Genomic DNA, 126,962 nt, shown 5'->3' on the forward strand with positions numbered 1-126,962 from the left:
GGTTGGAAGAGAATTAGGGGCGGCCAAACCAAAATGTGGCATCAGTACTTGAAGTCACTAATTTCGATTCTTAGCCATATTAGTAGATGCAGATTACTTGGTTGGGGTCCGCGTGACTATCGTAACCCATGATTGGAGACTCTGTGTGACATGGCTTAGAAACGATCACAATGGCATAGGTTTATACACTTTCTTTCTTACCTTAAACTATGAGATTAAAATTATTTCATATCTTTCTTCCTACGAACTAATTCTTTCTTTCTGTACTATATCCTTACATAAAATCTTTCCCTTATATATTGCATCATTGAATTAACTGCTTCTATGGACCCGGTATTCGTCTCGCTGTGCTAATGAGGTGTGGCAACTTGGACCGATGAATGTGTGTGCCTGGTCCAACGTTGTAACTGACTGACTGGCTGTAAGCAGCTGAGAAACCACGAAATATAGTGGATTCATACTATTGTGCATCAATGTTTGTTCTGGCTTTATTTAAATTCATAAAGGGAACTAATCGCATGAAAGCAACACCCTCGAATACAACACGGAGAACACTAGACCAATCACACTTGTTGGAGAAACTCTGGAAAAGACAGAAACTTTCAGGTATCTGGACAGCATCATCGATGAACAAGGAGGATCTGATGTAGATGTAAAGTCAGGGATTGGCAAAGTAAGGACAGCATTCATACAGTTGAAAAATATACTGAACTCAAAACAACTGTCTGCCAACCAACATCAAAGTCACAATCTTCAATACAAAATTCAGGACAGTTCTACTGTACGGAGCTGAAACTTGGACAACTACTACAACCATCATCAAAAAGGTACAAGTATTTATAAATAATTGTCTACTTAAGATACTCAATATCCGTTGGCCGGATATCATCAGCAACAGCCTACTGTGTGAGAGAACAAAACAACTTCCAGTTGAGAAGGAAATTAAGAAGAGACAATGGAAGTGGATAGGACATATATTGAGGAAATAATCAAACTGCATCACGAAGCAAGCAATAACTTGGAATCCTGAAGGAAAACGGAAAAGAAGAAGACCAAAGAACACATTGCGTCAGGAATTGGAAGCAAACATGAAAAGAATGAATAACAACTGGAAAGGATTGCTCAGGACAGAGTTGGATGGAGAATGCTGGTGGGCGGTCTATGCTTCTCCACGAGGTGCAACAGGCGTAAGTAAACTGCATTTTAATAAGGGTTGAAAAGTACATAAGTTTCCTACATAAGTGTAAAGACTGCTTATGACACCCTAGTTTATATTTATTAAATATAAAAGTCTTTACTGAAAAAACTATCAAGCTGGTGTCACGAGTTGGAATAACTGGTGACAAGGGTTTAAATCCCAGTTAAACTCGCAAACGCATCAATACACATAACTGACGTGTCCTGATTTTAATGAACACTAAAAAATATCAGGCATTAATATATGTGGGAAAACATGAAAGTAATTCAGATAATTTCGTATTGACGTTGCAAATTATGAAGTGGGAATCATTAACTAATAAATAAGATACCCCGGCGTTGCGACTAGCATTAACTATACACATTACGGATTACTACATTTTTAATTGTGCAAACTAAAAACGGGAGTGGTTGTAATCGTTCAAAAGTATATTGGCTCTTAATATTGTTTGTAGTATATTTATCCATAAATATTACCACGAATAGTCTCGGTGAAAGTTTATTGTTTAATAAAATTTGTCACTTGAATTTTTGTCATTTCAGGTACTCTGCTAATTTTTTTAAATAATATTCTTAATTTTCTTGCATCATAAAGGTTGCAAATGCTTTTCCCCTTTTTGATTTTTAGTTGGTGGCGTTTGTGAAGCCCTTCAACTTGCAGTCGCAACTTCCAGCCACATCCCACTTACTTTGCTTTGGGTAACCGGTAGTACCACTACTCAGAATACTTAGTGAGGGTCAAACCAAGCACACAAACATGTACCTGGTAATGAGTTAAATTACTAAGTAATGATTAGTTTTTCAAGGTGAAGTGTACGACGTGCTTCTTCCTAGTTGGAGGTGGCAAGTGGTTGTGGTAGATGATATCAGAAATGGATACACCGGCCTCATATTTACCAAATAATGTGTCGCAAGCCAAATCTTCATCTAGATTATGTCTGTTGCAACAATAATGCTGGTTCGAAGGCAAACCAACTAGTTCAAGATTTTCTCACCATCAACATGAGGTAACAACTAAAGATTTCTGGACACCCAGAAATGAAGAGATGAAACTAACTACCAGTACAACCCTTTTGTGAAACGTGAAGACCACCTTTAGCAAACAAACGGAAGTGATTATGACCCAAAGCGAATCAGAGGACTTATCTGAACCACCTTATTTTCGATTACGTCCAGTGTTTACATAAGATAACTGAAAACTAATAAGAGAAAGGATTTTAATGGCACAGGTTATCAGTGATGCAAGAGTCGGAAGAACAATGTAACGCTTTGACCCTGCGATTAATTGATATGAAAAACCATTTAAATGTAGTGTATACACCTTTGAAACGTCATTTCCCTAGTGCATCTATCAAGACCAATACCTAGACCACCTCAATCCCTTATTGTCATACGGTAATTTGAAATCTGTAATTGATAAATTACATTCTGACTATTTGGGTGAATTTTCCCTTTACAAATTGCCAGCAGTATTTATCAGCAAGAAATATACGTAAATAGCTAAAACTTATTATTTCTGGTTTTAGTGAAATAAAATAGAATTTTGCAACCATAATCAACTCATTCACCAAGTACTTGAACTAATACCCTGTAGCCCCACCTAAGGTAAGATGTGCGGTGTTCAAAACTTGGACAAATGCACCGAGAGCCTGTTTTCTAGTAAGGTTCATTAACCAAAAGTGTCACTGCTGCTGTTTGCTTGCGATTCTGTCATTACAATAATCTTAAAGTATGCGATTATACGAAACGCGCTACAGATTGTACAGCTGTCGTGATACACGTTTGATCGAAAGCACTTGAAAAGTCTTCAGTCTTCCGATTTTTGTGTAGTATCTTAATTACAAACAACAATACAGACACAGTGAAAAACGTATTTAGTCAAATTACGTAGGTGATCAAAAGTTTCTTACTTGTAAACACTTTTCCTTATTTCCTTTATGGCGTTCCATATCAGCGAACTTTTTCCAATAACCATAGCAATATGGGAAACGTTTGAAAAAAGCATCAAAGGCTTGTCTAGCATACTCAATATTTTGCTAAAGATATTCGGTGACATATATGTATTACCTGTTTTTCAACGAGATCCAAAAGGCTTATCCAAACTGAAAATTCAGTCGGATTGTCTTGTGCTTTCCTCCACAACTTATGAAAAGACATGGGTAATGAACAGTAGATTTGAAATGGACAGAACAGCCAGCGGTGGGCAAATGACCTAGTCTTTACAATTAGAGCGCTGAAGAGATAACATCCCTTTTCAATAGACAATAAAAGTGATGTATTCTGCATTTTCGAGTGATTTTCCGTACATTTGATGTGTTCCTAGCGCATATAGAACCGTGCTTTGAACTTAGGATTTCATTACAGTTATCTAAAGTTATCTACAAATATCTATGAACATGCAACTGTTAAGCAACTTATCTTGTGGGATGAAAAAATAGATATACTGGTATTTTAAACTTTAAATAAAGTCCTTGGTGTAAGTTATGCTCTTGTATATATGATCCATGCACTAAATGATCGGCGAAATGGTCGATATTACACATACATTGTTGATTGAAGGGCAGGTGTGTTAAAAACAAATATATGGGTATCATATTTCATAATTATCCTCTTTAAATGAGACTCTTTACTAGGCTTAAAACATAACGTATACTGTTACTCAGATTATCAGTTCTAGCTTCCGGGTAGATCTTAGTAAATCAAACAGCATGTAGCGGCAAATAAACCCCCAAAATATAGTTATATAAGTCTTCGACATTTGATAATAACCGCATTAGTTTTGATGAACTCAGTCAGCTGAAGGCTCTCTACCACTTATTCTCACTAGATCACGTGTGGATACGCTGTGCTACATATTTCCTACAACTGTTAACCGGTTTTAATTAATCGCTTCGTGATATATCGACAGCTTAGCAAATATACCTTCGAACATCTGACTTCTGATTTGACTAAGTTGGCACACTTCGATTGTAAAAGGTGTTCCTGATGCATGTGTTGTCAAACTCCGAATACTTGTGGCATCTTTAAGCATACAAACATTGAGTCGTTTTAACCTTCCTAAAAACTTTATTCTTTTCACAGGAAGCTGTGACCTCAAGCTAGCTGGTTCGTCACACCATGACTGTCTAACCAAAAATACTTTGATTGTATAACAAATAAGTTAAGTCCAGAATATTAATCCCAGCCTCCGGCATATGAATCATGTATTTCAAACATACCGGGTTTATATACAAACCAAATAGACCACATCGTACCATAAAATAGAAAATAACATTTGTACAAGACCTAGACAAAAGTGGCTGTGAGTGTGGGAAACTGTAATTGATAGACTGTGCATAACTCAAGAACGGCAAATCGTATAACAATAGTTTACATGCCAAAATAAAGCTTGTAAGAAGAGGTGTATAGATATACACAATCTAGTGAAATAATCCAAGTCTTTCATTCACCTAACAAGCAACATATCAAGTCTTTAAAGCCCTCAAGCTTATTGTGTTTGTCAATTGTAGTTTCCATATAGCGGAATTCAAAATGATTCTTTAAAGAGTGTGTTTGACCGCTACCAGAATACTGCCCAAATATATTCAGTTGCATGCGTTTCTTTGAACAGAGTAAAGCTAAGAAAATACAATATCATTTTACAAGACGTTTCATGCCAAATCTATTATGGATAAATCGCGCGCAGGCCTTGAAAATCGTAGCATTCTTTCACGTAGTTTTTTTCATACCATTATTTTTTCGCTCAAAGTTAACAAATTAATTAGCAAAATGCTATATTTTGGTAGCGCTTTATTAATTTGACACTTCATATTGGCGCTCAACAATGTATACTTAGTTTGTTAGGTTTCACGCCGTACATTTTTTGTCGATTATTAACGGTCATATATTACATCCTAAAAATATCGGATTCAATCCTACCATCGAATATTTATCATCTATTAAGTTAATTCTGACAGTATCCATTCAATTAATATAAACCTTACTTATACTTAAATTCCCTCAAATTACGTGCATTCCATTCAAAGAACATTGTAATCTCCTCTGAGGCCTATAGTACCTGCAAATGACCTAAATCCATCGCTTAAACGAATGATGTAAATACAATGACCATTCCACGTCGTGCCCTGACATTTCTACAGATATACTAGATATAGAGCATGTACTTGGGTATGACATCTCACTGCCTTGAAATTCCCTCATAGGCATAAATAGAACAGACCACAAACCGTCTCAGTCAACATCGTCTGGTACTCCTTGCCGCTTACCCAAAAGTGTCACTTGTTGTGGGTAGTTTTCAGAAAGTGTAGCTGACCTCCAGTACCTCTCTTGGCAATTATCTCAGCCAACTCCTCATTTTTAAAGTGACACCTACAACCTCCTTACCTGCCTATAACAGGGCTGAAGTGGTCCGAAACATACAACAAAACTACAACATCGGCCTACTTTGGCACCCACTAGGTGATTTTAGACACTAACCCAGCCAAGCTACTCTACAAAACTCTTTGACCCCCAAAATTCGACATACACGTCACATCATGCTTTTTTATCTCTCCCTCTCGACAGTGCCACTATGGGGTTTCCAACTGCTGAGGGCGATAACCCCACTCTTTCGAAACTATCCCCTATATACTTCGACCTAATGGGGAGCGAAACACCTTTTTCTTGATCAATAACTGCCCCTAGTCTCAAACGCTTCTTGACTAAACCTCCTGACCATTCCTCAAATACACTACTTGTTCATTTAACCCACTCTCCTCCAGTTATCAATCTTAAACATACTTCTTTCGCCAAACTACACTCTGATTACCTTTCATCATCCGTATTGATAATAAACCCAACGAATATGACTATGGGACAGACACCCCTGTAGAATTATGGTCTAGTTCGGTATTAGCACTACTATAATCATAGGCCTAGTCCCAAAATTGTAGATTTGTAATGATATGGAAACCTAATCTTTAAGATCATACGTGGAAGTCACATCATTGTCTACACTGATTCATCGTATCATAACAATTAAAATTTGAACTAGGGATAGAATATGTTTAATGTGAATAGCAACATTACACATAATGACGGAATCACTGAGAAGAGTGGTGGTTGTCTTATATGTGCGTCTAAAAATATGGGAGAGGAAATTCTTAGCGTTGCTGCCCCCAACACATTGCTTGAATAGATACGGCTTGCTGCGCACGCTTCTAAATGTGTATATCGAGCTCCAAACACTCCTAGTTCGACTGACGCTACTATAATTGAGTCATTTGCTGATGCTGCCCCCATCGACTTCGCCAGTGTGATTACTTGTGGTGACTTCAAGTTTCCCAGAATCAAATGGAAGACACGTTCTGGTCCATTATGGCTGGAAACCATAAATGATTCCTTGGGGACACGGTTGACAGCAGCATATACACCCAACTAGACGTAACCACAACATTCTCGACTTGATATTCTATAAAATTGTAACATCAACATCTGTGGTAGTCAGCGGAAAGTTTCTTAACAGCCACTGCTAACAAGGCACTCTGACCAGAGCACTTTCTTTACCAGTAATCAGCTCTCATAAACACTAGAAATATTCAATATTACCACTAAATCTGTACTAGATATTACTATCCTATATCAACCAAAAACTAGGTTTAAGCTGTTAAAACTAAAATGGATGTATTGTATACCAAAAGATTTCAGTGTCCTACACCGAAAGTACTCTGTACTTATGGGAGTGCAGTGTCAGCATAAAACGTACATGAACAAGAAGAGTAATGTAATGCGCTCACAACCTCATCTTAATATCAAACTTTGTCATCTCCTTGAAAAGATTGACTATGTTTGATACCCCCTAGCACGAATGTTCATTTGTTTAAATGATAAATGTGTATCCCTCCTTAGTGTTTGCTTGAAGTATATAGAGAAATCACTGGACCCACAGATACCGCCCAACTAAAATCGGTTGCAAAGGACTCTTATTACAATCCTAAAGAGCTATCAGGAAACCGTAGAACATCTTGCTCGCTACCACTGGTCTAGCAAATATAGAGCTTGTGGCCGATCAACCGGTCGGAGCAACACAAAGTATCATCATCACCAAGTAAATGTTAGTTCCTTCTTGTCTATCTTCTCATCAGCTTTCTACTTTCACGTACATTATATTAATTGGCCACTAATTCTTTTCCATCAACTAACTCTCTATTTATAACGATTAGAATCCTAAACTTCTCCTCCTACTTCGGTAAACATTTAACAACCACTACAATGTCCCTAATGCTTGTAATTTATACTGCCTAACCTACAGTCTATAAATCGTAACCCATGAATGACTATATAAAACGGAACTGATGTAAGTAGTCATTAAAAAGGAAAAATGTACTTGTAAAATATCAGCGAATGAATTTGAAGTCAATCCAGCTTTTTGCTGGGCAATCTGGTTCAAGCATCTTCAAGGAAATATAATCAAACATCAAAATCATCGAATATAAATAGGTACATAGTGCTCCGGTTCACTGTATCCTAAATTGGTCATCCAATCAACGTTAAAAATTCTAAGCAAAGATTCAGGTACATCCAGCTGACGAGTCCCAAATAGGATGAAACGCGCGTCTTGGGTTCCACTGCTAATCACTATTCCATATTTGCCTATAACGGTTGTAAATTAAGGCAATATCGAGGCAATACGCACAGAATGCATATATGCCAATAAGAGACTGATCTATTGCAGTCCTAAACATCAATGGGAAGATACAAGTAAAACAATACCAAGTGAACTAAACGTTAACAATGCCTAAAGTAAGAATTCGCATTAATGTGTAGGAGACATGTGGTGTAAAACGAAATGTTAAGATAACACATAGTGTGTATATTCGTAAGTAAGAAGAAACTTCATTCAACATACATTGTCTTTGGTTGGTGAAACATACAATTTTCATATATAACATGAACCAAAAAATGTCACAGCATGCATAAAATGAAGATAAATAAACAAGGTAAGAGGAAAAACCTAAAGAGGATGAATGTATTCGTAACTGAAAGTTTGTGTTATTTTGATGTTCCAGTCAATTTTTTAACATAGTAAGATAAGACAACTGATTGTCAGGCAAAATGTTGGATTTACTTCAAATTCATTCGCTGAGATTTAAAAAATACATACTTCCTCTTTAATGTCTCACATCAACTCGGTGCCCAAATACTGTGAAACTAATCGACCAAATTTAGACGAAAGTTTTTATTTATTATTGTCAGTAGTATTCTCCAACAAGGAACACCAGAGAATTTTAAGAAGCCTGACACTCGAATCAAGCTGTGAGTCATATGTGGTGGAATTCGAACACTTCAGTATTGCCACAAGTTCGTGCTGATAATGTTTTTCAGAAGAGCAAGGAAAGTTTCACGACCAAACGATCCAAACCGGAGAACGAAATCACCTGACTTTCTTTACTTTCTATTTGACATTCAGTACTTGATTTGCATAACAATTTCGTCTCCGTCGTCTCACTCCATTATAATAAGATGGTGATTTTAATGAAGTACACAACCTACCTAGCTAAGTATGCATTCCAAATGGTTTTGGACGGAATAGAAGAAGCTTTCACTTAACGGGTTTCGTGTCTAGTAGCAGTGGATCACCACTACCTCCAGGCAGGAACCTGGGCATATTATCGATGAAAGAGAAAAAAGTTGGTAAATCATAGCAAGATACTACCCTTAGTCCTTAAGAACATGACAAGAGTTCTCTTAAAGGTTTCCTGGGAAGTCGCTTGGACTAGCTCAATCGGCAGCGAATTCTAGTATCCAAATGCTATTAAGGAGTAGAAGTTGAGTCCGTTCTCCTGAGTTGGGTCTCCAGTTTCTGGATTTTATCCCTTAGCTTTGTGTTGGAACTGAACTTATTTAGGTGTTTAAGAAGATGTACCGGAGTATTTGAGATGTCATGAGCCACGAGGTCACCTCTTCGAAGCTTATACTATAATGGGTAAAAGTTTAATGATCGGAGGCTCTCTTCACAATCCTTGATTTTGAGTCCCTTAACTGAGTTTTGACCCGCCGTTTGATACATTCCAAAGTGTCCGTATTCTTTTAGAATCAGGGAGCAAATACTACGTTTCCGTACTTTAAATAAGGACAAACAAAACTGTTGAAAAATATGTGGAAAGTTCTTCCGTCAAACTGGCCAAAAATGCGCTACAATGTTACAAGTGTGAGGTTTCCTCGAAAGACATTTTTGTCACAACTAGCGTAAAACTTCAAACCACAGGGAACCAGGATCCCTTAAATTTTCTGAACTTCAGATAATAATAATAATAATAACAATTCTGTTGATGAGTTGTGTAAGTTGTAGCTATAGTTTGAAAATGTCTCACATGGAATATTTTACACTTTGAAGTGTCAAAGGAAAGTCCCTTGTCATCCGCCCAAATATGAAGCAAAGTCAGATCCCCCAGATAAGGACATTTGTCCTCCTGGTTGCGTATCTCTTTCCATAGTTACGTCAGCAAAAAGTAATAAGTCTGACGATACCTGTTGTGGAAGATCGTTTGTACAAATCAAAAAATGAAGAGGTCCTAGTGCTGAACCCTAAGGGACAACAATAAGACGTTCCATACCCTGGGAGAAAGTGAAGTTCTGGTTTTAATTCACGTCAGTGAATAACAGAATGGAACAAGTCAAATAAGATGATGTTTTTGAATATATACATATACTTCACACATACGTCGTCCCATGACATCTTCATACTCGGTGTTGTCCACACCGACTTTGGCGTTCAGATCTCTCATCAGGATGATCAGGTCCCTTCTTGGGTATTTCTCCACGACCAACTGAAGCCTCTCGTAAAACTGATCTTTATCTTCTTCACTACTATCATTGGTGGACGCATGACACTGGATAACATTCATTGTGATTATCTCCTTCTTTGCTTTGAAGGATGCTTTGATGAATCAGAAACCATGAAATTCCCATTCTATAAGATCTTCACGTGCTTCTTTGGACAGCATTATTGCAACCTTCTGCGTGTGCGGAGCATTTTCTTCTTCGTGCGCAGAGTAGAGCAGTATCTCTCTCGAAGCTAATGTTTTCTGTCCAGCGTGTATCCGATGGGTTTCACTGATTTAGAGCGCCGCTAGGTTATATCTTCTCATTTTCGCAGCAATTTGATAACTCGTATACCATTTCCTAAGTATGGATATGAATTTTTTTCATCTACATATAACACGAGTTGATTTATACACATACTTCTACCTGTACTATACATTAGTTACCGAAATATCTCTATGCACGGTACACCTACTTGATTTAATAGTAGACAATTGCAAGACGATTATCAAATAAATAATTCAAATTTCTCAAGTTTCAATCTTACACAAGCTTATTTATTTTCCTAATATTCCAAAATAGTAAATCAAAGCCCAAAGCTATTGATCCACGTTTTTCAAATATTGATTCTTCTCTATCCAAAACAGTATACGATTTTACGCTGATTTTATAACGAAATAAATACAAATCTTCACTCAGATTAATCATACCACCAGTTCACCAGGAATAGGAATGAGAAATGATGTTAGGAAATTTTTTTAATAAGAAATAATAAATGTCAACCAGAATAGTTAATCTCTTTCATAGTTTTCTTTTTGGTTAGAAGAAAGCTTACAAGTAGATATCCCATTTTGAAATAAATTTTTGAGATGAATCTGTATCTGATTTACCAGGTGGTAAAAGGTGACTTGTTTGACTCGAAGCCGTAGAATTCTGAAATTGGAATGGCAAACAAAATAGAGTTGTATGTGATAATTTTAAGCAAATGTGGCTTGAAGATAAATAACAGCAGTTGAGATGATTTAGCTGGTATAACAAAAATAAACAGTACTGAGGTTAGTAGGAGCTATTTGTAATTGACTGTCTAGACTGTAAGGATGATGTAATGACTTAAAATTGCTAGATGTCTACATTGCATTTGTTTAATAAATATTATTACGTACAATGTCCCAGCAAGAATTAGTGCTCAAAAGAAATTTTACTCCATTTGAGGTATTTAATTATGGTGTAAACTAGTAGTATAGTGGTCGAAATTGATTTTCTCTAGGTGGATGATTCTTTACCTGCTGGTAGTCATTTTGGTGAACTTGAATGGATTAATGAGTGGAATTATGAACCAAGTGTGCAAAACAACGTATCACGTGAAATACAGAACAGCCTTTTTAGAAGTAATTCACTATCCAGGACATTGGATATGAGACTGATATGTGGTAGTGAAATTAAAGCATGATTGGTCTTTGAGCATAGACAGACAGATACAGAATATGTGATTTCTTTTCCTCTCATTGATTTTTACTCCGGACTCACTGAATGTGACTGGCTTTTTATTTTGGATCGTGAATCGTGGATCTGATATAATGTGATCAGTCGTATTATTGTATTAATGTATTGTTGTTGTATGCTTGAGAGGGAGAAATATATTTTAAACCATTCGGCTAACGGTACAACTCGTTTGTCTATGCCGATGTAGTTAGAAGTGGGTCGGACCTGGGGTTTAGAGGCTAAAAGTTAAACACCTTAACCATTAAGCCGCCGCAAAACAGTCTACTTATATTCTATATCAATCCACTTTGTGACGATAAATCTAGGTCAATCATACAATTATCCAAGTGTGAGTTGTAACTATATGATACACAAAATTCATAGCGCAAACCTTTTAATCTTAAGACCAGACGTAGGATGTTAAAAAAAGTGTATTTTGGATGTCGAAATCATGCGACATTGTAACAAGTATATAAAAACATTTTTTTACTTTCTAAACAAATAATTGGCTGATCTGAATAATGGGTACTTGTAGATCTGATTGAAGTTATGCTTTCCAATGTTTAGTAAGTGCACATAGATGACAACTGCGTATACGACAATTCAGGAGTGAAAACTAGATTACTGAAACTGATTACAGATATACGAAAGAGGACTTTCAGGTCATCAACCATGAGAATCTTACATTTAACGTTGAGTTAGAATACGTGCATAGAGCTAGAGAATATAATAACTAACTAAAAACAAACTCATGAACACTTTATTGTTTTCACTAATCGACTGACTAATATCGAGTTACAGTGTAAACCACTTATATATCGATACGACTGGTTAACTGAATGTTTTAACGCTCTTTATTTTTTTAACAACAAACTGAATATTATTGAGATTCAAGCTGGGAAGTAGTAAAATCAAACCTAGATGTCAGAATTTTTGTTCAAACAATAAACAGTGATATGTTGATTATTTCGACTTTTACTTCTTAGATAGATTAGTTGAATCATTTCGAACAATTAGAGTAGCATAGACCATTCTCCGCACATTGAATACAAAATATTTTCGGATGTTAGTTTTAAAATCATTTGATAGACTTTTTGCAAGGGTCCCCTTTAGAAATTCATTTTACCGAACAATCGAACCTCTTTGTTGACTGTAGATCTCATTCAGATTAGTTGGATTCTATAAAGTACACTATTAAATGTCTTTTATAAAAAACTGGGATAAGAATGAAAATCTAGGCACCGTTCGATACCTTAAGGGACTACTTATGAGGAAAATAAATTTTTTCACAACATTAAACTTGTAATAAAAATAATAACCATCAGTATTATGTCAAGGCAAAATGCAGCATGAAATTCGATCACAATTGCATACATTACGACTAACACTGAAAAGAGATGTGTTGTATCCAAAGATATTCATCTATACAGAGTCACACCATCAACTAAATTTTATCTGTTTTTCATATGTCAACGATGAGTGGCTGATCAAATTTCATTGTTTCCTAGATAAATTACTAAACGTTCAAGGCACTGAATTTCGGGCAGTTTGCCGATCGCTGTCAAGGTCAAGCACAAACAACGCGCATTTATCGACTGCACGTCATGGACTAGCCCATGCGCCAGTGGTCGTGTTCTGTTTCCTGCGCTCAACATAAGCCGGTTGTTCACTACATGCTTGTCCAATTCAAGTTGCCCCATCAATCATCGACTCACGTAACTAACGTTGGCGATCTAATACAGTAAATTTGGGAGTTAAGTTAGCAAAATTGACCGATATAAAAATGTGATGGACAATAGAACCTGACGTTCAAATAATGAAGTACATTGGATTAAGGTTAATCAAACACCTATCGTTTCGAAATTATATTATCATACCATCAATTCTAGTCACTTCCTCAAATGTGTTTGGTACGTCTAATGGCGTAATACTATAGGATAACCGAAGTTTACTGGGTTAGACGATGAGTAGGTTAAGATACGACGATTCTTCCTGCAAGGATTTGGTGATGTAGACGAATAACTGCGAAGATTTTCATGACTATACGACAAGTGAAATGACATTACTCAAGGCAATGGTTCATTAAGATCTGGGACTCCTAATGAGCAACGACTTTAGGATTACGAGTAACTATGAGGCTTCTTCTGTCAAAGACTTTGTGCGGTCCTATGGGCTGTTTTGTCATTCGATATTTCTGAAGCTGCATTTAGAACATGGGATTCAAAAAGGTGGACTTTTGTTCGAATATGAATTGGATTTGCTTGAGCGAGTTCAACGGTAAGGGACCGAAGTGGTGTAAGGTCTTACTGACCTAACTTTTGAAAACATACGGAGGTACCCAAACATATCGCAGGCTACGATGTGAATTTATATTGACTTGCCGCATACTGAGCAATCATTTTAGTGCTATTATCATTATTAGTAGTATTCAGAAACAGCTTATTAGTACGAAAGTGTTGAAAAGAAACCATTCTGGGTTTCTTCAGATGTCCTATATTTTGTTTTCATGTGAGACTGATAATCTGAGAGGGCATTCTAAGAGATATCAAGACTCGAGACCAAGCTGTACACATCTGGGGTTCCATTTCCGGCGCCAAGTGATGAATTAATGAAATTCTCCTCCAGAACACTTAGTATCAGCTCCTTATGTTGATGCATTCAAAGAAAGACTTAATATTCACGGTTCTACAAATTATGAGTATCGATATAGGTTTCTTGACCGCCTATCCTCACTAAGAGAGACTAAATGACTGACGTCATATGTTTGACGAAATTACCTTGAGGGCTGTCAAAGTATAAATGAGCGAAAGAGAAATCAGCGAAGGAAATTTACTTTTCGACGAAAGCATTTACTTAAGCTGTACATTCGTATATATTTATATGGAAATTATATGTCTATAGAGGAATAGAAAGGATTGTATCACAAAAATGGATTCGAGAATAAATAACAAATGAGGTTAAAGTACTAATCAAGGGGTAAGGGAGAACAGAATTTATGGGTCAGATAATAGTCCAATTCACAGATATGAAGAAAAACGACAAACAACAAAGGTCGTAATCATAAACTGAATGATAATCAAAAAACTTGTATAAGGTAATAATAAATGATTTGAGTTCAAAGTGCAAAATAGTAATTTAAAAATATCGACAATAATTAAATAAAAGTGCAGAAAAAACAACAATAACCAAAATAAAACAAAAAAAACACAGAAACATACCCATTAAGGGAATTAGGACCAAGGAAGGATTAGAAGTTGGACAAATCGTTTCTGCACGCAAAGTTCAGGCTTGAGTTTTGAATTGCCAATGCCTCTGCGGTGCACTAAATATTGATTCAAAACTCATTCGATCCAGTTCCTTTGCATCTGAAGACTACCTTAAATGAGGATTCCTTTGGAACGGTGTGTTCACAGTTGATTTAGTGCTTCTGTATCGAACGCGTGATTGTTTTTCGCTCCCCTTTTAAGAGCCAGGCCGGATAATGTTCCGAGATGCGTTGGACAATGATCGCTTTGTGCGGCCTATGTAGCATGCCTCACATGAGTAAGTAAATTTGTATATACACATTGAAGTGGCCCAAAGAGATATATATGTCTTTTCTGCACTTCTATTGAATTATTGTCGATATTTTTAAGTTACTATTTTGCACTTTAAACTCTAATAATTTATTATTACCTTATACAAGTTTTTTGATTATCATTTAGTTTATGATTATCACCTTTGTTGTTTGTCGTTTTTCTTCATATCTGTTCAATGACATTACGGATTATTTTAATTATAGAAATGAGCGAAAATACAATACCTGCGCTACTAAAGGTTATCTCAGGACCAGCGTTTTTCGCGGTCCTTTTGATTGATTGGTGTTATATATAGTATTTTTTTTTACCAGATCCTGTAAATCAAAGTTTCTAATTTTAAAGGCAAGCATATTTTGATACTTTCAATGGTTCATTAATGATCTAATACCTATAGGTATTGCAGGGTATACCCTGCAATCACTCTGTTAAGTACGATGTGTGCTGCTGAGCGACCTCCCAAACAACCAAAAAAGGGGAAATAAAGACGAACTAAGGGGAAATAAAGGGGTTAATGCTTTGGTGGCGAAAGGGGAAATAAAGGGGAAAACGCGCCAGAATGTCGCCTTTTTCGCCTGTCCGGGGGAAATAATGCGGATTTCCCTTTTTTACCCGCTTTGTCGATAAATAACCGACTTTTCGCCTAAATATCCGCGGATTTGCCTACTTTTCGCCCTAGCTAGGGCTATCATGCGTTTTACCCAATCAGAGAACGGCGAATGTGGATAAATGATTTATTATCTCATGAATCAAGACTTCTTCGTTGTAGTTCATTTCCTCGTAGAGGTACGTAAGTGTCCAAAATAAATAGTTCTGTAAGTCTTCGATATTGATGCTGACTTCTTCAGTTTTACTGGACACACTCTGGCTACATGCGCTCGGTCACGCATTCACATCAGATTTCGGTTAAACATGTACCCGCTTGGATACACTGTGCTGTGCATCGATTGCAACTGTTGACCAGCGTAAACAAAACGCTTCTTGACATGTCGGTACATTCCCAAATCTATCTTCAAACCCCTTTATTTTTGACCTCTGATTTGACTGGGTTGGCGTATTGCGATTATAAAAGAGGCAAGTGTAACAGCGTTGTCAAACCGAATATCTGTGGCATCTTTATTATATTTAGGGCTGTATTTAGTCTGCAACATCTTGAATCGTAAGAATTAGTACAGGCCGCTTCACTTACTCTTATTCCCAGTAAAACTAATGGAGTCAGCATCAATGTCGAAGACTTACGGAACTATTTATTCTGGGGATTTATTTGCCGCTACAACTCACTCCCCCCTCTGATGGGATAGTAGTGTCCGTAAGACATGGCCGGTCAGATGTTTAAGCCCAACGGGCTCTCCAGCGGCATCTAGTTGTCTTTCCTTAATATAATCGACCATGTCAGTCAGTCGTGAACAACGAAGGGACCATGTGGTATAATACATCGATAAAAAGGCAAAATAAAAATTTTGAATCATCGTAAGGTTTTTTAAGTTTTACATCTCTTAACCGTCCTGAAAAAAAGGATATGTGAGTGCACGTCGAACTACACTCGTACGTGCATAAGGACACAAAATGGGCGAAAAAAAGAAAAAAAACTTATATACATGCGTTTCGTAGACATGCAATTGCGCAAAAACGATTTTCGTAGAATAATATTTTGGTTTTATTCTTGAAAAATATGCGCATATTAGCAACAAAAACTGTCTTCTTGGAATAATAACAGTATATATAAGCATATTAAAAATAGCTTGTTTTCTTGACAGTGGTAAAAAATAAATCGAGACGAAACAAAATAATATGTAGTGTCTTACGTATAGTAATCGCTTAGGTGTTCTGAAAACCTTACTCTTCCAGAGCACGCTGCTTTTAATCGGTTGTCAGGTACCACCAAAGTGTCGTCGAGGTTGCTGATTGTCGGGTAATGTATCGTAATTGTGAGACTCTTGTCTTTCGATTATACTGAAGGAAGATCAAAACGACTAGGGTTTCCTTTTAAACACACGGCTTTGAGACGATTGATGCTGATGTTATCGATAGTTCCGTTCTTATCGATGATGTAGTATTTAGGTTTCTGATGAAAGACTTTGAAGGGTCCTCTGTATGCCATTTCATAGTCGTTGTAATGGGTCGCGTCGTACGAAAACATGTGTATTTTGTCGTAACGCAGGTTAAAAGAAAACATCAGTTAGCTGGTCACGTGGAAACAGGTTTAACTGAACTCATCGCGTTTGTAAGCCTGCTGGCGTAAGAGTTTACATCCATATTCGTTGACGAAAATGAAGGATCCACAAATTCTTCTTGAAGTAGGAGTGTTGTTCCATAAACGACTTGAGCTTCAGTGTATCCAGCGTCAACTTACACTGCATTGCGAATACCGAGTAGAACGAGTGGAATAGCGTCGGTTCACTGTGGAACGTTTGCAGCTGAGAGTGATGCTTTCAGCTGTTGGCGAAATCGTCCTACCAATCCGTTAGCTTGTGGGGTGGTAGGCGGTTGTTTGAAATCGTTTGATTCCTAATCGTGTAGTCAGACAACGGAATAGTCTAGATTCGAACTGGCGCCCACGGTTTGTGGTGATAGTTGAAGGGCAGCCGATGTTTACTGTACATCGTTCGACGAAGACGCGTACCACTGTTTCAGAAGTAATGCCCTTGATGGGTAATGCTTCTGGCCATCAAGTTAAACGGTCTGTACACGTTAAGAGGTAAGGGTCCTACTAAATCAAGATGAACATAGTCGAAACGATCGTTGGGAGTGGCGAAAGTGATCAATGGACATTTGTTGTGTCTATGGACGTACTGATAGTTGTTGTGCTAGACGACTCCAGTAATTTTCTATACATAGATTGCTCTTCTTGGAGCCCTAAAAAGACCCAAATAGATATTCAAGGTTCCTCACATTGTTCCTTTTCAGGGTTATGTATTCGCGCTTGGAATTTCCATCACTGACACTATTTATAGTGCATAACTTCTCTGTAGCCTCATGAATGAGTGAATTTTGTGCAAAAAATCCGGTATTCATTGTCCATAAATTATAATGCAACCTGATTAAGGTTTGTTTCAGGACTAAAGGTTTATTGTTAGGATTTATAGTAAGTCGACTGATCTGTAACGTGCAATCTACCGGAACAGAATTGGGCATTTAACATATCTAACTACTACTTTTATTCTATATGAACAACAATAGTTTTCCTTTATCATTTTTAATCTTTAGAACAATGTAATAAAGTATTTTGTTACCCTATATATGTGACTTCTAAGTTGTGCGCTAAAACGTAATAGTCACGTTCTCAGTTTCGATCACCTCGTCTCAAAATTACACTTCTACTCGATTCGGTTGATTTTTGGGATTTTTGAGAATATCCCGTCAACCGATCATCTTCAGAGAGATAAAAGCGATACAATTATGGAGATTATTAGAGGTTTTCTATTCGTTGTAAAAGGTAAAAAGCTTGTTAACAATTAACGTGACATCTTATATCCAACAAACTAGCCTGATTGTTGAGTTGTCTGTGTTTACGTTGAACCAAAAATAGCCGAAATGTAGTCACAAACACCTTGGGAATAGCAGGTTAATAAACAGAACATCCACGACAGGCCTGTAGGACCTCCTCCGTTGCTTTAGCTACTTCTGTCCTTACATTCAAAGGTATAACTGGTGTAAACAGTATACAGTTTTCAAAATCTTTGTATTCCTGCTTGTTTTGGCATATTTTTCGTAGGATGGTATATGTTTAAACCAATGGAATAATTTGCCGAATTCAATTTCAGAATATTATAGGCGAGTTTGGAGAGAAAGCAACTGTAAAAATCTAGGGAAGTGCCGCTATGAGGCGCCTTTTTATTATTGGAAAGAAAGGAACTAGATATCTGAGGTTTCCAGGTTGATTAGACAACATTTCCTTGGCTAGGGACACTTCCGTAGTAGTTCACAAGTGACAGAACCACTTTTTTCGCTTTAGTATCTTTGCCATTAATTAACTTTAAAACGACCCTTAAATATCTGTTATATCAAAACGCCCCCAAATGCCCTGGTACGGGCGAGGGTTAGGAGAGTCCTCTCTTCCTCTCGAAATGCTCTCATATGGCCACGCGTATATAGCCTCTGTCATGGGATTTCTACTTACTGCCTCACGGAGTGAGTGTTATTTACGAAATTGATAGGACGAAAAGCAAATATCCAGTACTATAACCGAGTTGACGGATATAGAGGATCCACCAAGGAGAGTTGGAAATCCCTGATTCCAAACCAATGGTGCACATGGGTTCCAGGATTCTGAGGGAACAATTGGAGTATGAACCCATTGTTGGTTACTGGCTGCCATGGGTCTTCATCTTCTGACGTTGTTCCACTGCTTTGTGGATTAAACTTCTAGACCAAGGTTCGGTGCGGCTCCCTAAGGAAACCGCCTGCTTCAGTTTGGGCGCCGGACAACATTCCAGCTTTCATACAAATCGAATAACGAAGTGTGGCGCATATATATTTGGTGCCTCCTTGTACCAATCTTTATGTATCTAAATAAATAAATACATTAAAAGTATCTAGATCTTTGCTTACCTAATGACACATTCACGAAATCAGAATTGCTTATAATATCCTGTATGCCCTATGTCCTAAATGACTTGACTATCACGTCAGCTCAGTCGGAAATAGGTTGAATCATTCAACAACGTTTTTTAAATTATTTACAAAACTGATACAAGAAATATAATATGAACCGTAAATATGTACGAATAGATAACCAACTAATATATCGTAATCTGAAACCAATATGACATCCTTATACTTCCTATTGACTTACTTACAATACACATCACTTTTCGGTGTGTAAACTTTCAGTCGCTTAGTCCCAAGTCTAAATCCAGCCCTACCTACTTCGGTTTGGGCAGTCAGGCGATATAATTAGCCCTTGTACTTAGTGTGGGGCGCACCCGAAGACCTGGTAAATAAGTTTACTTTTTTAGACACTCAAATATCCACTGTATGTAACTGCAACGTAACAGAAGTTTCGCTTTTCAAGTCATTAGTTAACAAACCTTTTTCAACTAATTTATGTTGTTTATTATATGCTTCAGGACTATTAGAGGGAAGTTTGTGTCATGCCCGTTCCCTTCTGGGTATTGTGCTGCTCGGAGTGTTGCACTTTCCAAGTTCATCATCGTATAAAGTCGAAAACCTGGGTTTGCAAAGTTTGCTCTTGCAAGCAGTCAGTTTTAAAGGTCAGATTTTATTTCCTATCAAATGAACTTACATCCATTTCTCTCACGAAGGTTACATAATTTGTCGCAATTATGATTTATTCTGGAGCTTTTCAAGTTCTTTATTTTACGGGAATTACCGTGACCCCTTATGCAAATTCAAATGTTTGCTTAATATCTGCTTGCAAGCACTTTTTCATTAGGGTCATTAATTATCATTTCCAATAATTTTCGGATTTCACTAGCCTCGCAAGCTAATGTGCATGATATGGTACAAATGTATATGAATTTATATAAATATTCTTCGAATAGCGTAGCAAGAAACAATAACAAGAAAAAATAGGTTTTGAAAAGATTGACAGGAATAGGTGAGCAGATCAAGTAGAGAATTGACTTATGGGATAATATAATTCTTAGTGCTTGTGCTCAAGAAGAACAAATTTATTTACCCACTCTGAGTTAGAGAATCTAACACATTCCATCATTAACCACAAATACGGAGGAGGCTCTCACATCCGTACGTCGTTCAAACGAATACTCTGTTAATTAATTGATTGCTTCTATATCTTGTTTTAATTACCTTGAACGCCTTTATAACCTTTCCGTACACTAGTCAACGTCCCACTTCGAGGTTTAACGCTTGTAATTTACATCTCATTGAGTCCCAGAAATATTAAAAGACGTTTGATAACATTATTGTTAAGTCAATTTGAAAAAGCTCAATTTTCCCTTGTTGTCTCGATTTTCTTGTTGAAAGGCTCTCCGGTTTCTATACTTCTGAATTCGTCATGTCAAAGTAACTCCGAATATCTTGAAAAGTCAGTTTGCGATGTTTTATGTGTTGTTTCTAAAGGGTATAATATACGGTTCACATGTTGCACACAATCCAGATCATCTGCTTCTACCACATACAGTCAGTTTCTACAACATGTAATTAGTCTCAATGATGCCACTACTAAACTGAATAGTGGAAATAACTAACGTGAACTTGTTGGTTCATGTTAAATGTTAGTGGTTTCGTCCTAGAGATGATGCTACTGAATTGATTATCTATTTTAGTAATTCTATTACTGTTCTCTTTCTTTCTTGAATTTGAATATCTCACAGATAGTTCTGACTTTTCGACTGGACATGCCTTCTCACTTTTATGCACATGGGTTTTAAAAGACAGCTTATTCACCTAGCAGACTGCATTCCATAGGTCAATTAAACTGCTAGGTTTGAAGTGGTTACGAGTTCACTTAGACTGCAAACGGAACAAAGACTCGGTAACCGAAAACCAATAAGCTAGCTATTCGATGCGTTCCAGCCCCGCCAACTAGAGGAAGAAGTCCAAGCTTGGAATGGGAAAGTATATTCCGCAAACAGCCAGAAACGAGCGATAACAACAAACACAAATCAAAACGTATATATACAGCACAAAACCGTCCTTAGGGGAAGTTACAGAATAGCATACTAAAAGACACGACAGACCAATAGCATTTAAGATTCTCCCAAGTAGGAAATACGAAATGAAGGTGAATAGAGCGATTTTGGCGCGAAAACAAAGAAATTCAAATTTTCTAAAATTACAAAATTAGGTCTTTTTTAAAGTGAGTTCTGGGGATCTAACGTCCTCAACATAAGCAACCAATTCATTAGTGTTCAACTTCAAATTAGTTCGACTCTCTCTCTCTCTCTCTCTCTTATATATATATATATATATATATATATATATATATATATATAAGGCTTTTAAGTGTCGTCTAAATTTACAACGGCGGAAAGCGTCCGTAAAAAGATATCTACTGTTTATTCTACAACTATGAATGTCCGTTATTCTCATTTGAAGTTTCTACAGAAGTTGCTGACTTGAAACAGTACATATTTACAATTTGTTTTTCACTGTTGAGTCACCCTTGTTGGTGGACTACTGAAAGCCATTGGGGACTAATCAAATTTTAATAACCTGTAATTAATTATCCGTGGCTGCTTACGAGAACTGGAAGAGACTTATCTAAGAATTTCTTATTCTCATTAGCTCTTCAATGGATTTTCGTCCTTAAAAATACATTAAATTTGCTTCATCAATAATTTATTTGAATCCAAGGTTTTCGCAGAAGGAGTTGCTCAAGAATGTCGTAAAGTTGCACAGAAATTAAATAGACAAGGTGTTCTTCGTCAAATGAATTTGTATAAATATGGGATACTAAATCATCCAAGAGCATTGCAATGGAGTTCAAATATGGATTTGCCCGGAAAAACTATGCCAACGAAAAATTCCATGTCCAAAGATGACATAACCTCGGTTCAAAACATTGATACTACTGATTCTAACAAGTGTCTGTTAGTAGAGTCTCAGGAAATCTCCTACCGCTTATATCCATATTCGAAACCCTCTGGTTCTCAAACGAAGATGAACACCAGTAACCAAAAAGATATCTTAATACCGGTAAATATTCTTATGAATATCTTTAGTTACAACACATCTCTTTTCAGTGTTAGTCGTAATGTATGCAATTGTGATCGAATTTCATGCTGCATTTTGCCTTGACATAATACTGATGGTTATTATTTTTATTACAAGTTTAATGTTGTGAAAAAATTTATTTTCCTCATAAGTAGTCCCTTAAGGTATCGAACGGTGCCTAGATTTTCATTCTTATCCCAGTTTTTTATAAAAGACATTTAATAGTGTACTTTATAGAATCCAACTAATCTGAATGAGATCTACAGTCAACAAAGAGGTTCGATTGTTCGGTAAAATGAATTTCTAAAGGGGACCCTTGCAAAAAGTCTATCAAATGATTTTAAAACTAACATCCGAAAATATTTTGTATTCAATGTGCGGAGAATGGTCTATGCTACTCTAATTGTTCGAAATGATTCAACTAATCTATCTAAGAAGTAAAAGTCGAAATAATCAACATATCACTGTTTATTGTTTGAACAAAAATTCTGACATCTAGGTTTGATTTTACTACTTCCCAGCTTGAATCTCAATAATATTCAGTTTGTTGTTAAAAAAATAAAGAGCGTTAAAACATTCAGTTAACCAGTCGTATCGATATATAAGTGGTTTACACTGTAACTCGATATTAGTCAGTCGATTAGTGAAAACAATAAAGTGTTCATGAGTTTGTTTTTAGTTAGTTATTATATTCTCTAGCTCTATGCACGTATTCTAACTCAACGTTAAATGTAAGATTCTCATGGTTGATGACCTGAAAGTCCTCTTTCGTATATCTGTAATCAGTTTCAGTAATCTAGTTTTCACTCCTGAATTGTCGTATACGCAGTTGTCATCTATGTGCACTTACTAAACATTGGAAAGCATAACTTCAATCAGATCTACAAGTACCCATTATTCAGGTCAGCCAATTATTTGTTTAGAAAGTAAAAAAATGTTTTTATATACTTCTTACAATGTCGCATGATTTCGACATCCAAAATACACTTTTTTTAACATCCTACGTCTGGTCTTAAGATTAAAAGGTTTGCGCTATGAATTTTGTGTATCATATAGTTACAACTCACACTTGGATAATTGTATGATTGACCTAGATTTATCGTCACAAAGTGGATTGATATAGAATATAAGTAGACTGTTTTGCGGCGGCTTAATGGTTAAGGTGTTTAACTTTTAGCCTCTAAACCCCAGGTCCGACCCACTTCTAACTACATCGGCATAGACAAACGAGTTGTACCGTTAGCCGAATGGTTTAAAATATATTTCTCCCTCTCAAGCATACAACAACAATACATTAATACAATAATACGACTGATCACATTATATCAGATCCACGATTCACGATCCAAAATAAAAAGCCAGTCACATTCAGTGAGTCCGGAGTAAAAATCAATGAGAGGAAAAGAAATCACATATTCTGTATCTGTCTGTCTATGCTCAAAGACCAATCATGCTTTAATTTCACTACCACATATCAGTCTCATATCCAATGTCCTGGATAGTGAATTACTTCTAAAAAGGCTGTTCTGTATTTCACGTGATACGTTGTTTTGCACACTTGGTTCATAATTCCACTCATTAATCCATTCAAGTTCACCAAAATGACTACCAGCAGGTAAAGAATCATCCACCTAGAGAAAATCAATTTCGACCACTATACTACTAGTTTACACCATAATTAAATACCTCAAATGGAGTAAAATTTCTTTTGAGCACTAATTCTTGCTGGGACATTGTACGTAATAATATTTATTAAACAAATGCAATGTAGACATCTAGCAATTTTAAGTCATTACATCATCCTTACAGTCTAGACAGTCAATTACAAATAGCTCCTACTAACCTCAGTACTGTTTATTTTTGTTATACCAGCTAAATCATCTCAACTGCTGTTATTTATCTTCAAGCCACATTTGCTTAAAATTATCACATACAACTCTATTTTGTTTGCCATTCCAATTTCAGAATTCTACGGCTTCGAGTCAAACAAGTCACCTTTTACCACCTGGTAAATCAGATACAGATTCATCTCAAAAATTTATTTCAAAATGGGATATCTACTTGTAAGCTTTCTTCTAACCAAAAAGAAAACTATGAAAGAGATTAACTATTCTGGTTGACATTTATTATTTCTTATTAAAAAAATTTCCTAACATCATTTCTCATTCCTATTCCTGGTGAACTGGTGGTATGATTAATCTGAGTGAAGATTTGTATTTATTTCGTTATAAAATCAGCGTAAAATCGTATACTGTTTTGGATAGAGAAGAATCAATATTTGAAAAACGTGGATCAATAGCTTTGGGCTTTGATTTACTATTTTGGAATATTAGGAAAATAAATAAGCTTGTGTAAGATTGAAACTTGAGAAATTTGAATTATTTATTTGATAATCGTCTTGCAATTGTCTACTATTAAATCAAGTAGGTGTACCGTGCATAGAGATATTTCGGTAACTAATGTATAGTACAGGTAGAAGAATGTGTATAAATCAACTCGTGTTATATGTAGATGAAAAAAATTCATATCCATACTTAGGAAATGGTATACGAGTTATCAAATTGCTGCGAAAATGAGAAGATATAACCTAGCGGTGCTCTAAATCAGTGAAACCCATCGGATACACGCTGGACAGAAAACATTAGCTTCGAGAGAGATACTGCTCTACTCTGCGCACGAAGAAGAAAATGCTCCGCACACGCAGAAGGTTGCAATAATGCTGTCCAAAGAAGCACGTGAAGATCTTATAGAATGGGAATTTCATGGTTTCTGATTCATCAAAGCATCCTTCAAAGCAAAGAAGGAGATAATCACAATGAATGTTATCCAGTGTCATGCGTCCACCAATGATAGTAGTGAAGAAGATAAAGATCAGTTTTACGAGAGGCTTCAGTCGGTCGTGGAGAAATACCCAAGAAGGGACCTGATCATCCTGATGAGAGATCTGAACGCCAAAGTCGGTGTGGACAACACCGGGTATGAAGATGTCATGAGACGACGTGGACTGACTAGAAGAAAGGAACGAGAATGGTGAGGGATTCGCAAATTTATGTGCATCCAACAGAATGGTTATTGGCTGCACAATATTCGCCCTTAAGCACATACACAAACTACATAGATCTCACCGAATTACACTACACATAATCAGAAGGATCATATTTGCATCACTAAGATGTTCAGAAGGTCAATGGAATACGTGAGAACCAGGAGAGGAGCTGACATAGCTTCAGGTCATCACCTGGTGGCTTCCAAGATGAATAGGCGAGCCTCACTGAACCCAACAAGATTGAAGCATCACGCAAAGACCTTCGTACAGCTCTCACTCTACCAACAATAGAAGAAATCCGCATGACAATCAAGCAAACCAGGGTTGGAAAGACATCAAAATTAGACAGCATGCCAGCTGAAACACCGAAGTGAGACGTAGAGGTAACGCAAAGATGCTCTATCTTATGGAGCTGGGAACTACTACAGTCATAATCGAGGTGTGGATATTTATAAACAGTTGTCTATGCAAATACTCCAGGTCCATCGGACAGACACTATCAGTAACAACCTACTGTGGGAGAGAACAAACCAACTTTCAGCTGAAGAGGAAGTCAGAAACAGACACTGGATTTGGGTAGGGCTCACATTGCGGAACTCGTTCAACCGCATCAGGAGGCAAGCCCTAAAGTGAAAAGAGAAAAACCAAAGAACACATTGCGTCGGAAATCGAAGACAGACATCATGAGAGTAAATAGCACTTGAGGACATCTAGAAAAGAGCTCTAGACAGGTTTGGGTGGGGAGTCCTTGTCAGCTGCCTATGCTTCATGAGGCATAACAAGCGTAAGTAAGTTTGATGAAATGGAGTAAGCATGTTGGTCTTCCCCAATCCGCTTCTTTTCCCTTACCATCTGTATGTGGTAACGGATGTGTGAAGTATATATGTATATATTCAAAAACATCATCTTATTTGACTTGTTCCATTCTGTTATTCACTAACGTGAATTAAAACCATAACTTCACTTTCTCCCAGGGTATGGAACGTCTTATTGTTGTCCCTTAGGGTTCAGCACTAGGACCTCTTCATTTTTTGATTTGTACAAACGATCTTCCACAACAGGTATCGTCAGACTTATTACTTTTTGCTGACGTAACTATGGAAAGAGATACGCAACCACCAACTTGGGTGGTTTTGTTTTCCGGTTTGGATCGTTTGGTCATGAAGCTTTCATTTATATTCTGAACTACATTATCAGCACAAACGTCTGGCAAGATTGAAGTGTTCGAATTGCACCACACATGACTCACTACTTTTCCTCTCGATTATCACAGGCAGTTATTGACCTCTAGCCTGTCATTGCATATCTTTATTTTTATTCTATCTCCCTTTAATCTACTTCGTGGTCCTATGTTTCTCCATGATTTTCGTGATTAGTTGGTGAATTGGATCGACTTCGATGTGTGTTGTTGATCGCTGATTGACTTGAGTGTCAAGCTTAAATTTCTCCGGTGATATTAGTGTTCCCTCTATCCAAGAATTCAACATTTTTCCAGTCAAATATGTGTCTACAGTTGTCCGCATATTGTGCTGGCACTTAGGAAATCTGTAGTTTTTCTAGTTCAGCACGGACGATTTACTGACACGAAGAGAAGTTTGTTTTCTTCGCGGTATGGGAATACCAATAAATTACCGGTGACCTTTTAAACATTTTTCAGATTTTTGTAGTATTTTCACTCTTACTGATCAGTATGGATATTATCTATGGCGTGCAAATTTGGAGTACACCAACTTAATAATTTTTGTGATATTCTACATGAGTGAACTTTACATAATGTGTCTTTTATTTATAATTAGTTTATTTCGTAGATATGCTGACCTATTTTAGATTTAGACATGGAAAACCAGTTGTGGGTTTCGGACATTGTTTCATTTCACGTATTGCTCAATATAAATTTGAAATAATTTTCACAATCAACTTTAAACAGTTGCCCTACATCTATCATAAAATATGGATTATTTGCCGTTATAGACTACTAGATTTTTAATAATTATGTTTAACAGATATTCATTTTTTCATTTATAAGTAGCAAAGGTGTTAGACGTTAGAATCGATATCTTATTAAGAATAACAATTGTGAAAGGTAGTTGGAAAATAATCGTGACATGTTTGGAGAGTCTTTGAAATCAGGTTTACACTTGATTGATTATGAAATTTGACGATGAAAAATTTAGATTATCCGATAAACGATTGTTATGTCATATTGAAAATGCAAAAGCTATTCTACCATGGCTTATCCACCAAATAATCGTAATATAATTGTGTATATGTTTGTAGATGTTAGGAATGTAATATTTGCAATGTTTAGAAATCCTGCAATGTGTATTTTTGTCACTAAATAGTTCTAATTAACAAATGGAGTCCTAAAGCAAACAACTGGACTTAAAAGGAATATTTTTGTTAAAACTCCTAATGAAAAGAGGTTCTCTTAGCACACCAAACGAGGCGTCGACTACGGATCAACATTGTCTTGGTCTTTCCTATATCAAAGTCAATTATTACGCATGAATGACAATGCGAGCAAAAACTACTACTTTGTTCATGCTCAGCATCCATTTGTCATCTTTATATGAACTTAAGTATGGTAATTCATTGAAATGATAATGATTATTTTATTAAAAGTATAAATGCTTAATCATTATAAATATTAAGCACAGATGAACTTTTGGAACTGTCCTACCTGGTGTCATTGCTTATATTTTTGTTATATAATTTCTAAATATTAAAATTACTATATTTTTGTATTCCCCTAATTATTTGGTACTCTATTTTCTACGCTAATCTCTAGTTTTGAACATTATTGTATTTTCCTAATCATTGTACGTTGTGGTCAGGTTTGTCATCTATTTTTTCACTTACTCTTTTACACTAATCGGGAATAAGTCGAGTAGTGTTCCAGCTGACTTGTCTACTCTCACTCACGTGCTTGTCAGCCAATCAGGTGATAGAACAGTTTTCATCTCTAACCCACTTCTAACTCACGCATACTAACCATCAAGGTTAAGCCGGTCAGCTTATCGCGTCAAGGTCTTAATCTAGATTAGGCAAGTTGCCCTTAGCACCAAAAGTGGGTAGACTTATCAAGGACGTAACACTTTCATCCAGTCCACTTCGACTTGTGACATATTTATGCACATATTGTAATTTCTTAATTGTGTTGATGTATAGTCAGTAATTTACCGTATATTATTGTACGAGTAATTCATAAATTCGAATTGTGTAATTAGAGGTTACTTGCTCACAGTGTTGTGTTCTATTCTAACTATTTTACGGGCAAGCATAGGAAACTTCATCCTGGATCAGTAGTCATTATACGTTATTCTAGGTTGTTAACCCACTGCTATCTTGTCATCGGCTAGCTGAAGGTCGTTGGTCCTGGATAGACATTCTGGGAGGACTAATCAAAATTTTAACTAGGTCAGTACAACTGCTCTCCTGAGCTACTACTTAATCATAAGTGCCTTCAATAAATAAGTAAACAAACTTAGTAAATGATTTCTAAATTATTTTCTATACTCTATGTTCGTTTATTTTTCTTCACCCCCTTCCACCTTTGGTTTTCCCAAATATACGATTCATTGTCCAGTCATCTGGAAACTTATTTCATAATCTTATAGTTTTTATGAATGCTATCTCAGTGTCTATTTTTCAAGTTACTGACTTAATTTCCACTATGAGACTTGGATACAAGCTTTTATAATTCTTATCACAACTACTACACCTGTAATCGCACTATCAATTTGTACTCTTTACTCATTAGTTTTATTTATGTAATTTATCGCACTGTTATCACTGAATTATAAACTGCCTTGATTGGTTTAATAATGCATATATAATGCATATAAATATTACTGTATATTAGAGTAAAGCCTGATGAAGATCTAATTGAAAACAAAATTGTTCGCATACATATGTTGTTCTAAATCACTGTAGCTGTAAATAAATCCCCAAAATAATTAGCTCTGTAAGTTTTCGACATTGGATGCTGACCACATTAGTTCTAATGAACTCACCTAGCTGAAGGCGCTCGGTCATGCAACCGCACCAGATGACGAGTGGGAACGCCGTGCTCAACAACCCCTGCAACCGCTAGCCAGATTAGATCAGACGATCCTCGATATATTGATAGCCTATCAAATATAACTTCGAACCTTCTCGCTTCTGTCTTTTGACTTCACTTGGTGGGTACGATTCATATTAGAAGGTGTTACCGGTTAAAGCGTTGTCAAACTCCGAATACCTGTGGCATCTTCATCACAATACGGGAATTTTTCAAATTTTAAACGTGAAATGATTTTTACCGTCACATCGATAATAATCCTGGGTTGTAATTCCATAAATCGTTAGATATTTTATGGTTTTAATTAATAAAATTACACTGTTTATGAAATTATATTTGAAATAATCCCAGTGATTGATATCTAAACGATTCCAACGTTTCATCCAGAAAACTTGTCTGGATTTCTTTATTAGTAATAATCAAAATTATTAAAGAATACATATTGTTCATCAATTAAAAACAAATCTATGATGTGCTTATCTAACCATATTCAGATGTAAACTTCAGTAAGTAGGATAATGTGAGTCAGTCAAAAGTGAATCATGCGGAAAGTTCACAATGTGAAAAAGAGTCAGTAGAGTTATTAATGGTTGGTATTGGGTGTTGATTTATTTATTAGAAGCAAAAATAAAAGTGCGGATATAAAATGTTTCTGAAGCGTCAATGTTTATGTAATTGAGAGTCATCAAACATAATTGTAGTGATAATATATTCAGATTAATTTCTGTCAGAATAAAGGTGCCTGTGAAATAAACAGGTTGGACAAATGTAGGGTCCAATTACGTGTTAATGATCATATTCGAAAAAATGGCTAGTTGAATATCAATTTTTTCTGTTCAGGCCGTTCTTATTAGACAATAGATACAGCACTTCTTTCAATCTTCATATGTACCAAAACCTTTGAAGTATTTTGGTCCATTTGAAGTTGACTTTATGTCCTGATTTTAACATATGTAACTCCATCACTAACTTACTCTCAAGTTTATTTGCATCAACTGAGGATTCAAGAACATGCTATAAACATTGTTAGTGTTCCTTCAACCTCACATTCAACTGTCTAGACATTTCTACCACAAGCTGTATTGCAACCATAACATTCGATCTTACAGAAAACATTCTGTTGTTTTTTCTTTAAAAACTTATCCCTAGCTTTCACTGGAGCCAACCTTATGATGTCACTATCCAGGAGATACGCTTACCTTCGTTCAAAATTCTCTTCATTTTTTCCTGTTTTTATACGGTGGTCTTTCATTCTCTCAGTATGCACTAGTATTGTTTTTCTTTCATTTTTGACTATCTTATTTAAAAAATCAAGGTAATTGTTCCCCTTAGGTGCAAACAATGTTCCATTCAATTCAGTCTGTTGGTCTTCCATATCTGTGATCAGATTACAACTCCTGTTAATTACATTTTTTACTACTATGACCTTCGTACATTAAGCATGAGCTGAACTGTAAGTTAAGTGTCTTTCAGAATGTGTTGATTTCATGTACACATTAATTTTTCACTTATTATTATGTCTGTAGTGTCGGTTATTATGTTAAACATATATACCCTATTCTAGCTTTCGGACAGGCCAATCTATTCGTTCTACTTGAGTCATATTTTGACCTTGGTAGTTATTTACTTATCAGTCTTGACTGTTTTTATATAAGCGTATGTGTGTACACTCCTTATCCTACTCACCACATGTCTGTAACTTATTTTTGTGTGACTATAAATGTTGATTAACGCTTGACTAAAGGGTGTTGGCTCAATTACATTCTCCACCGTGCGTCATTTCTCTTTGTCCCTTTGATAACTTGCCCAGATCAATGAGTGTACAAAATATATGTATTCGAAATCCATTCTCATATTTGACTTATTTAATTCCGTTATTCACTAAAGTGGACTATGTCGATAATTGTACACGAGCATTGGCAACATATATATTTCAATAGCAATCAGAAACGCTCTCACTGGAATCAGATCCAGGGACACTAAATGTTTTCTTTAAATAATCTTCCATCAAGAAACATTAATTTTTAGTTACTGGACTCTATCTTCTTGGTTAGCTTGATGCTATCCAACTGCTTCTTGTCTTAAAATATTTCTTTTAAGCCATTTCATTTAATAACGTCAAAAATGTTATTTACGTACCGTAACCAAGCTTTGGGTGGATTCATATATTTTGTAATCCCACTGGTTTCTGAGGAATCCATGAATAAACTCGCTAAACTAAGAGAAACTGTTGGATACATTGCCACACCTTTCTCTCTGTAATGATCTCGGAATAAGAATATGGTGGATCATAAGTATAGATCCAAACACTTAATAACATGTAATGGACCTGAGCGGATCGTAAATTCAAATGTTTCAGATTCTGAAAATTTGTACATTCAATGCCCTATCGATAGGTACATTAGTAAACGAAGGGAGAGAAATCAAAACTTGCCATAATTTGATCTTCTTCCATGTGTATGGTACTGATATTATTCTTGAATGTACTGGAGTTTTTAATTGCATGATAAACCAATTTTTCATATGGTTTGAGGGTCCCAGTTTAGTATTTCCCCGGTTTATATGTCGGCGAATTTGTAAAATTAAGCACTGGAGTTTATGGTGTCTTATTCTTGTGAATCTTCGATAGTCTATTGAATCTACAAGGAAAATCTTGACAACGGCGACGGCGATATCAAGCAAACGACACAGAAAACGAGGGAGGAACACTCTCAAAGAAATCAATGGAGGTTTCAAAACACCCCACAGTAGAACACACAAACAATCGTGTTGTCAACTTGTCGAAAAATTTCTGACGAACATAGCCCACCTTCATAATAAGAGATTTAATTACAACACAGATAACGCTTTAAAATTAGAATTCTTTTCGGTACTAGAACCGTGACTCAAAACTGGCGGAATAAATGAAGAAATTCAACAATAGATGTGACAAAACATAGTTCGACGGAACAAAAGTTATACCCAACTGACCTCGCAAGAACAGAGGGCCTTAAAGCAACTCAGAACTAGTTAAGATATATATTTTTTATACTGTCCCTTCATTTTAATACCAATCAGATCGGACGAGGGTGTTATCGGTGAACTCACCGCTTTGTTGTCCTGTTATTTGGTTCCTATTAAATCGTTTTATGATTGAATAAATGATTGCTATTGAAATATACATGCCGGCTATCCTCGTTTATTCCAGTAGGTAAATGGAGCACTACAGTAATTATGGACAAGGAAGAATATGTGAGCGAACCCGAGGAACTACCTGAAGATAAAAGTTACCACCAATCAGTGGACACCAATCTATTCAAAAGGTCAGATAAATAAACATCAAAGATTTTTAATGAGCTAATCAAATCATGGACAATGCCTAAAAAGACCCATGCGGAATGAAATTCTGTGAACCAGAGACCCTTTTACTCTATGATAGTCCAAGAGTGCAGACAGAAAGCATTCTGCTGCGTCCAATCCCATCACTCTCCGAAACCTCTACACACAATTTACTGATATAAGTTTCGGAGTTATTGATACATTTAATGGATTCACTTAGTCACCTTATTGAATCTCACATATAATTCTTGGATAAGGTTCGGAAAATCCTGTTCAACAAGGATAAACTAGTGATATCCTGAGATGTACCAGCTTTATTCACCTGAATTGAACCAAACTTAGATAATAAACTCTATCTATGCTCCTTACCAACGACAAAAATTTCTCAAAGTGCACGAAGCTCTAAGTTTAAAGTCTGTTAGGACTCATCCATTTATCCTTAACAGCGTGTTTTCAAATCAACAGTAAAATATACGAACAAACGAGAACACCAAGGGAAATACCAATAGTAGGAATCATTGAAAAAGCAGTGAGACAGACTAAAGGCCTGTGATCAGGCCGAAAATGTGAATTCATGATACGGCTGGCACATTGGCCATCAAAAGCGATGAAATAAAACTCACCTACAATCTGGCGAACAACGTCATAGACGACATTAAGTTCATAATAGGAAAGACGTTGAACATTAAGCTTTAATTGTTGACTTCCCTAATAACTAAACTCGATACAGAAAACTGGAGACCCATGTATATTGAAATACAACACACTGATCAAATTACCACTACGACAGCAACGACGTCGAGCTCACCAATGTAGAATTATGGTCTAGCGTAATATTAGTACTGCTCTGATAATAGACCTAATTCTAAAATTGCAGATTTGTCACGATATAACTGCCTAATCTATGAGATCTTACGTGGAAGTCACATTATTTTCTGGACCAACTTGTTGCGTCGTAACAATTACCAATATATGATAGAGAACGAGCTTAGGCTAGAGATAAAAACAATATATTTAATATGAGTAAAAGATCTAAGGTAACTTGGTCGTGGAGCTTTCATCGTTCTTCCGAACGACATCATCAGCACAAACTTCAGATAGAAGTGAAGTGTTCGAATTTCTCCATATGTGTTTCACAGCTTGTTCTGTGCACCTCGATGTTGATTGGTTCTTGTTGACCTTAAATTTATCATTGTTTACTTCTTTGTTTTGGTTGTGTCTCCCATTGGTTTGATTTTTGTTCCTATATTTATGCATGATTTTCCTGATTGGTTGATAAATTGGATTGATTTCAATATGTTTGTTGATTGCTGATTGACCCGAGTGCCAGGCTTCTAGAAATTCTCTGGTGTTTTTGGAGTTTCCTCTGCCTAAGATTTCTACATTTTCCCAATCGAATGAGTGTCCGTAGTTATCCACGTGTATTGATATAAGTGAAGAGATATCATGGCGTTTGACTGCTAATTGATGTTCATGTAGGCGTAGGTGGAGGGGGCGTCCGCTTTGTCCGATGTAGTGTTTGTCGCAGTTGGTACAATTTATTTTGTAGATGATGTTTGATTTGTTTTCCTTTGTTATTTCATCTTTTGGTTTGCATAAGATTGATTGTAGTGATTTTGTTGGTTTGTGTGCCACACATATCTCGAAGGTTTTCAGCAGTCTCGTTGCGGTTTCTGATATTCCTTGTATGTACGGTAGGGTGATCCTTTTGTTGATTTTTGTGCTTGGCTTGGGTTCTGATGCTGTGTGCCGTTGGCGCTTTTTGATGAAGTTGATATGGTAGCCGTTCTTTTGAAATGTGTCCTTCAGGTATTTCTCTTCATTTTTTTCGTGCTGCAGTGTGTCCTCGCCCTCTTGAACAATGTATGTACGCAGTTGATTTTGTGAGCTCTTGGGTTGTTGCTGTTGTAGTTGAGAAGTTGATCTGTATGGGTCGGTTTCCTATATACCTGAGTTTCCAGTTTTCCTGTATCAGTTCTAGTGATAAATATATCCAAGAACGCTAGTTGGTTGTTTGACTCCTTTTCCATTGTGAACTTGGTGTCATTGAAAACGTTGTTGATCAGTTTGTATGTGTTTTCCAGTTCATCCTTTTTGACGATGACGAAGGTGTCGTCTACGTAGCGAATCCAAATTTTTGGCTTGATCACTGGTAATATAGTGGCTTCTAGTCTTTGCATCACTGCCTCTGCGATCAGTCCTGATATTGGTGATCCCATTGGTGTCCCTTTTGTTTGTTCGTAGATTTTGTTGTTGAATTGAAAATATGTTGTTAGGCATAAATCGATGAGTTCCAGTAGACTTTTAATTTGAAGCGTCGTGTATTTGGTGAGATTTGTGTCGTTGTTGAGTAGCAGGGATATAGTTTCTTTTGCTAGCTGTGGTTCAATTGAGGTGAACAGTGCTGTTACGTCGAAGGATATCATGAGTTCGTCGTTGTTGATTTGAATATCCTTAATTTGGTCCAGGAATTGTGTTGGGGATTTGATGGAGTGTTTGGCTGAATCTACTAGATGTCTCAGTATTCGTGAAATTTCTTTTGACAAATTGTATGTTGGCGTTCCGGGGAGTGCTACTATTGGACGTAGTGGAATGTTTGGTTTGTGTATTTTGGGTCTACCGTAGAATCAAGGGAGTACTGGTCCACTGGATTTCATTCTCCATTGGTCTTGTTTTGTTATTTCTCCTGCTTTGACTAGCTTGTTTAAAGTCTTTGAGATTTGATTGTCTAATTTTTTGACGGGATTTGTGTCCATCAGTTTGTATGTGTTCTTATCTTCGAGTAGTTATTCGACTTTGTTGACGTATTCTTCTTTGTCCATGATTACTGTGGTGCGTCCTTTGTCCGCTGGTATCATGACTATATCCTTTCTATTTCTGAGTTCTTTCAAGGCCTTTTGTTCTTGTGGAGTCAGTTGGTTGTTTTCTTTCACCTGTTGAGTTATCGGTACTATAGTTTGCCGTATTTCTTGTTGTGTTTCTTCACTGATTCCGGACGTTTTGAGTGATAACTTTAGTGCTGCGAAGAATTCCAGCTTTGAGGCGTCGCTTGTATTGTAGTTTAATCCCTTTTGGAGTAGGTGTTCTTCCGTATTTGTTGGTGGTTGTTTTGACAGATTGATCACACAGTTGTTTGTGTTTTCTTCCATGGGTGGTCTTGAGATCATGATTAGTTTTTTCTTTAAGGTGTTTCTTCTTTGTTCTCTATGTCGTTTGCATGATATCTCGATGGCTGTTGTCACGATTTCCAAATGTTCTGATGTGAGTATTCTTTGTAGCTTTATTTTTTGGTCCTCTATGACGTGCTGGTATTTGCGGATCCTGTAGTGTGCATCCGTTATCATTAGGTGTACCGTTTTTCTTCCACTTTGCTTAGGATGGAGAATATCTGAGCAATCAACTTCATCAAAAAGCGCCAACGGCACACAGCATCAGAACCCAAGCCAAGCACAAAAATCAACAAAAGGATCACCCTACCGTACATACAAGGAATATCAGAAACCGCAACGAGACTGCTGAAAACCTTCGAGATATGTGTGGCACACAAACCAACAAAATCACTACAATCAATTTTATGCAAACCAAAAGATGAAATAACAAAGGAAAACAAATCAAACATCATCTACAAAATAAATTGTACCAACTGCGACAAACACTACATCGGACAAAGCGGACGCCCCCTCCACCTACGCCTACATGAACATCAATTAGCAGTCAAACGCCATGATATCTCTTCACTTATATCAATACACGTGGATAACTACGGACACTCATTCGATTGGGAAAATGTAGAAATCTTAGGCAGAGGAAACTCCAAAAACACCAGAGAATTTCTAGAAGCCTGGCACTCGGGTCAATCAGCAATCAACAAACATATTGAAATCAATCCAATTTGTCAACCAATCAGGAAAATCATGCATAAATATAGGAACAAAAATCAAACCAATGGGAGACACAACCAAAACAAAGAAGTAAACAATGATAAATTTAAGGTCAACAAGAACCAATCAACATCGAGGTGCACAGAACAAGCTGTGAAACACATATGGAGAAATTCGAACACTTCACTTCTATCTGAAGTTTGTGCTGATGATGTCGTTCGGAAGAACGATGAAAGCTCCACGACCAAACTATCCAGCATAGAGAACAAAACTCCACCAAAATTATCCACCTGAGCTACAAATCTCCACGATCTCAGGTAACATTCAAGCGGGACCACGCCCAGACGATCGAGCCATGCTATCCGGTCAACTCGAATTAATTAAATTCTTTGTGTGAGAACATAATGCAGCACACTTGCAGTGTGATTACCCTTAGAAGGACGGAAACCCAAGCAAATCCTTTGAGAAGAACCAACCCAACTCGTCCGCAGAAACGAAACTCATTATGCAGACCAGCGAAGGAATCATCGTTCAATATATAAAGTGATTTCGAAAATAAAGAGTTTATTGATTTCGTTGAGAACATGTGCAGCCCACAAACCATCAAAATCACCCTAATTTATCCTATGCAAACCTAGACGAGATAACTAAATAAGAAAACCCGAACATTATCCAATTTTAAGAAACACTACATTAGTGTGATGTTCATACGAACTTATGATTCCTTTGTACTTATGGCCACTGATTACGAATTAAAAAATATATTACGTTCATTTGTTCTCACCTGGTTCTACTTACCGTGAATTGCACTATTTCAGGAGCTTCTAGTAAGTACATTAATTCGAATACTTCAATACATCATATTAGCATCGAGATGGAGTCAAACCTTGGGTCGTTGGATATTTGTCCAATTGTAGACTACATGGAGAGGTTCAAATCCTGGTGCATGACTAGAAAAAAATATTAAAGGTGATAAATTAGTAGATTATTTTTTGATGTTCTGTGATAGTTTAAAGTATTTGAATTATTATGAGGACTAGGAATTCAGGAAATAGAGCAATCTACGTAAACAGAACTTAGTGAGTACAAACAAACATATTATATTTAGAATTCTAAATCGAGTACAAAAAAATCATTGACTCATAAAAACAACACACATTTATCGGCAAAAAATCCTATCACCTGCTAACGAATCTGACCCTCAGAAAAACCAATTTAATTGTCACATGAATCTCCCCGGGAGTTAGGACTTAGCCATGTGAAGTGAGCTTGCTTTGACTCCAAAGAGAAAAAGATCGACGTTCCATAAAATAATACAAAAAAAAGATAAAAAACTGAAGACTATTTACTTTAATCACAGAAACAGGATGCGAATTTTAATTTCAGAAGTCAACTTCATAATCGGTTTATTGCTGGTATAAATATTTCGAATATAGACAGCGGTTTATTTCAGATGACCAAAGGTTCATACCAAGAAGTTTAAGCAGCATGTATTGACTGTGAAGCAGTGAATGAGCTCGATTTTAAGTCAGTGAAAATTTCTAATCCTTTACCCAATTGCCATGAGGAACTACACTTTCAGGGTTGCTCAACCTCGCGTTTGTTTAATAATGATTCATGTTCTCGTGAAAACATGTAAAGTGATTCAATAAGGAATCGCACAGAAGGCTAAAAAGGTGAGCAGAAGTTTGGTATTTTTTCCGTGGCAAGTTTTATTCACGTAACTCATGGGTTTGTCGTCATGTCAAATGCTTCAAGCGTGGTAAAATGGGACACATCCTGTCGGTCTGTGAGGCTCCTGTTCATTTAGCGTCTGCACTAACATTGTTTGCCCCAGAATAGTGTTGTATATATGAAGTTAACTACGAAATATAGTCCAGTTATCAAAACTCACGATGGGAGTGCTTTTCTAAAGGTGAGCTGAAAGAGAAGAATAGAGGTATGTGATGGTGAAAAGAGTGAATTCTCGGCCTTCCATGGAGTATTGAAAGTACCATACAGCGCAACACATGGCTAAGAGAACCTCACCGAAATGCTATATCTCAATTTGATGTCTAGCAACCGTCTCGAGAAGAATGCAAAAGGTTGCCAGGTGTGTTGAACTTATTGTTGTAAGACACCTCCGATTGCCGGGTCGGATGCGCCTACTGCAATACCATTGGGTGCTTTGGTGTCATGTTGTGAGAAAAACGTCGCTTCGCTGATAAGTTCTTTTGTCGTGGCATCGGATCCTTATCACACAATCCTCAAAGCTGAACACAAGACAACTGAAAAATTAGTCCTTTAACGTTTAGCGCGGCAAAAAAATCCAACGATGGATAAGGCAGGAACAATGAGTTTAATTAACTAAAATTAATTGAATGACATGGCTCGGGCGACGGTCGCACGCCATGATATATATATATATATATATACCAAAATCATTGGATGGGGCCAATCGCTAATGCACATTGGACTGAAAAATGTTGAATTCTTGGATAGAGGGAACACTAATATCACCGGAGAAATTTAAGCTTGACACTCAAGTCAATCAGCGATCAACAACACACATCGAAGTCGATCCAATTCACCAACTAATCACGAAAATCATGGAGAAACATAGGACCACGAAGTAGATTAAAGGGAGATAGAATAAAAATAAAGATATGCAATGACAGGCTAGAGGTCAATAACTGCCTGTGATAATCGAGAGGAAAAGTAGTGAGTCATGTGTGGTGCAATTCGAACACTTCAATCTTGCCAGACGTTTGTGCTGATAATGTAGTTCAGAATATAAATGAAAGCTTCACGACCAAACAATCAAGATCAAGGATAGAGACTTCATCAAAATCATCCATTTTAGTTACAAACACTTTCTACTATCAAATAAGACTTACTCGCGTCAAGTGACAGAAGCAATTGGAATATAACTGTAGCGTAAAGATAAAACAGTTTGCCAACTAAAACCAGAGGTTTTAGTTTTGGATTGTAACCCAATGGTCGCCATGTTTAAATATCGATATTTTCGTAACGACCTAGTTCCAAGGAAATTGCACACGTGTCTTCTCGTCTCGGTTTCAGCCGACGACTTTTAACAACCTGCTTATTGTGGTCAGGTCACTCTGGTTCGACAACTCTGGTGATGTTAACTGTTGTTCGAAAATTGGTCGATTTTGAAGGTCGATTAAAGATCTTTCTTAGGGCACGGAGCGTGACAGAACCAATAATGTAATGTGATCGAATAATCATTCAGATTGTTTGATTAAGAATTGTTAAATGTTTGATCAAAAACTGAAGAATACTGGGAAGGGGATGAATGCAGTCGGTAATTAGCTCTAGACTCATCTGTCGTGCTTTATAACAATCTTGAGTAAAGCATGCATGCAATCTTGAGGTAGTTGATGTTTACTAGAATGCTTGATCTTGTATCACTCGTCTAGCAAAACAGCACCATTGAGGTTTTTGCCCCATGACTGAAATCATATAGAACTAAGATGTAAATACGACTAATTGGCCAGCTATTATTGATGTATTCCAAGTATGTTGAGTCCATTTTAATGCTTATTGGATCCCATTGGTGAAATTGGAACGGACCACCACCTTAAGTCTCAACACAATTCATAAGATATAGAGTCATTTAAACTTTTGGCAGCACTGTGGCCTGTCCAACCATCCACAATAGGCCATGATTCAGCTTATGTTGTAACTAACCAGGTTAAAAGTTATGCGCTAGAATAACTCTAAATGAGAACTAATAAATCCTTACTAAGTCATCGTTCATTTTTATTGTAAGACTGAAAGATCATAATTGTTAGGTTTCAAATTATAGAAAACACTTCACATATTATTTTGATGACAAACAAAGAAGACTTTTATGATTGGAGGGAAGATACACTTGGACAAATGTAAAACTAGTGAGAATTGGGACGAGTATGCCCTCCACATAATGCAGTAAATACATTTTCCGTGTTCTGTGGCGGGATACAGTTAAGTCGTTTGGCTAGGCTCCCTTAGGAAATAGAATTACTAAAAACTGATGAAGTCGCCGTAGGTGTGAGTGATTACATAACTATTTATTTTAGGGGTCATTCCCTTTCGTGTGGTTGTGAGTCATTTTGACATTCTGGACATTAGTGCAAGCCAACGAGTTTTGAGTGGATATGAGATGCTTACAACCAAGTCTGTGAATAAGACTCAGGAGGTCAAGGATAAGTAGGAATGAACAAATCAACTCTCTGGGGTCCCTTCTTACACAACGTTCTACTAGCCGAAAAAATCAATAGACGACAAAAAACAGTATATGAACGCATATTTGGTTAGTATACCATAGTTTATGAAATATAAGCTGACTATTTATCACAGATGCTCAGCATGGTAAGTTCGAATACAATCTAGTAAAAATAATTAACCGGCTGCCTTCAGCTAGGCGTGTTCAGTAAAATTAGTGATGGCAGTATCAATGTCGAAGATCTAGAAGCTATTTATCATGAGGGTTTATTTACCGTAAGAAACGTTACTTTTTGGTCCACGGGTATCTATTAACCCAGGTAGGAACTTACCAACGACAGTAAAACTCGCTAAGGCAAAAGGATAACACTAGATGTGATGAGGAATTGTATTTCAGATACCCAGAAAAAAATTGGAACAGAGCTTTGAATGTAACTAACAACTGGTAGTATATGAGGTAGTATTCTCATTCCTCCGTATTGAATACAAATAAAAGTGCAGTTATCAGAACTTCAAGGATAAATTAAGACGTACACAAAATAATGTTACTACATGCTCATCTAGTTTATGAATTGTAGATATTACTTATATTTCTTGATGAGATCCTCTTGAATTATTGAAAAGTTTCTTTAAAGTCTTTCTCAGAGACCTGATATCAATATATTTCATTTAAAATCCAATATGCTTTCATATCCTCACGTGGAAATATAAGCGATCTACTACCATGAAGCAAGAAATCTCATAAGAAAAGGCGTTCTCTATTCCTTCCTAAAAGGTTTGAGAACTGAGAGTAATGCTGCTAAGTTAATGACAACTAGTTGAATGTGTTTTAATGACTCGTTAACTGGTTTACGTAAATGGGCGCAACAAACGTTGGACGAGCGTTCTTAGAGACGGTACCTATTTTCTTATATTTACGTGATAAATATAGAATGATTCTCAGCCGAGAAACCTAAGGTAGCGTAAAACCAGCAAACATTCGTTTTGAGCATGGTGACCGAAATGATAAATTTCGACCACAATGAGTTTAAAATAAGTGATTTAGAAGTGGATCATGAAGACCCAATCCTTAAACAAGAGGTAATAACAGTCATCAACTCCAAATGGTTGTATAGCTTAACCAACTAATTTATGAACAGTTGAGTAATTTTGACTTCAGTGATGAAGAAAACCAGCTAGGGATAGCTGCGAATGATGCTGTACCGTGTGACTCTAACGATTTAATGAGCATTTTCGAAGCAGAAAAATTGTCTTTGCTAGAAGGTGCTATCCAGAATTTTGGAGAGGTATGTCAAGCCTTCTCAATTGTGTTAGAAATCGGTAAAATTGTTGTCTTGCAACTCCCAATGATTCTTCGTAATCCATTCTGAAATTGACACTCAAGTTATCTTCAGTTAATTTATGTTATAGGCTGTTTTTTTAGAGATCTTATGATCGTCACTATTTTTTGGTAGTGAGTTTTCAAAGAACCAGGCATTAAACATTTGCTTCTACCCATCTCAAGCACATGATTATATGAGCTCCTTAAAGTTAAAAGTTTTTCCGTAAGACGTTTTTATGGACAACTTTTGAGTGACACTAGGGTGACTTAGAGAATGTCCACCTACTTCCTTGGTGGAAGTAAGTGATGTAGATTAGTTCGTGGAATTAGGGTCCTAATCACGAACTGACACCAGCTATCATGCCAAAATAATTTGTATAACGGATCAGTCTCAGTTTGGAAAGGGCAGGAGTCTTGATGACCTGTATCAGTCTTGTCAATGATGGTCTCTCAGTTAATCCAACTTCCTTTTGAAAGAGTTGATGGATGGAGCCTCAACCATGTTCTGAGGTAATGAATCCCACTCGTTGATGATTCAATGGGAACGTCGATCGTTAGCTGACAAGTAGTTTGTTCTGCGCTTGTGGACCTTTTTGGAGTGTTACCGTAAATTCTCTGTTCTGCAAGACACGAAAAATGAGGGCATATCAGGTGCACATTTATCACTAAGCAATTTGAAAACTGTAGTCAAGTCATCTCTACTTCTTCGATAAGACAACGAGAATAGGTTTAGCTTAGCCAGTCGAGCAATACAGGAGCTTCGCTATTCCGGGAATCAGCGTACTCGCTGTTCTCTCAACCTTTTGCAAAAGCTCACTGACTTATTTTAAGCAGGGGCCAGCCGCTTGTATGCAGTACTCAAGTTCAGGACTCACAAACACTGTATGCAAAGTCAAAAGTTTTAAGCGTCGATATGACTAAAGGCCCTACGTATTGACCATAGAGTTCCGAAATCTTTGGTGGATATTACACAGCAGTTTGCAGTACTGTTTAAGTCTTGTCTAACGATGAATCCCAAGCCAATGTGTCTGGACAACAGGTAGCTCAGTGTTATTCATCATGTATGTATGTGTACCTTGATGACCGATATGCATCACAATACACTTGGAAGTAATTATCGGCAACTGTCAGGTTTGAGACCATTCAGATAATTTATCCGGGTCATTTTGGAGTTCTAAGCTATCACCCTTACTTCGTATTGCTCTTCATATCTTGACATCGTCAGCATATAGCAAGACCGATGGTGATAGTAAACGAAGAAAGTGATTCACTTACAAGAGGAATAATACTGGCCCCAAGACTGTACCGTGGGGCAATCCACTAAGTAGTTTGCCAGTTAGACAACTTTGAGTTCACCCGTACTCTTCGTTGGAGCTCAACTAGGAAGCCTTTTATCCACATCAATAGATTTTCTCCAATCCCGACATTTCTTAATCGAGTTGGTTCGTCCATAATTTATAGTTTCTAGTTTTTCTACTTTTCCATATCTTATTCTTTCAGTGCTAACTGGAGTTTGACGTGCAATTTTTCTCATGGTGTATGTAAATGTCATACGTTAAAAAAAGGGATCGGTCCTTGGTTACCTTGAGTGTGCGTGACAACACCACTAAATCATATGCAACTCAATTATCTGGATTGGTTTGCTTCTTCATCAAAAGCTTTATACACTATTTAGTTGATAACATATATCACAATATTTAACAGTAATTATTTTATTATAGGCCAACAGAATTCAATTATTATCATCCCTGACTCTACGTTACGTATGATTAAATTATGATCATCATTTCCGAGAGATCTCAGCAAGCTTTAAAACGTTCATGTAGTTTTAAATAACTCACTGAGCAACATTATTTATTTGATATTATGTTCAACTACAAACTGCTACAAATCTTGACTTTCGAAATAAAGAAAAACAGCTTGTATAAGAGACACTATCTAGTGCAGCATGGAGATCTAGTTGGGATTTAAATTAAAAAGTAAGATATTCAGTGGTTCTGGGAGCTGAAAATGGTCCTGTGATCTTACAGGTTATGTTATTGTTAGGACATTACCATTTTATATCCGTAGAGAATTTAAAAACTGGTTATTAAAAGCGATTAGCTGCATATAATTCTACATTTCTTCCTTAACCTCGATTTTTTCAGCCTAACCTCTTGAAAGTGCCCAGTGGTAGTCCTCAGACTTACTATTCGAATCATTTGGTTCTTTTCTATAAAGGATAGTACATATGTACATCGTAGTTTTAGCCACATTTTTACCTTCTGTCATCTATATTTTCCTCTGAATAGTGTTCTGAAAATGAAATCACGAATTCAAATGAATTAACAAGTTCTAAAAATGATAGTGAGCAATCACGTAATGGATGCGGATTCGCTGAATCACATGGTCAGTGCACCCTAAACACCTGTGGTTTTCAGCACCCTGAAGATCCCAACAACAAATCTGAGCGATTTGAAAACCCTAACAATGGTCATCCTGCCTGTAGTAACTACCACAATGAGACAAAGTAAGATAAATAACAACTCTGGATAGAACATTTTTAACCTCAAACTATAAATAACATAATTTCTCTGTGATTTTTCACCACAGAGATGGCAGTTCTGGACCGGTTCTTAGTTGGGACTTAAGTCTTCCTGATGAGACTGGAGATAAATTATCTGATGTGGCGCGACACAATGTAGAACCATGCACAGCACAAGGTAAAGTCTTTGAAGTTTCGGTTGTCAATATGATTTTTACAGTCAGTTGGTAATAAATGTATTTGTTGACACTTTATTTCTTATTTCTCAAACGTGAAGGTTAGCTTTGTTCCCATACTAATGTATTTCATCTTATGCACTTGTATTTGCTGTGTCCTAGGTTCAAACCTAAGTACACACATTTAGTGGTAATTATTGGTGACGATTATAAAGTATTTGTACTTTACTTCAAGTTTTGAAAAGTATACCATTTGTCATCATTTCATTCTTTTAACACTGCAGTTATTTGTTCTTTTTGCCTATATGTGGTTTATGCTTTTTTCCTTACACAAACTGTAATCTTTAAATCAAGATGCCTATGGCTCCATGAAATGTATCGTTATTGAGCATTTTTTTCTTCAATCTTCTTGCTATTTGATCTAGTAATCCAGTTTATTATCGAAAATTCAAAAAAGTTAGGGTTATCTGGTTTTATTATTTCAAATCAAGATATTTCAGACTTAATTCTTAAAACTTTATAAATCCGGATTCAGCTGCATGTTTATATTTCTGAATTTTTATCAGGTGTAATTCTTACTCTTCCTAATCATACTGAATCCTTACAAATGTCATCATCGGCCTGGTCGTTTGGTGCTGCTCCTTCATCATATTTTATGTCAACCGCAAATCCGAAAAATGCAATTTGGCCAGGAAGTTCTAAAGTCCCAACCCCGTCTCACGTAACGTATGACCAGATGACTCACACTGCTATTCCCGTTAGCACTTTAGATATGCAACCTAGAAAGCTACATCCAGGTAGGATAGATTCAACCTACTTTAGATTTTTGGTTACTGTGAAATTTTTTGTCGATTAGTGTTAATTAACAACTAATATAAATTGAAAACATAGAGAGCAGGGTCGAAATTGGTGGTAATGAAAGCTTTTGTAGTGGAATAATTTTACCACTCACGTGTCTAGAAGAACGGGGGAAACTATGTTAAGTTAGTGCATCCGTCGTTTGTAAGTAATGTAGTATTCGATTCTCATTAATCGAATTCTGTTTACCAAAATGTCTAGTGTGATAACTGAGCCAATTAAATTGTCATAGCGCACCATTTTGTTGTCAGGTGGCTAGAAGCAGTTGACGAATTTCGGGCTTACTGAAACTCATCAGTGAGTCATATCTATAACCTTCAGAATTCCAACTTTATTTCAAATATTAGGATCCAAATAATTGGTCATGGAGTGAATCAATGTAAAACTAAGTTGTCCTATCCAGCTAGTGTCTTATCGCTTCATTGGATAACAGATGTTTGATTTTTTTTTATCGCGAATCTGGTTTCCAAAGTCTGCAAATCCAATTTTCAAATGACCTAGATGATGAATGAAAAGTAGTTGCGGACTTCAAGTATTTGTTATTAACTGTACTTTGAAATAGTGAGAATTCAGTGTTATTAAGAGAAATGTGTGCTGTTTTTTAGGTGGCGGTCTATTCATTTTTAGTGACTTTTATAAGTTGAATGTCGATTAAAGTAAGTTTAACTTAGCAACGAATTATGGGTTTATGTATTTTGTTTTCTGTCACATTCTATATGAAAAATACTGTTACTAACCGTTTCTTCAACCGAAGTAGGTAGGATAGTGTTCATTTCTTCAACTTAATGCTTAGAGAGGTTTCGACATTTACGATACCACACATCAATTTTAGAAAATCAGTTTATTTGGATCTGGACGTTCTTTATGAGGTAAAAAACGTTTGTCTCCCAGACATTTTTTAATCTCTAGGTAGTAGTAACTACATTTATGTAAACCAGTGGGAGATTAATGGTCTGAGCCCACACAAGACTCATCTCAGGTTAATGGTCTTCCAGCCCCCAAATGCCCTTGTACGGCCGAGAGTGGGGAGAGTCCGCTCTCCCTCTCGAAATGCTCTCACATGGCCACGCGTATATAGCCTCTGCCAGGGAAGTCCTACTCACTGCCTTCTCGTGGCGGGGGTGTTGTTTACGAAAATGGGAGGACGAAAAGCGAATGTCCGGCGCTTTAACCGGATTCCAAACCAATGGTGCAAATGGGCTCCAGTATCCTGAAGGAACAAATGGCGTATGAACCAATCGTTGGTCACCGGCTTCCATGGGACTGCATCTCCTTACGACGCTCCACTGCCTTGTGGATCAGACCTTCAGGTCGAAGGCTCGGGTTGTGGCTCCCTAAGCAAACCACCTGCTTCGGTTTGGGCACCCGAGCAGTATCACAGCCCTCACAAATATCGAGTGAGATTTGTGTGGCGCATATGTATTTGGTACCTCCTTGTACCAATATCTACGTGTTAAAATGAAATGAATAAAAAAGTCTCTTACATTAACCTTATACTTAGTCATTTAGATACCGTATAATTCTCGGTTTGTTAAGGTTTTCATACATGGGCAATAAAGATAGAATTTTTCTTATTTTTTGGAAAGTATCTCAACGTACCTGTTTCACTCTCACTTTTTCTTTAGCTAGCAATGAACCAGATAAGACTACCTCACATAAAAATGGGTTTATCCCGTGCATTACTCCAATAAAGACTTGTAGTATCAACGAAAAAGTAGATTCTTGTTTACTACCTAACGACAAACAGGGTCGTCGTGAATTACTGTATGCCGCTCGAGGACATCAGTTACAGGAGCTACAGACAGAAATTGTTCAGTTAAGAGAGGACATAGCCAAAGAAAAACGTCTGTCTAATCATCGTTTGTTATTAGCTGAAGGTGAGTTTTGTTTGTAGGTCATTTCATGCTATTCTAACTTTATAGGCATTGTATTTTGCTCATTCTAATCCACTGGATGAGCTATTTTACCAAACCATGTTACATTAGACGTAGTCATCCTAAAACTATTGCTCTCTGGACTTCACAAACAGTTTTGAAACAAGTGTTTGCCTTATTCTTATTCCTCTTCTTCTTCTTCTTCTTCTTCTTCTTCTTATTATTATTATTATTATTATTATTATTATTATTATTATTATTATTATCCGAATTTACAAGTCTATGACTCCAGCCAGTCTGCTAAAGATCATGAGAGACTCGCACATTCTCATTTTCGTCCTTCATGTTAGGTTTCCTGCCAACTCGCTACTTTACTTTCTGTCAGTGCTCATAAGGAATCTACTATAACTTAATATTTTTAGAGTGCCTGAATATTCTGTCTCTTATCAAACCTGACGATATCAGACATTCTTGTTGTATTCGCCAGTGATATGTACGTATTAATTTCGTTCATAAATATTGTCTTTCGATTTCTTTCTCTTGCTCATTAAATTAGGAGATAAAGAAATACTACGTTCCAAACTATCAGCAATGGAAGATACTGTCAAGTCACTACGTGAAGAGCTTGTTGCTAAACAAGAAAACTCGGAAGTCTTACAGAAACAACTGAAACAGAATGAAGAGCTTCAGAAAAAGGTTATTATTTTCCTTACTAAATTTTTATATTTATGCCTATTAAACTGACTAATTAGTTGAGTTGAGCAATTCCATTCACCATTTCTACTTAAGTCTCCTGATGTATTTGGATTGAAAACAGTTCCTGTAATGTGGTATGTAGAAAAAGCTGAGGAGTCCCACAATAGGACGAAACGGCCGTCCAGTGCTTCCAGGTTTCCAAAATTGGTGGTCTAACATCAATCGGTTCATGATCTCAATAAAAAAGAGAACTGAAATGACACTTGAATGATTGATAATGTTGTTTAGACGCTGGATTTTGCTGAGTAGTGGATCAGAATTTCACATTTAATACCTGTAAGTATTAGATTCATCAGAAGAACTCACCCAAGGTCGTTTGAATTCAAAAAAGATTTGGCATCTTAGAATATATATATGTCCAAATAACTAATGGTTCTACGATAAGTTAATAAGTAGCATAAGTTTAAAGTTAAATGCAAGGTAATTTTCGGAATCAACAAGTATAGAAATGACTGGTTTGATGAGGCACTAGACAGACCAAAAATATGTTAACCATTAAGAGAATAGTTAATTTACAATTAACGAACGAAATTATGCAATATAACCTAGTTGCTTATGAGTAATGTAGTTATATCATGTAAATTTAACAGTAGGCAAAATCATTTCATGTTATTTGTGAAAAAGTTTTGTTGATCTATCGTAATTTTCGAATTTCCTACATCATTATTACACTTAGCAAAACGAGAAAAAGCAACTCATGAAAATAATGTATATTTGTGTGATTATATTTGGTTCATATTAAAGCGATCTTACTAAAGTTACTCACTATCATTGTTGTGGATGCGGAGGAATAGACCAATAAGTCCAAGGACACCATTGGACTTAACATGATAATTATTGGTCTATTCCTCCGCATCCACAACAATCATGTTGGTATTTTGTGGCAGTATAAGTAGTATCCTTATTGTTTTACGTATCAAGCAATGCAATTTTTATATACTAAATCTTATCGCTTCCTGGTTCTTACTCCATGTTGTTTAAACCTACCCACAATTTGCTGGTTTTTAAATTAGAAAAAAGGGTTTTTTTTGTTACTTTAACAGTAAACCTACACCTTACACTGAGTTTAGTTTTAACCAATGATTCTTCATTATTATTGGTGAAATACATTCAATGTACCATTCATGGGTGCACCTTTTTTTCGAAAAAGTTGAAACACAAAGAAGTTAAGTTCTAGCAAATTCTTTTTAATATAGAAAATTATGCACCATCAAATCGTTTATGTAGTGGTGATAAGTTTCAAAAAAGTGTTAACGATAGGGAATATTCATTTTTTTTTATTACTAACGCACCTACCCAATCATATTTTTTGTGTGCATCTACAAAATGTTTACAATGCCTAGGGAAGAAATTTAGGGACTAAAAATTGTAAACTTGTTCCATTATTTGCAAAACAAAAGTCCTAAAACGGATCACTCAACAAACACCCTGGCACATAAATGCAGTGACCCAGGTTACCATACTATATTAGCTCGAAAGGATGAAATGATAAAGAGATATAAACTCTGTTTAGGAGATACATAGATGATATATTGGTCATATGTGATAAAGATTTCAATGTTGCTCAGTTATTATATAAACTCAATAGAGTACAAAATGATATCGTAATGATCTATGGAGAAGAAAGTAACAACCGATCGACCTTTTTAGAAATACTTTAGAGTCGAAGACAGGATGGAACTATAAATTCAGTTCATGGCAAGCCAACCTGTATTGGTCACTATTTCAATATCCGCGTTTTATGCTTATTGCAACACAAGCGAGACTTGGTAAAGTGCTTCTATAACAGGACTCAAAGAATATGTATGACAGATACGTTTGATGAAGATGTAGAACTTCTGATTGATACACTAATATCAGTTCACAAGCGACTCTATTGGAATCCAGTCTTACAAAGCCTGTGCTAATTTTGAATTTATTACTATATTTACATCAGCTAGGCCACGGTAAGTAGCAGTGTGTTCTCCAGATAGTCGAAGGGTAAATCGTGCCTGTTCGTCATGTTAACAAGGTGAGTCAAATGAATGACTTTATACCGATGGCGCGAGAGAAGCCCGTTTTCCTATTTGACACCTGGTTCGAACAATAGAAGTCCCAACGTGTAGTTTAGTGGATGAGTTCAGGAGAACAGGAATATCACTTCGTGAACTCATATCACTAGCATTGACAACGCGTCCTGATAAAGACATACGAGAAAGGTTAGTCGTGAGGATGGAAGAATTGTTAGGAGGTGAGGGAAGGGCTTAATCTTCAACAAGATCATCTTATGTTTTGATGGAGATATGAAGGTGGTTTTCACTTCCCGTTCGCCCACACTATTGGAGGATATTTCTTGTTGAAGAACCTGAAAAAACATCAGTTAGTGGTTTTATCGACCCAGGAGGTTGCTCACAGAGCCCAAATGACAACTGCTTGAGGCCGGTCGTGCACTGCCTCGTTATAGATAGTTTTTGATGTTAACTCTGCATTTTAGAAGGCCTTATTGCTCGTGGCAAAGATCTGTAGGTCAAGATAAGGTGTGACATCTTGAATGTCGACCTTTTCTAACCCCTCCGTCCGTTGTTGTCTGAGAGGAACACTTTATCATCGTCACCTCCCTCTAAAATCAGCAGTACAACTTTGCTCTCTTGCCCTCATCTGTTGCTTTTAGTCTTACCCTTCTCCAACCGACCTGGCTGACATGGTAAACTAACATTATATAATACAAAAAGCTATAATTTACTGATACGATAACATGATCATATGTTAGGTTCTACAGTATTTATTAGTGACTGACAGGTTAACTCAGTTAATACATAACCAAGTCATCATATATTTATCAAACCAATACACATTTACCTTACAATTCAAAATATATACCATGTAACCTCTGACTCGTATGAAAACCGAAAATTTAATTAAAAAACCTCAGTTATTCGCTTTAGCGTATTTGAGTGACATAGTCTTTATTCATTTATTTATTTAGTTGGATGACGAACTTAGAGCTTTACGATCAACTAATGAATCCTTATCCAGTCAATTAGTTGAGCTTACTACAGGAAATGCTTTAAAACGAGCTGAAGAAAGAGAAGCCCAATTAACAGAATATCTAGAACAACGTTTTATTTCGAAAACTGAGGAAATTAGAGCAGAACTAAATACAACTCAAAGACATTTAACTCAGAAGGTTAGAAATGTAAAACTCCCCCTTTTTTACAATCAGTATCATTGTAAGATTAATCATATTTCAGTTTGTAGATAACCCATAATCGTTAATATTTATTTTGATTTATTTTCTATAGATCCTCTGTGATTGTCCTAGATATTCTTCAGTGAATCTCTCAAAAGCAGTTTTATGTTAGAGTTGTTTGTACCATTTTCTCTCATCATAATAGGTCCTTTGCGAATGGATTTATGGTATGACTATTTGATTGAGTTCCAGATGCTTAAGCTAAACTTCTGTTTTTATGGGAATACAATAAGAGACTGTATTCTAAAGGTTATTTACTATTTCGTTTCTTAAAAATGATACTATCCAAATAAGATTAAGTGTATGTTCAGAATAAAGTGAAGCTTAAAATCCTTATAGAATATTCAAGAGCAAAAAATATTTGAGCGAACAATTGCTTTCAATAACTTCATCATCAGGCTCTACAGTTATAGGCCATAATTATTTTGATATTTTACTAAGACCAAAATAAGGCATGCATTGATGAGTTCGAAAGTGTCATATGTTGAAAATGGTGAACGTATGCATCTGTCACGACATAAGTACTTCAGGATTGTGTTGTTTATGAATAGGAAAGGTCATTTAATGACGTTCAGAATGATTTGTAACAGTGCCAAGTCACAATCAGTATAATAGTAATATAATAGAATAAAATATCGTGTGACTAAAATGCATGGTAGGAGAATTTCCTCTTGTTAATTGAGGTAATGGTAATAATAATAACGTGTGAATATAATATGTAATAAGAGAAGTGCTATCAAGGTAGTTACGATAAAAAAGAATTCATATGAATTGGAAAGGATGAATGTATAGATTAAGAAATATATAAACACAAAAGGAATTGGGAGGGGGGATGAGAGGTTTATAATATCCAGCCTAAGTATATGGTTTTCCAATTACTCGCTCAAATATTCTTCGTTTTTGAATGATGTGAAGTCTTGAGCTCACCCAGTTGTTATGCACATGTTCTGTAGACTTACTTACTTACGCCCGTTACTCCTAATGGAGCATAGGCCGCCGACCAGCATTCTCCAACCCACTCTGTCCTGGGCCTTCTTTTGTAGTTCTATCCAATTCTTGTTCATTTTTCTCATGTCTATTTCCATTTCGGCGTAATGTGTTCTTTGGTCTTCCTCTTTTCCTTTGGCCTTGAGGATTCCAAGTGAGAGCTTGTCTTGTGACGCAGTTGGGTGCTTTCCTCGATGTGTGTCCTATTCACTTCCAGCGCTTCTTCCTAATTTCTTCCTCCGCTGGGATCTGTTTTGTTCTCTCCCACAGTAGGTTGTTGATAATAGTGTCCGGTCAACGGATCCGAAGTATTTTGTGTAGACAACTGTTAATAAACACCTGTATTTTCTGGATGATGGCTTTCGTAGTTCTCCAGGTTTCCGCCCCATACAGTAGAACTGTCTTGACATTTGTATTGAAAATCCTGACCTTTGTGTTGGTTGACAGTTGCTTTGAGTTCCAGATGTTCTTCAGTTGTAAATATGCTGCTCTTGCTTTACCGATCCGCGCCTTCATATTTGCATCAGATCCACCGTGTTCATCAATGATGCTGCCCAGATATGTAAAGGTTTTTACATCTTCCAAATCGTCTTCGTCAATTTTGATTGGATTGGTGCATTCTGTGTTGTATCAGAGAATCTTGCTTTTCCCTTTGTGTATATTGAAACCTACTGCTGTTGAGGCTACTGCTACACTGGTTGTCTTCTCCTGCATTTGTTGTTGCGTTTGAGATAGAAGGGCCAGATCATCTGTGAAGTCTAGATCGTCCAACTGCATCCTAGATGTCCATTGTATCCCGCGTTTCCCTTCAGATGTTGACGTTTTCATGATCCAGTCGATCACCAGGAGAAAGAGAAAGGGTGAGAGTAAGCAACCTTGCCTGATACCGGTCTTCACTTCGAACGACTTTGTCAACTGTCCTCCATGCACGATTTTGCAGTCTAATCCGTCATATGAATTCTGTATGATATTGACTATCTTCTAAGGTACGCCGTAGTGTCGAACAAGCTTCCATAGTGTTGTTCTGTCCACGCTGTCAAATGCCTTTTCGTAGTCAATGAAGTTGATGTAGAGTGATGAATTCTATTCAATTGATTGTTCCACAATGATCCGTAGAGTTGCGATTTAGTCTGTACACGATCTATCCTTACGGAATCCTGCCTGTTGGTCACGAAGTTGTGCGTCTACGCAGTCCTTCATCCTGTTTAACAATACCCTGTTGAAGACTTTTCCCGGTATTGAGAGAAGAGTGATGCCCCTGTAGTTATCACAGTTGCTGAGATCGCCTTTCTTCGGTATTTTGATCAGGAGTCCTTTCCAGTCTGTCGGTACTTGTTCCTCATCCCAAATCTTATTGAAGAGAATGTGGAGTATCCTTGCAGTTACCGCTACGTCTGTTTTTAGTGCCTCTGCCTGAATGTTGTCTGGTCCTGCTGGTTTTCCACTCTTGATTTTCTGATGGCCATTCTTATCTCTTCAATTGTTGGTGGGCCAACATTGATTGGGAGGTCCGTGGGTGCTGCTTCGATGTTGGGTGGGTTCAGTGGAGCTGTTCGATTCAAGAGTTCTTTGAAGTGTTCTACCCACCTGTTTTGTTGCTCTTCAATGTTGGTGATTACCTTGCCTTCCTTGCTTTTCACTGGTCGTTCTGGTTTACGGTGATTTCCAGAGAGTTTCTTTGTCGTGTCATACAGTTGTCTCATGTTCCCTTCTCTTGCAGCCTTTTCCGCCGTCGTTGCTAAATCTTCCACATATTTACGTTTGTCAGTTCTGATGCTCTTTTTCACTTGTTTGTTTACTTCTGTATATTCAGCTTCTGCCTTGGCTTTTTCTGCTCTTGTTCGGCCGGTATTGATTGCTGCTTTCTTGTTCCTCCTTTCTTGAATCTTATCCAGTGTATCAACAGTGATCCATTCTTTGTGATGGTGCTTCTTGTGACCCAGGACCTCATGACATGTTGAAGTGATTGCCTCTTTGATCCCCTTCCAGTTGCTCTCCACAGTAGTTCCTTCTCCGTTGAGTAGATCATGAAAGGCCTGGAACTTGTTGCTGAGGTCTATCCTGAATTTGTTGAGTTTGTTAGTATCCTGAAGAAAGGCCGTATTGAACTTTTGTGATATTGTCTGTCCCATTGTCCAGTGCTTCTTGAGTTTCAATTTCATCTTGGTGATCAGCAAGTGATGGTCTGATGCTATATCAGCTCCTCTCTTGGTTCTCACGTCTTCCATCGTCCTCCTGAACTTTTTGTTGATGCAGATATGGTCGATTTGGTTGTGTGTAGTGTGATCCAGTGAAGTGCATGTGGTTTTGTGAATGCGTTTATGTGGGAATATGGTGCCGCCTATGACCAGTTTATTGAAAGCACGTAGGTTTGCAAATCTCTCATCATTTTCTTTCCTTTCTTCCAATCCGTGTCGTCCCATGATGTCTTCATATCCAGTGTTGTCCGTTCCAACCTTGGCATTGAAATCTCCCACCAGAATGATCAGGTCCTTTGTTGGGCACTTCTCGACGATTGACTGCAGCCTATTGTAGAATTGATCTTTAACGTCTTCATTGTGGTCGTTGGTAGGCGCATAGCATTGGATGATGTTCATTGAAATGCCCTCTTTTTTTTGTTTTGAAGGAGGCTTTGATGATCCTTGATCCATGAGATTCCCATCTTATAAGTGCATTTTGTGTTTATTTGGACAGCGTCAATGCAACTCCTTGTGTATGTGGGGCATTTTCTTCTTCATGGCCGGAGTATAACAGCAGCTCTCCTGTAGTTAGTCGTTGTTGTCCAACTTGTGTCCAATGTGTTTCACTGAACCCAAGTACCTCAAGGTTGTATCTTCTCATTTCTGCAGCAATTTGGAAGGCTCTCCCGGTGTCCCACACTGTACGAACATTCCATGTACCTAAATAAATGGTCGCTCTGGTTGTCAGAAGGGGCATCAGCCTCGTAACTTCCGAAGGAATTCGGCTTTCATCATGAGGCGTCATAGTTCTTCTAAATGAAGACCTTCTGACTCCCAGGGCAGAGTTTAAAATGTTTGAGTAATTTTTTCTGGTTAGCGTTTTTTTAGCGAGTTAGTTTTCTACGGGATGGGGACGCTAACCCCATGCCCAACCCTCCCCCTTTATCCGGGCTTGGGGCCGGCAGTAGCCCCCGGAGGGACTCCAGGCGGAGTTGTTCTGTAGACTAGCAATTTAATAATTTGAACTCATACATAGAACGTAAAAGCATGGCTTTATCTACATCAGTATGACCAACTGGAGTGACCTTTGTATTAAGTGTAGTCGGTTTTGTATTAATAGCCTGTAAGTCATTACTACCACAGTTATGATTTTCATCGCTGTTATGTGTTCGACATTACCTATTTGGTTGAACTGCATAAGCTTATTTATCGTTTCGGATATTGTGGGAAAATAGTACAGAAGTAATGGTAAAGGTCTTTGGCTATAAGATCTCAATATTGCAGTTAGTGTCTTTTTTAAGGTAATATTCATATGTTTAACATTTTAGTATGGGATGTAATGTCGTTGTTATTTCATTTTAAAAATTATAATTTGTTAAATATACATTATTTCAATCGTTGAGATCATGAGTCAATTGAAGCTAGACTACCAGGTTTTCCATGGTGGTCTAGCTTCAATTGACTCATGATCTCAACCGTTGAAATTACTATAATATCCACAAAAATCCTTCTGATATGAAATGTACATTAGTTGTAATCATGTTAGTATTTTATGCATTCATTTAATTCAGGAAGTTGAAGTGACTGATTTACGTCGACAGCTAGAAATATCTAAAGCTGAAATAATTAAAGCACAACAGACACACAATAAAATGATAAACGAGGCTAATAAACAATTGGAGGAGGCTCAAAAGCATTGTCAACAACTTGCTTCGTCTGGTACGTACTGTTTTTATTTTATTTTATCCTATATAGTTATGATTTACAGTCCTAACAGCCAAAATTATATTCATCCACTTCATCATATTCCAAACCTATAAATGTCAGATAATGTTCACTTCCTTTTACTTTTGGTCAGACATAAAAAAGCTATGTGTTAACCTACCATATTTATACTTGAAGCATCGCTTACTTTCAGCTGAACCCCTTGGTGTGAAGTGTTGATGTTAAACGTAAAATCCTATGTAAAGATGTTCCATGGTCACCTCAAAAACAATTATGTTGTAATTGTTTCTCAAAATTATTGCCTTTGCACGCTAATTGGCATTACTGATACCATCACTGTAAACACCGCTTATAATTAACCATTCTTCTTGTTGGTTGTTCGTTCCAATTTCTTTATTTTCATAAACCACGTATATATTTTTATTATTGAGTTATCGTTGTGTATTGGTTTATCTATCGATAACTACATCTCTGTTCTAATGTGGTATGGCAACTCGAACTGATGTACGTGTGTGCGAAGTTCCATGGTGTTACTGACTGACTGATCGTATTAGATACTCTCCCGTATTGGTATTATTTCCTCATCCGTAATTAACGCCTCGACAAAACATAACATAAGATGATATTAGAATTTTTAATGGATGTGATTTGTGTGTTTCCTATTGTATCACTTGGTCTGCAATGGTGTTTTCATGTAGGATTATGATTAATGTACTCCTTAGGATAATCAATACCAGGTTATGATTTACATCGATGAATGGATCTTAATCGTATGTACTTTTCCTAGATATAATTCTAGTTGAAGATGACATTACTTAACATCATTTAAAGTAGTAGGGATAGATCTTTTCTTCATTTTATCCTTAATCTTGAACTTCTGTTTCCTAAATTTCCAGTTTGATTCCTTCTCTGTCCATCTATTGTTATTATTATTGTCACTTTTCTATCTAAATTTCCCCTTTATTGTCTCAGCTTATATTTTAACTATGTTTATGGTATATTACTCGAAATAGCAAACTTAATAGTGAAGCCTTATTTCTTATCCTAGTTGAAGTAGTTGTATGCTATGTCCAAACCATCAGGTTACACTTTCAAACCGGCCATTCCTCAATAATATGGATTCCATCGTTATTTGTATGACAATAAAAGTGCTTCACAATTTAACACTGTCTCATACGTGTTAACTGTACTAAAAATGTCATTCCACGTTAACAAAAATCAACCAAACTGATGTCTTATACTTAGCCTATTTATCGTTCTTATTACTTTCTGGGTGATTAGCATTTACTAGGGCTATTTTCTACTTCTATTCTTTCTTGACTCATACGTTTCTTATTTCTTCTCTCTTAGCTCTATGCTCGGAAGTTGCATCCTTAAGACAAAAGGTCATTGAACTGGAGACTTCGAAAAAGATAACAGAAGATGTGAACAAGATTTTACAGGTGTGCTTTACTTGTTATATTTCGTGTGTAAGATTTTCCAATCAGAAAAAAATAAGTTTCCAACTTTGATGATACATAAACCGTTTTTATTCAATTTTATTTAATATTTTGAATTTGTGGTTTGATTACTGCTTGACGATTGTCAACTATCTTTCTAATTCGTGTCCAACAAAATCTATAGTTTCTTACTAAGCAAGACGTTTGATAAGATTAGTGAGATTACAATCCTGAGTTCGTCGGAAGGAGTATTTTTCTTGTTTCTTCTGTTTTACTCACTGATCTTGCTCGTTAAAAAGTAATAGGAAGTGTTAATAATAAATTCAAAAGCTACCTATAAAAAAGACTTAACGTCAAAAGTTCGTTTAAGGGTTAACTTTTCCAGCTAGTGTTTGTCAACATTTAAAAAGTTCATAATTTCAAGGTAACGCATTTTACTAAAGCGTTAAATAGCAAACTTGTTTGGTGATAAAAAAATAAACAAGTTATTAGCCAAACACAATAATAACGTGTTCAAGATTTGGAGAAATAGGATATGTAAATTCATGCTTATGATTGTGATCACTTTTGAGAAATAGCATAGGATTTTTATTACTGGTTTTTTATTATTTCGTAGGCCCTATTCAGTAAGTCTACATCAGCAATGTACGTCAGAGGAGATAACTGTTTAGTATGTAAAATAGAAGGTATAAGCTCTTCAATCAACACAGATATGCAACCTCGTTGATTGACTTACTGCTGTTGCTGTTGCACCTTGAGCCTAATGTCGACAATATTACTATCACATCAAAAAAAGAAGTGATGCAAAGAAATGTTCTATCACATCCCTCCTATCATTACTTATTTCCTAATGGTAACCGCCGTGTCCTACTACCATAAACTAGTGCAGAGTAGACTGCTGTTATTTGTATTCACTGTTAGGCAAGAAGTCAGCTATTTTGCTGGCCTATTTCACTTGAGTCTTTTGGATTCATGTTAAGGCTTCTTCGGCAATCAGCACATCAGAGCTAATGGGACTTCGCAAATAAGTGAATTGGTCCCTTCACGCGATTCCTTGTTTTGAACCAGATTTTTAAGGATAGTGGTCCAGTTTTAGTAGTTAAAATAATTGGGATCTTAACTTCATTTCGGCAACTAAACGTAATTCCATATAACTGGTCTCGATCGCTGATCGTCCCAGTTTATAAGAAAGGACAAAAATCCTCTTGTGACAATCACAAAGGAGTCAGTTAATTAACATAGTGTTAAAAATATTAGCCTCAATAATTCTTTGATGTCTAACTAGAGCTCATGAAGGGCGAAACCGAGAAAGTCAGGTTGGTCTCAGTCCTGGATGTGATACATAGACCGAATATTCGTCCTTCGGCAGATTCTGGATCATAGACATACTTTTCGACGTCAGACCATAGTTGTGTTCCTCGACCTCAAGGCAGCGTTTGACTCCGTTAGTCGTGAGGTTCCGTGGCAGTGTCTGTAATTGTAAAGTTCATCAAACAAATACATTGACCTTGTATGGGCTCTCTACTCGAATATTACTGGCTGATCCAGAACTTATGGCGAACTGTCATCGGAATCGGTTACTTCGAATGGTGTTCGTCAAGCTTGTTCACTTTCTCTATTTACATTTAACTTTGTCATAGACATGCTTTCAGAGATAATACTTTTATCGTATAACTTTTCAGGGATTGATATACCAGGAGATTCACATGCTGACATAGAATACGCAGTTGATACATTTCTGTTTGGTGAAGACACTGACAGAATGCTGTCTTCTGACCACACTAAGGAACAGCGCAAGCGTGTTTGGGATGTGGTTACCTCCCTACAAATGTAAAATTCTGCTTCAGGATCGACTTGCGTCAGCGCCTGAATTAGTGACAGGAAGTGACGTAGTTTAACGCATCGACCGCCTCACTTATGTAGATAGTCACATTAGTCCCATTGGTCTGGTATCTCACGAAATGTCGGCACGGATTCTAAAGGCTCATTTGGCTTTGCCGACTTGGACCTCTTGTGGCGTAAGCGAGATATCCGTCTCTCAAAGAAAACACGAGTTTGCCGTGTAGGAGTTCACTCCGTTCTACTTTATGGATGTGAAACATGGCCATTAAGAGTAGAGAATATTCGTTGGTTACTGGTATTCGATCATAGGTGTCTTCGAAACATTGCTCGTGTAGTTTGGGACCACGGAGTAAGCAATGCCCGGGTTAGAAATCGGGTATTAGTTAAAGATGGGAAATCAGTTGATGAGGTAGTAAATCATCAATTGAGGTGGTTGGGATATGTGTTACGTATGTCCAACCACCATATACCTCGACGGACGATGCTTTCTAGTCTAGGAATAGTCTTGGAAAAAGCTAGGGGTGACCAGACCAAAACATGGCATCAGTCCATGAAGTCACCGAAGGTTGGACTTAACCATGTTAATAGGTACAGACTATTTGGTTGAAATTCGTATGATTATCGTAACCGGTGGTTAAAGACTTTGAATGACATAGCTTAAAATTGTTTGCGATAGTGCAGATGAATCAATTCTTTGTCTAAATCTTCATAACATATTTTTGTGTTTTTATTTCACTACTTTATATTTTCCTTTCGAGTGCTATTTACGATGCCTAATCTTTCTTACTACCATTGATACTGTTACTATCTCTACTATTTTGGGATTTGATCTGACGATTTCATCTCTGTGCTAATTGTGAAAAGCAACTTGAGTCGATATAGATACGTACAGGCTCTACGTTGTGACTGACTGACTGGTAATTAATTGATGCGAAGTAACATCGAAATTCGTAACTTTTCATGTTATCATAAAATAAAATGTCAATTCATTTTAAGCAGTTTTCCTCTGAATTTTTAACTACTTTCTATCCATGTTTATATAATTTGTAGCATATATTGAAAGTATATTAGTTTATTATAATCTTTTTGTATTCAGGATGAACTACGAGATTTTCGGGATCAAGTTAGCATTTATGAAAGCGTTTTAAAGTTAGACGTTTATTTCCATAACAATGGTAATGATGAGAACCAATTTTCGTATGAATCAAGTGAATTTACACCTACTGGGATAAAAGGACGCCATTCAGGCAAATCCGTTGCATTCGCCGATACCATCGAGCGCAGCCACGCAAGTCTACATCGTCGACGTCCATGTTCAGCAATCGAACGACCTATTCACAGCACGAATGATAATTGTGCCATCACTGGTTGGGATTCAAATGAACAGTCTTACCGCTTTCGCCAGAATTCGTAAGTTACTGTGTTGTTGTATACTTTAAAAGTTTATTATAACTTGTTTCTTGTAATTAATTGACTCATCAGATACTTGCTCATAAGCCTCACTCTGACGATACTACTTGGTTGTCGAAGTAGATGGGGCGGGTTTCGAACCTGGAACTTGGTGGCTAAAAGTTGAGCGCCTTAATTGCTAATCCACTGCTCCACTTGGTACGATAATGTACTATGAAATCCTCCACATATGCTAAGAAAGGATCTCAAATTTTGTTAATGGTATAGGGGCGTTTGTTACTTCCCAGTTGCCCACATTATGGGAGGATATTTCTTGGAGAACGTGAGGAAGAAACTGGACTAGTTATGGTTTCAGCGACCTGGAATGGTGAGCAAAGAGCTCAAAAGACAGCTTTTTGAGGCTGACCATGCGCCGCCCTTCTGTGAGAAGTTTGTAGTATTTCAGCTCCGTTCTTCAAAGGACCTTACCTCCTGAGACAGGAATCACTGGTGTAAGGTGAGGCCTGACATTTTCAGGGTCTACACTGCTAAGGGCGCCACAAAGTGCCATATTTATAAACGTTGGGCATGAACTTGATAGTTACTACATTCGACATTCAGAAGCTCGAAATAACTAACAATTAGTTTTAAAGATGAATTTTATTTCCTGCTTTGATGTTTAGTTTGTTATTTAATGGAAACAAAATTTAGGTTTGTACTGCATTACGAGCTTTTGTGCTCACGTTTTTGTTAGATCATATTAAAAATTATCGACTTTTTAGGGACGGTAAACAACCATACAGTGATAATGATGATTTTGCAGACAAAGTATGCGAATATGAACAAGATGGTTTATTCCATTCGTTAACTCGTCAAGATATATTAACCAGTACTCCTGCAGTGTCAGTAATATCTCCGAAATCACCAATGGCTAAACTACGCAATGAACTGGAACGTTGTCTTTTAAACTACAAGGCTAAACGAGAACAAGTAACTAAACTTCATGAAACTCTATATACAACACGTTGTCAATTACATCAATCAAGAGAAGCATTAGAAAAAGCTGAAAAATCAGCTAAACTTTTACAGGTAACTAAAAGATATATATGCTAGTTCATGTGAACTTTAGTGCTTCTCATTGTCAATAATATTATACAAGTAACTTTATTTCTTCAACCACCTAATCTCTCAACATAGTACACATGATATCCAGTTACGTGTACTATTTTGCCATAATGCGACCTTATTGATGGAATATGATTAACACTAAAAGGACCAGACAAATATGACATTGGTTACTATTCAGTGATCAATCAGTTGTATGTATCTCAGTCCTACTAAGGTTCAGTTGTAACCTGAATATCTCGATGATAATGTTTCGAATTTTAATGTTGAACGATATGTGACCTGAGTCTATCAGGAAACTCCAGTTCCCTCAAGATTACAGACATACTTTGCTAACGAGTGTCACATAGCACAAAATTTAGGTTTATTTTTTTATCAACTATCTCCAACCAACTAACAACTAATTTGATGGAAAAATATTTTTATAAATTAAATAATCTATAAATTTCCCTTTATGTTATTGTGCACTTTATGAATAAACAATAAAATTTTCCATTGAACTCTACGTGTTGAGTAAAATATTTAGTATTTGTACAGTTGGTTGTATTAGTCTCTCTTTAAAAATATCACGCTTTTTTCAAATGTGGCTTTGTTGCATTTCGTTATCTACATCCTTCATATTACACCTATCTTTTAGGAGCGTGTTCTGTCTTTAGAACAAGAATTATCTACTTTGCGTTCTATCGGCGATAATCCTGGACCTAGGGAAGTCTTACTAAGTGGTCAGTTAGAACGGTTAAAAGGGGATTATGCTCACTTGGAACAAGAGTTACAGGTTAGCAGAGTTTATTTTACTTCTAACGTTTTCCTCCCTTTACTCACTTCCGTGTTGCGTTTGACATGTCGACTTTTCTCTATCATCCAGACAACCCGTACACGTTTACAAGCTGCACTTGGTGCAGAAGCCAAAGCATTAGAGGCTGAGAGAACTATCAGTGAACGTTTAGCTGCAAGTGTAGCAGAAAGAGATGCAGCTGTTGATCGTGCTAAAGCCCTTTGTGAAGCTCAATATACAGTAATGCGTCGCCGCTTAGAAGCAGACTGGGCCAATGAAAGAGAAACTAATGCACGTCGTGCTGAACAAAAACTTGCAGATATGAAGTAGGTATTTCAATTTATGTGTTGAATTGTCTTTGTATACGCGTAATCTAATAAACGTATAACGGAATTCGGGTTTTGTGAAATTCTGAAATCAAAGCATAGAATTAGTCTGGAAAACGGTGCTTTTATAAAAAACATGGCAAGATATAAGATTTACAAACTTCAAATCGTGAAATGTCTATGACTTAAAGTTGGTTAGAAAGTGCTTCTTCCGAACTATTGGATAATGAATCTATAATACAATACTAAGCTGACTTTCGTAATTGAATGTCATATTTTATAATCATTCAGCTTATCCCGGTCTTTGAATAAGGTGTACCGGCTATGTCGTTCTTTTGCGACTAATTATACTTTATCTTTCCATTCATTTATCATACACTTATTCTATCAGAATAGCTATCTGCATTTCTTCGTTCGCAAATAGTTCACTTCTCTGTTCTCTTTTACCGCACTAGAATAATCCACTTAGTCAAGCTCATTTTTCGTCAATACTAATTAGCATTGAGACTTACCACAATAATCATTGGTTTGTTTTTGACTAAAGTAGATGTTGATCTAATATTTTTTTGTTAAACGCTGATAATAACTCTTATGATACCTAATGTATTCTATGATTAAATTGTAACTGAGTTTATTATTCCTTAAACAATCACTGATTCATTCAACCAATGATTACGAGGTTTTTAAAGAAATCGCTAGAGATAACAGTTGCTATTTGACTTACGCAATTTTCGGTTTACGGATTTACGTATGATGATTATATGTAATAAGTAGTAAGTTCAAGTAAATCGGGTTGTGATAATTCATGTACTGGTTTCCATTTACTGACTTTTTAGATGTTGTGATCTTTTTCGTTTCACCGTTTCGAAGTATTAATTAGTTATGGTCATCATATTGGTAGTTTACAAATTATATTATTCATCTGTACATGGTAGCTATTTCATTTATATGTCCAAGTTATTCAATTATAAACATCGTTAGGTTAATATAGAGTGATGAGTTATTGATTAAAGCTCTTTTCTTTCAAGTCATATTCTAACACCACTACACCTACTTTGGTTTTACAGAGTCATGCAAATAGTATGGCTTGAGACTGGGTGCATGAATTTGTATGTGTTAACTAAAATATATTTTAATTAGTGTTGTATTAATACTTTATACATTTTAGGAAGGGAATATGTGAGATGGAACGTGAAGTTCAACGGATTACGAATTTATATCAAGAAAGTCAAATATCTACAAAGAAGGCTGTTGAAAACGCTGTCATGGAGGTGAGTTGTATTATAACCATAGATGGGTGTGTGATCTAAAACAACATTTCGGCGTGTTGTACTCATAGATTTTCATGAGTAGTCAAGAAAATAAACTTCTGTGTTAAGTTGTATGGTAAAAATATTTTCAAAGATTAACGAAAAGGTTAAAATTCACCAATAAGTGTGCTTTAATTTAAGATCCTCCTTAAATCAATCATTCTTTAATTTGATATTCACATACACTGTTATTCAGAAAGCTATAGATCGTGCCTAATCTAGAATTGTTATCCAATTTGTAAATAAAAAAAATCGCCTTCTATTTTGTGACTAAAATAATGATAAACTATTTGGCTTAACCATCGAAATCCAACTCCACGCAATTAAACTCTAATCAATATCAATACACACTGCAGATCGAGTAGTCACATTAAATGTTTTTAGGAATGACAAATTGTGTAAACAATAATATATTTTGATCACATCAATATTTCTTTCTAACACATCAATAATTATCTGCTAGATGTATTCATTTTACACTTATCAACTCCTTGCATTTAGCTTCTCTTTTGATAAATTTAAATAATGCAGTCAGAAGATAAAGCTGACATGTTTGTGCAATTTTTGTTTGTTTACAACGAACCTCATCTATAAATTTGAGTCGATATCACTCCATTCCATCTTGTGTTTAAATTGAGCTTCAGTAGTATGGTATTTTTGCATGATATGTTTTAGGCTATGAAGTTGAGAGAAACAGAAAGAATGCGATTTTGGAGGGAAGAGCTGCCGGAACAAGTAAGTTGTAAATATTGACTCCTCGCACTTTCTGTGTGAATGGTCCAGTTTGTTTAAACAATAATATGAGCATCGTTAATGTATAAATTGGGTTTTGTCAAAAGACTAATTATTAGAATGGTGATAATCTTCTGAAATTAAATTCGAGAAGAATATCTATAAATAAGTACGTATGTGTATTATTACAATCCACTATCAGATAACCTATACATAGTTCTGTTTCTTCGTATTCAATATTGTGTTTAAGAGCATTTGAGTAGATATTCTTAACGAATATATCTACATATGTGTTTTGATGGATATTCATAATTCTTCAGCAAATATTTACAGGTTGGAAACCATTATATCGCTTTGTCCGGCAATATTCGTACTGACAGCTATCATCGTCGATACTGTAGTTATTTTATGCGACATTCTAATCCGTCATCTAGAAATTTTCCTTTCTTTTTACCTATTATTTTCAGTAAAATTAACTTTTAAGCACCTTTTAGTCGTGAATAGATGTGGTTCTATGATACGAATAATCATTTTTCTTTCTTTAATACTACTCACAACTTTGATGTTTATTGTACACTTTTATTATATGACATAAAACGTTCTCATACACAATGTTGTATTGTATTTCAGCGTCCATATTCTGTTTCAAAACTAACGATAATGTTAAGTTATACTAATATATGATACCTAAGGTCTGTACCACATTCATTTTTAACTATATTATCGAGTATTTAAAAAACCAAAGTGAGTACAATATACACATAATTTTGCATCATGAACAATAAATCATTTCAGTTTGTAATAATAGTTATGAAGTAGTCGGTATCATAATGGAAACTAAATTCAGTGTTCATTACATTTTTAATTCGTTTCTTTTATTTAACGCTTGTTTTGAGTGTTTAATGTTCACATTTACTTTCTGTAGATCGAAGTCGCACGTCAGTCATGGATTTTGCAAATGAAAACACAAAATACAGGAGTCAACGCTCTTATTAATAAATTTAGTAAGTTTTACCCGACAATTATCGTTGTTTGAGATGACTAGCTATGAACACCATTGATCAGCACTTAGTTTCTTTGATAACAATTTCCGGTAAACTATCTGTTATAATTTAATGTAAAAATAGGCTGTCAAAGAGCTCTGAACACTGTAGTAATGACTTATCACTATTCAACAAATCTAAATATTTTTCATTTTGGAGTTGTCAATCAGTCATCTACAACGTATTACCAGGCACATCTATGTATCGGTCCAAGTTGTCACACCTCATTAGCACAATAAGGTGAACACCAAATTCATAGAAGCAGTTACTTGAATGGTAGTAATATATAGAAGAAACACTATGCATAAGGATATAACACAGGGAGAAAGAAGTAGTTCATAGAAAGAGGGGAATAAAGTAATTTTAATGTCACGGTTTAAGGGAAAACGAAGAATGTATACACCGACGTCATTGTAATCGATTCTGAGCCATATCATACAGAGTTTCCAATCATGGGTTACGATAGTTGCGCGGACCGCAACCAAGTAGTCTGCATCTACGAACATGACTCAGACCAGAAGTTAGTGACTTCAAGCACTGATGCCACTTTCTGGTTTGGCCGCCTCTAACTTTATTCTAACCATCCTCAACACTAGTCAGAATTGCGCGTCGTGGTAATCGGTGTTCAGGCATACGTAATACGTTATCCAACCATCTTAGTCGATGAAGATTTTCAACCTCATCAACTGATTTACCATCATTCCCTAATACCCTGCGTCTGACCTTACTAATACTTACCCAGTGATCCCAGCAGATAATGGAAGTATTGCTAAGACATCTGTGATCAAATACTAGTAGCTTAAGAGTATCTTCTACTCTTAATGGCCAAGTTCGTGGAGATTGTTTAATTTCATTGAAATCATGAACCGATCAGTGGCTTAGAGGTTAAGTGTCCGTGCGAAACCGAAGGTCCTGGGTTGGAATCTCGCGTACGGGGTCGTGGGTGTACACTATTGATGAGTCCCATACCAGGACAAAACGACCACCCAATGCTTTTGGTTTTTCAGTGGTGGTCTAACAGTAGTCGGTTCATAATTTAAATGAGATATGTTTCATCCTAAGAAAATAAGTTATTCGTTTACCATAATAGCATTTTGTATAGTGCAGTATGATAACTGAACTAAGTGACATTATTTATGATTTATTTAATGAATAGTTACCTGTATTTTGAATCATTGTCTTCTCATTCGGCATACTGTAGACGAGGCAATATTAATTTGCTTCAAAATTCATAACGTTTATCTCAAAGAAGTGTGAAGAGGTAATTGATTATATTTAACAATGATAATGAACCTGAAGTTATTTTATGTACACAGTGATCGCTCTATTTCATTTTGATATGAATCTGTATCAATTTCCTGTTATTTATATCAAAAATCCCAAATGTTATGTTCAGAAATTATCTGTTATATAAAGTTATCAGTCGATATATGTTTGTGGCCATCTTTAAGATACGGCGAATAAGTATTACGTTATCCATTCGAAAATGGCATCCTGGTCACTGAGTTACATTAAAAATCGAAAAACTAAATAATGAGATGTCGTAAAAATGATGTTTTTATGGTGTCCCAGGACTAATTACACAGTCAAATAACAAATGTATTTTTAAAGTGGGTAACATGATACAGTATGTACAATTAGTTAGAGGAAACCATGTCACTGTTAAATAGACAACTAGGATTAACAAAAATAAATTAGATGGTGTTTCGAATAAAGCTAAACTGTTCGAAATAAATTGTCAAATGGTGCTGCATAAATTGGATAGTAAGCAAGTGAAAAGAGAAGAAAGCTTAGTACAAGTAGAAAAACAAACTGAGACATGGTAACATTATAAATGCACAAAATTGGTAGTTCATTGCTATATCATGTTCCACAACATACTTACGTCTGTTAACCCTTGTGGAGTATAAGCTTCTGACCTGGATTCTCCAACCTACGCTATCTTAGAATATCGAAAGATAACATGCGGTCTGTAATTACGAAGAATTAATACTTAACAAAAATATCACTCGGCATATTCATTTTTAAGCTATCTCAAGTTACCGGGGCAAAGCGTCAAACAATTTATGCCAAATCGTCCCAACAATATGTAATAAGGTTATTCTTATAATTTAGTAGTATAAATTAAAATCTCGAGTAGAAAGTTCTTTGCCTCACTAAACAATGACCTACAATTTTGAGTTCTAAATTAAATAACATTGTCTTGTTAGATCCACGTTAGTATATTTTATATGTTTACTTTTTAACACATTATCGTTTCTTATTCGTTGTTTCATATAGAGGATAAAAGTAGTCAGACAGAAGCTTGTGTATCAATGAATGTTAGCGTAAACACGTCATATATAGCAAAATCTACCGCATGTGTTCAAACTGTAAGTTTTAGTTGAAATTCGTGATTTTTCATTCCATTTTTCTAGGTAAAGTAATTTGTTGTGTAACTAGATCCCTTGATAAATTTAAACAGAGCAAAAAACAACAAGGTTTGCAAGATAAAATGAATTCATCAGTTTATTTCACGGTTTCCCATTAGCTGCATACAATTAAAAATTACAATCATTAATAATAAATATAATTATTAGCCAATGCTTAGCATGCTTTAGTTTGCGAAGTTTAGATAAATTTCGAAATGTAACCAAAATCATAATAATCAGAATAATGGGGATGCAAACTGTCTGAATAAACATAGTTAAGATCGATGTGTATTTATATGTTAGGAGATAATAATTTAGAAGTTATGTAAGGGTAGTAAAATTAATGAGTTACTTAGTAATCGCTCAACATGACAAAATAAGCAAGTATATGAACATCAATCAGATTATTTAAGAGATGAATATCAAAAGACGAAAGAATAGTTGAAATAAAGGATTGGTCACAGAGTTGAAAAATAGATTAAAATTAACAAAGGTTATTAGACAATTATCTAATCATCATGACAGGGAAAGGCTTATCAAATCTTCCTTCTTTATACATAGATCAGGTCGTAAGCGTTTGATTGGTGTTTTTTGTCTGTTGATTATGTTGAATGCATTACTTACATTCACTTCATGTCCACTATCAAGAACTCTGGCAATCGCATTTGTAAAGACTTTACTCCCTTTCAGCTGTAGGTTCTTAAGAATGTGTCTCGATCATTTATCTGAACCACGCAAACTAAGGCATACTAAGGTTTGCGTGATAAATGATCGAGACACATTCTTAAGAACCTACAGCTGAAAGGGAGTAAAGTCTTTACAAATGCGATTGCCAGAGTTCTTGATAGTGGACATGAAGTGAATGTAAGTAATGCATTCAACATAATCAACAGACAAAAAACACCAATCAAACGCTTACGACTTGATCTAATGAAAATCGCACACTAAGCATTGATTTATAATTATACTTATTATTAATGATTGTAATTTTTAATTGTATGCAGCTAATGAGAAACCGTGAAGTAAACTGATAAATTCATTTTACTCTGCAAATCTTGTTGTTCTTGCTCTGTTTAGAGTAATTTGTATGATTTTTATGTGCGATTTTTCCCCATCGTGGAAATTATGTGAAATATAATGAGATATTCACTTAAATTCAATTTTTCTGTTTCCTTAATATACTGACTTTTTGTTGCTGCTTCATTGTTTCCTCAACCTTAAATAGCTCAATAGTCTTTACTTTCAATTTTATGATAAAATCATTTTGTACTACATTTAAATTACTCAAATCATAGTATTATACTTGTAAACATTGATCATTAGGGTATTTCATGAGTTTTCAGACACTACTTTCTTTGAAATGTTGTCCAAGCAGTGACTCAGCTTATCATAAGTGTACGTATAGGCAAAGTGATCACTCATAATCTGTGTAACAGATGATCAAATAGTCAAATTATGGTGTTTGTGTTTCTGTCATGGTCAAGGATTTCCTATATCTCCATTTGACTATTAAGAGTTTTAAAATTAAGTTCTCAGTGAAATTTCAAAACCCTATGTGATATTTGGCACATTTTGTGCATTACAATCGATCGCAGTTCATTTCAGGGATGATAATAGTTGTCTTTTCAAACAGTGGTATTATTATTATTACAAATTTCAGTACAGCTTACATATATTAATGGTTTCTTTCTAAAGGAACTTGGTGAATTGCTACCAATAAAGTTTGGAATAACCATGGATGATCCAATACCAGATAGTTTTAACAGTAATGAAATTAAAACTGCTATTCTCAGTAAATATCCGATATTGTCTGAATATTTGTCTGCAGAATGTCTTTTTAATTTATGTACACATTTAACTGAAACATCCTGTATGAATTTATGTTATTTGGAGAAAGAAATATCGAACTCTTCTCAAAATATCCTTAAACATCTACTTCAGGATTTGTTGAAACAGATCGATAATGAAATTGATAGACTAACAGTTGAATATAATGTAAGTTATTAAAAATTGGTATAAAAGTGGTTGTATTTATCGATAATGTATTATTGCTTTTATCGCATATTTGTTTTGTTTTCTTTGTTTCTATCGATAAAAATAATCATTTGGGGACAAGTCAGTGGTATTGTTGTTACCAGTTTTCTGAACGTCTTGTGTGGCTTCCTTGCTTATCCTTATTTAGTATGATCTCTGTTGTAATAGATACAGCTTTACAGAGCAGCTTTTTTGGGTAATTTTTCTTTGGTTAAATAAATGAGGTTTTTTACCATTATCACAGCTCACTGAGTCTGTGGTGCAACTTCACGTTGATCTGTAATTCATTATTCTTCACTATAAATACTTTTCTATTCTTATTATATAGAAGTCTTACATTGTTATTTATCAAATATATCAACGAAATAGTCTGTAATTTGAAAAGTTGTTATTTACTGTGGGCGAATATTTCATATCATTTTATAAGTTATCTTCGACTGATTATCTTATCTTTATGATATTCTACAAGTTCCGTCTTACTAGCTATTGACATTAAACTTTTCTAAACGTTATAAATCCAAACAACTTATTCAATTATGATTTGTTCCACAAATCGACAAAAGAGTGAATTCACCAGAAAACCTAATGCCTTTGTACTTATTTACTTCCTTACACCGGTTACCCCTCGTGGAGGAGCATAGGCCGCCCACCAGCATTCTCCGTCCAACTCTGTCCTGGGCAATCCTTTACGGTTGATATTCATTCTTTTCATGTCTGCTTCCGATTCCCAACGCAGTGTATTCTTCGGCCTTGCTCTTTTCCGTTTCCCTTTAGGATTCCAAGCTAGCGCTAGCCTGGTGATTCAATTCGATGATTTCCTCAATGTATATCCTATCCACTTCCAATGTCTTTTCCTAATTTCCTTCTCAGCTGGAAGTTGGTTTTTCCTCTCCCACAGTAGGATGTTGCTGATGATATCCGGTCGATGGATGTTGAGTATCTTGCGTAGACAATTATTTATAAATACTTGTACCTTTTTGATGATGGTTGTGGTAGTTGTCCAAGTTTTATCTCCGTACAGTAGAACTGTCCTGACTTTTGTATTGAAGATTGTGACTTTGATGTTGGTTGCCAGACAGTTGTTTTGAGTTCAGTATATTTTTCAACTGTATGAATGCTGTCCCTACTTTGCTAATCAGTACTATTACATCTGCATCAGATCTTCCTTGTTCATCGATGATGCTTCCCAGATACGTGAAAGATTCCACATCTTCCAGGGCTTCTCCATCAAGTGTGATTGAGTTGGCGTTCTCTGTGTTGTAGTTGAGGATCTTACTTTTTCCTTTGTGTATATTAAAGCCTACTGATGCAGAGGATGCTGATACACTTTTCGTCTTGACCTGCATTTGTCCGTGTGGATATGAGAGCTAGGTCATCTGTGAAGTCCAAACAGTCCAGTAGCCATTGTACGCTTCACAGTATTTCTATTAATAATCTGAAAGAAGCTTATTTCGTGATAAAATATTTTTCTAGTTAATCGATTATTTCTACCATGCCAGGCAGGTCGATTGGAGGACGGTAAGACTAAAAGCAGCAACTCAAGGTCTGAGGGCGAAGTCGTACTGCTGACTGTAGAGGGGTGTGACAGCAGTAAGGTGTTTCCCTCGGACAACCAGCATGACAGCGATGCTGCCTTCCCACAAGGAGGGGTGGGGTTAGAAAAGGTCGACCCTAAAAATGTCACACCTCACCTTACCTCACGGATTTCCGTCTCCGGCGGTAAGGTCCTTTGAAGAACGGAGCTAACACATTAAAAACCTTCCACGAAAAGGCCGTGCGCGACCGACCTCAAGCAGTTGTCCCTTGAGCTCTGTGGTCACGCTCCCAGGTCGTTAAGACCAACACTAATCCAATTTCCTTTTCAGGTTCCTCAAGAAATACCCTTCCACGGTGTGGGCAGCCGGGAAGTGATATCAGCCCTCATACCCGTAACAGCACACGAGACCAAGTTGGTCACATTCAAATCCTCCCTACACCTCCTAATACCTCTCTTATCTCCATGACTGACCCTCCTCACGTCTCTTTATCACCTCGCACCGCTAATGCAAACGATTCGAGCACGCGGAACGTTATTCCTGGTCTCCTGAAACCACGCTCTAAACTACACGTAGGAGCTTTTAACGTACAAACACTGTGCCAAATAGGACAGCAGGCTTCCTTAGCTAGGAGTTTAGAATCTCGCGCCATCGATGTGTGCTGCGTCTCCGAAACGCACATACAGGATCCGAGTAGCGTCATTCATCTGACCTCACCATGCCAAAATAAAGAACCGACTCGATTCACACTTCGTGTATCTGGAAGCCCTGATTCTGCTTCCCGTGGCCTCACCGGCGTAGGTATAGCATTGAGTCCTAAGGCAGAACTAGCTCTCTTAGAGTGGATCTAAGTAGACAGTCGTTTGTGCGCTGTCCGATTGAACAGAACAGTAAGGATCCGAAAATATAGGGACACTCGTCGTTGCCTCTTCGTCGTCTCTGCCTGTTCTCCCACTGACTGCAGCTCAGATGATGTAAAAGATGAGTTACAGAAAGCTCTCCGACCTCCTCCTAAAAGCTAGGCGCTCGGATGTAGTAATAATGGCCGGTGACTTTGATGCTCAAGTAGGTAAACTAAGCGATAGGAAAAGACAGCTAGGTGGATCTTATGGTGTCATGGCTCAATGAACAGATAATGGCGACTGTCTGTCGCAGCTACGCTCAGATAACCACCTGTTTCTTGCGAATACTAACTTTAGGCATAACGAAAAACATCTTTTAACATGGCGACCCCCTAATTCGTCCCAACGTTGGACCCAAATAGATCACATCGCTATCAGCCACCGATGGAGGGGCTCGATAGAAGACTCGCTCATTCTGGAGCACATGCTTAGATTCAGATCATGCTCTAGTACGAGCGCGTATTTGCCTGCGTCTTACTGGACGTAGGAAAGACGCTGCAAGGAAACCTCTTAGGGCCCTACTTAATGATAGTCAAGCTAAGAGTATATTTCAGGAACAACTAGAAGAACAGTTAGGTAGCCATGTATGTGATGATCACCCCGAGGCAGCATGGAATGATATCCGAAAAGCTGTGGAAACAGCAGTGATATCTGCTAGTAAGGTAAACCAGAAGGTTAGGGAGAAACACTGGATCTCAACAGCATCTATCGCACTGGTAGTTGCTCGGAAACTCATTCCACCTGGCTCTGAACATAATGAAGAGCGGAGTCAGCTTAAGCGCAAGCTGAAAAGAAGCCTACACAATGATCGCGAACAGTGGTGGGTAGCGAAAGCAAGAGAGATGGAAAAGGCAGCGGCAATAGGTAATAGCAGACAATTGTTCAGACTCGTTAAGGAAACCGGAATTAGGAACCCGACCGTTAGCGAAACAATCTCAGAGAAAGATGGACATATTATTCATTCTCAATCCAGGAGATTGGATCGATGGGCAGAACACTTTAGGGATCAGTTCAACTAGCCTTCAGCCACACTTCGGTTTCCCACGATCTCTAGTCAACCTGAATGGCAAGTTAATGTAGGTCCTCCGTCCCTTTACGAAGTTGAAAAAGCCATAGGAAATCTGAAACGAGGGAGAGCAGCAGGCCCTGACAGATTTACTCCTGAGAATTTTAAGGATGGTGGTTCAGTATTAGCAATGAGATTAACCGAGGTCTGAGGTAGAATTTGTGAACTGGACGTAATCCCATCTGACTGGTCTCAATCACTGATTGTGCCAGTCTATAAGAAAGGACAAAAGTCCTCTTGTGACAATCACAGAGGAATCAGTTTGACTAATATAGTGTCTAAAATATTAGCTTCAATAATACTTCGACGCCTAATCAAAGCTCGTGAAGAGCAGATTAGAGAAAACCAGGCCGATTTTCGACATGGACGTGGTTGTATAGACCAGATATTCACACTACGTCAGGTTCTAGAACACAGACACACATTCAGACGCCCCACAATGATAGTATATCTCGACCTTAAGGCGGCATTTGACTCTGTTTTGATCGTAAGGTTCTATGGCAGTGTTTGTCACTGAAAGGAGTACCAAAGAAGTACATTAACCTTATAAAGGCTCTCTACTCGAACACAACTGGTAGAGTAAGAGCTTATGGCGAACTGTGATCAGAATTGATTACCTCAAGTGGTGTTCGTCAGGGCTGTCCACTCTCCCCATTCTTGTTCAACTTTGTCATTGACGTACTTTTAGGGATAACACTTTCCTCGTCTAGATTTCCAGGGGTTGAACTTGTACCGGGAGGTTCACTTGTTGACTTAGAATATGCTGATGACATAGTTTTGTTTGGTAAAGACGCTGACAAAATGCAGAGTCTTCTGACCACTATAAGCAACAATGCAAGCATGTTCGGGATGCGATTCTCTCCCTCGAAATGTAAAATGTTGCTTCAGGATTGGGTTACATCGACACCCGAACTAATGATAGGGAGTGAAGTAATTGAGCGTGTCGATCTATTCACTTATCTTGGAAGTCTCATCATCCCTTGTGGTCTGGTGTGTGACGAAATCTCAGCACGGATACAGAAGGCTCGACTAGCTTTTGCCAACTTGCGTCAGTTATGGCGTAGGCGAGATATCCGTCCATCAACCAAAGGACGAGTTTACTGCGCAGCAGTTCGTTCCGTCCTACTTTATGGCAGTGAAACATGGCCGGTAAGAGTAGAGGATATTCGTAGGCTACTAGTATTTGATCATAGGTGTCTTCGAAACATTGCTCGTATATCCTGGGACCATCGAGTAAGTAACACAGTTGTTAGGAAACAGGTACTAGGTAAGGATGGCAAATCAATTGATGAAGTAGTGAAACTTCATCAGTTGAGATGACTGGGACACGTGTTACGTATGCCCAACGACCGACTGCCTCGACGTGCTATGTTCAGTGGTATAGGAGTAGGTTGGAAGAAAGCTAGGGGCAGCCAGACCAAAACATGGCACAAGTCCATGAAGTCACTGACAAGTGAACGGAGTCATGTTGGTAGGTGTAGACTACCTGGTTGGGGACCGCGAGATGATAGCAACCGATGGTTAGAGACCCTGAATGACATGGCTCAAAATCGTTTGCAATGGCGCAGGTGCATCCACTCTCTGTGTTCTCCCAAATTCTAATCTTCTGAATTCTTCATGTCCCTTTTTTCCTCTTTCCAAATTTATTCCACTGGATTATACTCTTTAAATAACATCTCCAAACCCTAATCTTCCCGATTACTGCTTATACTCTTGCTACCTCTACCACTACGGGATTTGAATCGACAACTGCATCTCTGTGCTAATGTGGTGTGGCAACTCGAACTGATGTACGTACGTACGAAGTTCTACGTTGTTACTGACTGACCATTATTTCTTTTGTAAATTGAAACCATTAACATAATAATGTCTTGTCTGCTGTCTGTTTAATGAATCAACATTTCTTTCGGGTTTTGCTAAATTTTCGTGACACACTATTTAATCATAGATTTTCTTATTGGTTTCATTTAATCAGCTAATGTAATTTCCTTATCATATATGATCATAATGTTAATTATATAATCTAGTAATATGTATATTAAATATCTTTAAACATTTTGTTTTTATTTCTTTTCTTAAAGGTATCACATATTTTTAATAGGAATGTAAATAAGTTTTCCTCAGAAAATCAATTTATTTTTAAGTGCCCTGATACGCTACAATGTAGTTCTATCGATATCTCAACTGATAAATCTGATGAAATTCTCGAGCAAACATCTTCGAATTATTGTCAGAAAAATGTAAATTACTATTATTTAAAAATCCGATTGTCTAAAATGATTGGTTTTGAATATCAATCGGTGCTTGGGAAAATTTATTTGTTAATTGTTAATCTTGATAATACAAGTAAATGTGTACAAAAATTCAACAATCCATCATTAAACAACACCAATTCAACCACTTATGAACAGAAATCTGTACAAGTTAGTGGTCTAGATGCTGAATATTATCATTCTATTATTAAAAAAATCAAAGGTTTGTTTGAGATTTTTTCCACAAGACTGTTTGTTTAGTTTATGAAATAATTTAATTTGTATTGTCTTAAATGAATCAGGTCTTCACGTAAAGTACGTTAGAAATTACTGGTATATTTAATTCGATACTCTTTAATCAGTTGTCACTGCACATACTGTTACCGAATTTGTGGTCCTTGATTAAACATTTGATACTTTGATTCATGCGATTTATAGTACTTTTACAAATAAAAACTGATGTACATTTAAACAGTTTCAGAATCACCAATACATGAAAATAGATAGCAAATTTGTTATGTTTTGGAATTTCGCGCCACTTAAATAAGAAGATTGTTCTGTTTCGTGGTCTGGTATCAGTCTGTAGAAGGTACTGTTTTTAGCTGTACCAAATTTCAGGAGTTTGACTGTAGTCATAAATAAAACGACCATGTGATTCAAGATAACTAATTAATGAAAAATAGCTTTTGTTAACTCGCTTGATATCCTCTGAACTCTCGTTAACACTTTAACTCGTTTTTCAATCAAGGTTATTAGCAAATCAACTCAGATTGGACAACCAAATTACGCAGACTGCCTATAGAAAAACAACACAACAATTGATTATCCAAATAATCTCAACATGAATTGGCTGTATTGATTAGATCTGTTTGTTTTCTAACTAATTCTAATCACTAGGGTACTTCTCATTACATGAGAAATGGTAAAGTGAAATAGAATTCTATCACTATCTACTTGTCACATTAATGGTGTCAACAGGGTTATGAGTTCCGTTCTCTCCTCTTGGATTAAGGATAATCGAGTAGGATCATTAGGCTTCCAATAACATGTGTGGTTTATGGGGGAGTTCACAAACCTGTATTATTACATGAATTACATTTCTGTAAAAAAGACTATATCGTTCAGTTCTCTATATTATTTACTTCCTTACACCGGTTACCCCTCGTGGAGGAGCATAGGCCGCCCACCAGCATTCTCCGTCCAACTCTGTCCTGGGCAATCCTTTACGGTTGATATTCATTCTTTTCATGTCTGCTTCCGATTCCCAACGCAGTGTATTCTTCGGCCTTCCTCTTTTCCGTTTCCCTTTAGGATTCCAAGCTAGCGCTAGCCTGGTGATTCAATTCGATGATTTCCTCAATGTATATCCTATCCACTTCCAATGTCTTTTCCTAATTTCCTTCTCAGCTGGAAGTTGGTTTTTCCTCTCCCACAGTAGGATGTTGCTGATGATATCCGGTCGATGGATGTTGAGTATCTTGCGTAGACAATTATTTATAAATACTTGTACCTTTTTGATGATGGTTGTGGTAGTTGTCCAAGTTTTATCTCCGTACAGTAGAACTGTCCTGACTTTTGTATTGAAGATTGTGACTTTGATGTTGGTTGCCAGACAGTTGTTTTGAGTTCAGTATATTTTTCAACTGTATGAATGCTGTCCCTACTTTGCTAATCAGTACTATTACATCTGCATCAGATCTTCCTTGTTCATCGATGATGCTTCCCAGATACGTGAAAGATTCCACATCTTCCAGGGCTTCTCCATCAAATGTGTGGAGCCTGTTTGCAGTTACTTATATCTGACTTTAGTGCTTCAGCTAGTATATTGTCAGGTCCTACTGCTTCCCCACTTTTGGTGTGTCTCATAACCAAACTGGTTTCGGTCTTTGGTGGAGTGACATCTATAAGAAGATCTGTGTGTGCCGCTTTAATGTCCGGCGGGTTCAGTGAAGCTGGTCTTTTCAAGAGTTCCTCGAAATATTCTACCCATTTGTTTCTGTCATTAAATTCAGTGATTGGCCTGCCTTCTTTGTCCTTGACCGATCTCTCTGGTTTACTATATTTCCCTGTCATTTTCTTCGTTGTCATGTAGTTGTTTCATATTTCCTTGTTTTTCAGCTTTTTCCTCTGCCGTTGCTAGGTCTTCCAAATATTTTTGCATGTCAACCCTAATGCTCCTCTTTACTTGATGGTCTGCCTCAGTGTATTCAGTGTTTGCCTTGACTTTTTCTGCTCGTGTTCACCTGTTGTTAATTGCTGTTTTGTCCTTCCCTTCTTGAATCTTGTCCAGGTATTCCATGGAGATCTATTCCTTATGATGACGCTTGTTATGTGGCCCAGCACCTCCTGGCATGTTGAAGCTAGTGCTCCTTCGACCCCTTCCCAGTTGTCCTCTATAGTCGTTTCTTTATCAGTAGATTCTGTAAGGCTTAGAACCTGTTGTTGAGTTATCTTGAATTCGTTGAGTTTTTTAGTATCTCGTAGGATGGCTGTATTGAACCTTTGTACTGTTATTTTCCCAGCTGTCCAGTGTTTCTTTAGCTTTAGTTTCATCTTGACAACAATCAGGTGGTGATCTGAAGCTCTATCAACTCCTCTGCTGGTTCTCAGATATTCCTTTATCCTTCTGAATATTTTAGTGATGCAAATATAGTCGATCTGATTATGTGTGGTGTGATCCGGTGAAACTCATTGTTAAGACCCGATAAACATAATGAATTGTAACTTTGAGATCCTTTTATGGACCAATACTAAACGTATATTTTATTTATATAATTGTGATATGACGGAAAGGAAAGTCAATTTTCGATTGAATTACTCATTATGAGTTTTATTCAACATTGACATCCGTTTATATTCAACGTGAGGATCATTCAATGTAGTATTTGATTGTTTTTTCAAGTATGATATTTTATTCTGTATAATATACGATATTCTTGCATTCACTTGACATGAACTATGCTCAGTAAGTAGTTTGTTCTAACTGAGTATGTGATTTAATCCTAATTATTAATCAAAATGGGTGTACAATCAATATATAAACCAGTGTATTTTAGACGATATTCGATTCGTCGTCGTCATAGTGTTTTGGGGCTAATAAATCTTCACTTGTACCAGTCTTTGTGTTCTTACTTTCGCATCGTGGGAATTGCAGAGGTCCCTCGTTCCGAGTATAAGTGATCAGCGTTTTTCTGGCACAACAATCAGCGACGACTGAATATAACACTCATTGAGCTTTATGTATGCGTTTATGGGGAGATATTGTCCTGCCTATAACCAATTTCTTGAATCCACATAGATTTGCAAATCTCTCCTCATTTTCGTTTCTTTCTCGTAGTCCATGTCGTCCCATGATGTCTTCAGGACCGTTGTTGTCCATTCGGACTTTGGCGTTTAGATCTCTTATCAGAATAGTTATATCCTTTTCTGAGCACTTCGATATGATTGACTGCAGCCGCTCGTAAAACTGGTCTTTATCGTCGTCGTTGCTATCATTGGTTTATGCATATCATTGGATAACATTTGTTGTGATTTCCTCTTCTTTGTTTTGAAAGATGCTTTGATGATCCCGGATCCATGAGATTTCCATCCTATAAGTGTATTTCGTGCTTCTTTGAACAACATCAGAGCAACTGCCTGAGTGTGTGGAGCATTTATCTATTTGTGACCGGAGTACGGCAGCATCTCCCCCGTACTTAGCCTTTGCTTTTCAAGTTCTCCATATAAGGCAACGAAATTACTTATTCGTTGAGTACAGATTACTGGATAGCAGTTCACCTAGCAATAATCGTTATTAACATTGAACTGAATCGAATTATGTTGCTGGAATTTAAATTTGATTCATTAACACCATTAAACACTTATTTTTATTGAGATTTTGCTTGTTTGAAACAATTAATCCCTTCGATAAATTTGGGTGTGTAATAAGAAGACGAAGATCATCAGATGTATGTGATATATTAACGCAATACCTTTCGAACAATCTGATCACACATATACTTGTTAGAAATAATTTATTTAAAAATCTTTGTCTCTTCTTACACTCCATCTGTCTAGTTTTCCTTTTATTTTTGTATATAAATGATTCTTAACAGTTATATATGTGATCAGATTGTTCGGAATGTATTGCACTAGTATATCACATAGTTCTGATAATCTCTATCTTCTTATTACACTATCCAAATTCTGCTTGTCATCATTTCTTTTTTTTTATTCTCCTAAATAATAAACTCCTAATTCTAATAAATTTCAATTGTCATCTTTGAAAAAAAAACCGAATTATCCAATTTTTACTAATCATATTTTAGCTGATGTTTTAAATTATGTTGAACTATGCCAGTCTCGTGCTGCACAAACACTTCATTCAGAATTAGCTCGTGTACATAGAAGAGCTTGTAGACAGTTTACCAATCAGCTTCGTCAAGCCTTATTCGAAGCTGGAGCACCAATATTTTCTACCCTTAAACCTGGAGACTTTTGTAACAGAACTGTTGACTTTGCAAATACAACCGATTCCAATTTCATCAAAAATAAGTCTTGTCATGTTAACAAAAGGTCTGAAGGTATGGGCTTATCGGAAGCTTCCAATGAAAATGATTTTCAAGCTGTTACTACTTCTTCTCCACCAAAGTAATTTTAAGTTTTTTTTTACTCAGTCATTCAATTTAATTGAGTTTCTTGTTAAACGATTTCTTTATTAGGACAAGTTCTTTTATCATTAACGTTACATCACAGCTCACACCTTTGCTTGTACCCTTGCTATCAAGTAAATCAATGATTATAGGTTTTTGTGATAACTAAGTTCACTTTAATGACTATACACTAATCAACACTTCGTAAAATCAATTTCTAACTTAAAATTGTTGTAGTAATGGTGATACCATGTTAGTTTTGTATGTTTGAAAAAAGATTTGTTAAATTGACAATTCGTGTGTAGTCAATATCAAAAGTATGAAGTTTTCAACAGAACTGTAATTTGTATTACTGGGTTTTTTATAACGGTGTTATATTTCTAAGATGATCATAACGAGATCGCAAGGCGTACTTTAACAGAGGTTCAAGTTTATTTAGTCTACTACTATCCTAACATTTGAATACAATACAAAATCCTTCAACTCTATTAACATTCAGCACTTAGTTTAAACTACCCTTTTTCACTAGCTATCATTTTATAATGTTGACTGAAGAATTACTGTTGTTCTTACACTATGGCAATAAATACTCATTTTCTTCTTAATCAACTGATAATGTTTGTTTTATGTTTACTAAAAAAATCCGTTTGCCCTTTTTTGAAATTTATTTTCCATTGTTTTAGTCCACATTCAGAATTGGAGTCACTACTACATATTATTGATGAAGTGTGTGCTTCAACAGAGACTAAATTTTATGCGGACACTTCAACTGGATTACGTTTATTCAATCATCAGTTCAGTGTATCAAAATCATTACCAAATGATGAGATTATTCCACAGAATTCTATCAATAATACATTTATGTGTAATAATGACGTTACAACAGTTTCATCTCATAATACTGTTACATTTACTCCTTACATTGTACGAGAATGCAAACAGGATCAATCATCAATGCTTCATCATTGTTCTCATATTGAACAGAATTGTGACAAAAAGTCATCCGTCAAAACTGTACCGAATCAATTTAGTAATCAAATAAATAAAATTAACAGTTTACTCTCAGTAAGTTTTCTTGTGCCTTATTTTTTATTATGATCTTTGAATCTGTGTTGTTCTTTGTAATTGGAAAGTTTCACTGGATTATATGTTTTGTTTTTCGTAATGATTAGTTTATAGAATATCAATATTCCAGGAAATCGTATATGTGACTACATAGAGGTTTGATACAATGTCTGCAGGATTTGTTTTCAGAGCAAATGGGCTATGGAATCATAATATAATAACAAATACAAAGCTAAATTTTCCTTCTTTATCATTTTATCAAGCCGATCTTAACCTAATGTCTAATGAAATTATCTTTTTGATATGTAATCTCGTAAAAAATGTTAAACAGTATGGTTTTTGTAGGAGCTGTTAATTCCATCGTTTTTATGCAGTAGTGACCTTGCAAACTGGTATTGTCAAGTTTCCAGTTATGGATTTATTTGAGTGTAGCTTTATCACTGTTTTCCATCCTAGGTTTTCTGATTTTCATTTTGATGGAGAAATAGTAGTTGGGTGTTCAAAATTTATGATGAAAATGTCACTCAATACAATACAGTTCCCCTACTGTATTTTTTTTGAAATTTACTTTTTGAATGGAGTACATGTAGTTTTATGAAGATCGCATTTATTTATTCCCATTTTTGTTGATATCTAACAACGTAATTTCCATTTTATTTTTGTTTGATATAGGGAGTCAGTTCTAGTGTATGTTCAAATCATTTGTATTACACTGAAAATTTACCATCAAATATAACCTCTTCAGTAAATTCGACTACACATATAAAATCAAGTGATAACAACGTTTACAAACCAATACCAACCCCACGCACTCCTCATCCTGCTTTTGTTAATGTTATAGACTCATCACCGAAGTTAGGTGGATTTCCAGAACTGGAATCGATAAATATAGTTAATAACTATTGGGACAGAAAACCTGTTCACACGCAACTTTATAAGTTATTCGAAAATTTCCACAATCATTCAATGAAGTAGTCACCATGAGAAATAAATTTCCGTATTTTTTCTTTTAGTATTCCCTTCTATACAAGTCCGAAGCCTTATTTTCGCTCGATGAGCTGCACTACTATCGAGTTTTCTGCCGATTGTATATTACTTTTATGGCATTTTTGTACATAGTTCAATTATTTATATACGAATCATTCTTCTCTTTGAGTACTTTGCTTTTGTCTTCCTCGTTTTTTCAATGTTCGGTGATGTTAGTGTTCATGTTTCTATGCCTTAAGTTTTGTGGTATTTTAACTTTCAATTTGAATTTTCATTTATCTAGTTTTTACACGTTTTGTTACAATATTATTTTCCAAGTGTGATATATTCTTTATGGACCTATGTTAAGGAATGACTTATTTAGAAATTTCGTTGCTTTTGAGTAAACATTGACTTTTGTAGCCGTTCCAAGATAATATGTTTTCCGACACAAATGCCTCATGGGTATATTTTATTTATTATTAACAATAGTTCATTAGATGACGCATAGACTTGCGAAACAGAAAGTACATGGTTCGAGCTTCAGTCCCCGTACAGTCAATGTCGAGAAGATTCCACCAACAAAAATGACTCCAGGGATTGTAATGCTATCTTAAGGTTTAGATACAGCATCTAGGCATAGAGTTTGGTCGCTAGGTTGCTCAATAGGGACTCTTTGATACTAGGTCGGACACTGGTGACAGTCTCTCATAACTTTCTGCAGGTCATGACATGTTTTTAACCAGAATCGACTTTCAGAGGCGACATGGGTGGTGGGATCCTTGGCATCCTTTCAAGTTAGTCAGAGTCTAGACTCAATTCCCACTGGAGTGGTTACTTGAAAAACTTTGTCTGCAATCGATGGTTAAACCAGTCAGGGCTCAAGGTTATCTGCTGAGATACATAGATGAGTACTGGCTATTTTCCGTCAAGAGAATGTATCTCGCTGCGTGTCGGTTTAGGTCTTTTACCTGGCACAAACTTCGATCTTAAGTGTCCAGGTCAAAACGTTCCACTGTGTTGGTAAATAATCTATACGAGTCGCACCTACTCATTTGCAATTTGTCCCACGTAAGTATGGAGGGAGCCAGTATTTCGCTCTTCGCGGTGGTCGAAAAGTCCATGTTTCTGGGTCCTATGAGTGCATGACTGATAGGATCAATTGAAGTGCAGTCAAAGCTGAAAAGGCTGCTATCAATCTGGGCCATCTTTGATAATCGTCATGATACTAACATGATTGTAAAAGGTCGAGTCAACAGAGTGTTTGCAAGACTAGTTTTGCTTTATGCTTACGAAACTTGGCCTATTGAAGTATGTTAGACAACTCTCTGAGTTTGATCATTGCTGTCTCCAATGGGTTACTGATATTGTGTTGCAACCATTTTAATAACACTAAGACGCAACGGTTAAGAAAAGCATAGTTGGTCAATGTGTGCGATGGCACCATACCACTAGAGAAGGTTGTTGTTGCGTATAAATGTTTGAGTATATTCAAGAACATCAAACATTATACCTCAAAATATCAGGCATAGATGTGACCACATAGTCTCCTGGATCGACCTCTAGGTTTTCTAGAAATAGTGAAATTTAGAATAAAATCCGTCTAGTTGCAAAGCGATAGTTGTTGAACCAGTGTGTATGCTACTCTTAGAATGAGCAGATATTTTGATTGTACTCCGTTGTGATTGAGGAGCACTAACGGCTGTGTAACGATATCAAGTATATTGCATGAACTATATTTTCATTAGGCTACTAAGAAATGACTTCAGGGGTTCATAGGTATACACCGATTGATAATGATGTTAATTATTCTATCATATATCTCACTCCGGTTCACATATGTGTTCAAATTGCTGTAGCTGAGTTGGGTTAATATGGTTAACACTATCAAGTCTAGTGCACATCTAATCCCTCCTGCCTCAAATTACACTACGGAAATTCCTAGTCGGCACATTTATTCGTATCCTCCTGATTATCATAGAAATTAATGTCCCATTAACACTTTGTCTCATCCTAAATTCAATGTTACTTTGCCCATTACGTTCATTTCTATTTATCACGTGTATATTTGGTTGAGAATATGAATTTTATAATTCTTAGGTCGTAATTTTGTTTTGTTTTTAAATTGTTTTATTCCTGCTTTATGATATTTCACTGACCGTCTTAGTTTTTATTTTACTAGACTCGGTATCTTGAAAGCCGTCATCACGGTTTACCGGGTTTTACATTCTATCGTGCAGTTGCTTGAGCTGTCCATGAGCTGTTGGATATTAATACGTCTCTGGTTTATTACGAACACTTTTTCCTTTCAGATGAGTAACTAGTCCCTTTTTCTTCAGTGATATATATATATATATACTTGATGTTTTGCGGTTTTAGTTGAACAAGTTCGTGATACAAGCCATTTGCATTACAGGATAATTAGGAGTATTCAGATTAGTTCTCTAACTTGTGATTCCCAAAACAGTGAAATTTAATGTAGGTAGAACAAAATGCGAAAATCTGAACCTATTATTATTATTATTGAAGCAACAGAAAAGAAATGAAAAGAATGAAAAATGTCTGAATCTGTATATCTTTTCTAATTGGAAACATAATTGAGAATTCAGGTTCCCGACTACGTTAACTCTAGCAATCTGGGCGTCACAGAGTGAATTTGTTACGTAAGGTATTATAGAACTTTTATACTTTTGCTTGTGTGCATGGATCTTAGTGTTTTGACGCCTCGTTCTACCAGATGTACAAGGAGAAAGGCATAAATGAAGGGGATGGTTAGTATCTGATAAGATAACACCTGCCAGAAGTTTGCAAGACTTTGAATGTCTACCCACAGCCATACTAATAATGACTTCAAAAGATTCACCACACACATTGCTAACTACTTTCATCACTGTTCACAATACAGCCAAGTCTTTTCTCAAAAGCCCGGGAAAAATAATGGAGAACAGTAAAGAATAATAGGCCATATGCAGGAACTAACTCCGCCTGTAACTCTTCTAGAGTTACTGCCGCTCCCAAGCCCGGGCAAAGGAGGAGGGTTCGGCATGGGGCTAGCGTCCCCATCCCGTAGAAAACTAACTCGCTAAAAAAACGCTTACCAGAAAAAATAATTCAAACCATTTAAACTCTGCCCTGGGAGTTAAAAGGTCTTCATTTAGAAGAACTATGACGCCTCATGATAAAAGCCGAATTCCTTCGGAAGTTACGAGGCCGATGCCCCTTCTAACAACCAGAGCAGCAATTCTTATGGGTACATGGAATGTCTGAACAATGTGGGAGACCACGAAGATCAGTCAAATAGCGACGGGAATGAGGAGATACAACTTGGCAGTACTGGGGATCAGTGAAACCCATTGGACCCAATCTAGACAACGAAGGCTAGCTACGGGTGAGATGCTGCTATACTCCGGTCATCAAGAGGAAAACGCTCCGCACACCCAGGGAGTCGCTCTAATGCTGTCCAAAGTAGCGCGAAATGCACTTGTAGGATGCGAATCTCACGGATCAAGAATCATCAAATCATCATTCAAAACAAAGAAGGAGGGGATCTTAATGAATATTATCCAATGTTATGCACCCACCAATGATAGCAACAACGACATTAAAGATCAATTCTACGAGAGGCTGCAATCAATCATAGAGAAATGCCCAAGAAAGGACCTCACCATTCTGATGGGAGATCTAAATGCCAAAGTCGGAATAGACAACACCGGATATGAAGATATCATGGGACGACATGGGCTGGGAAAGAGAATCGGAAATAAAGAAAGATTTGCCAATCTGTGTGCATCCAACAAATTGGTCATAGGCAGCACAATATTTCCACACAAACGTATACACAAAGCTACAGCAATTAACAGCAGCCGAACACGAGCAGAGAAAGCACAAGCTGAATACATGGAAGCAAACAAGCAAGTGAAGAAGAGCATTAGAGCCGACAAGCAGAAATACACGGAAGAACTAGCAACGACTGCGCAAAAAAGCTGCAAGGAAAGAAAATATGAAACAGCTTTACGATACAACGAAGAAACTAGCAGGGAAATATAGCAAACCAGAGAGACCGGTCAAGGACAAAGAAGGCAGGCCAATCACTGAAATTCAACAACAGCGGAACGGATGGGTAGAGTACTTCAAGGAACTTCTGAATAGGTCGTTTTCAATGAATCCACCGGACATCGAAGCAGCACACACAGATCTTCCCATAGACGTCAACCCATCAACGAAAGAAGAAATCAGAATGGCCATCAGACAAATCAAGAACGGGAAAGCAACAAGACCCGACAACATACCGGCTGAAGCACTGAAGTCAGACATCGAAGTAACTACAAACATGCTTTATCTTCTATTCCAAAGGATTTGGGAGGAGGAACAAGTGCCGATGGACTGGAAAGAAGGACACCTCGTCAAGATTCCAAAGAAAGGAGATCTGAGCAAATGTGAAAACTACAGAGGCATTACACTACTTTCAGTACCAGGAAAAGTCTTTAACAGAGTGTTGCTGAACCAGATGAAAGACGCGACAGACGCCCGAATTCGAGATCAACAGGCTGGATTCCGTAAGGATCGGTCGTGCACAGACCAAATTGCGACACTACGGATCATCGTTGAACAATCAATTGAGTGGAACTCGTCACTATACATCAACTTCATTGATTATGAAAAGGCATTTGACAGTGTAGATAGGAGGATGTTATGGAAACTCCTTCGACACTACGGAGTTCCTGAGAAGATTGTCAATATTATCCGGAACTCATACGACGGACTACAGTGCAAAGTAGTGCATGGAGGACAGCTGACAGATGCATTCCAAGTAAGGACCGGAGTCAGACAAAGCTGTTTACTCTCTCCCTTCCTCTTTCTCCTGGTGGTCAACTGGACTATGAAGACCTCGACATCTGAGGGAAAACACGGAATACAATGGACAGCTCAGAACCAATTAGACGGTTTGGACTTCGCAGATGACCTAGCATTCCTATCGCATACACATGAACAAATGCGGATGAAGACAGCCAGTGTGGCAGCAGTCTCTGCATCAGTAGGCCTCAGCATACACAAAGGGAAAACTAAGGTCCTCAAATTCAAAGCGGAAAACAGCAATCCAATCACACTTGATGGCGAAACTCTGGAAGATGTAGAGTCCTTCACATACCTGGGAAGCATCATCGATGAACAAGGAGGATCCGATGCAGACGTAAAGGCGAGGATTGGCAAAACAAGGGCCGCATCCCTTCAATTGAAGAACATATGGAACTCAAAACAACTTTCAACCAATATCAAAGTGAGAATCTTCAATATGAACGTCAAAGCAGTTCTACTGTACGGAGCTGAAACTTGGAGAACTACAACAATCACAATCAAGAAAGTACAAGTATTTATAAATAGCTGTCTACGCAAGATTCTCAACATCCATTGGCCAGATACCATCAACAACAGACTTTTGTGGGAGAGAACAAACCAACTTCCAGCTGAAGAAGAAATTAGGAAAAGACGATGGAAATGGATAGGACATACATTACGCAAATCGTCAAACTGCATCACGAGACAAGCCCTAACTTGGAATCCTGAAGGAAGGCGGAAAAGAGGAAGGCCTTAGAACACATTACGTCAGATAATAGAAGCAGATACGAAAAGGATGAATAGGAACTGGAAGGAGCTGGAAAGGATTGCTCAGGACAGGGTTGGATGGAGAATGCTGGTGAGCGGCCTATTCTCCTTCACTAGGAGTAACAGGCGTTAGTAAGTAAATAATGCGGGAATTGAAAAGGCTTAAGAGTAAATGTCGAGTACACACAAAAGCCTGTAGCCACTTTATGTAGTAAGTCAAACGGAAAACTTTCTTCGATAACAATGGAACATGAAAAGACCAAAGGAGATCAGAGGAAAAGGTAACACCAATATAATTGACTTTCAGCATTCATCAAAGAGTCTACAATGGTACAATCATTATGTGACGCCGAAATGATGTTCATATGCTGTCCGTATCTCAGGCTATATTTAAAGTCTTGACATTTAGACGTTTTAAGTATGAGACCATTAACAACAGACCACCGTTCAATACGAGACGAAAACTCACTTATTTCTGTGTGATATAAAGAGGTAGAAATCGTCATACACACAGTGAGGTTGTCCGCATATTTTTGGTGGAAGATGGCAGATCAAGAAGAAAAAAAGAGAAAAGAAGAGGTGAAAGAACAGCTTCTTGTGGCATACATTTTATTGCAGGTTGAAGTGGGAGTATCAATAATGCTTCCGTTGTTTTGAGGAAAGGTGAATTTATTTGGGTCTGAATTTCACATATTTTTGCCAGATACTTTCTTAAGTGTAGGGATTGTCTTTATCTTTCTCCACGTTTTCGATAAGAGATTGGTTGAGAAGGATCCGGTAAAGATATTCGTGAATGGATAACATAGAGCGTCAGAACATTTTTTAAAAAGGATGTTTGGTATTTCACCAGGTCCTAAACATTTGGGATGAATTAAGTGACCATCGGCACTTTCGGACATCAGTTTCAGTGAAACGAAGAGCACAACTATTCTTCAAACATCTAGATATTGGGAGCATGACATCAGATGACCGATGTTCAAAAGAATTCAGTAAACTCACCAGTGAAAACAGACAGCGCAGATGATGTGCAGTCTGGAGTCACGTAGATGTTGTTAACATGTTTGTATTTATTCAGGTGTTTTGGACGACATCGTAGAGTTAGACAGTCGATAAAGTCATTTGAAGACTTCAAACATGCAAAAATAGATCGACACCAGTCCACGTTTACAGACGTAGCTACATTGCCGCCACATCTCTTTTTATTGCTAGATCGATCCTGATGGTTGATATTGAAATCATTTAGCGATACTCAGCAGTCGTTCTGTAAGTCAGTTAACCAAAATTGTCAAATTGTGATGACACCACGATTACGATACATGTTATAATTCATCTTGTTAATTAGTGACCGGCAGCTAGAATTTAGCAGCTCGGGAATCGGCGAATGATTAATTTTCATTCTCTTCAACGCATATTTCCAACGACCATGATATATCTTAATTTACTTTTTTGTAACTTGTGCAGCGAATGACTGATGAGGCAAAATCTCAATATAGAAAAGCTCGGAATACCTGTGTCTCGACCCTCCATGAGTCTAGAAAGTTGCACGAAGAGAAAATTGTCAAGGAATCCATAGAATATCCTAAATGCTTGTATCCCTATATAATCCAAAGGACGAAAACAAAAGGAAATATTTCTGCACTATGGGGAGATAGTACTGCCTCATCTTTGGCGTTCGACGACTATGGTAAGGCACAAGTGTTCTCAAACTACTTTAGCGATGTATATACCATAGAAACACCCTTCCTGTGAGTCCATACGAATCCCACCACACAAACACTGGAGAGCGTGACCATTAAAGAACTCGATGTCTTTGGTCTGCTTAATAAGCTTGACATAGGTAAATCCACGGGGCCCGATGAGTCCCATCCTAGGCTAATATAGGAATTATCTAACTTCGTTTCGAACTCTTTAAGTGTATGCTTTAATCTATCCATAACTCAGGGTTGTTTACCGAAACACTGAAAGAACGTTATAGCAAGTCCTGTCTTCAAAACAGGTACGAAAAATAAACCCGAGGGTTACCGATCCGTTAGCCTAACTAGTGTGGTTGTTAAAATCTTGGAAAAGATTATTCGGAAGGAGATATTTAGGTACCTCGATGAAAACCGGATCTTTTCGGAGAAGAAGCATGGTTTTAGAATAGGTTATTCCTCTCTCACTAACTTATAAGTGCCTCGTGAGAGCTGGTGCGTTATTAAGGACTAAAAGTTAGCTGTAGACGTAGCCTACATTGATTTTGGCAAAGCTTTTGACAAAGTTCCGCACAATCGCCTGTTATATAAGCTAAGAAATGTCTGGGTCGGGAGCAATCTATTGATGTGGATAAAAACTTTCTAGTTAGGCGCCAACAAAGAGTGCGGGTGAACTGTACTTAGTGGAGTGCCCCACGGTACAGCTTGGGGCCAGTATTATTCCTCTTGTAAGTGAATCACTTTCTTCGTTTACTATCACCATCGGTCTTGCTATATGCTGACGATGTCAAGATATGAAGAGCAATACGAAGTAAGGGTGATAGCTTAGAACTCCAAAATGACCCGGATAAATTATCTGAATGGTCTCAAACCTGACAGTTGCCGATAATTACTTCCAAGTGTATTGTGATGCATATCGGTCATCAAGGTACACATACATACATGATGAATAACACTGAGCTACCTGTTGTCCAGACACATTGGCTTAGGATTCATCGTTAGACAAGACTTAAACAGTACTGCAAACTGCTGTGTAATATCCACCAAAGATTTCGGAACTCTATGGTCAATACGTAGGGCCTTTAGTCATATCGACGCTTAAAACTTTTGACTTTGCATACAGTGTTTGTGAGTCCTGAACTTGAGTACTGCATACAAGCGGCTGGCCCCTGCTTAAAATAAGTCAGTGAGCTTTTGCAAAAGGTTGAGAGAACAGCGAGTACGCTGATTCCCGGAATAGCGAAGCTCCTGTATTGCTCGACTGGCTAAGCTAAACCTATTCTCGTTGTCTTATCGAAGAAGTAGAGATGACTTGACTACAGTTTTCAAATTGCTTAGTGATAAATGTGCACCTGATATGCCCTCATTTTTCGTGTCTTGCAGAACAGAGAATTTACGGTAACACTCCAAAAAGGTCCACAAGCGCAGAACAAACTACTTGTCAGCTAACGATCGACGTTCCCATTGAATCATCAACGAGTGGGATTCATTACCTCAGAACATGGTTGAGGCTCCATCCATCAACTCTTTCAAAAGGAAGTTGGATTAACTGAGAAACCATCATTACAGGTCATCGAACCTCCTGTCCTTGCCAAACTGGAACTGAAATATTCTAAAGTTTTCATAACGCGCCAATATTGGTTGTGTGATTAATAAAAATAACAAGGCGTTGAAAAATGAAAGACAAATAGCTTTTTGGAATAATTAGATGACACTAACAGGTAGCCTAGATATTCAGATAGGCCACTGAATTCGTATGAAGCCTTGAACTAGATACAAAGGATCTGTCAGTTGGTAAAAAGAACAACTTTGGTAATAATATGTTATTCAGGTAAAAGTAAACTGATGGGAAAGTCGATCGATAGCAATCAGAACTAATCTAAAGGACATGCCAAGCCCATCAGCTTTAAAATAGACCAATTGCCTGAAGGTTAGAGTGGCATATATATAAATGAGTATTTGTGCATATTTTTCGGTAGCCCAACGTACTTTGTGTTCCTGCCCAAGTAGTCAGCTGGGACTAGCTTGTAGCATATTTTATCGGCATCAGTTTTCGGATATCACCTGTGAATACAGATAACATAAATGGGGATCACGTGAGACGCGAAAAAGAAAAATGACTCAGTATCAGATGTCCGATGATTATATACATCTGATGCTAGCAACGTCTTGTTTTAAATGAGTTAAGCAACTTTAGAAATCTAAAACTTTTGAGTCCACTGATGGTTGTGATTTGGTCACGTCAACTCCAGCCATATTCCATCAAGTTATAAATGCGATACTTATGAATGTTTCGGATGACTTGATTTACATAGATGGTTGTAGCTAGTGCTGGTACCTGACTGTCTGAATAGCCAGAATTTTGTTGACAGTTATTTCAAGTAGACAGGCTTTTAAAAGTATAGATTTTAGTTTCATCTACTCACATATAATTTATTTGGCACTTTAAAGGCTTGATTTACTTGTGATTTCAACCAAAGAGCCGGGACTGAAGTCTTAATCGATTGCCATGTAAGCGATAAACAAACTACCAGGCAAGGAGAACATTACCTGAATGGACTGTAGCCTACATATCTGTAAAATTATGGTTTACACCGTTATTGGTATTTTTACAATTATTGACCTGATCCTACAATTTTAGACATGTCATGTGACTACATGATCTACAAGTTCTAGATCTTACGTGGAAGTCACATCATTGTCCACACTGACTCATCCTATCGCAAAAATTACCAATATATGGTGTACAACGCATTTAGGCTAGAGATGGTTCAATATATTTAATATGAATACAAATGTTAAGTTACACAAAATGACCACGCTTGCAAGGCTAGGCCATGCTATCCGATTGAACCGAATTGAACATTTCCACCTACTCTATTTATAACTTTTCTTAACATTGCATGTTGAAAGTTTATTTACCCAGTTATCTCATGTTAAGCTTTGAGGATTATGGTTAGAACCAGTACCACTACTTGTCAAAGCATACCATTTAAGGGACAATTAGTATCAGAATGTAGAATGAAACTTCAGTTAGGCCGTAAAGATCAACCTAGGGACCCAGGCGTTGAGTATTTTATATTCATTTTCGGTGAGAACTTTTGATGAGGAGATAGTCAGGAGACATTTCAGAAGTAGTTTCGTCAGTGACTTTTGTTTAACAATAATAACTGTTTTTTTAGTAGTTGTATTCACGATGTTGACGATGTAATGCCTCATATGTATAAGGTTACACATATTTAAAATAGAATGAGTGAAACAAGTTACAGTTAAAGGAATGCGGATACTTGATCAATATTCACCTTGACACAAAACAGTAAAATACTTGATAGTTGGTTAAATATATGTTTTATGATTAAATTTATACGTCTATTATATTTAGACCACCATTGAAAACCTGGGAACCCCGGACGGCTGTTTCACTCTAGTATGGGACTCCTAAGCAGTGCGCATCCACGACCTTGCGTGTGAGACTCGAACCCAGGAATTTCGGCCTCGATCGCGAATGCCTAACCCATAAACCACTCAACTGGCATCCAACAGTGGTAATGTCTAACTCCATTCGAATCATGATTTTACAGAATCATTCATCCATTGTCTGAGATAGGTACCTGCCTTTATTCGACACGAATTGGGACCCACTGGTAACAGTTTCTCATTAGAACTACAGGAGATCCATGATAAAGTCAGTCACTAGTGAGCAGATAATGATAATATCAGAATATAGGTTTATGAGGATCGTAATAATTTTAATAGTTGGGTGGTGGTTTAGCTTATGTCGACTAACGAATTGAACTACCAAAATTACTACAATCTACACAAACCCTCATTCTGACAATAACAATTGTCACAATTCAAGTTTCACTTGATTTTGTGTTAATAGAACTGAAAATGTTAGCATTCAACAATGCGCTCGAACTTGACGTAAGCATGTATATATATACTCAGTCATTATGAAGCAATAATTCCAAGAGAGAGCTTGTAACAGCTTAGGTTGGTTGGTTAAGAGTTCACCACAGACAACTAAGCATATGTTAAAACAATATGGTTAAAGTGTTCATTCACTTCCTTATTTTATATGAGCGTTATATTTCCTATTATCTTATATTGGATGTTGAGAGACTTTGTTTGTCTTAACAAATAATCCCACGCTCCACTGTGACAGCGCGAAGATCTGAAAAAGGACCTATTCACTACTTGTATGGTTTCTTCTATCATTACCACAAGGGTTAACTAGAGGCACGAAACTGGTAAGCCCGACGTGGAAAATGTTTTCGGAACTTCAACGAGAGGTTGTGGGATTACAATTTGCCTGAGCATCAGTTGTTTTTACCACTTTCTCATGTATTCTATAGGAAATAAAGACGTTATTACTTAAAAGGTTCAGTGAGCGTGTCACATTAATCTAATCTTCCTTTAACGATATATGCGCATCTCATAATACAGAGCTGTCAAGAGATCTGCATAATCGTCTAAAGTAAATTAAGTGTATTAAAGATCAACAATAGGTACAATAAAGGGGAAACAGTACTGCATAAATGTCCTGTTGAATGGAGTTAGTGTCCAACTCTGAACATGTCAAACTAAGGTCTGCAGTTCAAGGTCATGAATAATGAATCACATTGTCGAGGTAGACCTTTGGGTTCTCTTCTAATTTTAGTAACTAGAGTTTACTGTTGTATCAAAAAGTTTGACTAACTTAGTGCATTTTAAGGCAGAAGAACCGGTAGATAGACGAGCTTATTCTGTTTATTGAAAATCATCAGGCTAAGCGAAGTACACAACCTTTGCTGAGCCTTGTTATGAGGCACAATACTATCAAAGATGTCACAGATATTGGTGTTTGACAAAACATCTGTCCATTTTAACTTTATGATTAAGGGCTCAAAACCCTGTCAAATCCGAAGTCAGGAGTTAAGGTGTTTATAGACATATTTGGCAGTTACTCGATATGTGATCTAAGCTCGCGGGTTGTTAGTAGTGTGTAATGCGGCATATTAAACGGTTGTCGCCTTCGGCTACAATGTGTCTCTTAAAAGTACTGAGGTCGACATCAATATCGAAGACTATATATCCTGGAGATTTTTTCAACAGCATACTGTTGCTTTTTATTTTATTAAAACAGTGTCAACACTTTTAAGATATGATGAAATGTTTAGTAAAGGTTGCTCTTGCTCGGACGCGAAAACTATGGAACATTGGCTTCACAGGCCGAAAATTTCTGCGTAGTAAGAAAATATCAAGGATGGCATTACTACGACACGTGGAAACTTACCTTCAACAAACTCTTTCAGCCCAAATCAAAAGAATCACCATTTCAACCACAAAATTCTAAGGAAAAATATGGAGTGCAAATAACAGATGCTTGATATTAGTAGACTTTATTACACCTAATATTAGTTGGACTGAGGTGGTCACGGTAGGATCTTTGTGATAAAATAATATTACAGGATGATCTCAACTCATTGGTGGTATGGATGGACGGACAGTCACCAGAAGGGAATTCTGACAAGAGTGTAGCGATGCAATTAAATAACTATGATGATTCACATCCCTACACAATACGTGTGTAGATAATCTTTGTCCAATTTTTGAGGGCCTACTCGAGTAAGATGGGAATGGTGTGATCAACAGTTAACACTGAAGTCACACCTCACAGTCAGCACCTAACATTGATTACCCCTTCGTCGTATGAAGGTACTGTGGCTGCTTTGATTACCGTGTAACATAAGGGACGTTATTACGGAAATATATTAGTAAGAATGAATACAGAGAAGATAGTGAGACCATCACTAAATTGGCTAGTCTATGGTATACGATTGACTGATGCGCGTTGGTTGTCCTTGACCTCGACAGGGATCGATGAAGTGTTCGATTTTCAGTGACTCAACTGCCGGATGATTTGGCTGTGGTTCAGAGACATTTCACTGGCCCTACACGTGGAGTCGTGTTACACAAAGCAATAAACTATAAAGATTTAGGAGTCATAATAAGCAGTAATCTAAAAACTACGAGTAACTGCAAGGCTGCTGCTGCAAGAGGCTATTCGTAAGTCTTTTCAGTATTTGGGTGAGGGAATGTTTAGATAATTGTATACGACTTTCGTGAAACCGCATTCGGAATATGGTTTAAAGCAGTGAGTCCCTGTTTCACGTATGAAGCAAATGTGCTGGACCGGGTCGAACGACAATGGGCTGAAATGGCAAGATGTCTGTCTGGCCTATCTTACGAAGACAGACTGAAACACCTCAACTAATTTCCGTTATTTTACCGTAGAATACGACGTGATCTGATATTGGCTTATTGTATACTGAAGGATGAACGTGGTATTAATATGTCCTATCTTTTCTTTTCTCCAGGACTGACCATTTGAGAGGACATTCAAAGGAAGTTCAAAAACCGAGATCAAATCGTTTACGTCTGGAGTTTCGTTTCTCTCACCGAGTAGTGAATGACTGGAATTCTCTACCGGAACACGTAATTTCAGCACCTTCAGTTGATATATTCAGAACGAGATTGGACCTCCACAATATTGCAAACTTCAGGGATTAATATAGGTTGATAGACCTCCTATCCTTATTACTGAAGACTGAAAGCCACACCAAAGCGTTTATAATCTCAAGGTCGGTTGACGCTATCGTTTGGTAAGGCGCGATGTTGAACAGAATGGATTTTCATTCTAGTAATCTATCATACCGCGGAAGAAGGTATTTGGTGTTTACACCTTGAAATAGTGTTTTTTTAAGGATGGAGATTCTTCTGGTAGTTTTAGCTGTCATCAAACTATTAAAAGTGATATCTGTTTACGCTACGTATGAACTGTTAAAGAATTCTAATCCTCTCACTATATTAATTGCTTTAAAATTTACGTAAGCTTGTCAATAAATTTATCATATATCTCTTCTAGTGCATTACTTATTATGGTGCCACTGCAGAAGCCTTTTAATGGACCTAAATTGAAGATTACTGAGGTCTGTTCATTGGCTATTCGCTGTTTATTTCTAGTGGTTTCACATCTTAAAGTTCTCTTTTGTCCGGCTTCTTATTGATGCTTTTTGGATAGAAGGGCTTATTCTTTGTGGTCCCTTCAGGTGACAAAACTTCACAATGAGCTCTTATTTTCAGGTTTATTTTGTTGTTCGAGCACAGCGAACTTCTAATTCTTGCTTCAGTTGGTACATTTATCTTCGGGTCCAATTGCACTAAAAAAGTTAGTATCTTAAACTTTAAACTTGATTATTTGTAGACTCGAGGGTCAGTATTCTTTGTAATTGGTGTAGTGTGTTTGGTATTTTTCGACCATGATTATAGTCATGGGGAGACGGAGCATCGTATCCTTTTCATTACTTTTTTATCTAGTGGTATGATATTTATTCTTTCTTTAACATTGTTTTGACATTTTGTTAGCAGTGTTTCGGAAAGCAACTCATTACGTTGATTAGGACTTGTGATAATTGACTGTTTCACGGTTGACATCCACGTTAGGTGACCTTTTATTCCAAAATGCGAGTTCTTGTGTGTGCGAAGGACACAATTCAATGCTGTAATAACTCAGTCAGTCATTTTATTTGTTCAAGCTCCTGTGTTATTGAATGTATTATATAAACTTCGTTCACTATTTGTTGATGCTAAGTTTGCGCTGCTATTTGGTTGCCAACGTTGATGTCAATTTATTGAGCGAGTGTCAGTCAATATTTTATGCAATTCCGTTAGTCGGCATACAGACGGATTTAGTAGTGTACTGTGCTGCGCCAAACTTTAATACTCGAAGAAATTTCAAAATTCGGCATAAACGATTGTGTCATAAAGTATAGAATGGATATCGTAGTTTAGGCTGAAATGATGTAATATATTTACAGCTACGAGACGGCACTTTATTCCAGTCTGAATAGTCCTCAAATGATACATTATATCTGCGTTTCCACGATAATTGGTTCCATTATATCGTTTTATTGAGAGATTTCAGGTAGTCTCACTGTCCTGACAATTTCTTAGCATAACATTTGATCCTTGAGTGATTGGTATTTTTTGCAAGCTGCTTGTATTTATGCGTATACATTTACGTGGATATTTTCCTTTAACTCCTTTCTCTAATATTGTGTAGCTGAAGGAGTTCATAAAAGTTTCCTAATCCATCATTTATATGAATTATTTGTAAACTTTGGACTCTCAGATCACAAGGTAAGAGATTTATTCTACTTGCATGTTGTGAATTCTCTAAAAGAAATGACGCACTTCTAATGTGAGATTTATTTTATGTAATAAAGTTAAAACGAATATCCTGATAGTCATCACTGTAAAGCAAGATCATTGCTACGATTTTGTGTACTATTCACTTCAGCTATCTCCATTACTAGGTTGATAGTTCGAAAGTTCAACTGGGTATCTTTTTTACTGCTGAAGTCTACTTGGTCTTCTTAATCTTCATAAACATTTATTCGACGGTGTTTGTTTCCGTTTTTACCCATTCGTATTAATAGATCACTCCACTCAATAGTAATCTTAACTTTTACTTGTTTGCCCGAGGTTCTTAGTTGGATTAATGAAACTAGTGAGGACTAGTGCTGAAATCTAAAACTGTCGGTGTATTCTGCTTATTATTGGTGAATCAGCTTATAAACGTTGGGTTTATTTTGGCGTTTCGTTTATATTTAGTGTGGGTTTCTTGTACCAATTGGCATAGTATCGACGCTTCAAAAGTGATGCACACCGAAATGGAGTGGTCAAGATAAAGTAATGGAACTAACAGTATCATCAGTGATAGTAAAAAAGATTCAGCACCAACACTGTGATCCAAAAGGAAGTTATAATTCGCGAAATAAAAAATGGAAATTATTCTTGAAAACCCGTTACCTAAGAGAAGACAAAGTGAAATCATTTACTCCATTGCAATTGATTCTAACGCAAACAAATAAATAAAAATAAATTAACTCATTCGTCAAGTACTTGGGTATGAAATACACTTTAAGTGTGAAAGCTAATGATACTGTCCAGCTGTCAGGGAGCAACACTGGATCTCAACAGCATCTATCTCACTGATAGATGCTCGGAAACTCATTCCACCTGGCTCTGAACATAATGAAGAGCGGAGTCAGCTTAAGCACAAGCTGAAAAGAAGCCTACACAATGATCGCGAACAGTGGTGGGTAGCGAAAGCAAGAGAGATGGAAAAGGCAGCGGCAATAGGTAATAGCAGACAATTGTTCAGACTCGTTAAGGAAACCGGAATTAGGAACCCGACCGTTAGCGAAACAATCTCAGAGAAAGATGGACATATTATTCATTCTCAATCCAGGAGATTGGATCGATGGGCAGAACACTTTAGGGATCAGTTCAACTAGCCTTCAGCCACACTTCGGTTTCCCACGATCTCTAGTCAACCTGAATGGCAAGTTAATGTAGGTCCTCCGTCCCTTTACGAAGTTGAAAAAGCCATAGGAAATCTGAAACGAGGGAGAGCAGCAGGCCCTGACAGATTTACTCCTGAGAATTTTAAGGATGGTGGTTCAGTATTAGCAATGAGATTAACCGAGGTCTGAGGTAGAATTTGTGAACTGGACGTAATCCCATCTGACTGGTCTCAATCACTGATTGTGCCAGTCTATAAGAAAGGACAAAAGTCCTCTTGTGACAATCACAGAGGAATCAGTTTGACTAATATAGTGTCTAAAATATTAGCTTCAATAATACTTCGACGCCTAATCAAAGCTCGTGAAGAGCAGATTAGAGAAAACCAGGCCGGTTTTCGACATGGACGTGGTTGTATAGACCAGATATTCACACTACGTCAGGTTCTAGAACACAGACACACATTCAGACGCCCCACAATGGTAGTATATCTCGACCTTAAGGCGGCATTCGACTCTGTTGATCGTAAGGTTCTATGGCAGTGTTTGTCACTGAAAGGAGTACCAAAGAAGTACATTAACCTTATAAAGGCTCTCTACTCGAACACAACTGGTAGAGTAAGAGCTTATGGCGAACTGTGATCAGAATTGATTACCTCAAGTGGTGTTCGTCAGGGCTGTCCACTCTCCCCATTCTTGTTCAACTTTGTCATTGACGTACTTTTAGGGATAACACTTTCCTCGTCTAGATTTCCAGGGGTTGAACTTGTACCGGGAGGTTCACTTGTTGACTTAGAATATGCTGATGACATAGTTTTGTTTGGTAAAGACGCTGACAAAATGCAGAGTCTTCTGACCACTATAAGCAACAATGCAAGCATGTTCGGGATGCGATTCTCTCCCTCGAAATGTAAAATGTTGCTTCAGGATTGGGTTACATCGACACCCGAACTAATGATAGGGAGTGAAGTAATTGAGCGTGTCGATCTATTCACTTATCTTGGAAGCCTCATCATCCCTTATGGTCTGGTGTGTGACGAAATCTCAGCACGGATACAGAAGGCTCGACTAGCTTTTGCCAACTTGCGTCAGTTATGGCGTAGGCGAGATATCCGTCCATCAACCAAAGGACGAGTTTACTGCGCAGCAGTTCGTTCCGTCCTACTTTATGGCAGTGAAACATGGCCGGTAAGAGTAGAGGATATTCGTAGGCTACTAGTATTTGATCATAGGTGTCTTCGAAACATTGCTCGTATATCCTGGGACCATCGAGTAAGTAACACAGTTGTTAGGAAACAGGTACTAGGTAAGGATGGCAAATCAATTGATGAAGTAGTGAAACTTCATCAGTTGAGATGACTGGGACACGTGTTACGTATGCCCAACGACTGACTGCCTCGACGTGCTATGTTCAGTGGTATAGGAGTAGGTTGGAAGAAAGCTAGGGGCAGCCAGACCAAAACATGGCACAAGTCCATGAAGTCACTGACAAGTGAACGGAGTCATGTTGGTAGGTGTAGACTACCTGGTTGGGGACCGCGAGATGATAGCAACCGATGGTTAGAGACCCTGAATGACATGGCTCAAAATCGTTTGCAATGGCGCAGGTGCATCCACTCTCTGTGTTCTCCCAAATTCTAATCTTCTGAATTCTTCATGTCCCTTTTTTCCTCTTTCCAAATTTATTCCACTGGATTATACTCTTTAAATAACATCTCCAAACCCTAATCTTCCCGATTACTGCTTATACTCTTGCTACCTCTACCACTACGGGATTTGAATCGACAACTGCATCTCTGTGCTAATGTGGTGTGGCAACTCGAACTGATGTACGTACGTACGAAGTTCTACGTTGTTACTGACTGACTGACTGACTGGACGGGGTCCAAACCTGAGAATGACTGGAGCCCAAACGCCTTAACCACTAAGTCATTTCTGTTAAACAGACTAAATATCACTTCTACCTTAGCAGAGATGACTTTAGCTTATTTCTTTGATGGTATTGACGACATGTATAAAACTGCATACATTTGGTGAGTTATTGGTAGTTGATTCTAATGAAATACACGAATAGGAATCATTTTAACAGAGACCTGATCCCATAGGCCACGTGGGCATTTTGTTGTTTAATATGACTCTCTGAAACCGCACACTATCAGGTAGTGAGTTGATATGGCCAGTTGTTAATATATAAGATTGCCTTTGACAAGGGCGACAAATATTCATAAAAATGTAACAGTATCAGGATGTTTTGCTTGTCAGCTAACTTGTACACTATCACCGGTCGATTTTCTTTCCATTCAAAAGGTTGGTGTTGTTGTCCTAATTAGTGCGGTTTGCTTGGATGCCGGGCTAGCTTCAATTTCTAGGACGTTAGTAACATCTGTCGGAGGTGCCAAACGTTTATACAGCCTTTCTGCGTTAATCAGCTTCGTCATATTGATTCCGTTTTTTCTTCTTACTCACTTCTTCAATGAAAACTCCTTTCACACCAAGGTAATTGGGTATATATTTTGAATTCCTTTGTTTGCCTTCATAAATCCTTCCATATTGTTTTAATGTTTCGTAATTAGGTATGAGTTTGCTAGTCTCTCAGAGTATCTAGATATTATCGAACGTTATCTTTATCTTATGATGGCTTTTACAAAGCATATACCAATAGATTTGTTTTGATTGCTTTCCGTGGTTTGTATATTTTTCACATGTGTGAGGGACTAATTTTTATTGAGCTACACAAAACATCTGCTTAGGGAATTTGTGCTATTATGATTGGGAGCCAGTGGTTCACATGACCCATTGAAGTTCGAAAGGAAGAATGATTTATGATTTTATACTATCCATTGATTTCCATGGGGATACGAAAACTAGCATTATCTCTTTTACGGAAACATTTTTTACACGGAAAAGCTCCAGTAGAAAGGGTTTATTGTAAGTGTCTTCTGTTTAATTTCCTCCGCTTTTTCTAATTTTTTCTGGTTAGCTCAGTGTACCGAGTTTTGATTGCTAATTAGTCAAAGTTTTATACAAAACGACTTAATTTTGATGGACTCAGTGTTTAATGCTAAGGTAGTCGTTTTAACCCCGTGATCCACTTTGAAGTACATTCAGAAAGTCGCTTTCACTTTATAAAATTTGTTGAACATTCATCAACGGGATATATATAAATTTTAAAAATGCACAGTTCATTCAAATAATTTATCGCAATCCTTATAATGGATCATTCCACTGAAATCTACAGCTGACAGGAAGTTTGTGAAACGACAATACGAGTAATCTATCATACTTTACGAATGAAATTATGTGATCTTGATTTTTATCTAAGCACAGTGTCGCTTTCACAATTTATCCGTTACGTAATCAGGGTTGGGTGGTGGCTAGCAGAGGAATCTTGGGGCTGTTTTTTTATCTCATTCGGAACTATCCGGCTGATTGTAGCAGTATCGTAGTTTTAATATTTACTCCAGAACTCGAAATCAGTGTTTTTTACTTCACACACTAACGCGTTATCCACTTATCTACTGAATGCAGATAGCCACTGGCACGTACAACGGGTATGAATTATAATCCAGTTTTATGGGTTTGAATCTTCCAATTCTTGGTGTCGCGGAGTGAACATCAACACTGCAATAGGGAAACAGTCAGCTGTTGAGATTCAAGTAGAATGAAATGCACATCTTGGATTCCACTTCGAGCCACTACCCAACTGTGTTTGCGATTAGTGGCAACGTTGAAGCGAGCCGCTTATGATGCACATACCCTAAAGGAAACTGGTCAATTGCCGTCCGTTATACCAATAAGGGGAAGATTCAAACTCTTAAAATTGAGTTATATTCATCGTCTTAAGAAATTCAGTAGCTTGTGCCGATAAAGTTCAAAAAGATAAATAATTGCACTTGTTGAGAGAATAGGTCGGCAATGCGTCTTGTTTTAAACGAATCCGATACTTTAATCGGTTCTAAGTATTCAGATAAATGCTTTATTAGACAATGACACCGTCAGGCCGCCAAGTTTTGAAGGATATCTTGTGGCATAATGTTTTTCTCATTTATGAAGTGTAACATTTGTCGAAGTCTAGTCCCACTTTAAGCCAAATAATTAACTGCGTTGACAAACTCGCTCACCTTAGTTGTCTCGTCAGCTTTGGTAGTTGTTGATGAACGAAATATGAACTCCAACAAGGAAGCTTAATAGTTATCACGTTGCATACCTAAATGTTTATGAACAGACAAATACATTGAGCACCAATTTTTATTGCTTCTCAACCACTTACCTTTTAAGATACATTGTATATGTACTGTGAGTAGAACTAAAAATAATACGTGGTTGTTCTTCGTTTTTATTTTGTTTTTCCCACAGGAACAATTAAATCTTTTGAAGATGGTAGAAAATGTTAACAATCAAATGCCTTCTCATGAATCATCTGGAAATATCCCACAAAGAGATTGGCTATTTTGGATGGTTTATATAAGTACCATGCATGTAATCGATTTCTATATGACCAGTCTGGTCAGCGGGCGACTTGGTTCTCAATCAGTGACTCGTCTTGCTAAACTAACTGTCGTTATAACTAGCCTAATATTCAGGTTGTCCGATTAGTTTCTATTTTTGTTTTAACCTTCATAATATTCATTGCGAAGCATTTTCATGACCCATAGTATGCATTTAAGTTTATATTTTGTTTGCCGACTATAGACACTTTAAAATGTTGCGATTTCCGACCTTCATATTTCGTTCATAAAGCTTTGTGAGTCTTTCGAAACTAATTCAAGTAAAACTTATGAGCCAAACTACGTATTGGAATTTTTCCAAACCTTTGTTCTACTGACACAAAACTTGTGAGGTTGTTCGTGCTTTTCTTTATCTTATTTTATTTTATTTGAACACATATATATTGGTACAGGAGTGCGCCAAACATATATGCGCCACACAATTTCAGTTCATTAATTGCGTGTGGGCTGCGTTACTGCCCGGGTGCCCAGACCGAAGCAGGTGGTTCTCTTAGGGGGCCACACCCCGAGCCTTTGACCTAATGGTCTAACCCACAAGGCAGTGGAGCATCGTAAGGAGATGCAGTCCCATGGTAGCCGGTGACCAGCAATTGGTTCATACGCCATTTGTTCTCGCAGGATACTGGAGCCCATGTGCACCATTGGTTTTGAATCCGGTTAAAGCGCCGGACATTCGCTTTTCGTCCTCTCATTTTCGTAAACAACACCCCCGCCACGAGAAGGCAGTGGGTAGGACTTCCCTGGCAGAGGCTGTATACGCGCGTGTCAGTGAAAAGATTGGACCATGGCTTCATTTGGACCAGCTGTTGAAATGAGAATCTTTTATCAGTTTGTGTTGTAGAAATCGTTGAATTTCGTTGGAATCCCGAACCGATCTTATTTAAATCATCATTAAAAACCTGAAAGCACTGGTTGGTCGTTTCGTCCAGTGCGGCACTTTTCATCAGTACGTATCCATGACTCCACGCCTGAGAATCGAACCCGGGATCCTTGGTATCGCGCGTGAATTCTTGACCTCTAGATCACTGACAGGAGACCCAATGGTCCTAGATGCGTACTGCTGAGGAGTACCATACTAGAACGAAACGGTCACCCAGTAACTAGGTTTCCAGCGTTTGTCAAACTTAGATCGGTTCGTTATTTCAATAATGATCTTCTAATTAGATCAAAGTTTGAATGAACTTAAATGCGTTACATAAAGGTCAAACGATCTGATAGCTTTGTATGTCACTAGTATTGCGTTATTACCCCTCAATTAGATGACCTCAATCAAACTGACTTCGTAATTGTGGTTAGATTTCAATTGGCTAGATCGGTGAATCATTACCAAAGAGGATGTGGATATCGTGATGCTGTCTAATTTTGAAATACATAAAAAGTCATCAGACAACCAAAAAGTTTTACTTATAGCATCTGAAAGAATAAGATCTCAAATACTCCTCATTAATCAACATATAGACGATTATTGTCCTTTTAAAATTAGGGAAAAAAGAAAATATTATCAAGGCTTTGTATTTTCCTATTGTTAATATTCACGACTGTAAATGATCAGTCTCTGTTTTTATATGTATACTCCATACTGTTCTTTAGTTACAAATCCAAATATACTGAATAAGAGATAGTAATTGAAAATGTTTGAAATCTTGTTAGTTTTTAGACAAGATTCTACTTTATTACCTTTAAACTTACAGAACCAGTAGATTTTTGGGAAAATTTTTCTTGAGAAAGTTTCGTTTTCTAACTGTTTACAAGAAGAAAAAGAAGCAACAGAATTTCAAAGACGTTTTATTTGATCAAATTGTCGTAATTCCTTATTTCTATTGGTCTTTCAGTTACAAAATTGATTAAATCTAGATGTAAACGTTTATTGTTATTGAAAAAAATACCATGTTAAACGGATTATTAAGTGAAACAAATTATCTTTATATTAAAGATTTGTTAACATTCTAGTTAAGCTGTTCCTTTGTGTCAGGTTCACGTCAGGTGTAAGTTACATGATGACGAAAAATTATATAAAACATAACTGATTGAAATGAGTTACATTTATTATCAATTTCAAAATATTTTTTAAGGTATTTTAATGTACTTGGATGTAAAACTCTTTCTCGCTTGTTTTAAAAGCATATCTAATTGATATATTGATTGCATAATTTATTAGCCCCCAAATGCCCTGGTACGGCCGAGAGTGGGGAGAGTCCGCTCTCCCTCTCGAAATGCTCTCACACGGCCACGCGTATATAGCCTCTGCCAGGGAAGTCCTACCCACTGCCTTCTCGTGGCGGGGGTGTTGTTTACGAAAATGAGAGGACGAAAAGCGAATGTCCGGCGCTTTAACCGGATTCAAAACCAATGGTGCACATGGGCTCCAGTATCCTGCGAGAACAAATGGCGTATGAACCAATTGCTGGTCACCGGCTACCATGGGACTGCATCTCCTTACGATGCTCCACTGCCTTGTGGGTTAGACCATTAGGTCAAAGGCTCGGGGTGTGGCCCCCTAAGAGAACCACCTGCTTCGGTCTGGGCACCCGGGCAGTATCATAGCCCTCACACATATCGAATGAGATTTGTGTGGCGCACATGTATTTGGTGCCTCTTTGTACCATTATCTATGTGTTGAAATAAAATAAAATAAAATAGCACAAATTCTAATTTCTTTTTGTTAATACATTATGGATCTGTTTCTTCGTCGTTAACTTCTAACTTAGGCCATCTTTGAATCGGTTTTTGGCATTGATTTTCCTTATTAGAGTATTGCTTATTTATAATCACTTTTTGGTTACTTGAATTACTAAGTTTCATTGTCGATAATTCAAAAGCAAACATTACATATCTCATCTAATACCATTTTCAGCCTTTTCTGGTCATCTTCAGATTCCGTAGAACAATTTGTTTCAGTCGATCGTAATGAGATTCTTGTAAACAGTTTCCTACTTAAACATCAAATGTCTGTTGGAGTAATTGTTTCGGTCGTTTGTATTTTATATGGTAAGCCACTGTATTCCTCATATTTAGTATCTACTGCTATACTTGTTTTGTGGTTTTTATCTAATCTCATTGTTATGAACTGGCTGGAACTACACAACTCGAACTAACTACACAATAGGGAATGCAAGTATCGAACTTGTACCATACTCTCAATAACTCCTTGACTCATCCTCCAAAACAGTTGGAAAGATAAAAGAAAGTAGACCTTTTATTACCATTCCAACCGACAATGTTACTGTAAAAAACTTTCAGTTTGTTCTTGAAAACATGGAGATTTCGGTACTCCAAGTTCAACTGCGTGCATGAAGTTTAAAATATCAGAACGGTATTCTAAACATTGTTTGTTTAGACTGATTTTAGCCTAGTCTTGGGAAATGGTACATTTCTCAACTCAGATTTTCCGTATCTGGGTATTATAGATTTGACATTTGTCATTGATGTTCCACTAAGTCTGAGACCGACTCCCTGTAGGATTATTTTCTGTCACCAAGTGATAACTGTCTCTCTTTGAGCTCAGGACAAGTTTATCTTGTCTGTTGTTATAACTTGAGCTAAGATTGACACGGATTAGTGCAAGGGAAACGACAAAGAATCTTGGTGGTTGAAGATTGATTTTGTAATTTAAAACTTGGCCATTAGTTACAAATACTTTCATTTATGTACAATATTTACTTGTATTGATTATTTATTAGCGTAGTTCATGCTGGATTAATACACAACGAAATACCACACTGAATACGTACAACAAATATTATAAAAATGGGTTTTGTACTGAATGAACTGTCACATTGAGTTAATACGTAATCTTACTCTTAATCTTCTAACAATTAACTAAACTAAGCCAGATTATCATATTTTACTGAAGAAAAACTTAACGAATAGATTTCACTGTATGACTTCAGTATGGATTGTAATCATCCTTTAATTGATGTTTTATTATTGTTTATCATTAATTAAGAACTACCATTACGATCTATACATATAGGTTTCAAATTCCGATCTTGTTTAAATTAAATTAAACATTAGGTTGATACTTCACAGGACAATAATTGTGCGCATAGAATATCTTTATAAATCCGCTTCAAAAAAACCGCGTAAAAAGACATGACGTAATCAATCGTCAGTTTTTTTAATATACATCAATCTTGTAAAGTTTGTATACATCACTGTTTGTAGAAACATTTCATCTTTGATAGTGATTTTACTTCCGCATCGGAGTTTAAAGCACTTCACTTTATATGATGCGCTACTCTAATTAATATGGGCTAACAAGTATTATCATTAGAACTACAAGACTAAGTGCGTATGTAAACCAACTGGTTAAATCTGTACTTGTTCACTGATTTATAGTAATAAATTTTACCTTACTTTAGTTGAATCAGTCATTTCGTTTTTTTCCAGTGAAATGCTTGCAGAGTAATCAAGTCTAGTTGATTTTGGAAAATCTTTAACTAACAATATAGTTGGATCTTGTAGAGAAGACCTTTTTTTAGCTAGTTACACTTTGTCAAATTGATGAACACATTGTTAACATTAGTATAATCATGATCAGCCATTAAAAGTACCTCTATAGAGAATGTAGTTCAAACAACTACTAATCCTTTTTAAGTTATTATGAGATAATATGACGGAATAAGTTCCTATTCTTTTCGAAAGAAAGTTCATGAAATTGTAGCAGTCTCTGATATTTTTTTATCATATGTTTATTTACGATGAAATTGTTAAGTTGTCTGGTTTTACAAATAATTTGTAACTTATTGTTCTTAATAAAAATTTACCTTCCTAACTTCACTTTTTTATTTGAATAAAGCTTCAGATCTTTTAACTGCAGATAAATCTGGTCATGGTCCAGAAGGCATTTCAAGTGGTCATTTTATTGGTTATTCAATGGCTGGTTTACCTTTATTTACTGCTGGACAAACACCTACACACGGTACTGCCTTATTAGCGAATTCAGAAGAATTTGGTCTATGGTATCATTTACGAGCTACGTTTCATGGCATATTAACTGGACAAGCTTCACGTCGCATTTTCGCGTTCTTGTGTTTAAATCTAGTAAGAATTTTGCTTTTTTGTATGTTGTACAATTGACTACTGTTCCTAACCCACCATTTAGCGTTTGTCTATTTTCAGACGTTATAATTTGTGAATTATAAATATTTAACATTAGCACTTTAATTATTACAGCCGCTAGTTGATGCATTAGAAATCAATTGTATTTAGTGACTTTTTTTCACTTCATTACATATTTTGACACTGTCTCAGTAATTGACTCGAATAGTCATGAATACGATCAAATATCAAACTATTTTGATCTGAATAATTGTTTATTATTGTTCTCGATTCCAATTGCTGTAACACCAAAACATTTTATATTTCTGGAGTCATATCACATAAACAGAATGAAATGATTAATCAAGGAAAATTTGTTGAATGGGTAATCTCTCAACTGCGCACAATTTTTTTATCAGAAGTACCCCTTGAGCTCATTTTTTCGACTTTGTAGGTGATCCTAAAAAATGGTCTCGATAGCTATGCCTTACTAGAGTTAACCATGTGTTCAGGAATTGAGGTGTTGACTGACGTGCATCCTGTTTTAGATGGCCATGAAGAGTAGTGCTGGGATACTTGTTTGGAAAGTGCACGCTCTGTATAATCTACTGTAAAAGAACAAGTGAGCTTGCTAATATATATTAAAGCAGTTCATAGTGATAATCTATCCTCAACACTTCCTCAAATGGGGTACTTAGTGCAGCTGCATTCTTTTTAAAATTTTCTGTATTTCATATTACATCTACAATACGGATTCCTGTTTACATTAAAATGCTTTATATGTGATAGATCCACCTAATACGAATTGTTTAAACATTCGTTTTGTCTTGATTCACATGAATTGCGAATTGGAAAAGGTTATCATTATGCTGGAATTGGAGAGATTTTTGAGATTTGTCGGATATCAATAGGTGATTCATGTTGATGATATCATTTGATCGCGTTGTAACGAAAACTTAAATCTCACTAACTGATTGAATCACGAAATATTGTTTTTTCTCAAATAAACGATCTTTAACTATACTGGTATTTATAAGGTAGTAGTTGGGTTAGTCTTTGCAGAGACTGGAAGTATTGACTCTAGCAGTGATCAAGTTTAAAATGTAGATTCATTATGTGTATGACTTATTCGTTGTCAAAAAGGATCAACTGAAGAGTGCTTAGAATTTGATGGAATGGAAAAAATGTTGAGATTTTAGATAGAAGAAATACTAAGATGATCGGAGAAGCCTTAAAAGCTTGACATTCAGGTCAATTAGCAATTTGTAAGCACATTGAAATCGAACAAATTTATCAACCATTTAGAGAAATCATGGACAATCAGGTCAAAGAGATAAACAGTTGAAACAAATGTACGGACAACGACATGTTAAGGTCAACAACAACCAATCAAGATCAGGGTCGATATAGCAAGCTGTCAGTCATATGTGGAGAAATTTGAATGACATACTCCTATCTGAGTTTTGCGCTGATGATCAGAAGAGTAATGAATGTCTCACGAATAAACCATCCAGCTCAGAACGAAACCCCATCAAAGTTATTCTGAATTTTGATAGAACAATGAGAAGACAGAGTTTTAGTTATTCTTATGAGTGCATACATTAGCGTTCATTCTAACAGATGAGATTTTATTTCAATTTCAGGCTTTTACATTTGTGGAACTTTTTTATGGTGTATGGACAAATAGTTTAGGTTTAATTTCTGACGGTTTTCATATGTTATTCGATTCAGCAGCACTTGTAGTAGGGTTATATGCTGCTGTAGTTTCACACTGGAAACCGACACGTATATTCTCATTTGGGTAAGTCTTATGCAATGTTTTCATATAGTTTACAGTTGCTTATTGTTTAAAAAGGTGTTAATGTGAAGTTGGATGTTGCTAAAAGGAATGTGTACTTCATATGTTGCTTCAGAATTAGTCTACTTCAACACCCGAACTAAGGATGGGGAGTAAATTAATCAAATCCATTGATCACTTCTCTTATCATAGAAATCTTATCACTCCTGATGGTTTAGTGTCCGATGAAATCTTGGCATGAATTCAAAAAGCTCGATTAGCCTTTTCCGAATCGCCCTCATTTTGGTGCAGGCGATTAGGACGAGTATACTGTGCAGCAGTTCTCTCCGTTCTACTTTTACCGCTGTGAGAAAACCATTAAGAGTAGAGTATATTCGTAAGACACTAGTTTTAGATCGCATATGTCTTCTAAACATTGATCGTGCATGTCGGGATCACCTAGTTAATAGGTAAGACGCAATGTACCAGGTACGAATAGGAAATCAATTGATGAGATAGTGATCAAGACGGTTGGGACATGTATCGCGTATGCTCACCCACTGTCTATCGTAATGGATGATGTCATAAGATTAGGTGAGAAAAAAGCGAAGGGTGGTCAAACCAAGATGTGTCATTTGTCCGTAAAGTCATCGAATATTAGACTGAGCCATGTAGGTAGATACAGGCTACCTGATTTGAGCCCTCAATCACTGGCTAACGACTTAGAGTAACTTTGCTCAGAATCGTTCACAGTGGCAAAAATGCATTTACTTTTTGTTTTCCCTTAGATCCTAAGCTTATAAATTACGTTATAAAGTTTTTAATTCCATAAATCCATGTTTCCCCAAATCATGTTTTTCGTGCTTAATCTTTCTATTATCACCAATACTGTTACTCCTGCTACTGCTCTGTAGTTTACCTTGATGATTTTATTTCGCTGTACTAATGTGTCATGAAAACTTGAACCGATGTACACATGTATCAGGTCCTACATTGCATATGACTGAGTGACCAGATATAAATAAATAATATATGTGTAATATCCCAATGAGTAGAGAAATTAGATTTTCCGACGTTTCGTGACTTCGTGTAACCTACTTCTTCAGAGAACAAATAAACAAACTAAAATTAATCCAATTCTAAACAGTACAACGGAACAACACGAATATTATGACATAATATTTATAACGATCTACACAATGCTCAATTTATTCGAAATTATCGAATCAAACCTTGGTAATGATACCTACGACTGACCAGATAGTTAGTTTTAGATGTTGAAGTTTAAATTTTGCTATTTTTTAGATGTGACTCCGTCAATGTACGATGTCGTCTAAAGGGTTTATCAAAAAGTATTGTTACTCTTTGGGACTTTTAAGCGTTTTGGAAGAAATCTGTTTAATTTCATCAAGTTCTAATTTAGTTTGGTTTGTTTTGATCTATGTTTATGATTGCCATCTCACTATACTCAACGGGTTAGGGCTAGGTGATTTTCTTCAGAAATCTTAATCTCTTGCTCGCGAATAATCTGAGTAGATACTGACGGTTCTAACGGAATAATTATCTAGTCGGTATGTGATTAGAAGCGAACCGTAGGACACTGCATAATAGCTCAGTGTGTTTTATACGGTCGTTAAAGTTGAAAATTTTGGTCACTAAAATGTAACTAAAGAATTGTTTAACATACTTTTGTGGTCCGTTGATCTGACTCTGGTTTGATCGTATAATGATGTTGACGAAATATACACCCCGGATACCCTCGTACATAATTATCAACTTAATTCACGTTAGGGAAAAACGGAACTAAATAAGTCAAATACGAGAATGAATTTGGAATACGTATATTTCATGCACTCGTTGATCCAGGCGGACAATCAGAGAAACGGAGCGGAGAATTAGATCGGAGAAGGTAGACATGTCAACTTCCCTTGATCAAGCGTAACTCAATATTTATATCCAAACAAAAATGAGCTGAAGACATGTGATGAATAGGATAAGTAATTAACACATACGGTCATATAAAAGGAGTCAAGGTTAGTAAGTGAATAACTGACAAGGTGTAAATATGGCTCAAGAAGAATGAATAATTTGGTCTATTTGGAATCTAGAATAACCGATATGGGTTCTATCTAGTGCTAGACTCTATAATACTGTCACGAAATCAAACTTCCCGTCACGATTGTATTACTGAGGATAATACTACAACCGTTCAATAAGTCATTTTTTGCCACTAATTATGTAAGCCACCTTTTTACTAATATTCACGCTTTACGTTATCGTATGATTATTTTTGCGCTTCAATTAACTCTTTCAAAGAACTACAGAATTTGTTTTTTTCCGTATACTTATTCAGATATAACAGTGCAGAGATTCTATCTGGACTTGTCAATGCACTGTTCCTGTTGGTTATATCTGGATCAGTGTTTATCAATTCAATTGTACGTATTCATCAACCACCAGACATTAAAACTGATAAATTATTGGTAAGTTTATTAATCTATTTTTATCTTTCTTGATGCTATGCTATGCTATTACATAATTGATTTTTCATTACTCAACATTTGGGTGTATGCGTAGAAAACTAGTGATAAGCTTTTTCTCTACCTCCATTTATTTGTATATGATTGACGATTATTGTAGTAGAAAAAAATCGGAAAGATATGGAGATCTTAACAGAAACATTTTTATTGAGCTGCCACTTAACAAACATATACATTTCACTGTGTTTTTAAAGTTGTTGGTATTTACGGTCTTACTGTCATTACTTACTGATAAGAACAATTGTGAATCACTTCAATCAGTGATGAATATGAATCCACCAAATTACATCAATATAATGTAACATTAGTAGATCTTTTATCTTCTTATTTACACTTCAACTCATTAACAATATGCATGGGTCCATTCATTTCAAAAAATTATATATCAGGCGAACGAAGACTTGGTAGGGGTAACCAATTTATTGTTTAACGCACCTTGCTTAACACATATTATTTGCACTTTTTCTTTGCGTTTTCCTTTACACACTACATTATTCCTCTAATACTGTTGTTATTTCGACTGTTCTCAGATTTTCTTTCTGTTCTCTTCATTGCAATCTCTTACTGCCAGGCATTCCGCTCCCGATTGCTGATACATACTACTTATATCTGTCAGCTTAAGTAGAATACACCACATATATAGGGATGTTAAAAAGACGTTGGATCAGTCCATGAAGTTATTGACTGTTGGTCTGAGTCATCTTAATAGATGCAGATTACTTGTCTGGGGTCCACATGATCGTCTCGACCAATATTTGAAAACATCTAGTAACGTGTAAAATCAGTTACAGCGGGACGGATATATTTTACTCTTTGTCTTCATGTAGATCTTGAGTCCTAGTATCCCTGTTGTTGTTCGTTATTCAAAGCTAGTGATAAAATTTCTGTTGAATAATATATTGAACAATTTCTTTGTTTCTGTACCCAAATTTTCAACTTTTCTATTTTAGGCTGTATCTATTTTAGGTTTGCTCGTAAATATTGTTGGTGTTGTCGCTCTTGGTCATGCTCACAGTCATGGAGGCCATGGTCATAGTCATGGTGGACATGGTCACAGTCATAGTGGTTCCCACGGTCATAATCATGGAGGCAGTTCTAGTGGACATTGTCATAATCACGAGCATGGTCACAGCCATAGCCGGAATCATAGCGACAGTTCAAATAGATCTCATTCTCATCACCATGATCTCAAACATGCTGTTGAAGCTCATAATGAAGAACTTCATTATGGTCATACACACGGTCATCAGCATCACTGTGGATCGCACAAATCACAGAAAGATGAAGCAGGAGATGCTAACCTACGAGGTATATTTTGATAAGTTTTCAACTTTTCTCATGTTCATAACTTTGAATAGTGCAGTTATGTATTTCGTGTTGCAGTCAGACTGTTGTGGAAGAGCTCCAAATGTGTAGTTATATGATGTACTTTCGAAATGTACCGAAAACTGTTCTAACTTTGCTATATATTAAGAGGTTCTAACCCATTTAAAGGATATTTATTTGTTCGTATTGTTATATGCTAATTTAATAATATTTAAATGTAGTCGAATTGTCATACAAATATTTAACAAATTAAGTACAGAGTTGTTGTCTGGTAAAACCGCAGGTTCACCGATGGCTTAGTTAGGTGCTGGAAAAATGTTCATACGAATAGCATGATTAAAACTTAAAATATCTTATCAGTGAAATCCATTTCTACGTCGAAGTTGTGGCCTTAGAGAAATAGGATTCCATTGTTTATTTGCTTAATAATATAATATTTATGTGTACTATGTTTAATGGATGACTTAATACAGAATTATACTAGTCTATAATATGTGATATTTATAAGTATTTAAGTAAATCTTTTTCAAATTAACTTAACGTAACTGTTAGTTGTTTTGACAATAGCGTGCTCGATGCAAGCTCAAACTTGGTACCCATCTGCTTGACTATTATTAACCAATCCATTTCACAGCCTATTATTCTTTAAATCTATGATATAATGTAACATTTTAAAAACACGTTATTTTACCGTTATCCTTTATTTTCGGCCTTTATCATACAAGAGATCCGCTGAGTGATTTCCAAAAAAGTCAGGTTTCAAGATTTACCATGTTGTATTAGAAGCAACTATGAAAACAGAAAGCAATGTTAATTTGTGAAATAGTTCATACTTTTCTAATCTGTACTGAGTCAATTTTCATAAAATAGCTTTAAATGTGTCACGTAGAATTTCAAATACTTTTCGACTCACCCCCACCTACTTCGGTTTGGTGTAGCTGTGTAGTTTTCGACCTGGAGGGGGTTGTATAGACCAGATATTCACACTACGTCAGGTCCTAGAACACAGACACACATTCAGACGCCCCACAATAGTAGTATATCTCGACCTTAAGGCGGCATTCGACTCTGTTGATCGTGAGGTTCTATGGCAGTGTTTGTCACTGAAAGGAGTACCAAAGAAGTACATTAACCTTATAAAGGCTCTCTACTCGAACACAACTGGTAGAGTAAGAGCTTATGGCGAACTGTGATCAGAATTGATTACCTCAAGTGGTGTTCGTCAGGGCTGTCCACTCTCCCCATTCTTGTTCAACTTTGTCATTGACGTACTTTTAGGGATAACACTTTCCTCGTCTAGATTTCCAGGGGTTGAACTTGTACCGGGAGGTTCACTTGTTGACTTAGAATATGCTGATGACATAGTTTTGTTTGGTAAAGACGCTGACAAAATGCAGAGTCTTCTGACCACTATAAGCAACAATGCAAGCATGTTCGGGATGCGATTCTCTCCCTCGAAATGTAAAATGTTGCTTCAGGATTGGGTTACATCGACACCCGAACTAATGATAGGGAGTGAAGTAGTTGAGTGTGTCGATCTATTCACTTATCTTGGAAGTCTCATCATCCCTTATGGTTTGGTGTGTGACGAAATCCCAGCACGAAAATAGATGGCTCGACTAGCTTTTGCCAATTTGTGTTCTCTTAAATTATAATCTTCTGAATTCTTCATGTCCCTTTTTTCTCTTTCCAAATTTATTTCACTGTATTGTACTCATTGAATAACATCTTCAAACCCTAATCTTTCCGATTACTGCTTATACTCTTAGCGTTCTTACCACTACGGGATTTGAATCGAAAACTGCATCTCTGTGCTAATGTGGTGTGGCAACTCGAACTGATGTACGTACGTACGAAGTTCTACGTTGTTACTGACTGACTAACTGAGCTGTATAGTATCTTTAGTTCTCACATACATTGTAACCCAAATTTTTGTACGTAGATCTGTGCTCGATAAATGAATATTGCCATGTTGATACAAATTTTGTTAATCGTTATCAAAAGTCTATATTTCCAAATGAAATACAATTGGTTAGTTTCATACTTCATTTTTATATTGTTTCATTTTTTGCATAGGTGTGTATTTACATGTGCTTGCTGATACTTTGGGTAGTGTAAGTGTAATATTCAGTTCATTTCTGGTAACCAATTATGGTTGGAATGTAGCTGACCCGATATGTTCAATGTTTATTGCATGTGTAATTGGCTATTCAGCTATGCCTTTGCTCAATGATACCCTTTGTTTGCTTACTTTAAAAGTACCTGATGAATTTCATTCTCAATTAATGGTTAAGAAAGTAAGTTATCTAATATTTATATTTGCTTATATTTATGTTTATTTCTATTTTTTATTTCACTATTCATCATATATTTTCTATAGACTTAGATTCTTTTATATACTTCTTTTATTCACTGTTATAAAATGTAACCAACTTGAATCTGTTACTTGTGTAAGAGTAAATTATCTGTGAGTAATTTGTGTCATTGTGAATGGACTAATTGTTAGGTCTTTAAAAATTACTAATTAAAAATGTTATGTACTTAAACAAATGACAACTCTTATAATAGTATACGTACTTCAAATTATCTTATCGTCAAGTTATCTAAATGCATAGAAAGAGTTTATTTGATCGTTTTGATTTATCATTCTATTTTATGATTCACAAATTTTTTAAACTTCCTTAATTTATTCAATTCAATCCATACCGATAAAAGTCTACACAATCATTGTGGGCAGTGGTGGGCAACGAAAACAAAATAAATAGAAAAGGTAGTGTCTGTCGGTAACAGTGGACAATTATTCAGAATAGTTATCAAAATCCCCTGTTAGTGAAACTATCACTGAAAGAGATGAGACTGTTATTCCCGTTCAATCCAAGAGATTGAATTGATATACAGAACACTTTGATGAACAGTTCAACCGGTCTTAGGTTACCCTCTAATTATCCACCTTTCAACAACCTAAATGGCAAATTTGCATAAGTTTTCCGACTGTTAGTTTGAAACGGTTATAGGTAATTTGGAGTGAGAGAAAACATTGGTTTCAGATGCGTGAGCCCTGAAAATCTCTAAGAATGGTGGTTTAGTTTTAACAGTTAGCTTGACTGAGATCTTAGCTAGGATCTGAGGACTGGACGTAATTCCATCTGACTGGTCTCAATCCCTCATGGCATCAATTTTGCAAGAAAGGACAAAAGTTCTTTCATGACAATCGCAGAGAAATCATGTTGACTAATAATGTCCAAAATATTAGTTTCAATAACAATCGGACGCTTAATTATCACATTTTTATTCCACCTTTTTAGTGGAATGAGTTGAACGAAAATGAACTTAATCACTTTTTCATCAAATTGTAACAGGTTATCATAAGAATTGTAATGAACAACTAATTTTTATTTGTTGTATATTTATTTAGGCATAGGTAAGTTAAAGTAATGAACCTTCATCGATTAAGGTGATTAGAACATATGTTACTTACATCTAATCGCCGCATACCTTGACTCACGATGTTGTACGGTGTGGTAGTAGGTTAGAAAAAAGTTGAGGTTGGCTAAACCCAAACATGGCTTCAGTCTGTGAGGTCATTAACTGTTGGTCTGAGGCGTGCTGATAAATACAGATTACTTGGTTGGATTCTGCGTGCTTACCACGATAGTCCGTTATAGATTTTGAGCTACATCACTTAGGATCATTCACAATGGTTTAGATGCATTCACTAATTTGGTTGCTCATATGTTTTATTGTTTTAATCAACTTTTTCAGATATTACAAGTGGATGAAGTTGTTTCTGTTTCAAATCCATTTATTTGGACTCATATGCATAAATCTGTATGTGTTTGTGTAACGGTTCGAATTCAGTCTAGTGCCTCAGAACAAGTATTATTACGAAAGGTAGTTTCCAATGCTTTTATTTACTTAGAGAATTAATATTTCTTGTGATTTGAAAGTTGTAGTTATAGTTTTGTTCGCAGTGCTGCTTACGTATTTAAATAGCAGATACGTTCTGTAGTATTTTCATATTTTTTGTCAACTATTCTCTATAGTTATGGTCTTGCAAATGTGACTCATTCGGTTCAACCGTTTTTAATGGGATATAAGTATTACTAGGAATATTTCAAATGAGAGCCCGAAAATTTCTCGAACACTGATAAATTTCTCATGTGTAATAACCCATACAAACCACTTAGTGATTTTGATTATAGCGTTAACCATATCAGATAGGCGTACTCAAAAAGTTAGTTCGAATGGAAGGTATATCCTAATCGCGAAAAAGTGCTACAAAACACCTATTCCTCTTTTCTTCAAACTGGAACTAAAGGTGATGCCCAAACAAAAATAAAAATACTTGCTTAAAAAGCAATGATAAGGCTAAATGCTTGACGACTTTATAAGTTATGTTAGTTATGAAATTTTTTTTCTATTGAACGATTTCTACACCAAAGACTAGAGAATATGATATTCATAATCTTTTATTGATCTACTAGTGTCAACATCTAAGTGCAACAAAAGATTCCTGCCAGCGTAAATAGATCGTTGGTAGCATCCTTGATAGCGTTCTGGATATCATAGGTAACATCATTCTACTCAAGATTACAGATACCAACGATTCCCAAGTAGACCGGAATTGTTTAAATATTTTTGAAAGAGAGAGGGTGTTTAACCAAACTTCAGTTAGAACCTCACTTCTATACCGATGGTCATGTTAGTAGTTGTAAACACTTCTTTTGGATGCAAAGGTTAGGTTGTAGTGTCGGTTACTATGTTAAGCCCACATACTTATTTTAGCTTCTGGTCACACCAATTTATTCATTCTTCTTGAGTCACATTTTCGACCTTGTTAATTTTTCACTTATCAACCTTAACTGTTTTTTATATGAGCGTGTGTTCATTGCTTATCCTATTCATCACATGCCTGTAACTTATTTTTATCTGACTTTAAATATCGATTAACTCTTGATTAAATCGAGTTGGATCACACTCTTTCTCCACTGTGTGTCATTTCGCTTCGTTTCTCCGGTCGTTTGTCTGGATGAACGATTGTATGAAATATACGTATTCGAAATTCATTCTCGTATTTGACTTATTTAATTCCGTTATTGACTAAAGCGGATTAAGTCGATAATTATATACGAGGATAGCCGACCTGAGTATTCCAATAACAATCATTTACACAATCTACCCGGAGCCAGATATAAGGGCCACAAAATTGTTTATGAACACGGATCCCGATAGCTTCAGCAAAATGCAACAGACGAACTCGTAAACCATGTGCTATGCAGTGAGGGATTTGCCGAATTGTACTTTCTATATAACTGGCTCTACAGTAGTTGAAATGGCGAATACACATGGATGTGGCGAGTTAAGGCAGTTTATCTTCATTGATGGTTTTTATTATCGGGGGGATGTAGAAAACCATATTCAGTTTGGCTGCAGTAAATGTTTTCTGCACCGTCTTTCTTTTGAGTTACAATTTCTTCAGTAGCATCATTTAGAAATAGTAATTTTAACACCAATACTTCCTCTGGAATAGTAGAGCCCCCAAATACCCTAGTACGGCCGAGAGTGGGGAGAGTCCGCTCTCCCTCTCGAAACGCTCTCACATGGCCACGCGTATATAGCCTCTGCCAGGGAATTCCTACTCACTGCCTTCTCGTGGCTGGAGTGTTGTTTACCAAATTGAGAGGACGAAAAGCGAATGTCTAGTGCTTTAACCGGGTTGGTGGACATGGAGAGTCCACCTAGGGGAGTTGGAAAACCCTGATTCCAAACCAATGGTGTACATGGTCTCCAGTATCCTAAAGGAACAAATGGCATATGAACCAATCGTTGGTCACCGGCTACCATGGGACTACGTTGCTCCACTGCCTTTTGGACAAGATCTTGAGGTCGAAGGCTGTGGGTGTGGCCCCCTAAGAAAAGCACCTGATTCGGTTTTGTCACCCGGGCAGTGTCACAGCCCTCACACATATCAAATGAGATTTGTGTGGTGCATATGTATTTGGTGCCTCATTGTAGCAATATCTATGTGTTAAAATAAATAAATAATAGTAGATATATTTAGTTCTCTTTTCATCCTATTTATGTATTTGTGAGTGAATTTCATTCCCGTAGGTCTAACATTTCGAACATGTTTTCTGAAATAAAATCTTTTTTAATGTTTCAATGATTTTCATAGTTGTTTTTAAATTCTGTCTGTCACATCATTCTTTACTCCTATCACTTAAAACGGCTTTCATCCTGTTTAAACGGTCGTTTTCATCCATGAGTACTACACCATAACCTTTGTCTGGTTTCGTAATTAACAAATTATCATCTATTTGCTTAAAGCTTCTTTATATTTTTTCGTCAAAATTCCTTTTGAACTGTATTCATTGTTTAGGTGTCTAAGGCAACAGTCTATTAGTGTTGATTTAAATCTTTCGACATCATCTTTTGATGAAGTTACTAGTTCTGCTGTTTGGGTATAAAATTTTTTCAAATTGGATTTCAACGTCCAATTTTTTATTAACCGTTTTCTTAAAGTCACAAAACTTAGGATCCAACATTAGTTGCAATAGTAACTTGTTTTTTGTTCATTAATAATTATGTTTTATTAGCATTTAGCTTACTAAACAAAATTTTACCTACTTTATTCTTTTTCATTCGTGTAATAGATTAAAGAATTAATTCAAAATCATTTCACATCTATATCTCATTTAACTATACAAATTGAAAAAGAAGAATATGAATATCATACTCAAGCTATGGGTTTACATTTATCTGTTATTGGACATTATCCTAAATCATTTATCAATTCGAATGTTTTAATGAATGGATTAACACATCATCATCACCATGATAATACCAATCATTGTGGTAAATATAACTGTTCATCTGAACGCATGAATTTATTATCTGTTAAAGATATTTAAACACGTATGCATTGTAGTTGTCAGTCCATGTCGAAAAAGGAATCTTTTGATTTTTTATAGCTCCGTTCCCTTTTGTTCTTCACTTCCTTCCTTATTTGTTCGTAAATTATCATTATTATTTCCAGTTAATTTCTCATTATTCCATATTGTCTAAATCAATAACCCTTCCGGATAATTCTCCTTCACTTTCCACTTTCATTATTGTACATAGTTGTATTCAATCTCTTTAATACCATCTCCACCCCAGTTTATTCTATGAAATTAATCATTATGATCCTTGTCGTTTTTCGTTGTCTTTTGTATAGTATTTGTCTACCTAATAAAGTTCCCTTACTTATACTACTTTTTAGTATAGTAGTATAGAGGTTTATTGGAGTTTTGTATAATATTCGATTTCTAGGTGAATTATATTCAAAATTATTTCAAAGGAGCATTCTCAGCCCTAATTATTTGTTTCTTTAACTATGTACTCTAATTCGTACTACTGATTTATGCTATTTCATATAACTGGTTCTGAATCTAACCCTACCGGTTCATCTTTGGTTATTCTTTTCGCTATTGATTTTGTCTGCGCCGTCAGATATCTTATTTTACCTTGATTACGTTTTTTAACTGACGTTTCTTAAATTCTCTGGGAGTTTGCCGGTTGTTCTGTCTTTCATCAAGCTTCAAAATGTGCTTTTTTTGTTGGCCTAGTTACACACGTTTAAATTATTTAGTAGTCAACCACTTGTACTTGTAAATGATTTAAGCGATGACTGTGATTATATTTTTGCCTACAAAATGTGGAGTGTATGCATGAATGTGTTGTTTATTTTATAAGTCTGTTAAATCAACTTAGTAAGGGTTTTTTTGAGTGAAGGTTTTTTATATATATATTTTATGATTATTTATCACCTTTTAAAACAAACATTTCTCGTTTTATGCAGAATAAAGAATCAACCATTGTAAAGAATTGGTGTATTTTTAACATTTACTTCGGTCACACGTTAATGATATTTCAGTAATATCGGTTTTCTTAAAATATTCTTCGCTTACTTTGCTGGTTTTATGCATTCACTTTCATATTAATTATTTTCTGCTTTGTAAATGAGATTATTGCAAGGCAGATGGGTTTGTTAAAAATATACTTTTTTTAAAACGTGGATTAATGGGTCTTTTTTGAAAAAAATCTAAAAAAGAACACGTTATGGCTATTCAAAAATCGCTGATTATTTGCCATCCAAAGGACTCTTCACTGACTATAGCCAATTGTTTACTTGTCTGACAACTTGTAATACTATGCCTCCACCATAGTGCTCCCACCTTCTATCTTTAAAGTTATTTGCCTGAAAACGTACTAACTAGTGTTTACTGGATTCTCTTTTCCTACATTGTGAACCAACTTGGATAGTAGTATCTTTGACTGAATTCTTAAGTTTGTCGAAATCTGTGTCAGTATAGTTTTATGTGAAGTGTGTATGTCTTGTAATATTCCCCTTAATTACTTCAGTTACTGTATCCACAGACCTAAAGTTTTGTTGTGAATATCAATAACACTCGATCAGTATTTGCAGTTTATTCGATTCATAAAGTATTTTAACTGCAACATTAAAGCAAAGTAGAACTGAACTTCAAATTGAAAATGCTTTCTCAATTTCTTTGTGACCTCTTTATCAGGGCTAACACAATTGGTGAAACATGCAGAAAATTGTATTTTATCATTCATTTTGGTAACTGTAATGCATATATTATATGAAAAGCTTAGGTCCTCATCAAAGGTAAGGTAGATGATCGTATTTAATTCTATGTGAACTACTCAGTTGTCATGTGAGAATTCTACGTTGGATAAACTCGTCATAGGTACATTGACTTAATAGGAAAATTTATTTCAAGTGTAATGCAGTGATAGGCTAAATTTAAAGTAAGCGAGAAGTATGTAGAAAATCCATAATTGATACTGAGGCATACAAACAAGATTCCAAATTGCATAACTTTTAGAAATGTAAGTTTAAGAGTATATGGAATAAAGTTACTATTAGATTAGGAATTTCTAGGTGTGGTTGAAAGTTAGGACAAACATTTTTTTAAACACAAAGAACGGTTAGATTTTCTAATGGCTATAGATTTCACAAGCTTTGACAATTTCTATTTGAGCATTTAGAGGTTGTTTTTAAATTAAACCCGTGACCTGCTTTACTGTACAGAAGCTGAATTGCCAAGTCCCTGAAAAAAATAACTCTGAAGTTACTTTAGCACATTTGCAGTTGCCTTCAAAACAGATCATATGTTCATGCACATGTAGATTTATAAGCTTAAAATATATGATTTAATCATGTATACGTTATTGTGGCGTATGCGGAATTCTGGATTTAATTTTTGCGATGAATAATGTGGGAGTATAATATGTACACTAGCTGGCTATTTTCAGCCAGCGTTTCAAAATTATACTGTTAGATTTTCTCGAAATTTATGGGAACAACTTTTTATAACCTCTATTTTGCTTATTTCTGCCTTTAAATGTGTATGGGTAAGGGCGTTACTTGATCGTTCACATTTATTGGCGAATGAAATCGAATTATTACCAATCGCAAATATTATTCTGGATACTCAAAATCTTGTGTAGCCTGTTGGATAGGGTTTTTCTGTTTTCTATGGATTTTCTGGTTTAAGGTTGCAAAATATCCAGTTAAAAAAAGTGTTTTTTGCACTTTCAAACCCTCAAACTGGTATTCCGATGCACATAATAGTAACATCTTTAGGCAAATTAATAACAATCTGTTTGATTGAATAAATCATGAAATAGAAAGGCCCACCCTTTATTAACTGACTACTGATTTACATTCATTTTTTACATGACGTATTTGACAATGAATCATTTCTTGTAAGTAGAGAAGCAGTGAAACTAAATAAAAATTATTACATCGTCATCGAAATAAATAAATGTATGTACTTCTTAACGTGATCATAGTGTAAGTTTACGATATACAAATGCGTGTTTTTAGCCATAGTGAAAATCATGAATTTTCAGTTACCTTTGTAAATGGAAGCATACTTATGCATTAGATTACGGTATCGTAATCAAACATTTTCTGTCTTCCGCGGTGACAGGCATTACCTCAATCAAATTTTTTTTGGAAAATTCGTTTATTTTGAGGCGAATACGGAGAATTTAAGGGTGAATATTGTAAAAGATGTTGAAGTGTTAACATTAAAGGTTAAAATATAGTATTACTGCAGTGTAAACTTTAGCAGTTTCGCAACATAATACTTCTTAGTGTGCATGATGTCATTTCAATTTTTTTAAAGTTTATAGTCACTAAGCCTTCGGACCGACCGGTGTTCAGGTAAGAAGATTAAGAATGACTAGCAAGCATTAGTGACAAACCGAATTATTTGCGCACAGTCAAAGCATATTTAGATGTGTCTGAACCAACAAAATATATTTAGCATTGACCCTGGTCGGGTGAACTCACACCACTGACCTGCCATGCCTGTAATTGTCACCTACAACTGAACTTAGGACATTTAATCACCCTGACTTCAGCAAATTATGACACATCTGGCCTGTCACTCAAAGGTTAAACCATATTGAGAATCAAGTGAATAATACTCAAAAAGTACTAGAATTGAAATTCTCAGATTAGTAGGATATAGATCGCTGATTGAAAATAAGCTTACGCTGAAGTTTATACGTACTCTGATGTTAAGAAGAAGAAAGATTTATCATTCACTAAAGCCTAATCAACAACAAATCATTTGGATTTGATCAGAGACAGATAATGTTTGGGTCAGAGAAGGTTAAGTAACAATAAGACAGTTACCTGCTTTTCCTATGGATTTGAAACATTACTGCCATATGCTGTAAACTAACATTAAAAATATCTGAATATCGTCGACCAACAAAAGTCTAACACGTTTGTCATTTGTTATATCCTGACGAGAATTATAGACAAATTACGCACAAGGCTGCTGAATCATCAATGCTTCGGAGATGTGACGTAAGTTAATGAATTAATTCCTAAATTGCATACAGAGCTGGAAAGTGGTTGCAGAATGAATGAATGTGTCAGTGAAAGCCTACATGAATCTTTGAAAAGCAGTAATCTCAACGAAACAGTAGCAGTTGTACATGACCCACCCAGTGGTCCAGTAATGTCCATTTCAGAAACTTGCCATGTAGTGGGTTCGAATCTCATTATCCCTGAAACACAATGTACAAGCAGTGACTTGTTCAGCTCACAGAAAGACGGTGTCTTGTTAAATGAGCATGAAAGTTTTGCAATACCCGACCACGAAGAAACAGAAAACAATGAATACATACATAATAAATACAGTTGCACTAAATGGAGCACATCATTCTACGACAAAGCATTCTCACAAGTCTACTTATCGGAATTTTCTAGTTGTTTTACCAGATATGGGTTATCTTAATGAATCATATGTTCTTGATGAAATTTCTTACAAAAGTGAAAAAAATATGTCGGATGCATCAAATGGTGATCAAGAACCTAATTCAATTTCGATAGATACTGATTTTATTAGTGAGTTCTCTATT

At 36.5% G+C, this 126,962-nt stretch overlaps 4 protein-coding genes across 4 annotated transcripts in view; 3 read left to right on the forward strand and 1 right to left on the reverse strand.

Moving 5' to 3' along the window:
- The window catches only part of PRPF39 (PRP39 pre-mRNA processing factor 39), a 19,786-nt gene extending 16,225 nt beyond the window's left edge, over positions 1-3,561 (reverse strand). The window contains exons 1-2 of the mRNA XM_051209728.1: positions 3,265-3,561; positions 3,108-3,233 (exon numbers count right to left, since the gene is read on the reverse strand). Coding sequence (XP_051075185.1) covers positions 3,108-3,233; positions 3,265-3,483 — 345 coding nt within the window. The 5' untranslated portion in view covers positions 3,484-3,561. The remainder of the gene's footprint in view (positions 1-3,107; positions 3,234-3,264) is intronic.
- An 11,707-nt stretch (positions 3,562-15,268) lies between these two features.
- MS3_00002154 (uncharacterized protein) lies at positions 15,269-25,054 on the forward strand. The gene is made up of 4 exons (XM_051209729.1): positions 15,269-15,401; positions 20,126-20,269; positions 22,338-22,679; positions 24,663-25,054. Exons 2-4 carry the CDS (start codon positions 20,150-20,152, stop codon positions 24,762-24,764), a joined length of 564 nt encoding a protein of 187 aa, XP_051075186.1. The 5' UTR covers positions 15,269-15,401; positions 20,126-20,149; the 3' UTR covers positions 24,765-25,054.
- A 17,005-nt stretch (positions 25,055-42,059) lies between these two features.
- MS3_00002155 (uncharacterized protein) lies at positions 42,060-84,424 on the forward strand. Its single transcript, XM_035731180.2, has 24 exons — positions 42,060-42,104; positions 42,140-42,288; positions 42,324-42,494; positions 44,821-45,038; positions 45,122-45,231; positions 45,796-46,026; positions 47,713-47,964; positions 48,518-48,657; positions 51,683-51,883; positions 56,685-56,832; positions 58,189-58,280; positions 61,216-61,529; positions 62,291-62,597; positions 63,271-63,408; positions 63,499-63,734; positions 64,903-65,005; positions 65,720-65,779; positions 66,702-66,780; positions 69,100-69,191; positions 70,926-71,225; positions 76,849-77,242; positions 81,327-81,648; positions 82,334-82,715; positions 83,388-84,424. Exons 2-24 carry the CDS (start codon positions 42,199-42,201, stop codon positions 83,688-83,690), a joined length of 4,683 nt encoding a protein of 1,560 aa, XP_035588273.1. The 5' UTR covers positions 42,060-42,104; positions 42,140-42,198; the 3' UTR covers positions 83,691-84,424.
- A 13,200-nt stretch (positions 84,425-97,624) lies between these two features.
- On the forward strand, positions 97,625-124,632 carry MS3_00002156 (uncharacterized protein). Its single transcript, XM_035731181.2, has 17 exons — positions 97,625-97,683; positions 97,723-97,845; positions 97,884-97,947; positions 97,982-98,067; positions 98,102-98,186; positions 98,223-98,307; positions 99,081-99,157; positions 102,631-102,819; positions 104,680-104,906; positions 107,686-107,819; positions 109,630-109,874; positions 111,515-111,672; positions 114,002-114,131; positions 115,139-115,496; positions 117,591-117,811; positions 119,277-119,405; positions 122,168-124,632. Exons 3-17 carry the CDS (start codon positions 97,897-97,899, stop codon positions 122,423-122,425), a joined length of 2,433 nt encoding a protein of 810 aa, XP_035588274.2. The 5' UTR covers positions 97,625-97,683; positions 97,723-97,845; positions 97,884-97,896; the 3' UTR covers positions 122,426-124,632.
- Positions 124,633-126,962: the final 2,330 nt, after the last annotated feature.

This window comes from Schistosoma haematobium, chromosome 1 (genome assembly GCF_000699445.3).
Source record: "Schistosoma haematobium chromosome 1, whole genome shotgun sequence".
Taxonomy (NCBI): Eukaryota; Metazoa; Platyhelminthes; class Trematoda; order Strigeidida; family Schistosomatidae; genus Schistosoma; species Schistosoma haematobium.

Bases quoted from the DNA above. Each gene is read 5' to 3' on its own strand.
- MS3_00002156 (XM_035731181.2), top strand. From the start codon at position 97,897: ATGGTGCCACTGCAGAAGCCTTTTAATGGACCTAAATTGAAGATTACT. The intron at 115,497-117,590 runs GTATATTTTGAT...TTTTTTGCATAG, and splicing joins AGGAGATGCTAACCTACGAG to GTGTGTATTTACATGTGCTT. The intron at 119,406-122,167 runs GTAGTTTCCAAT...TTCGTGTAATAG, and splicing joins AACAAGTATTATTACGAAAG to ATTAAAGAATTAATTCAAAA.
- MS3_00002155 (XM_035731180.2), top strand. From the start codon at position 42,199: ATGGTGACCGAAATGATAAATTTCGACCACAATGAGTTTAAAATAAGT. The intron at 42,289-42,323 runs GTAATAACAGTC...ATGGTTGTATAG, and splicing joins ACCCAATCCTTAAACAAGAG to CTTAACCAACTAATTTATGA. The intron at 63,409-63,498 runs GTTAGCAGAGTT...TCTATCATCCAG, and splicing joins ACTTGGAACAAGAGTTACAG to ACAACCCGTACACGTTTACA.
- MS3_00002154 (XM_051209729.1), top strand. From the start codon at position 20,150: ATGCCCGTTCCCTTCTGGGTATTGTGCTGCTCGGAGTGTTGCACTTTC. The intron at 20,270-22,337 runs GTCAGATTTTAT...TTTGAATCCAAG, and splicing joins GCAAGCAGTCAGTTTTAAAG to GTTTTCGCAGAAGGAGTTGC. The intron at 22,680-24,662 runs GTAAATATTCTT...TTCCAATTTCAG, and splicing joins AAAAAGATATCTTAATACCG to AATTCTACGGCTTCGAGTCA.